Source organism: Centrocercus urophasianus, unplaced genomic scaffold, assembly GCF_019232065.1.
Source record: "Centrocercus urophasianus isolate 14NV4802_14NV808 unplaced genomic scaffold, USGS_Curo_1.0 seq_2, whole genome shotgun sequence".
Taxonomy (NCBI): Eukaryota; Metazoa; Chordata; class Aves; order Galliformes; family Phasianidae; genus Centrocercus; species Centrocercus urophasianus.
Window position 1 is genome coordinate 11,209,178 of NW_024884755.1, and position 144,179 is coordinate 11,353,356.

Here is a 144,179-nt window from a genome sequence, read left to right on the forward strand (position 1 = left end):
AGAGAACGTATCAAACCTGACATTTACAGGTTCAAGCCTTCAATGTACTGAGCACATAGTCTAAAGAAAACAATTGCGGAATTTTCTTGTCTTGTATCCTGAATTCTTCCTGCAGAACTTGACACTAAGCTGCCTTACTGTAACATGGTGTAGTTCAAAAGTGATTTAGTATTCCACATAGAGCAAGTAACATTTTGTTCTAATCCTATGTGTTGAGCAAAGCAATAGGAGGCTATTTGAAAACGTTTAGCCATGTGCTCCTGAGGAAAAAAATAAAAGTGTGTTCTTCCCTGTCTTAACATTCTGCTAATCAGAATACTGTCTTAAAAAAGAAGAATATTGTACAACTTGCCATAAAGTTTTATGAGCCAATTATTAGACCTCTATAACCTTGGACAATTATATCTATAGATGTCTTATTTTCCATAGGCCAGTGCCCTTTTATGCTTCTCTTTCATAGTTAATGCATTGCCTCGTTTAATAATTTAAAAATAATTTATTTGAGTTAAATTGCTTTTTTAGAAGGCATAATCTTATCATTCTCATTTTTATAAGAAACTCATTTTAATTTGTTTGCTGTGCCATTCTCACATGAATTTAGGAATTTAATGGAGTGAAAATTGAATGCTGATGGCATCACTGAAATTATTAATTTGGTAAGCGAAAGATTTATTTGGTTGATTTAGATGGAATTTTCAATACCCAATTATCTTTGGACTCTATTAAAGAATGAAGCTTCACCAAATAACAGTTCTCACTCAGAGTTCCTCAGGATGAATTGAAAAGGACATCTTCATTATTGCTATTGATGTTAACGTGGAAATCACTTACTGTTAATAATCCTGAAGGACAAATAAAGGCTTATTTTCACCCTCAAGAAGCTAGGTACCAAACCCTAAATATGTTATCTTAGTGAATGAATAACACTTGCAGACAATAGACTTAGCTGTGCAGAATATTTTAACAGTTTACTTTTAGCTTTCCAAATCCTATTAGAATAATGTAGTGGAGGAAAAATGTATTTCAGTCATGTAAATAACTTTGTCTGAATTTTTTTTTATGAAGGGTGGCAATATAAGTATTATAAAGAGACTATCTGCAAACGTAGATATGAGCATACAAGGGAAATATTTATTTTCTCTTATATTCCATAAGACATTACTTTTAGGGCTATGAGAATTCATTCCTTATTATAAATCACCATTTCAGAGGTTCAGATTTCTTCAAGAGTCATTTTAATAATATTGTTTACTAATATCTGCATCTGCATGTTCAATACCCATTGCTTCCTGTAGAGCAACACCGGAGTGGTAGCATACTGTAGTGAAAATTTTGTTGTCTTTTTCTGTTGTTTAAAACTGTCCTAATTGACACGTCTAAAATCGAGAGAAGCATATTTCTCACTAATTCTACAGACAATAACTGAAAATAGAGGAGAAGGAATTCAATTGAAGCATTATTTACATTAATGTTGATGTCAGGTGTTGGAGGGAATCCTATTGCTTTAAAGTCAAAATGGAATGTATTCTCAATTGCTAAAAGTATGGAATGCAGAACTACTTACACAGCAACTAGAAATAGTCAGTCAAATTCTAGAGTATCCTGGATATAACGGATATCTTCCAGTGCTGTAGTAAGTTGGATATTAAATGATTCGTTGGCAATATAAGAATGGAAACTTATTTTGCTGTCAGTTCTTTGTTTTGTTTGTGGGATTTAATTTTTTTAATGAAAGTTTGAGAAAGTCAATTCCTTGAAAAATGTGGGTTGCCAGAGTGCTAGAGGTTAATTTCTTCAGACTCCCATTTTAATCTTTAAATACTGAGCCAGCATGGTTCTTCTAGCCAAGTATCAATTACGTGTTAGTTATGTGGTTTTATATATCTATTCATTGTTTCTCTGTTGAGATTTGTTTTTGAAAAGAGGAAATGAAAGATTTAATAATTTAAAACAGGCTTGAAAATAGTTAAATTATCCTTGCAAAGGAATATAAATACTTAAAGAGAAACAAAATGTATCAAGACCTTTGCACTGGCTTCTTCAGATTCGGAAGTGTTCGAGCGTAGCCAACTAACAGTAAGCAGTGCAGGAGATGGGTCACACACGGAGGCAACCAGAGCCTTCAATCTTAGGAGCTATTTACTTTACATATGCAGTCACTGTCCGAAAGAAATTCGTATATAATTCTTTTCCTTAAATGCCATGGGACTTTTGATGGATTATCTGATCTTATAAGATTGTTAAAGCTTTTCTGGGATGAATAGAAGAGGTACAATTCCCCTTTCTTTTCCCTTCCTCTCACCCTTAGTAATTAAAATCGGTTCACAGAACCTTTTGCACCACAGCAGAAAAGCTGTCTTCATTCTATGATCAACAAAATATCACTTGCAATTATTTTTATCACTTCATACCATGTACAATAAAGAAAAATGCTTCAGAACTGTATCCCAATGAAAAATCAATCTCAATTCATGTAATTATCAGCAATGTCAGAAGGAGATTTCTGCCTCACGAAGAACTATGATACAGGCACAATTAACTCATTTAACCGCAAAGGAATAATTAGCCAACAAGAAAGGACAAGAAAAAGAAGTTTAATGCCACAGCAGTACATCATCCCCCTTTTTAAACCAAAACTATTATCACACGGGAAAGAGAGCTCTATGACACTGGCTTGCCTTTTTTTTTTTTTTTTTTTTTTTTTTTTTGGACAGTGAAATACTAAGGTACAAACAACAGCATTAAAAGAGAGTGAGGCCTCTGTGTCAAGTTTCAGACAAGCAGGATGCTGTGTAGTTATGGTAGAAATAAGTTGATAATGAAAATGCTGACAAAACCTTACCTGCAGTCTTGTGAACTTCGCTGTTGTGAAAACTTCAGGATTAAGTAGACAGGTATGGTTAATAAAATCTCCAAAGGAACACATTGACGATGAATGTATATATAATTATGGCTTTCTGAAGGACTTTAAGCTCTGCATTTTTCTTGTTTATATTTCGCTGAGGCAACTAAAGGACTGTCAGCAGGATATTGTCAATGTTTAAATGTATAAATATCTTTCAAACAAAAACATCCTGAGGCTTTTTATGTAGTACATACTACTTTCACTATTCAGTGAGTATAACTTTTACATGATGCAAACAATATCAAAAATCAAAGGGAACAAATATTGAAGAGAAATATCAACAGTCTTAAACATAACCTGCAATTCTGTGGACTTGCTGTAAGTCCAGTAATATTTGTGAGAGTCGTTTAGTTCTTCAAATCTTTTAAGACAGGTCACAACATACTGTTTTCCACACCTTCCTTATAGTACAATGTAAAGGGGAAAGCAGTGCTTGTTGTTTTTTTTTTTTTTAATCTGAGAACATTGGCATTTGGCCTCAGCCTTGCAAAAGATAACTGATGTTGAGTGCACCTGGTTGCACATGCAAAACCCTGCAGTTCACAAATGCAAATTAACTGTTCACACAAGCAGCAAAAGTGTGAAGATTGCAAGCGTGAAAGATATGCTGCAAAAATTTGCAGGGCCTCGCGTGCAGTTAAAGGGATATTGATAATTTAAGTCATGATACATTTATTGTATGTGCTGTACGATGAGGTTGATTCATGATGCTGCTCTCAACGACCAGGTATTTCATGTACTGAACACAATATGAATGCGTAGTGGCTTGTAGAAAAGCACTCAGGTAGTTCAAATGCCCAAACTAGATGGATCAAACACCATCTAGCTTCAGGTGCCTAAACACCTTGGCAGCTTTGGCCCTTGGTCAGTTCATATGTTAATGAGCTTCTGTAGCTAACATTACCTGAAGGCCTTTGTCATTTTTCATGTGAGTTCTGACTGTCAAAGCTAACATTTCCATTAGCTAGCTAACCAAGCTGCTGTTCTCATAACAAAAGTGTAGGCAAATCTTGCCTCCACTTGAGAAGAACATTTGTTTCACTAGTGGCCTGTTATATTCAGCCTTTTTGTTGTGGCAGATCATCCTCTAGGGAATGTTTGGGAAGTGGTAGAATGTTAGCATCAAGTTTGTTTTAGAATTCTGTGGGAGCAGTAAAGGGTGAAGGTGAGAACAGAGTACTGAGTGCCTCAACAAACCAACAGGAATGCCATCTCGGATGGAACAACAGATTTCTCAAGCCCCGCAAGAAGAGTGTAGTGAGTATAAAAAATGATGTTAAGGTTAGTATTTCAATTATTGTAAACAATGCATTGAAACATAGGATTTATAAGTAAAAGATTGTCAAAAAGCAATTAGGCAGCAGAACATCCCCACAGTGTAAATGCTTCAGTGTTTTCTCCGATTGGACAGAGAACGCGGTAGTCACTGTCTTTGCACTGACAGAGTTGTTAGTGACATGAGTATCTTTTGCCACTATAAACAGATCCCACCAGTGTGTGGATTGATACTGGACAGGAAGGTCTTTGTACCATTTGTTAATCTCCCACTTGGTAGAAAGATAAGTGAATGGGATCCAATGGTGGAGTAATGAGCTGTATCCAATACTGCTGCTGTATGAATTACGATATTTAAGAAAAGATAAAGTAGTGCAGCTTTGTGTGAAGACAAAATCTGAGGAAACTAGTGCAGTGCTTGTGAATAACTGTATGTGGCAGCTTTGCAAGCCAGAGAGACAGAAATAAATAAAATAAATTAATAAGAAGTCAATTTAGTAAATTCAGCCTAGGTATAAGCATAGAAATTTGCAGTGACAAATTCCATAGTCCTGCTACTATTTCTAAATGCAGCCTTATCTTAAATTGAAACAAATGCAGAAATGCACTTGGTAGCTTTGATTCGAATATTTGACACCATTTGACTCCCTCTTTGCCCCCTTTCCCAGTAGCTTGGAGGAATCCCTTTGTATTAAGGCTGCTGCAGTAACTGATGTTTACTGGGAGACTGTATTTCTGGGCGTAGAATTTCAGAGCCTGGAAATCAGCATTTCAATCAGTGGAACTTACATGCCCTTAATATCAAATAATCTTCAGGAGTGAAGCCTGAGAGATGGTACGTGAATGCCAACGCTGATGGTAATTATAGCCAGGCTTTGTTTCTTCACTACTTTATTTATTTATTTTACTATTTGAAGAGAAGAAGCAGCAGTGCATAAAGGTACGCTTGTCCAACTGCAGGATTTTTGCAGTTCATTTGTTTTTGTGCACATTGTCACATTTTGAAGTTGAATGGAGCCAGTGTGGTAATTCCAATGGTCTGAAAGTTCGGGGTGTTCACATATCATTTGCTGGTTTTCATACCCATTCTGCACTTAGCAGAACAGATTGAGTGGCTAATGCTAGTGGAATCTTGCTTCGTGTTTCTCATCTAACATACGTGCAAGAAAACCCTTCCTGTTATAAACGTGTTCAGATAAAATGTGTGTTGGCTTTGTCCTTGAAGAAAGAAGCCTCATATTCCCTCAGAATCTGAACAATGCAATTAAAAAGAATCCAGAGAGATTGTTTTTTATTGCTGCAATTTTAAGCATCAAGTTATTTAAGGGAAAAATAATATTTTCTTTCTGTCTTTTCTTATATTTCTGTTCTTGTCTGAGAAGGTAATTTTTAGTTCAGTCAAGGCCAAAGACAAAGTAGAATAGATGTACTGAAACATATGAGTACCAAGGATGTGATTTCCTTAGCAATGATAATCCTGTCACAGCTGTCAAAATTTACTCCTTTATCCTTATGACATTTTAACAGGATGGAAACGCCATGTTAGAATAAGCAGCTATAAAGAACTCAGTCCAAAATTACTGGCAACAGCAGGCTCTCCCAGGCAATATATTGTTTACAAATTTCAGAGAAATCACTTTACTGATATTACATTTGAATTTGATGCTCCAAAGCTTAGCCATAACTCTTTTTTATTATGGCAAAGTTAAAGCAGACATTTAAAAATGTTAATTTAATTTCCACAGGGTTTCAGAGAAAAAGATAAGTGTAAAATTATTATGCCAAAAAACAAACATTACAGGAAATATAACTCCTTCATCGTCATGAATACTTTTGGTTATTATCAGTTTTTTTTTTTGAGATGGAGAATGAGGAACAAACTACAGTATTTGATCTGATTTACTTCAGCTCAAAGAAAGATAAATTTTGGAACTTCTGCATGTGTAGGTAGATTACAGGTGCCTTTCCCACTTACTGCAAAGCAGGCAGTGAGGCAGTACTGTCTAAATCGGTAAACATTCAAAACAGTAAAAATTCTCATTTAGTGGTGTTGCAAATGCAAGTAAAAAAAATGGTAAGTAAGGAGCAAATTGACACTACAGCCACTCCATCACTGCATCACCTCAAAAAATACATTTTTCTTCCTGATGCTTCTAAATATACTGATTAAATAGCCTTGATTGAGTAGTGCTTCCTAAGTAGTTGCATTCCCTGCCAGCTCTGTAAAGCTGATACCTTTATTCTGGGTTCTGTACAATGGTGGTAATAAAATCCAGGTACAGATGTCCCCTATGATCTAGTTTACATTTTGGAGGAGTTTGAAATATATAGCAACTAAACAGCTTTCTGACAGATAACAGGAAACCAGTCACTGTCTCTTCTCCATTAGTAGCTGCATTCCTTCTTGGCTACTCTTTGAATGAGGCATTGTTTGTTGTGTTCCCCAAGAAAGTCTTTGTTCAGTATTTTATGCCTTTGTGATGCACAGATTAAATAGGACACAGAGTTATAATATTATCATCAGAGGAGCTTCTTTGGGCTATGAATGACTGTATCATCTTAGAGGTAACTCTAAAGTCCTACTCATGTACTTCTCACTTCTAGCGTGCTTTATCACTGGGGTCATTGCCAAGCCACCAGAAGGACTTTATATTTAGATACCCTTGTAATTTCATCACACTAAACACTGTTCACATTAAAAAGAATAACAAAGACACCTCTCTGCACAGTCCTGAGCACAAAACAAAAGGTGAACTCCTTGTCCTAGTGAGTTTCAGTGTGGCAAGTATTTCATTCATCATCCTGAGACAACCTAATGAGGTTAAAAAAAAAAAAGCCAGTGTTATTTAATTTCTGCATTCATTATCTGTTTCTAAATTTCTCTGGATGGGGCTGGAAATAATTTTTTTTTTCCTTTTCACTTTGTGCCAGCAGTTTTGACCTCACTCCTTGGAACTCAGGTTTCCTGAGAAAATTTAGTGCACTGTTACTTTAACTTTTTCTTATGTGGGAAAAAAAAGAAAAAAAAAGGAACAGATCTGACAGTGTAACTTATTCTAACACAGTTTCATAAATTTTGATGGAACTGACTGCTCAGAGTAGTGTTCTTTCTTATGAAGAAGACAGCATGTCAGAAACACCAACACCTAAAGGGTTTACTCACTATATAGAAAAAAATCCTTATTGGAGTTTGTATTGCAGTTTGTATTTGTAGTTCTTGACTTAGTAAGAATACATCTAGGTTGTTAGCTAGTGGAGGCTACCGAATGTATATTTGTTAAACCTTCATGTGTGTGTATGCATGTGCATGGGAATGGCTAAGGCATGGCCTGACCTAACGAGTGAGCATCTGGGGATGGACACAGCCAGCTCTGGGAGCACAGGTGAAAGTAATTCACTGTTGTGACTCGAAGGGGGGTGGAACCTGGACCCACCCTTCTCTAAGCCTCATTTAAGGACTTACTGAGAGGAGGGAGGGTTTTCTACTTGGAGATTTTGCCTTTTGGAGTATTTTGTGGGCTCTGATGTTTGTGCTAGGTAAGCTAATGTATTTTTCTTTAAGTGGTTTGTGACCATCACCTTTTTAGATAATTTAATCTGGTATTATTTTTCTCTTTTTTTTTTTTTTTTTTTGTGTGTGCTACAAAATACTTATAAAAGCTGTTAAAAAAAAAATGTTGATTTATGAAGCTCTTGTGGCTGGTTTGTGTTACAACTGTTTCTATCTCAAGCTTGCTGCTCTTTCTAGGGGTACATGATATTAGAAACTGTTAAGGTATCAGAGCCTTGCAACTCCTGATCATGGCCTATGTAAGCTCTGCTGTCATGTTATAAGCAAGCTGTGACATTCCTCTAATATTTTAAGTAATTACTGTATGATTGTCCAGTGCATCATGATGATCTACTGGGCTTTAGTAAAAATGTCTGTGTTGCTTTGGTTTTTGTCCTTTATACCTGATTTATTCTGTGCTCAAATTATTTCTAGAGAGCTTTCTGTTACTGTGTTTCTCCCTTCACATTCGGGAAAGGCTTCAGGAAAGCTGCTATGTGACACTGATCTGATATGAATCAATATCTTCCAGTGCACACTTTAAAAAAGAAAAAAAAAGCAACTGTTCTCTTTAGGTCTTTTAACATGCTTTGAGGTTCCCTTTTACCCAGAGCAAGTTGGAGCATTCAATTTAAATGTCTGCTTGATGCTGTATTTTGCAACATTACTTTCAAATAATGTTAGTACATTATGTTAATGTTCTTCTAAACTTTACAAATCAATTTTAAGAGATGGTGTAATCAAAAAGTTGTTTGAAATTGGAAAATGACTGAGCAACAGCGTAAATGATTTTTGATTTATTAAAAATAAATTTCCTTTAAAAATATATATAAAGCATAGATGTTTCAACTAAATAAAGTAAGCATTATACTGCTGGAAGAGTTCCACAAATTCATCTTGTCTTTTTCTGTACTAAAACGAGGAGTTATTATACCTTTATAAAAACTATTACTTAACTCATGTCTCTGGAAGAGATAAATCCCAGCAGAAAAGAGAGGAAACCAGTGACAGTGCAGAGTATACAAGGATAACGTTATTGCACATCCCATTGTGTCAGATGTAAAGGTATAGAAGCCAAAACCAAATTGCTCAAGTGTATGGCATTTAATAAAATGCTGCTGACTTTTCCTTCTTTCTCTTTTGGGAAAATCCGTTTGTAATAGATTCAGAAGTCTTTCATTTAACATGTCATTGTGTATTTAGTTACTCTGGCCACCATCTTTGCAGTTTGAGCACAGCAAAATGACTTTGAACTCTTGCTGGATTTCATTGCTGGGTTAGTACTGCATTGACAAGGCCTTTCCTTGCTTTTTTTCAGATAAAATTATGTGGCAGTAAATCTCATTCATGTTAGTGATCTCTGTCAGTGAAGCTGAAAATCATGTTGTAATTTTACTGATTGCCTTCAAAAGGACTCAATCATAATATAAAATCATAAACATGATTATCAAAAATAATATGTAAGATTTTCCAAGATAATGTGTACCATTAAGAAAGGGAAGTAAATATACTTTAGTCCATGTATGCATGCATACAGGCTCTCCTGTGTCATCGGAACACTGAACTCTTATGTTTGCCTAAGAAGCAAATTAAAGCTTAATTCTAGTTTCCAGGGTAGTCACAGGATACTTGCCCCTATTCTTCTATCGCATCCTGCAGTGCGTTATTGGAAGAAGGTGAATGGTCTGCAATGTGGGATGCTCCTTCATTTGTATTTTCACAGACATATAGTGATTATGCTTTCTCTCTGTAGCTTACATTTTAGAGATAAAAGGTATTCAAGAAGAAATGAAAAACAGAGGGGAGGGTGTAAATATATATATAATATATATATTATATATATATATGTAATATATATATATAACCTCACTGGGAATCACCTGATGGCATTACAAAGAAATTAATTGCCTCTGGGCATAGTCAGAAGGTCCAGAGTTGCTAAACAGTGTTTAAGTTTTCCCTGAAGAATTACAATTTTGCTCAGGAAACACTGAGCTCAAATGGCTGCCAGCCCATCTGTGACGACTGCAATCACTGATGGTAGAAATTCCTTAATGACTAGAATTGCAAATTACTGTATTTTCTTTACGTGTTGCTCTAAACACTTTCGAGAGCTTTTTGTAACAGGTAATTAAGTTCCTCCCATGCTTTGAAAATCAGAAGTTCTGTGATGTATGAATGGAAATTATTGTAGCTGGTGCTGGAATTTTTGGAGTATGAGCTTCCATAGTTGTGTGAGTTGAAGTTGTTTGATGCGTCTTGGTGTTAGCACCGTGTTAACTTTTCTCAAGAGCAGAGTCCTTAATTTTACCTTCCATGAAGATCCTGTCCAATTCCTTTTTTGAGCACAAGATGTTTTCGTCCATGCTCTGATGCTGACTGTCAAAACAATCTGAAGCATACCGTGTCCCTCCTCTGCTGCCTTCCTCAGCTTTAAAGCATTTACATTGACCACCTTCACAAAATGGTCTGAGTTCTCTGAGGAAAAGAAACCTATAAGTGGTTTTCTTACATTGCCAGTATCTTAGTAAAACTTGTTAGTCTGCATCTGAATAAAATTGAGATAAAAATTACCATCCACTGTGAAGTGCTTTGAGATCTACAGAGGAAAGGGATTTATAAGAGGCATTGCTGCAGCTATTTCATCTCTGCCTCTATGTATTAAGAATTTTGGTGCTGTTGCTCTGAGCCAGTGTTCTCACTTGAACTTATGTATTTAGTTGGTATTCCAGGTGGAATCTGTTTTAATCATTTGTTCTTCATTTGTCTTATGTTCCTCAAAGATTGAGACTCGACTGTGTAGGCTTGTTGGAATGCTCTTGGCAGCTGGGATTATTTGAGGCAGAGAAGACTCCAGAGACTGCAATGGGAAGCAAGCAGGAGGATCTATGAAGGGGAGGATCTATGAAGGGCATCAGAAAAAGGATTTGTGAGCCTGTAGGTCAAGCAGGAAGAGTGAGGGGAGCAGACAGCAGGCAGTCAGGTCACTGGAAAGAGAGAAAGAAAAGCTTAAAGGGAGTTAGAAATAGGGCGTGAGTTGCAAAAATCCACTAAGTAATTGATAAAGCTGAAAGTTAGGAAGAAAGGTTGTATGTGAAGAAACAGAGTTCACTGAGGGAGAGCTGCTTATAAACTTACAGATTTCTGCTCTCCTAGTTTGTGCTCCAATACATTCGTTCTTTATTGAGTGCGAATTTCTTTTTTTTCCTTTTAAGAAAGCTCAATACAGGAAAAGTCCTAGGCAAGTCTTCACTTTTGGGCAGTTTTGAGTCCCAAGACAGGGCCTTTTTGACTCTGTGTACTGAGTTAAATATTGTAGATTGAAAAACCAACTCTACAATTTTTATTTAATAAAGAATTTTCATTGCAACTGACAACTTAGTATCTCATAACTGTGACTGTACCCGATATTTTCTGCTCTACGAATCTGCTCTATTTTTTTGTCCCTTTGAGCTACCACACTGAAATATGGCGAAGCACAGGGCTGTTAAGTTGGGAGTTGAAACATGTCTGTGTCTACACTGATCAGTAAAATGTGGTCACTAGGAGTAATGGGTTCTGTGATAGGTCAGTCACCTGAAAGTTGGGTGACGGTGGAACATTTGACAGATATCTACAAACCTGTTATAAGTAATGCTGAACTAGTCTGGTGTAATACATATGATTCATGGCTATCTGTTGTACTGGAAGATAAAACTTTCAATTAAGAAAGGTAAGTCACCACTAAAATAATGTTAACAACTAGCTTATATTGGATTAAAGCTAGTTATTTGAAATAACTTGCTATTGGTTTTACAAAAACTGGTGCTATCAGTATGGTTGGAGTAAGCCAGGGCCATTACAAATTTAGCAAATGTTCCTCATCTAAACAAGCTCACAATGGACAGAGAAAAATCTGTATTAAGTTGCTGTGGTAGGAGTCATCATAAATACAGCCAAGTTTCAGAGTCCTCGTTCTTGAAGACATCATGCTCCTGGGTGTAATTGCCTTTAAGGTAAGCTTTATGCTACTTGAGACTGATTAGTGGTGTTATTCATCTGAAATCCCTTAGAAAAGGGCATAAAATAATTCCTATTGAAATTGGTAATTCAAGCCTCGCAACTGGCTAAACGCATCTAATACAAGCATTTCATAATCTGAATATTCAAGTGCTTTAAGTATTTCCCTACTGATACAAATGTCTTTGTGAGTTATGTGCAGGCTGAAAACTCAGTTTTCAATTATTTTCCTTTATGCTTTACAAATAATAAGCAGACAGAAGCTTAGAAGTATACTTCATAATACTTCACAAAATGGCAAAAAAATCTTTAGATTGAACAGTGGCTTCTCCTGATGGAAGTTATTTAGAATTATATGGTGAAGTATGTGAGTTTGACAAAAAGAGCTTGTCACTGGAGTATGATTTTAATTTTTTCCTAGGTGATAATTATTTCTAATTTAAAATTCTATACTTGCTCATGTTGCTGTGGGTAGAAACATCTCAACAGTGCCCATTGCATTGAAGAACTGGGATCTAGTTTCGTGGCTGAAGTGGTTGGTTGGTTGTTTTTTTTTGTTTATTGCGTGACAAGTTGGATTCCAGGAAAGAAAGCACTTTCAAATGAAATGGTTCAGGATGAATCTGCTAGGCACTGAACTTAGTCCACCTCTGCCTTGCCATATATGAAAGGGCGGAAGGATTTCCAGGCTGTTGCAAACTACATTTTTTCTTGGCAAATAAAACAGGCAAAATAGAGAAGGAAATCCTTCGTGTTTCTGATGATTGTTCTGAGCTTTTACATCTGTTTTCATTTAGCTCTCTAAATTAAAGCAAAGATGTTTGGCCTTCAGTGCAGGTAAAGTCTGTCACAAGCTGGAGTGGAGAAGTATATTATCCAGCTCCGAATGATGTCCCACTGTACTCTGTCTTTGGAAAGCAGGGAAGCAATGATTCTCTGAGCATTGGCTAAAGGAGCATATTTTTCCTGTTCCAGTCTCATTCTGAGAGTAAAAATTAAACCTAAAATGTGTTTTTAGGGAGAGGAAGATGACTGATGGTTTTCTTTTTAATTTACAACGGAAATACCAAAAGCTAATTTCTGACTGCTTATGACTGTACATGGAGTACAGCTTCCCATAATGTAACTTTCTCAGTGAAAGTGTCCTATATGACTGTAATTGCTAATCAGTAGTGAAATGAGAGACAGTAAATTGTTTGCATAGTGTGCTGGAATGGTAAGCTGCAGGAGCCAAGGACCTCTTACAGAAATATTCAAATCTTCTCCTTTAGTAAATACAGACAACTTAACTAGTCCTGTGACCTGTCTTTTAAGTTTTGGCTAATTGACATAGGATTCTTACATTCGACATCAGCATCAAGAAAACTGTTTTCCTTCTAATGTAGACTGTTGCACTGTAAGTGCACTGTTCTACCTTTTTTTTTTTTTTTTTTGTACTGCTATGCGTAATAGCACATCTATACACTCATTTATGAGCAGTGGCTATAAGAGACAGCTCTTATAACAAAGGACTGTATCTAAAAATTACTTTCTATACAATAATTATTTATGATGTTAGACACTCAGAAGAATAAGGCCATGTTTAGCTAAGGTTTATGAAACTAATTTCCTACCTAAATGAGAAAGCACTATCATTTGAGGGCAAGGGAGCATTACAACGGTCTCTCTTCTTCTACCACTTGTTATGGTAAGCTGTCTTTGCTTCAGCTAATTTTGTTACAAATGCAGTTCAGGTCTTAATATCACAGCCGTAATGACATTATCCATTTTAAGTTTTTATTAAACTGCTGAGGTGGGGCTATTTAATAGTGTCGCCTAAGATCTGAATTGACTAAAAGAGCATAGCTTTATGATTTTAAGGATTTTGGTAGTATATTGTAACAGTTCATGTAAGGTCAGATCCTTAGCAGGTATGAATAGTATTATTCACTTAGAGACACTTCTAATGGTCCCTGTGTCTTGGGATGTAGTAATCCTCAGGAGAAGTCAGGCAACCTCTTTGCATATAATTTACCTTGTTACCTTTTTTTTTGCTACTGTTTTGTAGTACTCAAGTGCTCTATGTGGAAGTATAAAGTACAAGTCACAGGTAATATTTACACCCAAGATCAGTGCTTATAGGTCTGGTATTGGAAGGTTGCTTTTTGTGATGCTTTGTCTTAAAGTCCCATTGTCTATTTATCTGTAAAATGAAAAGTTTATGTGATTTTTTTTTCTGTGATACAGTTTACTTGTATGCAACAATTTACTCAGTGATCAGATCATATGAATAGGATTTGTATCTGAAACCCATCCCAAAGGGCTGCAGTCACCGTTAAGTCTGATGGCCTACAGTTTGCCATTTGAAATCAAACTCAACTTGAATGTCTGCCAAACCTTTGTTCTTTGTCAAATTTTGATTCTCTGAAATCCTTCAGGGTATTTTCATGCAGATTAATAAAATCAGAATTCACAAAATAAGAGTGTAGTTCATGAGAGTTACCAAGCAGTGCTGACTTCTGTGAATGGAACTGAGATGAGAATTGTCTTCAGCTGCTGACAGGAAAAAAAAATCTTATCAGTTTGTCTTTACAGTTGAGAGCAAAGTCAAATGTGTGATAGCTGGGGTATGGCAGTAACATACATCGTTCCTCAACTGATGATTATTTTTTTGAATGAATGGAATGGTCAAGGAAAGTGCAGGGATTTATAGCACCTATTCATCATCTCAATTTTTAACCAAGTTCAGCACAGAATAGATGATAATCACCACCAACTGATGGCTATTGAAGGCATGAAATGAATACTGGTCCTAGAATTCCTGCAGCCCTAAAACTTATTAAAAGAATTTGGACAGATAATCACAGTGTAATAAAATGAAGCTATTCAGAAGTCTGGAAATGCAAAAACGGTTTACTGATTTGTCAAATGTAATTGTCTGCAATACATTTGTATGCATTTTTCTGAAGATATTAAACACTTTGGCTAACTCAGTAACAATAAAAGGTAGGTAAGAATAAGGGTTGGCTTAGAGGGACAGGATAAACTGCATAATAAAGAAATTATCCCTGGCAACTCTTTAAATTTTTGGCTACTGTGAAAAACAGGAAAGAAAGAAAACTTTTCCCCGCAGCAGAGTATGAAATAGTTTGGAGTGATGGTCTGACATTTTAATTATGAAGTTATGCCTTCAGCTTTGCAAATCCATTTTTTTTAATATAACTTCATGATTCTAAATAATTCTCTGAGTGTATTGACTCGTATAAGTGAGATTGAACTGCTCGTTCAATCTCACTGTGTGGTCAGTGTGCACATTGCACAATTTTCTTTTTTGTTGTTCCTGTATGTGTACATACACATGTATTTTCAACTGAATTACTTTCAGCATGGTCTCCCAGTACTTGATTGCAGAATATATTCTTCACGTATTTGTATTTTCAGGTCTGGGTGAACTGAGGGATACAGTGTATAGCTTCTATATAGTGGCCCATTCAGTATTTGCCATAGGTGTGTTCTCTTATAAGCAAAGGGAAACCACAGGAGAACAATTCCTTGACTTGTAGGAACAGAAGCTGAATGCACTGGGTCCAAATAAGGTTTATATTGATCTGGCAGAATATGAAAAAGAAGGGACAAAATGAAGTAGGAAGGTTAGTTGCGCTGAACTGTGTAGAGTGTTGTTAAATTATGGTTGAACACCGGAACAGGTTACCCAGAGTGGCTGTGGAATTGTAGGCCTTGGAACAATTCATCCTTCTTTTATTGCTGCTGCTTCGGGCAAGGGTTTGGTCTGAACAAGCACTAGAGATCCCTTCCAAACTCCATTCTTCTATGGTTTAAAAATTGCAATAACTGTGGTTGAACAAAAGTTTCCAGGTATAAAACATTAGTGTTCTTAGCACTTTAGGTAGTGATCTGTTACGATTTTTCTAATGGCCTAGAAGGTGCAGTGTTACGCTCAACTGTGCTCAGTAGGTATCCACAGAAGTCTTTCTTATAGCCTAGGTTTTTTTGCTGCGAGGATCAGTTTTATCAGTGATGTAGCCAGGTACAGATACAAGCTTCTCTAAGTGTTAAAACCCAGGGATGGTAATCAGTGTCTCACTTGGGGCTACCCTGTAGGCAAACTGGAACTCAGTCACCAGCAGATAAAATTCACGTGGCTGCAATTACCTTTGAGTGTATTCAGGTAACACGTGTGAAAAGGACGTGCAGTCTGACCTACTCCCCCACATTCCACCTCTGCGTAATGTATCTTAGAACAGAAATAGCAAAGGGCCGTGTCTGGTATGCGCTAACTGTGCCATCAGATGCTCTCTAAATGAATGCTTATATTCTCCACAATGCACAAGCATAGCAGGACCTCCAGCCTATGCCTAATCTAACAGTCTGAGGTCAGAGTATCTGTCTATAAAGTATCTTTTTCAGTGAGGTGATTTATCATGACAGCTATGCTCTTTAGTCAAGAGAGCACTTGACAGAAAGAATTACTCTCTAGAGAGTGGACAGTGTTAACTCTGCTGCTCTCCTGGGGCATTCCCAGCCTACAAGCAGAGTTGAGTTTGTGACAGGAAGGAATGTGGTTACATTGCAGTACTTTACTTTAGTCTTCTCATCTTCTCAGTGATCTTTCTATAATCTAAACATGGAAGGGTGCATTACTGGTGCTTGGGACAAAAGGAAAATCGAAGTTCATGTCATCTGTGTTTTTTGTCTAATTAATGAGGTATGCAGGTAATATGCAGCTGTTTTTCAATATAAAGAAGAGAGAAATGCTGTGGCTAAATGCCAGATTGACATTAGTAACAAATTCCCTGAAGCATGATCTTCTTCAGTTCTTTGTCACTTAAGGGGAAAATAGAAATGGGTAAAGACAAGGCTCCCCTGAGATCTTTAGGAAATAATGGAAAAAATACAGTATGATTTTACAGGGCAGAGATATTCCAACTCAGTTTATCAGCATTTATACTTAGTGATCTTGTAAGAAACTAAGTCCTGACTTTTTTCCCTTTAATTCGGACTCTCAAACCACATCTTTCCTATTTATGTGCAAGCAACTCATATTAAGATAAATTGTGAATAATTCTGAAGGCCAAGAACATAATGTAACCCTTAATTCTACCATTTTTCATGTATGCCATAGCTTGAAATTCTGTTTATTTCCATTGTGAAAATTCTGAAGCTGCAGCATTCTGGCCTCGTGCACTGTCTCTCCCTGGGATCTCATTTTGACTGCTGCCTTGAGTTTTCAGACAATGTGTGATTTCTCTTTGAAGCAGGTAGAGTTTCAAGGCTTTTTTTGTTAAGAAAGCACACTTTTCTTCAGGGCCCAAAGGACACAGATTTCTTGATGTATTCTTTCTTCCAGATCCAGTAAGTGAATAGAAATGAATTTACTGGAAAACTGTTGGTTCCTGAATATTAAGTATTGGTGTGGAGGAACCTTCTGCAGTTTTCTACCTTGACAGCTAACTTCCAAGGATCCCATTTTTGCAACAGGAAAAGCTTGCTGTTCACACTGTATTGGACAAGCAGCGTAGCTTGTGATATGTCATGTCCAGCTGGATCCATTGTGCAGTACTGGACCACTGACAAAGCCTGTTGGCTCAATACATTAGACCTTCAGTCCAGTCTTGTTTCAGTAGCGTATCTCAGTAATGGCTTTCTACTGTATTACTTTGGAGAGCTAAAAGTCAGTTATCCTTGGGTTGCTTGATAAATCACTTTATCCAAGATACCATTAATAATAAGCTAAAGTCAGACTTAATTGAGTATATTCCCGGTTGGGTGTCTGTTAAAGATAAAAGGTTAAAGCAAGACATAGAGGACGTTTTCATTTTGTATGTGAGAATTGTACAGGTTATCTACAGTCCTTTTTCTTTTCTGCCTTTTTGTGTCATTAGATTTCAAAGTGAATGAGCCAAGTTTGGTTCTCAAATGGGCAGTGTTGGAAGGTTTTTAGTTTAGTGCATGGCTTATTCTACTTCAAAATTTTTGTGAAGGGTTTTTGTCTGTTTTTTCCTAGCTATGGGAAGCCGAGCTGACTAGACAGTTCATTAAATTACTCTGAAAGAGTGAGGTTTTGTGGTCTGCTCCCAGATGTCTGCAAGTTTCCCATGTGATGAGCATTCAGTATATTTTTTCTTGATGATACGTTTGTATTCTTGTGACTTTTTTTAAAAGCTGTTGCAGTAGCCATCCATTGATGGTGTTTTGTAGCATCTAAATAAAGTGCAAACATGTTTTGATCCCGGTCATAAGGAGATGGACAAAAAGGTTTATTCAACATGCAGAAGAGTGCACAAGGGAAATCAGTTCCAAAACCCAAAAGGTGACCTTCACCTCAGTCTGAAGGCTTCAAACATACTTCAATATCTCTTCTGTAATTATGAAGAAAGAAAACACAGAAGAACACTAAATTCTTCCTCAAGTATTATTAAAAGTAAATCACATACTGAATAGCACTAGTTAAGTATGTACCAGGATTTAGGGTGTTTGTTTTTTGTTTGTTTTGTTTGTTTTTGCTAAATCAACATCCTTTTGCGCATCCTATTATATATCACTGAATCTTCACAACAGATTGTTTAGCAAGGAGCTTTCCTAATAATTCCAGGATCTGCTGAAGCTAGTGAAAATTTCCATCCTGACCTACCAGAGAGAAGTCAAAGCATCATTATATGTGAAGTAAATGATAGAGGTTTTCATCCTCTTCACCTGTTTAACTCTGACTATAATGTTAGCTTCATGAGTGAGAATATGGCTGGTGGCTCCAGACACTGATGATACATTTATTTCAAGTCACAAGAGCCAAGAAACTGCAAGTCCAAAACCCCAGTGGGATATTCTTTCATCCTAACTACTTGTGCAGTGTCTCTCTTTAGATCCTAGTGACCTTGGGTCTCCCATTGGGGCCTTTCTAGCAGACAGCAGCAAGCCATATAGTTTATATAAAAAACTGTAACAAAAAAAAGCATGAGGGGTTGGCTGTGAAGAAAGCACATACTTTTTCATTTCTCAAAAGCTCAGGGCCTTTAAAAGTTGTTGTAAAAAAGTCACGCTACTAAAGCTTTGTTAAAGAATGCAATTGTTTTGCAGGTAAATTGACAGAAACTGATACATTAGTGATAAATTTCAACAAAGTTTGTGATGAGAAAACAAACAAATGAGCACAGTTGACATTAACACTCAACTGAGTACAGTATTTTTTGAGTCACATAATGTAATTTCTTTGCCACATATAACCTGGACAATTTAAAAGAATAAAATTTTGTTTTAACCAAGATCTTAAATCTAAGGAGAAAATGTAAGAACAACCTAATTCAAATTCACTCTATATACTGTTGTTGCATGCTAGTTTTTTTTTCAGGATTTTTTTTTTTGTAACCTCTATCAAAATTTTTTTTTCCTCATGGAAGAAAAAAAAAAAAAGGCTGATTGTTTCCTAGCAGAGCATAAAAGAGATATTGCTGTGTTTTCTATTAGAACCACCAAAACGGTTTGCTCATAGGACAGTAAATTTTGTTCATGCTGTGCAGACATCTTGAACCAGATGACAAGTCCAACAGCTTGGATTCTCTGGAAGGTGAGATTTCAGTCTCTCCAAATGAAAATGAAAAAGCAAGATTGAGGGACACTGAAATGAAAGCAACTTGGATGAGTGACAAACACAAATCAATCAACTTTATTATGCCCTGTTTCTCTATAGAGAGCCTCGGGGCCAGGAAGGCAGGCTGCATGACAGGTATATCCAAGAATGTCAACAAATCTACAGCCTTCAGCTCTTCTGTGTTACCACCCAATGCAAACATTGCCAGTGAAGGGACGGCACGTCTGCCTCACTTGTGGCACATTCTGGGAAAGCAAAGGCTTTACCCTGGCACAGTTTGCTTAATTTTGATTTGTTTTTGCCATATGGTGGCATTTAATTTTGTGTTTAAATGCAACACTTGTTGTTTCTGACACTATCCATACACCTACTTGAGATGTATGGTTGGTGAAGAGAAGACTTGGAAATAGGAATGAAGTTGAGCGTGACGGTGATCTTAGTTGGGTACTGAATGAAGTGCCTTGGCAATTGTATGAAATGAATGATTGGGCTGGGGAGGTTAAGGTGAAAAGGTGCAAGGAAAGCAGTGAGTGGTAAGATTTTGCTAGAGAAACAGGCAGAAATAAGCAGGAGGGGGAGGGAAGGGTGAGAGAAGCCTAGGTAAGTACAACAGTAAAATAATCTGACAAAGTGGTATTGGAGGTTGCGTACACAGCTGTGCCAAGTGGTGGCAAGGAGGTGTATAAACTATCACAGGGATCAGAAAGGATGGGCAAGTGTCACCTGAAGTTCAGCCCAGCTGTGGATTTTTTGTGGAATTTAGCAGAGCTTCTGATTTTGAGGAAATAAAACTCTACATTGCTGTGGCTGTTCTAAGTTGATTAACTCTATGAAGTTTGTGCATGGACTGATTTCTGAAGAGAAAAATCATAAATATCAGTATCAGAATGACCAGTTGATTTTTACTATATGCCTATTCTGTGTAAGACTACCAGGAACACAGGAAACAGAGGAGTTACAGCTCAACCAATCATGCAAGGCATAGGTTTCTCAGATATCCACATCGTTCTTAGCTCAGACAGTAAAATTACTGTCAGCTATTCCTTAAATGTACTTTTCTTCAGACTCCGACACCTTTTTCAATTCAGAACCATGTTAAATGGGAGAGATGAATAACTGCAGCTTCAGTAGAAGGAAGAGGCTCCAAACCATGCTTGTTTTATTTCACGTTACAAAACAATAAAACTTTCCTCCTCATTGGACATCTACATCTTGAGTCGGAATTGTCTTCAAACCAATATGACCCAGACTTAAAATTAACAGAAACGAAAGTTCCTGGGAGATCCTTAATGTTGACAGCAGGAACTTCATGAAGAGCATTTGACTTCATAAACTTTTCACTAATTTGTGCAGAGGTCTTCTACATATGACAAAAAACATTCTACATCTCTTTACTGTGTGTTGAATTAATCTATACAGTATAATTTGGATATTTCCTTAGGCAATAGAAATGGAGTTATATTCTGGATTTGTATCAGATTGCTTCTGCCATTTTTGTTTAATCAGGGAATAGTTTTTTATACAGGATCATGGTTTTTAATGACTCCTTTTCTGCTGTGGCTCAGATGTGTCCTTTGGAGACCTCTGTGGTGCTCATTTCAGACTCTGGTACAAAACAAACAATAAATCTGCTGAGTTTCAGCCAGTGCAGTGAATCTCATTTTATAATACTGTACTGTCATTCCATAGTTGTAACACTATAACAGTGGGATGTTCCATAAAATTAAGTGCTCTATTATCTATCAGAAAGGAAATAGCACTGCTTTTCTTCATTTTCCTGTAAAAGGAAAGAAAAAACAACACTTCATACAAAAAGATAGTACAAATCACATCTTATACTTATTTCAGGAAAGCCTATTTGTTCTCCTTTGATTCTAAATAAATCTGTACATCTAAATAGTCCTGAAAAGGCTTTGGCTTTTCTCTTCTGTTTAGCATACAAACTTAGCCCTGTGGTGGGCAAATAATCTTTTTCTTATGTGATGAATCTGCAGGCCCTTCACAACAAAAGATCTTCTGAAGCAGCAGGGACAATCCTTTAAGTTGAGAAACAGTATATCAATAAAGGTCAGTGTGACAATGTGATTTATTGAAATACTGCGCTCCTCCTAGCAGTTAGTATTTTATATTATATGATACACGGCAGGTATTTTTATTCGTATTTAGGTTCCCCACTGAAAACTTGTCCAACCTGTTTTATTATTTATTGTTGCCTTTTAGAGATGAAAGAAACCAATTTATTCAGCTTTCGTAATGATTCCTAACAGGTACAAAGAAGTTAAGAACTAACAGGAAAAATCAATTGGTTAATAAAATACTTAATTGACTAAATGCTTCTTCCGAGAGGCCTTGAATGCAGACTATGCAGAACCAAAGGAGGTTGGTTTAATTAAAATAGGATCTCACTGCATAAAAGCCTTCTCTGCTGGTAACGTTTTCAAATTTGAGTGTGCTTATTCTTGTTATTTATAGTTTATAAATGCAGCATATCCAGGTACCATAATTAGATCTCTTCACAATTTTTAGTATCCTTTTTTCTCGGTTTTCCTTTTATGACATACGGCAAAATTAAAATGAAAGCATATCTTAACATAGAATGATCCATGAACGTGTTGAGATCCAAAATACTTTGAAGATAAATGCATCAGTCATTGCTGAACAAAATCTCCCAGTTTTGTCTCATTCTGTTGGACTAGCTTGTGTTTTTCAAATGGGTCTGATGGTGCCATTGAATATGAAATTCATGATTTTGAAAAGTCATATAGTGGAGGAAAAACATTTCTTAATGGCTTCTGAAATCCTAGCAGATGAGCATCAGAAACTGTGTTCTGGTGCTGAATGTCTTTCACAAAGATCCTCGATGTCTACAGCTTGTACAGCTACTTGTCATCAGCACCCCTCTTACCTTAGGTTGATTTAGACTGGGAAAGACCACTGATATTGTCTAGACTAACTGCTGAGCCATGCCCACTTAGCCCTGTCCCTAAGTGCAGATCTCCACTATTCCTGAACTCCTCCAAGGAAATTCCACCACTTTTCTAGGCAGCCTTTTCCAATGCGTTGCCACTCTTTCTGAGAAGAAATCGAGACGTTTTTCCAACTTTATTTCCACATACTTTTACAAAAAAAAGGCGGAGAACAGTGGAGCCATCTCTTGATCTCTTCATTATACTCCATATCGTGGCTGGCGTTCACCATAGTGGCTGATATTCACAACTGCTGAGTGTAATTTATCCTTATAGACATCAATGCAATATAAATACTCAGCCCTTGTAACGCTGGCAACAAATTTCTTTTGCCTGCATATTTGAAATTTAATTCCCAAATTCTGCATTATTGTCTCTTAAGTAAAATACCTATTGAGGGCAAGTATCTGTTATTCCATCACAAAGACAATGTCTACTTTTAGCTGTATCACAGTTCTCTTGGTTACAAATAACATTTATCAGCTCCCTGTCCATCTCCTCCCACACTTACTAAGGTTTCTCTAGTTTGTGTAGTCTGTCAACAGGCTCTGCAATTAACTGAAAAAATTTTTGAAATCCTGTGATTTAAAGAATGCTGGTTTTGCTGATGTAATTTAATGTTTAATTTGCCTGTCTCCCAACAAGTACAACATGTTGACAAAGGACACAGTATGAGCAGCAAGATGCTCTCATTGACCTTCACTGTTGGCTCACATTGCCATTCAGGCAGGAGAGATATTCAAACAGTTAAGGTTAAAAGAAAGGTAATTTTGATTAACAGTGAAGTAATGCATCAAAATTAGGAGACTGTTCAGGTTACTATTTGTCTTGTTTGTTTTTAGTTTTAGATTCAATATCGGCACAAGATTTCAACTCTCTGGTTACAGTTTTTTGTCCGTATTATTCTCTAATGCAATCCTCAATTTATTAAGAACTAAAGAATATCAATGTGTTATTCAGGATATTGCCTTCACTTGCAGTTTAAGTTAATATAATGGCTTGGGAACTGCTTCTCTGAGAAGGTATATATTTGCTTCTGCTATAAGGGGCCCTTTCAGAATTGGAAGGTGAAGTAAACACTTGTGTTAGATCATCACCAAAGCTCCTGAGTCAGAATACTTCGTTTGTACAGCCATAAACAGGGATTTATGCTAAAATGTCAGACTTTGCATTGTAATGGCTGAAGGTTGAGCATACATTTCCTCCTGCTGTGGGAGTGGTAAAAGGTGGCAGAGGAGCAGGCAGTGCAGCTGGAGAAGTAACTTCTAAAACCATTATAGGATGATTTGCTAGAGCTTGAATGTTTAGCCATCCAGCTCTGTGATAGCCACCATTGTAGCACCTAATGCTTTTGTGGGTTGTGGTTCTGTAACAATGACAAGAAGTCAATACTAATTTTCATTTTACTGCTCTAAAAAGTACAGTGAAAAATGGCTGTTAAAAGATTTTCTAAGGAGATCCATTCAAATCTTTCCTTATGAAAATTGAAATCATGACAGGCTCTGTTGGGCATGGTGCTTTGTTGCAGTTAAGCTGCTCTGGCCCCAGAATTGAAAACTGTACTAAGCCTGAGATGTTAAACACAAAAAATTTTCCTCTTTTCCCAGAGGCTTCATTGTCCATAAAACACATGCACCTACATTCCAGCAAGTTACTGGAGAGATTGCTTCTCCCTTGTAAAATTTAGATCCTAAACAAACAGCTTAAGATTTCATGTTGGATAATTGGACTCTACCTGCATTTTAAACAAAAAATCCCAGTCTTTTTATAAACTGCTTGAGTTGGGAGACATGCAGAGCTTTTGCTGAAAGAAATGCATTAATCCTTTTAAGTTTGATAAAAGGTTCTTTCATACTATACTGTATAGTTTCCTGCTGTGGGACCATATTTGTGTAGAATTTCCATTTGTGGGGAAAGAAAGACACAGACTCTTTTTAATGGCTTGAAGGAAAGACTGGTAAGGGAAAATAATACAGACTTGAACTTAAAATTGAACACAATTCAGGGGAGGTTTATTACATTAAGTGGAGCTAATGGACACAGTCTGTCCCTTTTCTTTGAACTCCCTCAGTGTGTTCCTAGGAACTGTAGGTGATCACCTTTTCTTTGAGGCTGGCATTGTAGCAAGTCCAAAACTGATCTGTGCAAGGATATGCAAGGCCCTGTTTTCCCTGTTCTGCTGCTGCATTTGCCACAGATGTTAATACTCCAGTATCTGATGACAGTGTAAGGCATCACAATAATCCATTGCCAAGCAAGCAAAATAAATAACTAGTATTGTGTGTTTAAACCCCCCCCACTGGCCTGGATTTATTTTGGCAGCTCTGATATTTTGTTATTATGACCAGACTAGCGCTGGATGGTGCACTGTAACATAGCATTCAATAGCCTTGTCTTACTGCATCCCACACATCAATAGTGACTGGTGTCAAACCGCTTAGATTGCAGCTGTCCATTGATTGGGTATTATTAGCTTTTTTATTTCTCTGTCTCATTTTATTTAGTACTTTTCACTCTTAACAGCCCAGTGGAATAAAATATTTTGACCTTTCCTTTGAACAAGGGATTGTGTGTAGAGCAGCTGCAGTAAATATGGTACAGATCTTCTAGTACTATTCCTACCTGGAAACCTTTGTGCTGTATGTTGTGCTTGCATCTGAGTCCAAACTCAATCTAATTAAACCTAGTTCCAAAAACCAGCATACTGAAAACTTTTACAAGTTCACATTTTATGCAATTAATTTAGCTAAAACAAACAGCAAATTTATTATAGCACAACCAGGATGCGAGTTTTCCCCTTCCACTATTCCTTTTGCTTTTGAGTAGTTTAACAGTGGGCAGTACGTAAAAATGCTCAAGATATACCAGTTGAAATGTTGGGAATTGGTCCTTCATTATGGACAGTGAAGCCAATGAAGGACCAGTCTGATGGTAAGTAAACCAGTAAGTTCTGAGAATGAATTTATTGATGAAATCTGGTATCTTTGAATACTGCAGAAAGCTCAAATGACTGTTATTTCTAAGTACTTTGGAATCTGTTCCTTCAACCAAAGTCTATGAAAATGTTCTCTGACAATACAGAATTTTTGATTTTATTTTTTACAGAAGTAGTACTCAATTCATATCAGTTGCTGGATATTATGTAGAAATAGTATTTAAAAAAAAAAGTTTGTATAGGGTTAGTGTTTGAGAAACATATCACAGTCTATAATGACAATGTTAAGAGTTTAAAACTGTAAGGAGCCCTGCAAGTGAAGCTTGCCCAGTACACGCTTCAGGCTTTTTTGGATGTCTTCAGATGATCTCTAAGTAAATAAAAGTCTTTATTCCATTGTAAGGTAGAATTGCATGGGAAGATTTCCAAGGTGTCTCATCATACATTAAAAACCAATAATGCAGGAATGTTCATAGAGGCTATTTTATAAATACCTCCAGCTCATCAGAAATCCGTGAAATCCACCTAACACTGGTATGCTCTTTTGCTGTTATGAGAAACATCAATTCTCCACAGATATTAATCATACCAATGTACATTTTTGGGGTGTTAAATTCAGCCTTTAACATCTCCAGTAAATGTAGTCCTTGGAGGTGATATCAACAGACCGCTGGACTTATCATTTCGATTGCAATGTTCTAGCTAGAGCTAGTTTGAACGTTTTCCCTTTATATATTTTCAGTGACTTTGGCAAAATAAAATTAAAAAATATGCATGAAAAGGTCCATTTTGTCAAAATGTGATCCATTGGGGAACCTGAATGAATTTCCAAAGCAATAAGCTGGCTTGGTATTTAAAGGGTTTTTTTATTATTTAAACCTTCAGGGATGTACATTTTTGCACCATTCATTGAACTGCGGGTGCAATTTATTTAATAGGCACACATTTTACCGGGCAACTTATGCCACCAGAAAAGGATTTCAAGCCTCAGCCAAGTGGAAAATATATCCCAAGGTATGTGTGTTGCCTAGTAAAACTAGGAGATTTAAATAGTGAAGATACAAGCTGACTGTGAAAGCACCTTCCGCTAATATAAAACTATGCAGTTCTAAAATGATGCTGACAACCCCCACAAACCCTTAAATAGCCATTTCCAAGCTGGCAGATCTAAATTGCAGGAAAACAAAGTAATCACTCAAGGAATTCTTTACAAATTTAAACAGTTCCTTGTTGTTACTTTGTGTGCCGGAGCTTCACAAATAATAATTCAGTCTCAGAAACCATTTTCCTATCTGATTTTGTATCAAATACTTTTCTTGTAAAATAAAGTACTTTGTCAGTCATAAAAATAAAATGTTGATAGATAATACTAAGCATAAACAAGAAACTTACATTTTTAAAAGCTAGCTTAAGGAATACAGCGTGCAAGTGTGTATCTTATTTATATATAAAATGAGAAATTCTTTGTTCTTGTGTCAATTCTGGCTCCACTGTCACTGTCTGAATGGCACCTTCACTGGGATGTATTTGTGCAGAAGACCAGGTCTTCTGTGCTTACGGAGGGGAGGGTTTGTGTTGCCTCTCCACAAATGAGGGTGCCTCTTCAAAATGGAAGGGGTTTCTCCTGAGTGAGACAACCCTTGCAGAAGCAAATTCAACCTCATACTTACAGCATTTTTTCAGATAGTGCTTAATTGTGATACATATCTGCAAGAAAAGCAATGCTTATCAACATTTTAATCCATGATAAGAATTAGAATTTTGTAGGACAGCATGCACAGTAATAAATTAGACTAAAGTAAATGCAAACTAAAGCTTAGAAAACTGTTTAGATGTTCTGGTGAGGAGGCTCAACCCTGGCATAAAGCGCATTGTGGTGACTGTTGGGTCTGAAAGTCGAAGCCATCCCTAATTGAAGTATCAGTGTTTCTTGTGCCTCAGTAATGACATTTCCTTGGCAAAGTCGCTCAGTATATTACCAGTCCTAAAGCTGTAGTGTTACTGCTGCACCCACACAACCGAAGGCCTGCTGGTGTCTTCATTCAGACTGGGATTTCACTCCTTGTGTGAAGAAGATAAGCTATTACTCAAGCATTGCACAGTATTTCTGAATATCTACATACTTTAACATTCCCTGTAAAGGGTATATTCAGGATTATTTTAATGCATATAAGTGTATTGGGGTATTGTAGCATGTTGAGAAGTCTCATATATTTACATTGGTAGCTGACTGGACTAGCTGTATGAATAACTGAAATAAAACTGGTTGAAACACTGAACTGGGATCAGCTGTGCTGGATCTCTACCAGGGTTACAATTACTAGGGCAATAACAGGAAACAAAGAGTCATAACTGAAAATACATCCTGAGAAAACGTAAGAGTTGCTGCAATGCATGCCTTGCAGGAGCTGGCTCTGCTACCTTGTAGTGGTTAAAAGCACGCGATCTGGGCTTGAACAGCTATGTGAAAATAATTGTGAATAAAGTAAAATATATTCTATCTTCTAGAAGCTGTGCTTTGTGAAGCCTCACAAATAATGAGAATCCAGTTGCGTCTGAAAAAGAAAGAATCACATATACACTCTAACATTGTAATTTACTGACACCTAACTTAACCTGGGCTTCAGAGTGCCAGGTAAACAGCCAGGCACGTGGCATAATTTGGTAACTTTGAGCTAATGCTTCAGGAAACTACGTATTCATTTCTTGTAGTAAGAAAAGGACAGAGTGTTCTGGAAGCTGTATTATTCTTAAGCCTAGTGTGAAGCTGGGCATCTACCCACTTTAACTGCAAAGCTAATAACGGTAATGTCGTGATGTCTCTCTCCATTTTAATAATCTCTTGCATTCCTGGCTGCTTTCAAAAGGTTATTTGTCAGAAGTTTCACCTTGCCAAAAAAAGATGAAAAACAAGGAAGAGCAAGTGGTGGAGGCATTTTATTGTACTGCCTTCAGCCCTTTATTGTTGAAAGGATTCTTCTTGCAGTTTATGTCTGTTGGAGTTAGAAGTATGTTTTAATTCTGCCCTCGAGATGTGGTGCAAGTACTGCTGATAGCAAATATTCATATCTGGCAAACATTTCTATGAATTGAGGGACTGGCAATTTATTAAAGCTAATTTTCAAAGTCGCATCCAAATCTCTACCCATTCATTCAACAAAATATGTAGTAGTTTACGATAAGTACTGATACAAAAAGCCTTTTAGTCTTATTGCTGTTTTCGCTAGGGGGACACTGCAATGAAATAAATGGATTTTTAAAGATGAACATTACAAAGAGTACGGTAGTATTGGTGGAGTAGCCTAAACATAAATGTTTTATTGGTTGGCAAATCACAGTTCTGCCAAAGATTAACAGTTAAGGATCAGTTTAATAAATGAATAATGCTGACTAACTGCGTCTCCTGGTCTCTTTGGAATAGCTTTCTAATGTGGTAGGACAAGATTTTGTAGTGGAGTTCAAGGCAATGCTGTCTCTATCTGGAATTTAGCCGATCTCTACTGAAGATGATTCTGTAGGTATATGAGCTGTTTGTATTTGATCTAGGATCTCTGTGGGTGACCTAAGCAGCAATACAGAGCTCAGGACAAGAAAATTATTCAAAGTATGTGTCTAGATCCTCACAAAGGTTTTAGAATCCAGGCTGAATTCAGAGTTGCTATTGCTATACTATGATTGACCCTCAGACTCCAGAGTTGAAAATTGTCTCGGGTATATATATTTCATTACAGTACATTTCACTCTAGGTTATAATACAGGAATGACTGTCAAACGTTAGAGAAGCTATATGCTTGGAAGGTTTTTTCAGTAGAGATCATGTGCTGGAAAGAAAATTGTTTTATTGCTGCATTGCTTTACTGGAAGGGCCAGTAGTTAAAGATCTGTCATCAGTTTGGAAGGGACAAGAATGAGAGAATTTAGTTCTCCGTTTAATGCTTGAAGAGCCATTTTAAATCTTTTTTTTGACAAAGATGCTTGTAGAAACCCATGCAGATGATAGTAATAGTGATGATAAAATGGCATGAGAATAGTTTCTCTTGTATAGTGATACTTTTTTATATAAATTGAGATACAATTTGACATGATCTATTTAGCCATCTTTATTCAAAGCCGAGTATGGCAATGAAAAAATGGAATGCTGAAAACATGTAATGAAAAATAGAACAGTAAGAAACTTCTGATAAGTGTATGATGTCTCACCCGTGAGGCAAACCTGAGTTTATAAACTTTTCTCCTGCAGCTGGGGAATAAGTGCTCTGACTAATAGTATCAGAAGTTGAGTCCAATTGCTCCTTCACTAGAAGTCATGCAATTCAGAATCACTGGAACCAATGAACCTGCTTCATTTTGAACTCATTTTCAGAAGTACTTTTTAGAAAGCCACAACCTGAACATTACCATCTTAAGCCACTCATCTCCATTATAAAACCTGCTAGTTAAACAGCAGGCAGTCATCAATGTAACCATTGTGTGTAAATTTCTATTGACACTCTACAGGATTTTTTTCAGCAAGTGGATTGGATTTAAACTAATGTTGTCGTGGTTGTTGTTGCTTTTTTTTTTTTTTTTTTTTTTTTTTGGCTACTGAGAGATGCAGTGGCTCATCTCAAATGAGAACAAAAGCAGTTCTTTAATCACTTGTCTTTTACCTTTCAAAAGGGCTACATATACTTACCTCTTTCTTCTTTTTAAGTGGATGTTCTTGCTGGTGATATAATTACCATCTCATTGAACTCTCCTTGGTGTGTCTCTTGAACTTACGGTGCATCACATGAGGTAACTTTGTGTCACCTGAATGATTGTGAGGCTGTGTTGTGTGACATTTGAAACTGAGAAGGTTGAAGATGCGTGGCTGATTCTTTTTCTTTTCCTTTGGAAAAAAGAAACAAAAATCAATTTACAAGAAACAAATATTTTCTTGCACAGTGAGGACACATCTGGCTTTAATATGGGCAGCTGGCCAGACAGCAGCTACTAGCTGAGATTTATAGCTGCACTTTAATTTCCTTGAGTAGCATGCACACAGATTTTCTTGTATGAGCACAGATTCCGTTCCTGTGGGGAACTCTGGTTTAGTTAATTGGGCGTGACTTTTGGAGGCAGGAGAGCTGGTCTTAGTTCTGATTCTGAGACTTAACTGTCTCTTTGGGAAAGGAGCTCTGTTTTTGTGTGTAAACTGGAGGTAGTAGTATCAGTGTTCTTTATCTGTACGTGAGCAGTTAAAGTATTGCTGTCAAATAACTGTATCCAGTAATTACAACGTAGATGCAGATTTCTCTGAATATAGCTAATTATTATCCTAGTGTCAGGCTGTGGTTCTTCTCTTTTACATTCATGGGCTCTTTCATTTTCTAGCTGTATTTGGAGGTTCTGCCTCAGCTTCTCTTAAACTCCATTTTCAAATAGATTTGTACAGTAAACCTTGTAATACTTTGAAAGCAATCTGCTCTACACTGGGATTTGGACAGTGAGGCAGATGTATTTTCTGCTAGGGTGGAGTGTAGTGTTATGGCCGTACTTGTGGTGCACAGGACCAGCACTGGAAAGTGTTGCTTTATTGAACAGTGAAACAGTTGTGGTACTACAAAGAAACACTGTAGGGGTTCTATTGTCTGCTTCACTGCAGAGATTAATGTGTTCAAATGCTGCTAGCTGGCTTTTTTTTTTTTTTATGGCTAGATGCACAAAACAAGAAAGACTTAGAATAGAAATAAATATTCAGAGGGAATTTTACTTCAAAGAAAGTATTTAAATAGTTAACAATTTTTATGCCAGAATAATGAACATAAAATGATGAGAGGAGGAAAAATTCCGTCCCCCTTGTGGCTAATGTTTTTAAGAAGATTCTGTTTGTTTAAATCCTGTTTCATTTTCCTCTGTGTCTTATGAATGAGATTTTGCTGTAGGTCAAACACAGTGAATTGTACTTACAGCTTGAGAAAGAAGAAAATCAAAGGCATAACCATTTATTAGACTGTTTTAGTAACAGATCTCATTTGACTGTGAGCTCTTCCTGCATTCAGCATCATTTTGAGTGTAGTCTGTATTTTGGAAAGCACTCACTGTCCTCTTCAGTATTACCTTGTGCCCACTTGATATACTGGATTTCTTTACAGTGGAAAAAAAAAATGTCTGTTGACTGTAGTATGTAAACTGTCCTCTTAAGGAATTACGACTTTGAGTACCAGGTATGTTCACTTTAATCCTTACTTTGCTGTAAAGAAAAAGCGGCTCAAAGTTTCAACTTTGCAAAGCTATTTCAAATCTGAAATGGTGATACATGGCTTACCTGGCAGTGCTTTGCCACTTGTTGTGTTCTGTCAGCCTCTGGTCTCTGCTGGAAGAATGCAATAACGAGCAGTTGTATAAGATGGCTCTCAGTATTTCTAGTAGTATTTGCCTAGAGACGATCAGAACTGACTAATTGATTCTTCTGCTTTGATGTCATTCAAAAACGTGCTCCTTGCTAATTAGGCCTAGTTAAACATTTTCATCAAGATTTATTTTTTTCTAACAAAAATTTTGATTTTCTCTTGCTGATGTCTTTCTGAAAGCTGCCCACCTTCCACATAAGACAAATTGTCACATAACTACGTGCTCAGTGCTGAAGGCACTACCAAGTAATCCACTGCCAAAATTAATATAGCTGTTACACTGACTAACTGACTCAATCACAAATGTTCTTTGCAGAGATTTAGTATGTTTCTGCATGATTCAAATCTTCCTCCACTGTACATTGCAAGAGGTCGGTATACGCAACAATTTCTGCTGTTTTAAAATCTACCTTTCCAGGAATGTAATCCAGTATTTTCATAATAAGTCTTATAATTTCCTGAACTCGCATCCTTAATTGATAAAGAAGTTGAATTGGAATAAATGGCATTGTCAACTCCTCAATTCTTAAGTAAGTTTAATGCTCACCACCGCCATTGGTATTCAATATCACTAGATATTTTACCTTGAATAATTACTGATGGACATTGATTTTGTCTTTGCTCTTCACTGCACAGCAAAATTAATGTGAAAGTCAGAGTCAAATGAGTCCCCATGGTATCCTCCTCTCTGCTGAGTACATTTCAGATACTGAAGAACCAGCAACCAGCTCATGGTATCTTGTATTGCAATAATTAATGGATATGAATAGTTCTCACAGGGGTATTCAGGTTACCTTTGTATCAACTTTAGAGGTTAGACTTCTGAAATAGATGGAGGGGTTAATGTATGGTACTTTAATAAACAGATTTATTCTCATCTTTAAGTTCATTTAAATGTTGTACTCCTATCTTTCTTTCTGTGGATGATTCTGAGTTACTTGTAAAGTGTTAACAAGTGCTCACTCTGAAGTTTAGGGTCTAGAAAGGGTTATGTACGATGTTTTTCTGATATTAACAATGGTGTTTGGCAAAGCACTATCTCCTCTATTTTTTTCCTCTTGAGTCTACAATGTTAGGTGCTTGTAGACTTTGTTTAGGTCGTAATCACATCGTACAGTACAAAATCCATGGTGGCTGTGAGGCCAAGGTTAGCCATGTGGATACTGCAGCTAAACACATTATGAACAATAAATGTGTAACTGAGAAAAGCATTTGTTTAACAGCTTTAAAGTGTAAGTTGTGGTATATATGCGTATGCTATGGGACAAATTCCTGCTTTCCTTCTCCACTGTAGAGGTGGATGGATTGGAATTATATCAACTGCAAGAGGTTTCCTGAGAGCAGACCAAAATGCCTTAGGGGAATCAAAGAGAAGCAATCCTTTTCAGAACTCTTTGCAGCTGCTTTGTAAAGAGCACCTGTTGTCAGATGCTAATAAATATTCAGGGATAGGTACAAAGGGGTGCATGTGTGCAAAGCAGCTACTCTGTCTCATGTCTACCCAGATTCTCTAGGGAGAACTAAAAGTAGACAGGCTGCTTAGAACTGATTCTCGGTGTTGCCAGCTACAGCAGGTCAAAAATTATAAATCAGCTCCCCAAAGACTGTGAGATTTAGAAAGAAGAAAGAGAGAATGTTTTTAGATTTTTGTTCTCCTTCACTTTGTCAGCATATCAAAGTATGTGGTAATTTCAACCCGAACAATTGATTTTTAGGGCATACCAAAGTGCATACAAAAAGACATTTCAGAAACAGCTAAGCTTTCTGACTTCACAGTCCTCACGCCAAAACCCAGACTAGGAAGGGAAGTTGCTTGGGCCAGGAAAGAAAACAAAAGAAAGAAAACAAACAAAAGAAAAACAAGTAGAGAAGAAAAGATACGGGGTTCAGTACTGCAGCTCTTGCAGTAGGTAGTCTCTGATTCTGCTCTTCCTGGCTTCATGGTGCTCAGGAATTCTTTGCTTCTATCAAAGAAGCAGTCCTTACACAAAAGCAATGGCTCAGGATGGAGCAAAGACTCTTGCAAGGACTTTTGTCCAGCACAGGAGGCAGCCTTCGTTGTGAGCAAGAAGCCTCTTTTGCAGGAAAAATTCAATTCAGTAAAAGAACCCAGCAATGTTTTCAGTTCAGGCACATTTTTGTAGCCTTGATTAAAAAATTTATTGAAATCCTGGTCCTTGGAGATTAGTGCACTTCAGTGTGAGATTATCAAGACGTGCTCCAGCAGAAAACATCCTGCCTGCAGGAAGTACAGTGAGCATTAAAAAGAATGCATGGGATAAAAACTGTTTTCAAACTTGACTTGTTCTTGAAAACCCCCCACTAATATGAGGAGACAGGATATTTCTGTCACTGAACTCTGCCTACTGCCTGCACAGAGGAAGGAGAGCTCAGCATAGCGCCATGCCCAGCTTTCAAAGTTTCACTGATTCTCTCTTTTTTTTTTTTTTTTTTTTTTGTAAGCTTTCAAACTTCCCTACAAATAAATGATTGGAAAGTTAGTGATATGTGCAAAGAACATTTTTTCAATTAGTGATGCCCATTAGCCAAATGAGTATGAAGGGCTGATATTTTTCCCTCCGAATTAGCAGGTACACATATGGAATTTGGGTTATAAATCATTACTTAATAATTTACTAGAAAATAAATATGACATAAAAGATAATTAGAGATTTGTACCACTTGCCTTCACCTTAATTATGAATGAGGGATATTTGGCATTGTCTGCAGGACTGTTAAATTTTATATTGAGATGGGTCTGGAAAAGCAAGATACAGCAAAGTCATTTTATGAAAGAATATAGCTTCTGGCAGAGTGTTCTTACTACATCATTGCAGGAGAGGTATCCAACAGTTATGATCTTAAAATCTAAATGCATTGTGCTGGAACAAGAATGGGAACAGGTTTGTTTTGCTATTTCAGTAATGACCTATTGCCTGGCTCACAGAAACACATATGCCAGCCAATTTCATTGGAACAAAATTAATATTATATCTCCATGCTGTAATAATAGTTAACTTTGGCAGAGCAGAAACAGTTGGATATGCTTTCCTGCTCTAGGATTTGCTGGAGATACCTGAAGATGTGGTGTGTACTAATCATTTAAATTCACAATGGGTTTGAATAGAGAGTCATATCATTAGAACACACACACACACACAAATACAGCATGAAACAACTTTTTTCCTTGCCTAACCTTTGCTAACTTTAAAACAGGGGCAGACTTTCAGTTCTGTTCTTTTTGGTCTATTAAGCAGCCAGATAAAAGTTATCCTTGCATAAGTGATGCTGTGTAAGTTATTGTTATTACACTTTCTCTATTGTTGATCACTACTCCTTCCAGAGGAAGGGTTACACAGGGTGCATATCAGCTAACTACAAGCTTGTTGAACCCCAACAAGCTCTGGTGATGGAATGACTTCATTGTTGACTTACTGATGGAAGAAACTGGAGTAGCCTTCATCCTAAATTATCTTTCAAAACCCAAGCAACCCTGCCTCCTGCAATGATTGGTGGCTATGAAGGAATACAGGTGCCAGGAGTCTGTCTGGGTGGCAGTAGGATCTGCAGCTGTGCTGGTCCACTTTATATAAACTATTACAGGTATGCTCTACACTTACAGCCCAAAATTTGACATCATGAATTATCTAGGATGGACAGAAAAATGACTGATTCATCTGTGGTGATCTTTATACTTCCTATAGCTAATATGCGTGAAACACAGAAAAATACACTCTTTCTGTATGGGTCCTTGTTCACTAATATATTGCCTGCTTTCTTTAGTTTGGGAGACTCAATAGTCAGCACTGCTCCTTCAGAGCACATTTATGGCTATGCTCCTCCAGCTGAACAGTTCTTGATAAACATAACCAACTTCAGAAGTGTCAATCATTTCAGATGTTGTCTTCAGTGTAGTGTCAGAACTTGGAAGTGAAACTAGTGAATTAGGAGATGTTGGGAGATGTGAAGAAGGAGTATGCTGGGCTACCTTTCACTTTTAGTACAGTAGAAATAGGCCACTGAGCTCTGATTTATCTGCAGTTTTCTAAAGAACTTTGGATTAAACTCTGACAGGCTGTTTTAGAGTGTATTTGTCTGGAACAAAGACAAGCCTGGCCATCATCTGAAAAGATTCAGAAGAGCCTTTCTGCTGGCTGAAGATGAAGAATTTTCTTCTCTGATTTGGACACTGTGAAGGTGGTTTGCTGCCCAGCATGAACCAGGATCAGTCACTACTATAATGGCATTGAGCTGGATGGAGAATGGTGATAATGTGTACAAGTTCTTGAAATTGCAGTCTGTTCATCTGCCTTTCATTTAGTTTTTCCTGATGTTTTTAATTTTATTTGTGAGTTGAACTGATTTCTAGTCTTTGTTCTGACAGAAAAGTCAGACCTGGATAAGAAAATGACGAAAAATGCATGAAAACAAAAAACACAAGTGGAATGTCAGTGACATTCTGGCAGTTGCTAGAGTATCCCTTGATGGTTATATAAATGTGTCAAGTACAAGTAGTGGCAGGATTGAGCTGTGGCAGTTCTGCCTGTCAGGGCAGATAGTGTTCTTAGAAGTGATAGAAATGATAGATGACCTGCTTATCATGCAATCTGATATAACAGGGGCAGTGAATAATCCCTAGGTTTTGCCATTAATTGAAGAAATAGCTTTCTGTATTTATGAATGCTGTTACCCATCAAAACACAAGTGAGTATTTTACTATTGAGAAGCAATAAGCCATAAGCCCAACTTTTATTGTAAGAGGTGGATATACTTCAAAAAAATAAATTGAGACACAATTGTCTGCTAAGGCAAAGAATAGTAATATTGACAAGCAACAGGCAGTAAAGCTCCAGCTCTGTTTTCATTACAGCTAAAAAAGAATAATACTTACATATTTCTCAGCGAGGGAACTTGCAAGTATTTTTTATAATAGTTGAGAAACAAGAATACTAGAAGGCTGCAAGCAATTCATCCCCTGACAGGTTACAGGTCTGAATTTAGGCAAGATACTTAAGCGTGCAGACTAATGTTAAGTATGCTCGTAGTTCCACTTTTCTCAGCTAGTGATTACTATGAGGCACATGCTTAAGTAACTTGCAGAATTAAGGTTTCAAGGGAGTTCAAGACTTAAAACAAACAAACCAAAAAACCCCCCCCAAAAAAAAAGCCAACAAAAAAAAAAAAAACTCAGTTACAATCTCAAGCTTTAATGTTCATTTTCAAATCCAACTACATTTATGATCATTTTGAAGTTTTTTCTCTCATTACAAGTGAAATATCAGAGTGATAAAAGTATATCTTTTTGAAAGAGACCTGGGCAAACATAGGCTTTTTGAGATGTAGATTGAATGTATGATCTTGTTTCTTCCACTTGCAGCCCCCTAGCTCCCAGAAGATATTGCTGGTTCATAGGAGTTCTTAAAAATCTGCTTTTGGGTTTTCCCTGTGTTGTGTGGCTATCATTGAGGCACAGGAAGATTTCAGGTCTTTGTCCTTTTCCTTTAGGAGATCAAACAACTGCTGTGTAAACAGTGGCTGTTTTGTTCTGACTAGTTTGTTACTCTGACTTCTTGGCATTGATTTCCACAAAACAAAAGCTGAAATACCCTGTGTATTTGTGCATCTGCAATCAGCATTAATTTACTGCAGTTGTGTGTGTGCATGTGTAAGTGCGTATAAATTTGTCAGTAAATAATTGGAAAAAATAGCCTAAAAGTATTAATGGATTTCAAGGGTCAGCCTGAAAACCATGCTGGCTACCTCACTGTCTTTAATCTTAACTCGTAAGTGTTTGATTTTTTTTTTTTTATGATGATGGTGTAAGGAAACAGAACTCTTGAAATTTGTCCTCCTTTAATTTGTCTAACAGGAAAAGCTTACCAGGAGGTTATAACACTGTCAGCAGCATTCAGGAAGTAACATCTTGATTTCTCTGAAGCATAGCATTGCAAAGCAACCAATTCATGTGCATCTTGGCTGTGTGTACACATGCTGGTCATGTGTCCACTCTGGAACAGCCTTTTTCGTGGCTTCAGCTATGCAAGCTAACTCCAGACAGCTTCAGCTCTTCCAGCTAAGTCCTCACATCTATGATCCGTAGTGCTTCTGCCAGGCATTAGAGCAGATCATTTGCCATACAGTTATGTTACTTTGCCCTTGATCCAGTCCTTTCTATTCACTGGTGCCTGCAGTTTGCAGTGCTTCTGAACAGAACAAAGGGTGAAAAATGAAAGCAAAGGCAGGGATGTTAAACTATGTTATAGAAAATAAGGCTCATTAGGACTTCATGTGTCTCAAACTTTATTCAAGAGAATGAAGTTATCTATTTAAAGTTCAGTTTTTTGTCCTCTGGTCTCAATTTTGCCTTCAAGATCACATAGGAGATTTAAGTATGTCCTGCTAGCAAGGCACTGTGCAGTATGGATAGAACTCAAGTGTGACATAGTCAAGGTGAGAAATATACCCCACATCTCAACATAGCAATAATTGATGAATATTTAACATGACTTTTCCAAAGCAGGCAATTTACCTTGCAGCAAAAGCAGAAATGACTTCTTACTTTTGTACTTTTCCTGCTCACCCACTCATAGGAATAGATAATCTGTGCTTTTTGGTTGTCTGCATGAGGAGCTCTGGCAGCTTACATGCAGGTCAGTATAGGTGTGATTGTACAGCTCTTGTTTGCCTTGGTGTATGAGCCCTTATTTTCAATTCTAATGTCTGTGTGTGCACTTTGCTTGTGTTTGCTATGTACCAACTATGCACACACATACCTAGCTTTGGATGTAGGCCTCAGAATGTACATCAGTAAACATTCTAAGAGCATTCAGCATAAAAGGTTTTCCTTGGAGGAAGGCATGTGCTCACTGATAGGCTAAGAGACACTTGGATGTGCAACCTGTGTCTCACAGTGATGAGCCAGGTTGCAATTCCCTCACTGATACTGCTAAGCAATTACTTGTGTGAATAACACTATTGTCTAAGGGTCCGAAGCATACTGACATTACATCTCTGAATATGGCATGCACCACCTGTGGGCTTCCTCTGTGGCTTCACAGATTTATGTCCTTTCTGCATTCTCAATATGCCAGAAGGCTTTTTTAGTACCTAGATAGATACGTTAGATACATTCATTAACACCATCGTCCAGGTGGTCCTGGTCTGACTTACCATCTTGGACTCTTTTCACTGTGCCTGTTTCTCTTGGAAAGTGTAATAGCAGTCTTTGTCACCCAGCCTTGCAATTTCCATGTTTCTTCATTTCCCCTAATCTTCACTTTACCCTGAATTTTTATCTCCTTCCCTTGCATGACATGACTCTTGCATCTCCTCTTTATCCTTGCTGCCAGTTTGCTTCTCATTATACAAGGTGTATAAAATAATGGACTTAAAAAAAAAAAGTCTGTAAAATCAGCATGGTGTTCTGGAAAGAGCTAGATGTACTGTTCAGCATTCTCTATAAATCATTTCTTCCTTTTTTTCTTCTATTTTGCTTTCCTGCTGTTTTTTTCTTTGCTTTGTTGTTTCTTTCTTCCTTTTTTTTCCCTTTGTGTCCTCTGTCTTTGTTATTACATTTCATATTGCATGATCCCCACTGTTTCTGACATAAAATAATAACATGGGACATTAGTTGGTGTGGCAGACAGCCTTCGATTTCTCTTTCAGCAAGCGAATACCTTGTGTTCCTGACAGTAACCTACAGAAGCAGCTGGAATATATGTTCTTAACAGGCAGGGCATATGTTCATGTGTGTAACGACTAGCCTTCCTTTTATATTCCCTTCAGCACTGTACATTTGCAACAAATAATAAAAGGAGGATGGGATAACCTATTCTATATGATTTGAAGTGCCGAAACACAAAAGTAGTAACTATCTGATTTGTCATCAGCCAGAAAGGGCTGCCAAAAAGAGTGGGGCAGAAAATGATATGCAACGATTTTTCCATTTCTGCTTTGCTAAAAAGGATGTACAGTTACTGCTTAGTCTTAGCTTATGATCTCTTGCCAGTACCAGCTGATTTTCAGAAATGGAGGATAAGAGATGCTGACAGCTGTGCCCTGTACAGAAACTGCCAAAGTGCAGCACAATCTTGTCAGGCTGCCATGTGGCTTTAGGCCAGGCAAGATACTGATGACACATATAATGAGATACTAAAAGAACTAGCATGTATCATAGATTCTAAGGAGAACTGGCAGAGCATAGGGATGGCCTTATGTTCCTAAACACCATATAGTGTAGTACTAGAAGGCTAGATCTTTATTATAACTACATTTCTGGATCTGAAAGGGAGAAGAGCGTGAAATGTAGTACCCCAGGTAAAATGAAAGGAACAGTGAGTTACGCAAGTGTGATCATGATGCAGTGACACCTGGCTGTGATTTCTGAGTAGGGAAAATTGGCTGTGGAAAAGACAAGCTGTGGAGGGAACAAAGTGAAAGGTACAGGGACATGACAAAACAGCAGAAGCGTAGAGTCAAGACACAGGAGTTAAAGAAAGGGGAAAACAGAAATTGCTGTTCTGAAGTAGGTCTTGCCATCTAACTTAAATAACAAGTGCCATAAGAAAGAATGTAGCAGAATGTGTTTGGCCCGTAAGGAGGAATGAAAATCTTGCAAATGCTAATTGTGTCCTTAGTGATATCTTTTATTTTAAAAAGAAAGCTCAATTTCCTGTTTATATTCAATCTACATTGAGCCAACTACATTTGCAGTTAGCCAACATTAAGTTGGAGTCCTGTACTGTGCCCAAAAGGAAAGAAGGGCTTTAACTGCTGCTACCCTTGCTTTGTTGATGGTCTGCACACACACAAACACACACCCCACATCCCATTCTGAAATGTCTTTTGTTGGCGTGTGTCCGTATGTAAGGATTCTGAGTCAAGATGCTTCATTTTATACCCTGGCTGTTTGGGTCTTTACTCTTAGGATTCTCCTGCAATGTGCTTCCCTGGAGTGTTTTAATTTCTTACTGTCTCTTCAAGTCTGGATTCCTGCCTAGTTCTAGAAATTTATCTCTGAAACTTTACCATCTCCTGAGAGACCTACAAGAATTGTACATGTACTACCAGTGTTGTAACCCCTGTGGTACAAGAGACTGAATTGGCTGTACTGCAGCTCCGAGAAGAAGGGAAAAAATGGAAACCCTGGCTATATTCTCATTGGCAGGGGACCAGAAGCCTTGGCAATGCTACTCAGTCCAATGGGAAATTCTCATGAAGGGAGAACTCATCTATTATAACTGAGTTTGTTTGAACTGGAAAGAGGTTTAAATGCCATGGATTTTCTTCTGCTTTAAGTTTGGTATGTATTTCTCATAGCCACTCTGCACATATGCCAAAAAATTACAAAGTAATCCAATCTCATGTCTCCTGTAACGTTTCTATTTCCCTGCTTCAAAAATCTGTACTGCATCTGGTAGGAGGAAGCAGATCTAGATTTTCTGTCTGTAGAGAACCCAGCTTTCAGCAGATCTAGAAGTTTATTGCCAGAATAGATGTTTCTTTGTCTAATGATGTATAGATCCACCTGCTCCTTCTATTATAATGCTACTTTGCTTGTCATGGCTCAATTCAGATTAGATCTTGTATTTATGGATAAGCATTCCCATTGCAAGCCCTTTGCTCCCCTACTTCTCCATCTTGGGCTAGGTATCTTCATTAAGCTTCAACTGAACTAATGAAGATGCCATATTTGTAGTGAATGTGAGCAAAGACTTCTTTCCTTTCTGCATAATCTTCCTTTTATTCTAAATAGGACTTGCATGATTTTCATTCTGTCAATGGCGCATGTTATCCTATTTCTCTGTTGGTGTCATCACCAATAAATTGGGATATTTACATCAGTAGGCTTATTACTTCTACTATACTATGCTTGTGCTGCAGCCTTTTCTGTACAAGTGAATACATATTCTGAGATGACCCTTACTGTACGTGCGCTGTGGAATCTTCCAGACAACTTCCTTTTGGACTCATGCCTTGCTTCAGTAGATTTCTTGAGGCAGCCAGTATTGATGAAAGGAATAAAATTTAAGATGTGATGGAGAACTATTGTGAGGCTTAGAGCTGCTATTCTGCACAGGAAAAAAACTGCCCAAACAGGACCTGTCTTAAGCTTCCTACCTGCATCTTTTTCACCATGGCTGAATTTGTCTCCTCACTCAGCAACATTTTTAACTTGGTTGTTTTCTGCACAGTTACGGAAACAGTTAATGCATTTAATATTAATCATCCAGTCTGAAGGGTGCTGTTTTCCAGAAGAGTAAAGAACAGAGGTGATAGATGAAGAAGATAAACAGCAGGAGATGATGGTTGGGCTTAGCACTGTGTGAAATGAACACATCTGGCCACTGACTGAACTGCTGCATCAATTCAGCAGAAATCTTTTGTTGTGATATTAATTTAACTTTCATATAAAGCCATGAAAAGAAACATTAGAGGAACTACCCTGTATGTCTAACTTTGATGTCAAGTAAAATACAGATGCATGAGATCAGAAAAATATTTGCTGGTAGAGGTTGTTTGTTGCAGCCTCCTGCTTGGCGCAGGGCTGCTGCTAACACTAGGACAGGACAGCTGTGGGATTTCATGGCCAAATGGTAAAGCCTCAACAGATGATAACTTTCTGGATAATGTGTTCCAAAGATGTAGTACACTTAAAGTGAGGAAATTTCTATGTATCTCCAGTTGGATCCTCCTGTGCTGCAATTTGTGGCTGTTGTCCCTAACACTAGTAGTGAGTTTGTGTCTATTGTCTCTGTAATTTCCTTGTAGATCATTGAAGGCTACTGTTTTAGATTGTCCTTTAGTCTTTTCTCACCAGGCTAAACAAGCCCAGGTATTTGAGTCTCTTATAAACCATATTTCTGAGCTAATTCTGGTAGTCTTGTGTGTAGTATTCTCCAGTTTTTCAGCCTCCTTCCTGACCTAGGCAGCCTTCTAGAATCCATTCTTCCAAAACGGGACATTGTCCCAGGAATGGCCTTCTCAGAGCTGGGAAGGAAGGAATAACTTCCACTGTTCTGTAGGCCATCCTGGCATGTACTTCTGATCTGTAGTGGGAGCACACTGCTGGTTTACATTCCACAGGCTGGCATTGTGACCCCAGTCCTTGTAGCTGGGCTCTTCATCAGCTAGTTGTTTCTCAGTCTCTGATGGTCTGGGTGCAAAATTGAGTGATTCCCAAGTGCAGAATTTCGCATTTCCTGAACGTTTTGAGGTTTTTGCTGGCCTTATCCTCAGTTTTCTTAAGGTCCTGAATGTAAACTCTGATGTTTCACGTGCCAGTAACCCAATTCCTCCATCTTAGTGCCATCCAAAACTGATTATTTATCCAGTTCATATCTAAATTCAGGAAAATTAAAAATAAGTAACCCTCTGGAATAACAGCATGACAGTACAGGTTTCAGAGAATCCCAGCTTTTGTCTTGTCTTCTTTCCATGTGAACTAATACTTGATAATTAATACACACATGACTTGCTATTCCTTAGGCTTAAGCAAGTAAATGAAGTCCATTTTTCGTTTCTCTCTTCTCTTCCAAAATATAAATTCTGATCTTGTATTTCTGTTCTGGATTTCATCTTTTGGTGAAAATTTGTCATTTCTGGGTGAAGCTTTTTTTACTGTCATGCTTCAATTCTCTGAGAATTAGGAATTTCCCATAGAAAAGGATCTCTACAGTAAAATAAACTTTGGCTGGATTGACAGACTGTATGCTAAAGGCAACAAAGAGGAAACGTAAATCAGACCAGATTACAAGAGCTTTTCAATGACTTCTGTAATGTTTGGGTTTGCATTTGGGAGTGGAAGCAGGTCAGGTTTTATGCAATGCAATGTGTATCCAGCTGAAACAAAACTGACCCTTTATCCCCAGCACTAATAAACCTTATATTTAAAATAATATCTTTAATTCCTGTTGCCTCATGCTAGAAGCCTGCTAACAAACTTGAGAGACTTTGAGAATGGGTAATAGAAGCTGTAAGTGGATTAACAAATAAAGATTATGTGTACCAAATATGCATTGCTTGGTGACAGAGAGTGACTAAGGGGGATATAGTAATTATCTTCTAATATTCCAAAGCAGTAAACTTCAGAAAGGGAAAGCAATTGTTTTGCACCTTCACAAGATACATAACTAGGATGAATGAGGTGATATCTAACAAAAAGGGAAATGTGGACTGAATATCATGCAAATCTTCCAAATAAGAGATTAGCTAAAGGATTACTTTACCAAGGATTTAAATCAGAAGAGGTTGAAGCTAGAGGAAACAAAAGGAATTTCCCCAATTTTTTTTTTTTTTTTTTTTTTTCAAAATTCAAGAACTATGAATGCAACATATGCTTGAGAATTTAGGAAGGAATATGCAGGTTTCATTTATCAAAAAAAAAAAAAAAATCAATTTCTCTTATTGACAGGAGGCTGTGATGCTGAGGTATTTAATTTGAACAGACTGTTTCTATCACTACAGCACTTAAAATAAGTATGAATTTTGTCTCTTATTTTAGTAAAAATACTATTGAGACAATTGATTTAAATTAAGGTTGTATTTGGCCTATTTTGTAGGTAAGACATATATTTAAAAGAAAAAACAACAGAGAAAATAAAAAGAAAAAATTGTAAAAACAAGTTGGTGTCTACTATAAAGTTCCATGTTCAATTATTTCACAGTATTTAAGTTTCATGTAACTGACATTTCTGAATATTACAGGGCATCTAATAGGATAGAGCCACACATCTCTGCAAAAAAAATAATAAAATAAAATAAAAATCAGGTTTAGAAAGATGTTAGATAACAAGCTTTGTTCATTAGGAAAAAGAAAGGTGATTTGCACTACTCAAGTCTGGACATAATGACAGCATGAACAAGAGTCTTGGCATCTGCATGTGAGAGCACACATTTTAATCTGATCACATCCCTAAAGTGGTAATAAGATATCTTGATGATATGTCAAATGTCAGCCTCAAGCTCAGTTCTTCATTGAACAGTACATCTAGGTGTCTGACCAAGTAGACAAGTGCCACCAATTGAGATGCCTATGTGAGAAGCATTTTTGAGTAGGTGGTGAGAGCTAAGCTAGGCAGAAAGACATCAGACTTACAAAATTAAATCTACAGAAGTTAAAGGACATCCCTAATTGAAGCTCCCACAGTCAGGTAATGCTAATGTGAAGGTGGCTGGCATTGGCAACTACAGCGCTTGTCTTTCTCCTAACAATGACTGTTGAGAAAAAAAAAAAGCTTCAAATTGCACAAGAAAGTGCATTTTGGTGTAAAAGCAGGATGCTGAGGACATTGCAGTAGGTAAGACCAGGAACACTAATGTTCTTCAGGATAATTAATTTAAACCTCTCCCTACTTCTTCAAACTGCAGCCATCCCCTATCAGCAATAACTCTTGCTTGCATGTCTACTATAAAATAAATGTATCTCTTCTGAAATAGTGCTCCAAACCCTTTGTGTAAGTGAGGAATAAGTACTTTAAAATTATGTAAGTAAAAGCTGTGTTATGCCATGAAAAGAGCTAGAGCAAGGTTGAAAGAGCAACTGAAGGAAAAGCAGAGTAACAACTTTCTAATGTTTGATTTCATAGCCCCAGCTTTCCTTAAATATATTTTGTTTATATGCTATATGAGTATGCATATAAAATAGTAAAATATTTCTCATAATGCACTAATGGTATATAAATCAGGGATATACTTTTACAACAGTGATAAGAAGTTATTATGGATGTTGAGTGTTTATGCATACATACATCACTTTTGATGTATAAACATGAAGCAGACCTGATTTTAAGAGGGGTAATGAAAAAAGCATAACTTAGCTGGTGGAGAACACAGAGAGCATGAAATGATTTAGCAGGGTCCTGGAAAGTAACATGCTGCTTGCAAAAATATTCCAGTTGTGTTTAATATGTTGGACCTCTTGAGACTTCAATTTTACTGCAGACTTTACCTTTCCAGTTAATAGACCATAGAAATGCTAAGCTGGTCAGCAAGAAAATTCTGTTTCTAACCATGGCCTCATTTTTTGAGTGGATGGAATATACTGCTGCCTTAGGTGGAGAGATAAGTTGGGGAGGCAGCACTGATCATCCATTCAAGTGGACGTCAAGTGAAATGGCTGAAAAAAGAAATGGGAATATGTAGATAATGGTTAAAGGTGACTGAATGATACAGTTGCAAGAGAAGATATGCTCTTGTGCTGCTTAGGTTGGACAGCTTTCCTGGTTTGTAGTAGTTTGTTTCTTGAAACAGCATGGTGTGTGCATAGGGTAATCCTTGTACTGCAGGCACAAGGAGTATTATAGAAGAGACCTACGGATGAGTTACAGGTTGATTTCTTGGCTGAGCATTGATTAGGAAATCCAGTTTTATATGAGAACGTATAAATTGCCACACTTGCTTCTTTTGTGGAGACAATGTTTTACTTGTGCTTTCAAAGTGGACTAGCTGTCCTGTGAAATACTTCAGTAAAAAGAATACTTATACAGTTGGAATTACACTGTGATGTGTCAGAATCCAGGCATGCTGCCTGTCTAATAACATGTGTCAAGGTAGAATTGGCTGGATGAAACATTTTCATACAGCTGAAGTAAAACAATAAGCTGCTTATGGTTAGAACAGCTGAGCAATTCACCTCAATAAGAGCAAAATCTCATTACGTGGAGATGGCTGTGAGCAGAGAGAGCACAGACCGTGTCACCCGGGCTTATAGGGCTAAAATGCCAATTTTGATCTGTCAGCTGACTTTTGCTTTGTTACTGAGATGTCTAACTTCAGACAGAGGGGCAGCCTACAAATGGCTCCAAAAGTAGTATAGTTATGTTAGCACTGATGTCTGTCTAGGCTAATATGCTCTGCTGAAAAGCAAGAGCAGCACGATACAGTGCCACACAGAAATGCCCTTCAAAAGCAGAGAAGCCTGATATTCCTATAAGAGGAAACAATCCTTCTCTCTCTTCCTTAGCACCCCTGAGTTTGGCCCAGACATGCATAGTTTATAGTATTCATTTTTATGCGAGATTTTGGGGAAAATTACATTAGTTTTCTATTTGTTTGAGAAATGCTATGGCAACATTTAAAGCTGTAGATGTTTATTTAAAATCTGATGGCTGATTTCTATCCACACTACTCTATTGTTCTATACCATGCTGAGGGCTAGCCGTATTTCAGAGATTGTATTCATGTATAACTTAGGAAATACAGTGGTACCTTCTGAAAGAAAATGCCCTATAAAATGTGAATTGATATCAAACAGCAAAATGAACTCTCTTTTTACAGCAAAGCCATAAACCCTGACAAATACGGACTTACAGCCGAACCAGTGTCAGTTCCTTCACTGTTGTAATGGTGGCAACAGGTGATGAAATAGCAAAATGTAATGTGAAATTTATCATAAAACATAAAACAGGTAGGAATAAGATAACCTGCAAGAACTCTTTTTAAAAATTTAGCACACTACTAAATGGTTTGGGTCCTTCCATCTCCCTATCTTTCTAATAGTAGTCTCAGTAGAGAGAAGGAATATTTTCGTCACTGGTCTGCTCTAAGCATAAATGGAAGATCACTGTTTGTAAGTAAATGCCACCCTATCTTTCGATTTTAAGTGCAATGAATAGAATAGATAAACATGAAATGAAAATAAGGGGCTCATCTTTTTTCAGTGTGGGAGCTAAAGCTGCAGAGCAGATTCTGGATGAGGTAAAAGGCTTTAGCTGTCAAAGATTTCTGACTTCCCACAATTCCTCTCACATTTCCCAAGGTTAAATGCATTGCCTCTAGGCAGCTGCTTAGAATGATAAAAGGGGCACTACAGGACAGCAATGCTCTTTGTAATGTTAATAAACCTTGATTTTGATATCAGATGCAACCCTGGGAAAACCTGCCAGTTTCAGACTTAAAAATCTAACACTATTTAGCAGAAGTTCGTGTAAAGAAGTATTAGTTTGGGAATGGTGATGGGCTAGTTTGAGTGACATATGAAAGCAACAAATACACTCTCTTCTCTTTCTTGTCAAATCTTACTTTTGTTTACCAAGAACAAAAGGAATTGCCCAAGTGCTAATTAAACTGAATGTCATATTAAAATGCACTGTGAAGTTTGCTACATAAATTCAGCTTTTGAGGTTAACTGTCAGATGAGTTAAATTCCCCCCAAAATGACAAGAGTGTGGTTTTCCCAGCTCTAGCTAACTTGGCGTAAACTCAGACTACAGCCAAATCAAAGGGAGTTTTCTTGTGCTGGTTAGCTGATGAACCTCTGACAAGTGAGCATGGAAACAATTTGTGCAGTAAAGGCAAAGCCATAGGAGAGTTGATTAGATAACAGAATATTATTCAGAAATAATGTGAACTTAATGAAAGTCTTTTTTTCCTATGCTAAAAATAGCAAATGTCTAATGTCAGGCTACCATCATTAGCTAGATATTTCTAAATCAACAATAAATACATAAGATAAAACTTCAGGGGAGTGACTCAGAATGAAGTAAAATGAGACATATTTATGATCAAGGCAGCTGTAAATGAGCAATGCATTTTGGTCATGTGGAGTTTGTCAAAATGGAACTCCAGCTTATCCTCACAAAGAAACTCTGCCTCTTTGAATCCATGACAAAACTCCCACTGACTTGAAAGAGGTTTGGATTTCACCCACTAACTTCTGCTGAAATCTGAACAAAAGAGAAAAGGGTTCTCACAGTTCATGGGATGTGAAGCTCTCTATTCTCCGCCTTCAAATTCACCAGCCAAGACCCATTCCCTTAATGGGTACCAAAGAACGGTGCCCCGAAATTGCAAAGATAGCATATTAAAGAAATCCGAAACTGTTGGTAGTGCTCTTTGTTAGCTGAAGTAATCATATTACCGTGTAGCTACCATCCAGTTCCCCTTTTCAGTAATTCCCCATGTCTGTCTGGGATATCTGAGACACTGCTGCACTTATCAAGTAACAAAAACTTAGGAAGTTCACTGACTGTTTAGAACCCAGCCATGAACTCTGTGAATACCTCCTGAAAGTGCAGTGCAGGTGAGCTGTGTGCAGCTGTAAAGCAAACAGACATTGGGCCTCAGAGTGCGAATAGGGTTTTTATTTTTACGTTGGTGGGGTTTTTTTGTTTGGTTGGGATGGTGTTTTCTGAAGAAATGTGGTTGTTGGCTTTTTATCCAAAAGTACTTCAAACTGCTTTTGTGTAGTTATTCATTGTTCCCTTTGGAAGGTATTAATGTTATTTGTGTTAAAATATATAACACAGAAAAATAACTCTTTAAGAATAATTTTTGTTGAGGAAGTTCTTACTATAATAAGCTTCTTTTCCAAGGAAACAGTCAGCATTAGAAAGAGAATGAAGGAAAACACTCTTTAGTTTATAGTACGTGCTTTCTGACTTGTTTTCCTACAATACTGAAATATTTCTGGATGGATGTGGCTCTGGGCAGCCTGGTCTGGTGGTTGGTGACACTGCACATAGTAGGGGGGTTTAAACTAGATGATCATTGTGATCCTTTTCAGCCCAGGCCATTCTATGATTCTATGATTTCTCTCTGCTTTTCCTGTGAAACTTCATAAAAGAAAGGAGCAATGGGGAAGGACCAGATATTCTATAAACATTTTCAAAATATATTCTCAAAACAAAATTCTACTTTACTATTTTCATTTGAAAAGCATAGAAACATTTAACAAATTGAACAGTCACTGCATATGATAGGAGATTAGATTTATAAACCAGATTATTTTCCTTTTAACCACAGCACTGAATAAGTCTAGATTTAATTGATAGTTCCATTAGATATATGTGGCAATCCATTAAGGTAGTGTGTATTAGCTCCAGGTATGTATTAAATATGTGTCCAAAAATTGCTTAATCATAATTAGTAGCATGCCATCTTTAGAGAAACATTAGTCTAGGATTTTTTATCTACTTCCTAGCACATGGAGAGATGGTAAGTTAACCTAGAAGAGTACACTGTGTCTTGCATGCCATGGTGGTCTTTTTTTAATGAAATCCATCAGGCAGAACTCAGTGTTCCCACAACTTGATCTGATCTTGTTTCATGGGCAATTACATTCAGGCACCATTTTGTCAGGATGCCCCTCTGCTGCCGTCTGTCACACAGCAACAAAATGGAATGGCATACTGGTGAGAATGTTAAGCCTCTACTGCCATAGCACCAGCATCTGCCCTGATGTCATAGGCCAACATAATAAAATAGGAGGCATTGCTTTCAGAGCAGCCCTCGTGTTTTAGAACAAAAGCTCCTTTGTATTCTGGAAAACCTGGAACTTTGCTGCATGTGAAGCTTATGCTCTCATCTCAAACTGTTTTCTAGTGTTGAAACAGCAGGACCCTCTGATTGAAGTTGTTGTGCTGTTTACACTTATCACAGAACAGCTTTTAAAGCATGATCAGTACAGTAGTGTTGCTTCTCCTTGGCGATATCCACAGGTGAACTGCTCTTTACCAGCTTTTATGTCTCTAAAATATCAAAGCATCTTCCTCAGCACCCAGCAGTTTTCACTGAGCACCACATTTTTCTATTACTGCGAAATGCTTTTTATGTGTGTCTATATATATATGTATATATATGCATTTTGGGATAACTTCATATTTTTCTTTCCTTTGGGTTTTGCAGAGTTTATCACTGAAAGAGAGCTTTTATTTTCTAGGCAATATTAGAACAGTGACTATCTACAATTTTATTACCCCAAGTGGAAGATAACTAAACAGAAAGAATTAAAAGAAAAAAAACAACCCTTTCTCTAAAATTACAACAGTCCAGGGTAATGTAAGATGACTCTCTCCCTACAAAAAGAATGAGGAGGAAAAGTGAGCTGATTGTGGCACTATTTAAAGATGAACTGGGTAATGTTCAGATATTACCAATGTAGGAAAACCTGTGGACATCAAAATGGAAAGAATACCAAAATCGAAACTATTTGTATATAAAAATTAGGAATAGCTCAGTTTTGATAGAAAGACACGTGGGACATTTCCACTTACGGAAATAGAGGGCTGCCTCTTCAAATGTGGTATGATTAAATGTGGTGGCAGCTTATTCTTTCTTGATTTGGTTCACTGCTGTTATGCCCGTCTGGACCTCTGCGTAACACGGAGCTCGTCCTCACCCAGCTCAGGCAAGGCTTGCAGTGTGCTGCAGTGAGAATTCAGGTCAGGATGTAAGATTTAGGAATGATCAAGTCTGAGCTTGCACCTCCAGGTAATGTGCTATTTCTCCAAGCAAAATCTCTTTTCTTATGAATTAATGGTTTGTCTGGTCACCATCGATCTTTCTTCAGCTGATCTTCTCTTCATTGATCTTTTCTCAGCAACAGAAATGCCAGTCAGCCGCTACACTGATCTCAGAGCTGAGAATAAATAGAGTGAGCGTCTCTTAGTCTTTGTGCGTATTCAGTAGTCTTTTCCTTCAGCATTTGCACGTCTGTTTTTTCCATGTAGAATAGTCCCTGAGCAGTGTCACTGATTTCAGCAAAGTGATATTAAAATTTCTGATACTTAGTCGGAAGCTCACATGGTTCTTCTGATATTTGAAAGGGAAAAGGAGTGAGTGTCCAGTGTTAACCCAAGTGTCTGCACCACGCTGTTATTTCAGTGCGGTCTTTAGTTTCCTAGCTGTGCCAGACATGTTAATAGGATGTTGTGGGGGGAAGCCCTGAGCTGTTGAAGTGAAAGGCAGTAATTTACTGAGCAAAGATCTCTCACTGATGAATCCTAAAGCTCTTTTGATTATTCCATAGGAATAGAGTACAACACCAGGTATTTATCCACGTACACATTTTTTCCTCACAAACTAAAAATGCAGAGACACTTTGAATACGCTTTATTTTCTTTCCTTTCTAAAAAGATACTTTATTTTTAGGGAAAATTTTAAAAACCATCTCCATGTGCAGTATTATTGTGTTTATTGGACTGAAGTGCTCTAGATGTATGGAGAGCTACCATACATAACACCAGTTACTAGGACAAAGTTACAGTTGCTCATACAACTGAACTCTATTTGACCATCAGAGGAAGAAAAAAAGGTACAAAGTACCGTTATAAGAGATCTCAATTTTTTCTGCTATTCCAACCTTAGTACTTTAGTGCAGAGATAGCTCCATCAATCATTTAAAACCACTGACCATACCTTGCACCGGCTACCAGCCATAGTTCATACTGAGCTTTCTATGTGCTCCAAATGGCTTTACATTTTATGTGGAAAGCTGGGTTGAAAATTTATAGTTACTTTTCTTCTGACACCTGGATTTCCCACCTGGAAAATAAACTCCTTTAACTACTTTAAATCTTCATGAATTTCTTGCTGCCTAGATCTCAAAGGGCTGGATCGTGACTGCAACTGCAAGCCCATGCCATGAAGTAATAATCCTATTCCACTGTGTGTGAGTCTATCTGATTCATAGGCCCCAGACACAAAGCAATAAGCAGGCACTGTATCCCCATTTAAACCCAAGTTCTCAAAAACAGTTTGGAATCTAAAAACTCAGTTTTAAAGGGAATTCAATGCTCAAATGCATCTGAGAGTCTGAGCTCCGCAGTCTGCCCCAAGCTAAGTGGGAACGAGAGAAAAATGCAGCTGAGTTTGTTAGCATCTGTTTTAGCCAAATCAGGGTTTGTAATTAATACAGACCAGCAAGAAACCATTTGTTTCCTGTTATTCACAATGAAGCCATTTGTTTTCTTGTTTTCAAATGTTTTATGGGTTATAGTTTCAGGCTCAGAGGGCTGTGCTTCTACCTGACAGTACCTGTCTATCTTGTGCGTAGCACTGTGAATGCTACTAGATCCACAGCAGCCCTCATACAGCTGTCTGTAGCTACATGGCTATCTTGAAAATGGTTTTGTTTAGAAGCATCAGTGTTTTCACCAAACTAAGCGAGCTATCAGTGTACAAAACGTGTACTAGACAACAACATGGGAGATGTGCAAACAAAAAAACTAGGACCCAGTCAGAAACAATGAACTGGGGAAAAGATTTCTTCTTCATAGCTGCAGATACAGATGCATTTAAGTTCTTTCTTGCCTTATCTGTTTGGGATTTGATGCTTGCACTGGCCCATTTTCAGCGTATAAGTGGAGGAGCTTGGCTTCCCAGCCCCTTCCATCTTTGAAGGCCAGCAGTTTTCATTTCTATGCTTTGGAACTCCTCTTACATTTGCAGAAGCACTGTAACAGAAGGCTTAAACGAGGTTTTCAGAGCTTTTCCGATATACTGAGTGAATAAAAAATGGAGAAGATTTTCAATTCAGGCTTACAAGTTGTCTTAATAATCTCCCTTGAAAGGCCATAAATCCAGCATGGTCATTACAGATGACCAGGATCAAAACAGCTCTTGGGTGATGTCTGCCATGTGCTTTGAGAATTTAAAACAGTGCTTGCAGAAGAACCTCCTCCAAATTTGAAGTATTATTTTGTGATGGCTTTAGTCAGAAGGTACCTCGTTAAGTTCAGCTGAAAGTAAACTCAGACCTAATGCACTGGGCTGCTATCTCTAATGCGGTTTACCTACAGCTTTATGCCACTGAAGTTAAAAATAAACTGCAGTTATTCTACTTACTGAAATATCAGTTCAACATGTCATGGGGCTTATTAGCAGACTGAGAATGTTCTTCATGCCTTAATGCTAGGGCATGACTCTGATGTAAAAATGAAATTGAACTATTTAAATTGACTTGGATACTTATTAAGGAGAGGGTTTCATTTAATTCCCTTTTCTGTTTTTTCTCTCCTTTATAGTAGCAGCCATCTGGGCTTGATAGGAGGTAGGGCAACGACAAGTCTATTCTGTGAAAAACACTGTAATTTGTAAAGCACTATTGCCAAATGAGACTCAGTACACAGAGTGTGTAAGTGAAAAGTGATTTACCTTGTAGAAAAAAAAAAAACCACCCTAACTGTATGGTATAGGGATCTTACAACTCTAATTGGAAAACTCAAATTTGTAGACATTTACAAGTTGAACAGGTGAAAATGTAACTGGTGATAACCAAGGACTAATTATCTCAGCTGGGAATTAGCCATCAAGTGTTCTGAGCCAAATAAAAGGGGAGGGGACAGCTGAAATAGAACTGTGTCCTTTTGATGTTAAAAGAACTGGGGAGGAATTTTATGTGGGATTGAAAAAAATTTTTTTTTTTTGGTTGAAACAAATACTCTGTAGGCTAATAATGTATGTAACTACAGTGGTTCCATTTCTTAAAGAATTTCAGAACTTGGACTGAGAGAAATGGAAGGAAATAACATTGTAGAGATGTATGATTTGGTTGCTAAAAAGATCCTTTTTGTTTGCTTGTAAGCTTTGCTAAACTGAGTGTAAGTTAGCAGTTTCTAGAACTAAAACAATTGCTTAAAATCATTTCTATCTTTCTAGATAGAAACAAGCTCTGTGGTATGAATCTATGGTGATGAAAAATTAAGTTATTATGGGTTTGTAGAAAAAACAGAGATAGATTTGAGAACTAACCAGTGGAAAATACACATATACCCAGAGTTGTACGGTAGGCAGGCATACCTGCCACAGGTTTCAAAAATTCATAATTGGATGCAATATACATAAAATGCACTCTATTAATTCCACCTTGCTCCTAACTTCCTTTATTTTAATACTTATTGTAAAACTTAAATCCTAATGAGTAGGGCTGAAACAAAATAGGGCCCTGGAGGTTATAACAGAAAAAATGATAACACAGCAAATGAGCTATAGCAAACTGATTCCTGAGTACATCACCTTTTTCCTTCTCTCTTACCATCAACGTGGTTTTATTATTCCTTTATTTTCTTTTTCTGGCACAATATGTGAACAAAAGTGACAGCACGTTAAAAATAATATCAAATTCTGAAGGCAGTCAAAACCTTAAATTGGAATTTCAGTCTTTGACATTGGAAACAAGCATACAAGACAATTGTTAGTATTCTGCATTGTGCAGATAAAGACTTAGACTACTGGCAAATTCTTCTGAGAGACATGCCTGATAAGATTATAAATTAGGTTCTACAGAGAAAGTGCACTTAAAGAGAGATTTAATTGTTTGCCAATAAAAATCTTATGTTGCATGGAGATTTCAGAGCTCATTTCAACAGTTGTTACTATTCAAATGCCTTGTTTTAACAGTTTAGGGTTTTGTTTGTTTGTCTTGGTTTAATGAATTCATTGTCCTAGCTCAAAACTTCACTGTTCTTCTGACTTTTGTGTCTGGTTTAAGATTTTGCTTTCTTTCACTATGTGCTTATTGCCATACAATAGAGAGAATGTTATGTGCAAGCAAGCATCTTTTTGACTTGTTAGACTTAAACAAAGCATGCGTGTGAACGTCTTAAACTGGGAGCCAATGTTTGTCTGCCACGTACTGTTTGGCAACTTGCTCATAACACGTTTGACTTCTTGTCTGTGCAGACAAACTCTGATGTTAATTTTCAGTATGTACACAAGTAATTGGCAAAATGTCCAAATAGAAAGGTGGGAGTACATAAGAATGTATTGAATTCTGTTGTCATATAGAGCTACTTTGCCAAGATAGCACATAATTTCAACTAATCCTAAACTTCAGCAAAAAATGTGAATGAGCTTGTGTTAGACGTTTGGAAAAAGTTCTGAAATGTTTTCGAGTTAATGCTTGGGCAAATTTAGTAATGCATCCAGTGATCTTTAGCTATTCCATTCACTTTTAACAGTATGTTTTTTAATGCTCGGTACAAAATATTTGCTAAGTTTTCCCTACCTGAAGTAATAGTTGGCAACATATACATGATCTTCAGGATGCATGAGTGGCACAGGAAACAAAAGTGTCCCTTTATTGGCGATTAACATAAGGGACTTGTCTGAATCTTATTAAAGCAATAAAACTGCTGACAGATCTTTTTATCAGGCCAACTGTGAATGCCAGTTCCTTAGGGCTCATGTAACACGGGCAGCTATCAATTTAGCTCATAAATATAATTTCCATATACATTCACTGATCAGCATTGGTAATCCATTGAAACCTCTGCGTCTGTAAAGTCAAAGTGAATGACAAGGTGGGTTTCTGCTAAGACATTAGGCAGAGTCTCTTCACATCGTCACTTCAGCCTTATAGTTTCTACGTATTTAACCTTCTGTTTCTAACAAACATCGTCCTTTGCATCAGAGAGCTTTAGGACATGCACTTTTTTTGCTGACACGCTTGTGCTGTGCTTTATTTATGCATCATCAAAGTATGGCACTGCCCAAAAGGTGAACGACCTCTCTCCCCTTTAACTCATTTCCTGAGTAGACCAATATCATCTAACTTCAAACTCTGACAAATGTAAATTGAGGTCTGGGAAATTAGAAAAGTGCTGAACTTGAGTATTCAGAGAAGTGTGACATTCTCTTGTTGTGAATAACAATCTAATATCATTTCTCCTATAATGAGAAACTTGGATGTTGGATATGCTTTACCTATTTGTGATGTACATAGTAAAACCTTTCTAATGCTCTTAATGCATGGAGAAGTTGCACACCCTGAACTCTATTAATGCTACTTCTGCAAACCCCAAAGCAGTGAGAATAGACTGTTTGCAAGGTTAAACTGATGATCAGAATATTCTTTGGAAGTTTCTTGCTGTTGCTCATAGTATAAACTACTTAGGTGGTGGCCATGTAGTTACTGAAATACTGCATTCCAAACTGCATTTTCAGAGTTGAAAAACAGAAGTACAAGCTTCTTAAAAAGAAGCTTATTTAAAAAAGAGACTTCTTGAACCTTCAAATGTAGCAATTTCTTTCTGAGTTGTAGATTTGTAGGAAATAATGAGAGGGCAGCTGTGCCTTGGACCATATCAGAGGATTCCTGATAACTTTTCAAATAGTTTTTCCTGTTGATTGTATACATATGTGTATCTTGGTCATTGAGGAAGTGGCTTTGGATTTGATTTTTTAATTTATCATATATTTTGCAAGCATGCTCTGTAATAGTTGCAATTAGCTCAAGCTGAGCGGAGAAGTAAAATGGATGCTAAAGAAACCACTCTCAGGTTTTTTCTACTCCACTTTGCCTGAAAATGGACTGACTTTCACTTGGAGTTTATTGGAGATTACTAAGATGTAATGAAATTTAAGTTTGGTTTATTGACAGCTTAAAACAGAAAAGCATAAAAGAAACTAAATTATTTTGGTCTTATTTCTTATATCTTTGCACACTTCTGGTTCAGAGCTGATTAGTGCTATGCTCACACAAGCTAAACTTGCTGATAGAGCAGTCTCTTGTTTACTATAAGAAAGGCAATTGTCCATAACACATAGATTAAGTAATTAAACACCCAGTACACGGTTCTGATTCTGGGAATACTTAAGCATGTCTGTAATTTGGCATGCACGAGAAATCCTCCCAACTCTAAAGATACTACTCCCATGAGTAAAGTTACATCTGGGAGATGTTTTGAAATGCATTCATTTAAAAGAATGAGATGGATTTGCAAGGAGGTGGAATTGCCCACACGCAGTATGTCTGCAGAGCCGTGGACTGTTTGCAGCTGTCACTCACTCATCTACACACTTTCTTCTTCTCTCATAGCCAGGTGTTTTCCATTTGGCCTTTCATAGCATCCCATCGGTGGTTTGTGCTAGACAGGGCTGCAGGTGACTGAACACAATAGTGTTGTAACGTGTGCTGTATCTTTTGATGCTCTGGATTTTGGTGTTCAATGGGAAACAACAATAAATTCACGGAGCTTTACAGCCTCTGCCAAATGTGACATCTTTCAGAGTGTAACATGCTGAAAAGCTTGCAAAATCTGAGCCAACTGCATGATTTAGCTGCTATAAAATCCCTCTGAATCAAAACCATTTTGAAATAAAGAAGAACCAGCCTGAGAATTTCATTGCACTGTTGGATATCCACTCAAAGATCAATCACCTGTCCTCATTCTGTATTCCTGCTGTATTTTCCAGCTTAATCTTTTCTGCAGCTTACCTATTTCATTAAGGCTGGAATTTTAAAAGACTGGCAATCACATGCAGAGGCAGAGAGTGAAGAGTGAGAAGTGTTGAATCTGGGAAAGGCAATCTCTTTCTTTTCTTGTTTCTGTGAGACTTTATAATACCTAGATATACTGAATTCAAGCATTCTGTGGTTTGGCATCCTAATGTTCCTGAATTCCATCCTGCTCTGAGACTAGTTTGATGTAGAAAAATACGGTTAGCTGTGAGAGAACAAGTTAGTTTTCCCTGATTCTCTGGAGTTTTCTCTCCCATATACCATTTATATAGCACTCCTCATTGTAACACCTGTGTATGTCAGAGTGATCCATTGCTAAGATCTCTTAATCGTGTTGTCTTGCTCTGTAGCCACTAGGGAAAGAAAGAGTATGACTTAGTTCAAAATAGCATGACTTAGTTTTGGTTTGATTTGTGTTTGTTCCTAGTTATTATAAATAAATATATTGTTATATGTTTGTTGAATGAGGCAATGTCAAGGAAATGTAGTTTGTATCAAAAGAAAGTAATGGTGAGAACAATGGTGGTATAAATTATCTGTGACAGGCCAGGTAGCCTCTCTAAAAAGAGAGAAAGAAAGAAACTTATTTTGCAAAGAGCCAGAAGGAAAAAATGTTGCATGGGCTCTCTGGAGCTTGGGGTTCCTGAATTTCAGATCATGTACACATTGAAAAGACACAGGAAACCTCAGGGGAGAGGAAGGGGGAGCTCTCAGAAGGGACTTAGAAACTGGAGGCGTGGGGGTCTCTAAATCTCTAACATTTCTTCAGCAAGTCTATGAAGCAAGAGTATGGTGTGGATCAAGGACACTAATTCTCTGTTGTATCAAGAAAGGACTTAGTGTATAGGAAAAATGCTTGCTTGTTGCACAGTTGCATTGAAAGGGTGTTTCAACAGCGACACATAATATTCGAGTCATGCAAAAGCATTGTATTTGTTATATTAATTTGTTGGTTCACTCTGTGAAACGTTTGTAAAAAGCCAGTCTGGAACAGGCTATTAAAATGATAAATTATCATTGCAACATCTGATCAAAAATTCAGTAAGTTAATTAATGCTTCGTTGTCCTAATAGCTTATATAATGAGAGGGAAGTTTGCTAAATTAAGCATAGTAAAAAAAATTGGTCACCAATTTCATGTAGGTTAGGTTCATGTATTCAGAAGCTGTTAGGAGATCTAATAACATGGAAAAGTACCTGTGTAGATTGTTTGTGTGCATGTTCGTATGTGCGCGTGAAATTCTGATGTAAGTCCTCTGAGGTACTATGACTGTGATTTTGTCTGCTAGCAGTAGTTACCTGAATTATTTGTCATCACCTGTTTAGAATATTTGATTGCAAATTTACATAGAAAAGGCAACAGCCTATAATGAGAGTATAAATCACTTTGGAATAGTGCCTTGACTAGAATGAAAGTGAATATCCCCTTGTATTCAACCTGAGAGCATACTAACAGTGGTGCATGTTTAACTGTAGGCCGTGTAATTAAAATCAATTTGAAGAACTAATGTTCCAGCAAGTAGAATAATGTCTTGAGAGAGAATTATGGAAAAAAATATTTTCTTCTTCTTCATGATGAAGTGTTTCATTTTGAGTTCCTACTTTTTCTAAAATTTTCCTAAGTCCATCATGAGTCTTTCTGAAGAACTAATGACTTTTCCTTTCCTCTTTGTTAAACATATGTTCCGTTTAAAGCATCAGGTGTTCTCTCCCTTAAGGCCACAGCAGAGAGAAAGCATAAGTGAGATCTGTTAATGGCAGTAGATATCTACTCAGAAGTATTTATTATAAAAAGCCAGGGATGCGTTTCTGTTGATATGGATGCAACAATAAACACCATTTGGAAAACACTGTCAAGGGCAGACTGTTAGCCTTATTCTTGTGCACCTCCTGCAACATCAGTACAAATCTGCTTCCCACTGAAGTGAGGGGAGAAGGAGTTGACATCAACCATAGTCTGAGCGTAAGCCTTTGCTTCCCAGTAAGTTTGATCTCCTGACACACAGCTTCCGTGGAAAGACTCACTGACTAAAATGTTGTGGTACAGACAGTGATGAGAATCACACGTTTTTGGGGTTGCTAAGAGGGAAAGAAAGAAACTTCTTATTAACATTTTAGTTGATGTTTCAGAAATGACTTTCACTTGCTTCCCACAGAATCTGCAAAAGTTTGTTGCAATACAGCTCACTACTGGATGTCTAGCAGGTTTTTGTGTTTGTTAATTCGGCTTCATTGCTACAGTTCAGCCTCGGGGCTAAAGCAAACCATGTAAGTGGTTTAGGTACAGAGCTTTTAGAAATCTAAACACCAAAGCAACACTTAACTTCAAAAAGAAGAGTAAGTGTGCAGCTACTCATAAATAACAATTCATTGACTAATTGAAACACATTATGGTCAAAATTTAGGCTGCATATCTAATTTGCTCTGATTTGTAATGTCATTCTACTTTTACTTGTGTTGTGTTGATTACAAGAAAACATATGTATAAAGAAAATGCATAAGTTCTTCATTTAATCAAATCTGACAGAAAATTCAGTGAAATATTTAGCAAGATTCATTACAAGGAGCTCTGGCTGGGTTTGCCTCTGTGTTTCCTCACTGGGATCTTCCTGAGGCTGAGGCTGCTGCTGCTGCTTTCTGTGGGTGGATGAGGGGCTGCAGATGGGACTTTTATTCCTTACTCCTTGTAATTTTATCCAACTCTTAAACATTTTTAAAATGCCTCCCTTTTGTTCTTACTGAACTGTTTTACAGGCTACTGTACTCCACTGGCACAGACCTTTTCTAGCTTTCTTTTTCATTTGCTCCATCCCTCAATGAAGTCGCAGTGTTGCTGTGCAGGGCTATGCAGAGCCTGCCATGGCAGGTGGTGCACTGAGAGGGCACAGGAACACAGTGTGGGTTGGGGAGCAGGCTTGTCTGTCACAGACAGAGGGCAAAAGGGAGCAAGGAGAGCATCCCTCTGAATAGGTAGAATGGCAAAGGCTATAGATATCTCTCCTTTGGTTTCTGATCCACTGGCTGAGGCTTGTAGACATGGGGTTGCTCTGAGTTCAAACAAAAACTGTTATTTTCTTCAGATTTGAAACCTGCAAGGCTCTGGTGAGAAGCAAATCCAAGCAGTTTTGGTGAAGGCTGAGCTTATATTAAACCCCCTTCTCCAGTGAAGATGGGTGTGAGGAGAAATAAAGCGAAAGCCTTCACCAGCTGCCTTAGTGGATCAGTGGTTAAAGGCTTCCCTGTACCGGTGTGGCTTTGGGTGTTGAACAATTTCATGCAGTATGGTCAAGTGGAATTAATGCTGCTGGTTTTAGCTTGTCAGTCTTAACAATTTCATAAGACCAGTTTTCTTACATCAGGAGACTTTTTCTACCGGGTTTGGAATAGGTCTCAATCCAGATGCAGTAGTGCTGTTTGTTTCTAGCACTGCTAAGAATTTTGTTGCATCTGTATTTCTTCTTTTTTCTTGTGCAGCATTTCCTTACAGTACGATTTTAAATCTCTCTTCACAAATTTTTCTCTCTCATTTTCCCCCTCTAATAAAAAAAAAAAAAAGGTACATTTTGTTCTGTCTCTTAATGGCTGTGTTTAGTCTGAGTATTTACGGCCTTTACAGGAGCAGAGTTAATGCTATATGATGTCAATATTCTTCCAACATAGTTATGCAGCTGCCTTACATTTATGACCTTTCCCCCCCATAATTAGTTCCAGCTGAAATTAGATTCAGTGAGAGCATAGCTCCAATTACAGCCAAATCTGAATAAAACTGATTCCACTGTGGTTGTCTGGAGGAGAAAAAAAAAAGAAAAAAAAAAAAGACAAAACTCTTTCCAGTTTCAGTGTAAGTAACTCTCACATCTCGGCAGTATATCTGCACTTAACAAAAGTGAAAAGGGCTTAAGGGCCAGCCCTGTATAGAGCCAAAAATTCCCAGCACTGCCAACCACACTGAGCAAAAGTCCCTTCAGTTCTTCATGCATCCTCTTGCCTGTTGTTTGTCCAGCCTTACCCATAGCAGGACCTGCCTTAACGCACATTGCTCTGCATCTCCTTTAGCTGAGGTGGGCAGAAGATGCTGTGCAGCACCTGTATTTGTGCATAACACTTCTTCTTCAATACATGAAGTAACTCAGGACAGGATTCACAGTCCATATCCACAGTGCCTGGAGCTCCTGGTTCCTGGTGGAGGTGGATTTTTGATGCATATGAAGAAACAGAGAACATAGTAGCTCTCTGAACTTCCTTCCCTCCTTTGTGAAGAAGCAGGATATGTGGGGACAAGAATGAAAACGCAAGCTACAGAATCCCACAATGTAAGCATAGCCAGTGGGATTTTGTCTCCAAACAGCCTAGATGAATTTGGATATTAGACTTTGAATGCAGACTTGCCAGGGTGTCCAGCACAACTATCATACAAATAGTAGAGTCTTCAGATCCGTAACTTAAGCTTTGCAAGTGCAGACTGCCAGAAAGAATTATGTGAGAAATGCAAGGAGTTGCTTTGAATTCAGAGCTGTGTTTTGTATTAGCCAATTGCATCAAAAATAGCATGAAGCCTTTTTTGCCATTATATGAGATATTTAACTGGGATTAAATGTTTGTTTACCTCATATGTGTTTGCAGCAAAGTTTATACTTTTATCACCTCCAGATTGGATTACTATAATCCTTTATTTGCACATTATCCTCAGCTTTTTTCTTTCTTTTTTTTTTTTTTTTTGGTAGCTGGATCAGCTCAGAAAACCAAAAATTGATTTCTGGCACCCAGAGGAGTAAATTACCTCTTATCTGCTCTGAAATCATTGTCATATTGGGTTCTGATTCCAATCCAAATTGATCTTCAAATTAGATTTTGGATCGATAATAGCCTTATAATGGAATGACACTGTTAAGGTTCCTACCAGCTGCTGTGACCCATAGAAACTGATGAAAGAATCTCATCATAGTGTATAATCTTAGAAAAATTAATGCACATCCAGTTCCATTAACTGGCTGCTACCTTTTCCATCAGGGCAGTAATGTGCATAGGGTCAGCACTGCCTTTAGCTACGTTTGCGCAGCCAATTCTCCAGTTCAGCTGTGGCTTCCTGGTCCTATCCAGAAAGCTTCACAGGTTTTGGCAAGGGATAAATGTTGTGTTTGTAATCCTGAGCCTTCAATTCCAATTAAGTGCCTTCTGAGATGTAGCGAAATGGCCCTGCAACATCAACTGAAATGAATCTAGGGATTAATTAAATTTTTACATTAAAAAGTGACAATTTAAGTGGTAGCGATAAATATTCTAGTGAAGGGAAATAAAATCCAGACTCCTCCAAAGCCCTTCCAAGAAGCAGGAATTGTAACAAAGATGCAATTTCCCTGCAAGCTTTTCCAGACACTTAGCATTTCAGGAGGGATTTATCAGGAAATATGTGTGGGTTATTTTGAGGCTGTTATGATTATACCATTTGATGATTTTTTTTTTCATTTCTTTTCTGCACTGAAGACTTTAAAGTGAGAGAAGACAGTCTAGAGATAGCCTGTGATTTGTTTAATTAACTTGCTTTCTTTTTATGGATGGTTGCTTGCAAGGCTGCTCTTTTACTTGGTGATTGTTTTTCTTATTAACGATTTCAGACAGAGCTCTTCATGTATCAAATGCAAGATTTTGCAAAGCCAGTGAAGGAACCAGAATTTCCCACCACTTCTCCTTCTTTTTTCTGTACAGCTTATGTTTCTTTTCTCTGGTGCTAGTCTCCATCCTCTGCTGTGGTTGTTATTAGCACTTCAGGTTAAAAAAAAATTCAAGAATTCAAAGCTTTTCATTTCAAACTTGCAAATGGATATTAGTTTCGCAAAGGTGTCAATGTTTTTAAAATTTATGTTCACGTTACGTACTCTAATAATGTTCCTGTTCTCAAATAAGATGGAGGGGCAGCACAGGAAAAAAAAAAAAAAATCGTCTTCTGTATTCATGATATAGGAGGTATTACCTCTGAGGTTCTTCCTCTTATATCACTGTTGGAAGGTCTCTATGATATGCAGTATAGAAGAGTAGAAAAAGGTAGAAGAGAAGAAGGAAAGGGATGAATTGGTTTTAATGTGACTTGGAGGATCAGGAGGGCTAGGGGTTTCAATAATTCAATAATAATTGGTCAACAACTGATAAATGTGTGAAATAAATGTTTTGTCCCTCCCCCACATATATATATATATATTTTTTTTTTACCAAGAGTAACTGAAAACAATTCTTCAAGTGAGCCCCTTCTGTTAGAGCCATCCTGTGAAGGACCAAGACCCTTTCTGATGGCCTCTTTTCACCTTCTGTACAAGTTTCATAGTTATACAGACACTTTTGTCTGACTGAAATCCATGCCACAGCTGAAAGAGATAATCTAACCATTTCCTTTCTCATTCCTCTCATTCTCAGGGATTTTTCTTCTGCTGGAATTGATTAATTATTGCAATCATATCATGGTTCAAATAAAAGATATCTTTTATTTTCAGAAAAATCAACTCCTTAATCTGGCCCAGGTCTGCGTGAGCACTTAATGGTGGCACTGAGAAGAAAGAACAAGAAGATGAGCGAGGCAGGCCTGCATCTTTAATGGTAAGTAAACTTCAATGGAAGTGGACATGATACATCTGAAGTTTAGATTTTTCTAAAGATGAAGGAAGTACTGTTTGTACGTAACACAGTATGTACAAGACCAGAAGGCACTGATGGCAACAGTAGTTAGTGTAAGAGGAAATGGTATTTTAGGACCAGTACAGCTTATTAGAATCATGGTAGGAATTTTTCACATTAGCCTCTCTTTGGAGTGAAGTACTGTGTTCTTAAATATTTACTTCCCTCTCAGCTTTATAGGAGTTTGTCTCAGTAAGACCTTAGGATCTCTGTGTGCAATGCATGCTGAGTCCTATTTTCTTCTACCATCATGCCTTTGAGTATTTTAACCACTGCATTTATCTCTTCTGCTAAAAGTCTTTCCCTTTATCTTGTTAACTCGGTATGTATGGGTTGCAATTTTCAGGCTAAAGGAGGAAAAGAAAACACGAAACTGAGAGCATAGGGACCATTCCAGGAAAATAGAAATGGTCAGCTATTTTTATCTTTCCTTTCTGAAGGGAATGAGGCAAAAGATTTCTGACAAGAATTCTTAATAGTAAAAGTTTGTTTTAAAACCACATCAAATTGTGCGGCTCTCTTGAGAAGTTAAGTCTCTTATCTCTTCTCATATGGCTGAATCATTCTGTTGTGTCTCTAGATTCTGGGCTTAAACATTTCTTTATTGCATGAGTGTGGAAGAGCTGAATCTCTGCTGGTTTCTCTTTGAAATGCATTATAAAATCTTATGTAAATTTGTGAATGTTCCTTGCATTTACGGGGATCCAGGGTCCCATTAAAATAAATAGAATACCCCAATAACTGTTGTACTGACACTCCAAACATCTGTTCCGTGATGTATTGTAGAGCTTGTGCTGGGGAGTTATTTAATAAAAGTGTCTTGAATATGGAGACAAGCATAGAGGATGAAAGTAATATTATTTTAGAGGCATCTAGAAGCCTTACATTCCTTGCTGCTGTTGGTAAGGAGGATTAAGTTGTCTGAAGTAGTAAAGAAGATAACAAGAATAAACTGGGACTGAAAACAGAGAATCTGGGGATTTGTGCTCAGGCAGTAATTTGAGGCAAAACTTCTGGAACACAAAATTTCACAAGAATACAATGATTAAGGACAGATAAAGGAAGCTTTATTTTTAGTATGCATATATAATGGATTTTAATGGGACAAATGTCCAGTGACTGGACCAATAATATTTCACAATCCAGTAGCACCTGGAAACCACTAAGCTGTTACTTATTAATTACTAATTTCTGTGTTACTTCATTGCCAGCTGCGGTGAAATGAAATGAATCATAAGGATGACTACTACTGGACTTATCATACTTACTATAACTTACTGTGGGAAAGGATCAGTGGAAAATTCTTGTCCACTCTATATTGTTTTCTGATTTTAAAATATTTTAATGGAATCAATGTAAATGATTCCACTAAGTGTAAATGTGAAGATCATTTCTTATTTTCATTCACTACAAAAGACACAGCTGCCACACACTAGTCTGTCAGTGGATTAAGTGTGACATACTGCATCTATGAAACACAGAGAAAATCAAGTTCTTAAAAATCCCTGACAGTCAGTGCTTTGTATTTCAGGTGTTTAATGACTGTGTAAATATTAAGGAGAATGGAGACTATGAGTGTGGGATCAAGAAAAAGGGTACTTAGAGCCTACCATCTCTTCTGAGTAGAAAAAGAAAGACCAACTTTTTAAGTTACCCTCCTCTCTATATACCTATATGTACCTCTGTATCTACCTGTACGTACCTCTCTATATGATCTCTCTCTACGTTCTTCCCCTATCCTGCAAGTGACCCATCTGTTTTCCACATTTATCCTATTATCTTAAAAATTCCAAAGTAAACCACACTGCCAAAGTCTCAAGTAGAACACACCCACAACTTGTTGCTATTAGTTCCTAATAGTTTGGTCTGTGCCAACTCTTCAGAAAATCTGGTTAATTTTACCTGCTGTATAGTCAGACTTGTGTTATGGCTTGGGTCTAGTTTGAGCAGTGAAATCCCTCCGCATTCAGTTTAAGTTCTAACTTTGTAAAAGTATTTTGTTGCTAAATTCTAGGAATTTAATAAAATGATTATGTTGGTTGTGATTGCCTGAATTGAAGTATTTGAGGGAATATTTTCAGATAAATAGTAGGAGAGACATACTTAATGATGTTTCATTTCCTTTGAGTGTTGCCAATGAGATGGTGGGGGTATTCTATTTCATTATTTGTAGAGGGGAAGGATATAATTTTCCATTTTGAAATTGCTTTTTATTTTGTATGTCAGTTTAACAAATCATTAGTTCAAATTGAAGACAAACTTGTTCAGAAATCAATGGATTTCTTTCATTTTTAAAATTTTTAGGGTTATAATTTCCATTAGAAGGAAATAGAAATCATATGCTGGAATAGTGTGCCCAGTTCACAGCAGTGAACATCTGTGAATGTAGTAGGTGATTTTTTTTTAAAGTAGGTCATGAACTTCTCTATTATTCAACTTTGTTCCAACTGTCTTGGTTCTGGTTTTGTTTTTTTTTTGGCCAGACCACTGTGCATAAATATGCTTAGGTACAGCATGAACTAGACTTAAACCTGTACGCAGCATATTTTGTCCAGCACTTACGTAATCTCTGAGAATGTGTAAAGAAAACATAAATATGGATTCCTGTTATAGCTGGCAAGATCAAATATACATTTTGTTTACCTCTATAGTTCTTAATATCATGGTGTTTTTTGTTGTTGTTTTGTTTTTTTGTTATTTTGCTGAATTATTGCCTGTTATTAATGTATGTATTATAGAGAACAGGGAGAAACAGGAACAAAGTACACATGCATGGCCTTGGGCTTTCAAATGAAGCTCATGGTAAACTCAAGAACATCTGGATATTTGTAAATAATCCATGGCAACATACCTGAGTAACAAAACTGAGCTTTGTCCACTATGTTTTCTGCAGTGCGTGATTCCAAATGTGTCACCTTTATATCATTCTGAACACTATTAGAAAGAAAACTTGAACTGATGCTTGAAGTACACAAAGTTCTTTCATTTGTAATTCTCCTTACGAAATGTATTAACTGCCTTTGTTTTCATAAAAGCAATACTGAAAGTTACATAGTTTTGTGTTCCTGAGAGTCAGAACAGAAAGAAAAAAAGTCTAATCATTGTAATTATATGACTGAAAAAGAGAAGTCTGGCATATTAAGGGACTTAAAAGCAGGGAAGAAAATGCCATGCAGAGCAGAAATTTGTTCTTCAGATTCAGAAACAGGCTTAAAAGGAGGCTGCAATAAAAATGGAGGGCAATCAGAAAGTAAGTTAATAGTTTATAATTATGCATGCTAGTTGATCAACTTTGTATTTCTTCTGTGATTCAATGAATCATGCAATGAAAAGAAAATGTATGGTTGGAATAAATATCCCCTTTTACACATACAAAGGACAGGAATAAGCAAGAACTTCAGTGTATGAAGACATTATAAAAATTCTGTGGAATTATTAGCTTTGCCTCACCAATAATTTGATTACTGTCTCAGTGCCTGTTAGTAAAATGAAGCTTTAAAATCAAGATGCTAAACTGTAAATTACATTTTTGAATCACCCATTTGAATCAATTATGCTTTTATAAAAAAAGTCCATAAATAACATACAAGGTTGCCATGTGTGTGTATTTGATAAGATATACTTGAATTTTTATGTATTTAGTACTGAAGAACTGTGTGCTAATCATTGCTTTTGACAAATCTGTGTTTTTAAGAAAGAAAAAAGGAAATTCTGGGGAAAAATAAAAAATGTCCAGAATTGAGAATTAGATGACTTTGCCACAACAAGAGTTTATGATAAGCCCAACCCAGAAACTAACCAGAAACTTACTATGAACTTGGAGGACCTTTTCTTTCAACAGGAACTTGAATTTTTTTTTTTTTTTTTGCTGTTACCAAACACACAATTAAGAATGATACAAATCTGTGCTGAAGTAGGATGTTTAATTTTTCTTTTTTAAATGAGAGTTCTAAACACCATCAGCTCAGGGCTTGCAAAACGTGATATGGTCTCGATGAAATTATTTAGTTCCCATCTTTATTCATGTGCTACAGCAAATGTACCATGAAGTAAAGAAAATCTTTATGTGTAAGTATGAAAATATTATAGATATTTTATACCTTTAATATCTGGCTTAAAGCTGAACTGGCTATTGATATTGTTGTTGTGCTAATAAAATAATATTCTGAAAGAAATACTGGAAATACAGATTACATTTTGAATTATCCAGGTATTTAAGGTGTGTGAATCAGTAGGTGTGCTGTGGGCTTGTACTTGTATGCGCGTGCAGATAAATTTAGTTAGGGACGACTGAGAATTCTACTGTATGAAGTTATCAGTGTTTCCTAAAACAGGAGTGGTGTTCATAGTATTACACAGCTAGTATGTCTTAATACTGAGCAAGATGAATAACTGAACTGACGATGAAGGCAGAGGGTGCTCCATGAATAAAAACAGCAAAATCCCTCTGTGTTAGAAAGGCTTTCATTAACTTTCTAAGAACTAACATGCTAACAAATTTCTGCTTAAAATCATAGTTGTGGGAAAGGTGAAGAGGGTAGGAGTGTATGGAGAGAAGACATTTGTTCACTGAAATGTTTAAGTATAACTAGTTTTGATGACCTTGAAATTTATTGACAGCAGAACTTGAGTTATTCTAATGTAGAACAGAACGGTTTTAAAATGCCAAAGCAAGGACCTACTAATTGAACCCAAAGCTATATTGTGTAGCTAAATGGATACAAATCTATGCTGTGTCAGCAGAAATATATTTTCGTTGTTTGGGGAGCAGAATCTAAAAGCTAGCAAATCAGAGTTGGAAGTTTAAGTTTAGGTATTAGGAAGAAATTCTTCTCTCAGAGGGTTGTGAGGCATTGGTACAAGCTGCCCAGAGAAGCTACGGATGCCCCATTCCTGGAGGCACTGATGGCCAAGCTTGGTGGGTTCTTGTGCCGTCTGATCTAGTGGTTGACTACCCTGCCCAAGGCAGGAACTAGACGATCTTTAAAGTCCCTTCCAATCCAAGCCATTCTGTGATTCTATGATTACAAAATGTTGTCATCTTCAGTTACATCACAGATTGAATAATAAAAGGTTCATCATTTTAAAAAAGCATCCAACATACTAATTCACAAGCAAGCTGTAGACTTTCCCCAAAGAATTTGGATGTACGCTTCTGTAAAAATTGAAAGCTATCTACTGCTTGTTCACTAACAAAAATGGATTAGATTGTCAGATGTTCTTCAATGAAGTTATCTTAGTTTTTCCAGAATCAGCAGTACCCTATCACTTTCAAGATTGTCTTTAGACTTACATTTGGTGCACATACTTCCCAAAACTTAAAATGACTTCTGCAGCAACATCAGTTTAGCAAAAAGTTCAAAATTTTACTGCCAAGGAGAATTTTACAAAATATTTTAAAACGTCAACATAATGATAAGTTTCAGCCATATGTGTGGCTGGTAGAAGTACGTACACATACATGTATGAATGCAAAACTTGATCAAATAGTTGTTCTGAAATCCATTATACTTTTTAATGTTACAGAATCACAGAATCACAGAATCACCCGGGTTGGAAGGGACCTCAAGGATCATGTAGTTCCAACCCCCCTGCCTAGCAGGGCCACCAAACACACACATTCAGATCAGGTTGCCCAGGACCCTGTCCAACCTGGCCTTAAACACATCCAAGGACGGGGCATCCACAACCTCCCTGGGCAGCCCGTTCCAGGGCCTAACCACTCTCCTTGTATAGAACTTCCCCCTAACATCCAACCTAAATCTTCCCTCCTTCAACTTCGATCCATTTCCCCTAGTCCTGCTGTTGTCAGCCCTTTTGAAGAGTTTACTCCCCTCATGGGTGTAGGTTCCCTTCAGGTATTGATAGGCTGCAATGAGGTCACCCCGCAGCCTTCTCTTCTCCAGGCTGAACAAGCCCAACTCCCTCAGCCTGTCCTCATAGGGGAGGTGCTCCAGCCCCCTGATCATCTTAGTCGCCCTCCTCTGGACCCTTTCCAAAATCTCTATGTCTTTCTTGTACTGAGGGCTCCACACCTGGACACAGTACTCCAGATGGGGCCTCACAAGAGCCTAGTAGAGAGGGACGATCACCTCCCTGTCCCTGCTGACCACCCTTCTCCTGATGGAGCCCAGGATCCCATTTGCCTTTCGAGCTGCCAGAGCGCACTGCTGGCTCATGTTCAGTCTCTCGTCCATCAGGACCCCCAGGTCCTTCTCTGCCGAGCTGCTCTCAAGGACCACTCCTCCCAGCCTGTACGGGTGCCTGGGGTTCTTCCGGCTCAAATGCAAAACCTTGCACTTTGCCGTGTTGAACCTCATTAGGTTCACCCGAGCCCAGCCCTCCAGCCTGTCGAGGTCCCTCTGAATGGCATCCCTTCCTTCCACCGTATCAACCGCACCACTCAGCTTGGTGTCGTCAGCAAACTTGCTGAGGGTGCACTCAATTCCCTCATTGATGTCATTAATAAAGATGTTAAAGAGCACCGGTCCCAAGACAGACCCTTGGGGGACACCACTTGTTACCGGCCTCCACCTGGACATAGAGCCATTGACCACCACCCTCTGTCTGCGGCCTTTCAACCAGTTTCTTACCCATTGGGTCGTCCACCCATCAAATCCACTTCCCTCCAATTTGGAGATGAGGATGTGGTGGGGGACCATGTCAAAGGCCTTGCTCAGGTCCAGGTAAATGACATCAGTCGCCTTCCCTTCGTCCACCAATGCCGTCACTCCATCATAGAAGGCCACAAGATTAGTTAGGCATGACCTTCCTTTGGTGAAGCCGTGCTGGCTATCTCGGATCACATTCTCATTCTTTATGTGATCGAGCATGTTGTCCAGGAGGATCCGTTCCATGATCTTCCCAGGCACGGAGGTGAGACTCACCGGCCTGTAGTTCCCCGGGTCCTCCCTGCTCCCCTTCTTGTATATGGGAGTGACGTGACCCTTCCTCCATGTTACTGGTGTCATAAGTCTTCCTTGTTAGTCATTTTCTACTTGACTTCCTGCAGCTTTCTCACAAATGCATATCTATTGACAGTTATATTTGCTTTTAGCTAGAGTAAAAGAAAAAGAAAAATACCACATGAAAACATATAGTTAAAGCATTTTTAATGTTTTTGTTAATGAATTGCATTTGTCATGCAGGCAAGTTAAAAGATAAGTTGGTAAAATTCGTTAAATTACTGCTAACGTTGCCAAATTGACTAACTGTCGGTGGTTAATCATGTTGATAGCAAGACCACTCTAGATGTCAAAACAAGATCTTTAGTATTAATACTAGTATTGGCAATAGAGCTTTCTTTGTTAACGATCTTTGGGTTCTTTCACTGAAATAAGGAATGGAAGAGAAACGTCAAGTTCTGTCAATGATCTACTAGCTTGACACATAACGCATCTCCAGCCTTGTTACTTACACTTCCAAATCCTTCCTTGTTTGCTTACAGACTAAGTATTTACTTCGTACCCCACTGGCAGGATGACAAAAACAGTTTTACACTTTCCTGTCTTTCATTCTATCAAAGTCCCAAATTAAAATGCTCACCATACTGTTCATGTCATACAAGGCTAAGCCAGAAGACATGTTTTAGAGTAAGTGCTCTCTAATTTCAAAAGCTGTCACGTTCTGCTCATGAAGGGAGGGCAAATTCATAAATCTCCCCTGGTTAAATTAAGGTGAAACTGACACTCAAACACAATCCAAATACAATAATCAGTTGAGAATTTCTGTACTACAATTATCTTAAAAGTATTGGCACTCTTACCGTTGTATCTACCTAAACTGTGCAGGTAAACTATGTGACTTCATAAGAAATCAAAATGAGCTGTGTGTTACTTAACATCTTTATGAGGGAAGAAGAAAGAATGAGAGTGAGAGACAGACCAAGAATGAGATCACTGGTTTGGTTTCCATCATTGGTCCTCTCAATGGAAATTCTTGGTTTGTGAGAGTGCTGACCCAAAAGTTTCAAAGTCTCAAAGCCCTTACCAAGCTTCTCTAGAATGTACTTTTATGCCTTCTAAAGCAAGTCTGTTTGTGAACAAGTTTGCAGTCAATACTTCTGCATCAAGAAGGGGAGTTTTGGACAGAGCAGTACCATCCCATCTCTACAGGGCTCCTTCCTTCAACCACTTCTTAAACCTTCAACCTGTTGTAATGGCAGTGGTCTTATCTTACAAGTGTTTGAGAGAATTCGAGCTTTACTACAGATAGTGTTTTTCATTGGTCTGCTTCAGTAACAAAAGAGATTTATCAAAGTTGCTTCTTGTTTGACCCAAGATTATTTGTGCATTTGGAAAGAAATGTACTTTTGAAGTCTTGACTTCAGCCTAGGCCAACTGAAATTGGTAAATGAGCAGCTTTAATACACTAATATGAAGTTGTCAGGGTTGGTCACATTGTTAAATAGTTGAGATAAACAACCGAGAATAAAAGAATAAAGGGTTAACAAAGGGTTAACTTCATGAAGTTTGGCTTCTGTCATACCTGGTAGGCTGTATGTGGAAATCAAACCATGAACAGTGGGAAAGAAAGTACTGTGTTGTCCTGTGTGTGCTTTCATACCAGGACCATATTCAGCATGGAGTTGCTAAGGTAATGTTTAGCTGATTTTTATATAGGGCTTAACAGTGTCTGTATATATTATAGGGTTCTATAGCTTTTTAAGCATCAGATGTCTCTCACTAGAGTCATTTTTGTGATATTCAGGTGTTAACAATGGCTTGGTCATGCCTGTTGGCAAATCGTTCTGAGCCAGATCTCCAAAGGGACTTTGATGTTGCATTGGCTTCTAGAATACAATGCATAATCTGACATATATACACAGAATAAGGCAGCCCAGAATGACCATTGGCACAGATATTACTCTGAAAGGGTAAGTTGTGTAACACAGGAAAAAAACAAACAAACAAACAAAAAAACCCAAAAAAACTAGAAAGAGAGAACTGAAAGTGTCACAGGCTAAGTTTGTTATCTATGAACTAAATCTACAGATTGGTGTGCCGCCTTCAGACATCTCCCTTTTTGAAATCTACCACCATCAAATTTCTAACCCTGATTTAGATTCACTTCCTGTTGTGAATCTTGACTCTGTGCCTCGTTTTATCTATCAAAACTGGAAGCACAACTTCCTTGCAGTACTAGGGAAAATGTTGCATGTATTTCTAAATCTCTCTGACTCTTAAGATATGAAGAGAAATATGGTTCTGAGGTAATAGCAAGATTCCTCAACTCAACTTCAAGATTTATTTTCAATTTTATTTGAAAAACATAGCTATGGCTCACATACTAACATTAAATGGCCTTTTTGTGTTCTGACTAAGACTAAAACCAATGCTTTGTCTTCTCTCCTACCCAACTTTGCCCTTTGAAGTGTGAAGGATGAGTATTAGTCTCAGTGGAGTCCAAACTGGAGACATTTTTCTACTTTTGTTAGGCACTTTGCTCACGATAATTAGGAAAAATGTTTGAACCATTTCTAATAAATCAAGTCTCCAGCTTTATAAGAAGCATTCACATTATTTTGAGCACTGCTTCATTTCAGTGCTTTTTCAAGTCTACATGCTCCGTGCTTAGCATACACCTGTGGAAAAAGTGGATAAAAGATGAAGTGGATATCAGTTTTAAATCAAAAGAAGGTTAATACTTTAAAAATTTAACATACCAGTGATGCAGTGCTTGTTCTGTTCACTTGGTCCAGCTGAAATCCTCCTGTAGGTATTAGAAAATAATGCTAATTTTTTATTTTCCATGTAAAAGGCTTCTTAAAAAAAAAAAAAAAAAGAAGTGATGGTATTTTGTTGCCTAAATGTTTGTCTGTAGTAGAGTCTTTCTCTCTTCCAGCAAGTCCAAATACTATCTGTAAAAGTGAAAAGAAAAAGTGACCATAAAACAGTGGATATTTACTTGAAGGTAATCTTTGTTTCAGTGAAGCATGAATTTTTTTATTTTTTTTTATTTTTTGAAAAAAAAATTGGTTTTAATTCTAAAGATGCATATTGGGAAGTTCTGAAATGTATATGCCAGCATCATGTGCAGTTATTCACTTCATGGAAGCTATAGTGTAAGAGAAACAAGTATTTGATTCAAGGTTTGAGATTCAAGGCCAGATATCTGGAATCTCTATACAGCTCATTGTTCATTTATGCAAATCCTAATAATTATTAGCAACTAATTCCCGGTTACTTCTCACCCCCATTGAATCCTGTAGCAATTTCACTTATTTTGTTGTGCTTCATGGAGGAGAGGTCTTGTATATCAGACTTTCCTCTTTGGCTTTTACAATGTTTCCATTCATTTCCACTTTGAAAGGAAATTTTGAAATGGCTGTCAAAGCAAGACATCAAGTTGAAAGTGCATTGAAGATTTCCAGTGTTTGGATTTGTTGCAGAGGAAGATATTTCTGTGTTATAGCTCACAAAGACAGAGATCTGTGGTGAGCTGGCTACAAAGAATATAACACTATCTCAGAAACAAAACACCTCATATGGGGCAACAACATTTCTTCAGAGTAAAATGGCAATGCTTTATAGCAAATATATCATTTTTTTATGGGTATATGTGGTTTTTTTTTGTTTGGCTGGTTGGTTTTTTTTTTTTTTTTTTTTTGTAATTACACATTAGGACTTACATCTGTCTCTGAAATGAGAAAGTAAGCTCCAGCTAATGGTTAAAAACATTGTACGTCTAATCTTGCTTGACAGCCTATTCATCAAAATCAAGAATTTCCTTAAATCTTGCTGGAATCTTTTAGAGGAGACTTGATTAAGGATGTTGTGAAATACCATAAACAAGAGCAAATCTTCTAATCGATAAGAAATGCTTCATCATGCACTCTTGTTCCAGACTATTTGTCAGTCATTCTCTCCCACTGAATTTGTGGTTGTCTAAACTAATAGAAATGATTCATTTGCCAAGCACAACTGTGATGTCTGAATACACGTGTAATGGGAGATTTTGCATCGCATGGGCATTAAGGACTGATATCAGTGAAATAAACTACTTGAGTGAACCTCTAAAATCAGAGAATGACAAGGTTCACATGCACCATTTTTATATTTTTCTCTTGTCTTTGGCAGAGTATTTGTTGCTTCTTTGGCATTAAAAGTGTGCCACAAACAATTACATGCGATCACTGAAAATGCAAAGGCCATGAGTGAAAGTCAGTGTTTACTTTCTTAGCTCTTTAGAGAGTTTAGGTATTCCTGTAAGGTTTTAAGAACTAAAGTAAATGAGCTGAAGTTTAGGCAGTGAACCTTGCACTGAAAGCCTATTTGAGCGTATTAATTAGAGGCTGCCTGTGTTCCAAAGGTTGTTATTTTGCTTGTGTTACCCATCTATAGAATAATTTGCAACCTATGGTCTGGAAGTACGCTGGGGGACCAGCAGACTGGTTTGGAGGAATCCAAGAAAGCCTAATCTTAATAAACATCTAACTTTATCACACTCAGAATGTATTGGGTCTCTGCCAATCAAGCAAGATGAGACATCATTTTAAACTCTTTCCTTAGGTCACTTGTGCTTTTTGTAGGGTTTCTTTATAACTGTGAGTTTTATAAATCAATACATACTTTCCTGAATAGGGGTCAAAACGACAGTTGTGTTCTCTTGGGACCTAGAAAAATTGTCATTTGCTGACATCAGTGAAGAGAATAGAAACCAGTCTGAAGCAACTGCTGCAGTTTCAGCATTCTCAGAATGTAACCACTAGTTATCTATAGGAATGTGAGTAGGAAGTTGAACCAGCTCATTTGATTAGTGATTTCAATTTAAGATTTGGCAGAAAAGCAAGGGAGTCCATTGGAAGACTCCAGAGGTTGACATTGACCCAGAATGCGTGAGAATTACTCATTCAGTTAGCAGAAGCCACGATTGATTGACTGACTGATGATATTCCATTTTGTGAGCCCTGCTAATTAGCTCATTCAGTTTTCTCAAGATAATTAGTAAGCTGTAGCCAATATTGACAGTGCTGGTGTATTGAATCGTATATACTTTTTCTCATGCAGGACATCTGTATTTGTCGTGTATCCCAAAAGATGGATAAAATGTGAGGAGGCTACGTAGGCAAATTGAACCAGATCTTTAGCTCATAATAACAGGCTTAGCTCTAAATGTGAACATATTTAATTATACTGATGGAAGCTCTTGGGAAACAGATTATGAAGTCAGAGGCTGAGGTAAAAGTGTGGCCTGGGCAAATTTCTTTTGTTAACCTGTGCACATGTATATCACAGTCCTGAACTGCAGAGTTTTTTGAAGTACAAATCGGAGGTTTTACACAACCAAAATGCAGTGGTTTTAAGAATTTGCTTTAATGGCTTTAATGGCAAATATCTAGGTAATTTTTTATATGGCAGTTTGTCAGTAGAGAGCTGAGACTGCAGACAAGTGGCAAGACAATGTGAGGATGTGAGTACACTTCTTGTTTAGTGAATTTTTGGAATCACTTTATACTAGATACATATGAAATGGTTTGCACCATATCATCTGAATAAACAGATTACACACTTCTTCAATTTAGTTTCAGACAATGTATTTTAGAACCTGAGTCAAAAGAGATCAGGGAACATTCAAGACACACAGAAGCAAAATACCGTGGTCACAATAATAAAATTTCATTTATTAATGAGTTGCTACTGCACAAAATGAGAGCAAGTTAATCTGAATAACTTCCAGAGGGACTTATTTGCCCTTCTTGCAAACTTTTTGTTACAGTCATAGCAATTTTTCACTACTAGTTTCCCTTTGTGATTTCAATGAGTGTAACAACATCCCATAAATTCAGGCCTCAGAACACAAATAGATTCACCAGACATCCTCATTACTTCAGCATACATATCCATGGTTGAAATGCACAGTGCCTAACCTGTTGGTTTAAGTCATTTCATTCAAGCTATATAGCAAAACTCCAAAAGGGTAGAAAAATGCTCTAAGAATGGGATCTCTTTTGGCTGTTGTTCTTTATTAAGAAGGGCTGCCGATCTTCATAAGCTCTTTATGTGATTTGCCTGTTGTCTTAACTGCTGCCTCTTCTCAGCTATTTAGGATCATACTTCTGATATGTTATTTTGCTTTGAAACTGTATCTTGGGCTGTAGCATCTTGTTTACTAGTAACACAGTGTACTTGTGAAAAACAAATATTTCAGGGTTTTTCTTCAACCTTTCTGGCAATGAGATGACACAAACTTGAAACGTGCCAGGTGTCACAATCTTTTTAACACATCTTTTAACTGTATTAGCTACAGCAGATTCAACATAAGGGAAATGCCTACCATAGTGGAACTTCCTTTGAGATAGCCTTTGACTAAAGAAACTGAGCTGACAGCTCAAAGAACTTACCTTGGAAATGGCATCTAACAGAGTTGATATAAACTAACTTGAAGACCTAGCAGCCTGAGCAACCCGGTTGCTCAGGTGATGTTCTGTTTTCCAAGGGATCCTCTGATCATGGTGGTAGGTTGCTAAGTTTGGTACAGCGCTAACCCCTTCTGTGAACAAAATCTCCGTTCTGATTGTAGACCGAGGTTAGCATACTGTTATATTTTTTTCTGCAAGTTTGCAGTATATCTACAACTGCTGGAATATATAATCAAACATCTATTAGAAGAAATATTTGCAATACGTATGTGACTAATTTTGAGTTTCCCTTCCTCTTGTGATAGAATCCGCAGATGATACAACGAAGTCAGTGAATATGTCAGTGTATTTTTGAGCATCATCTTTCTTTTCATGTTTTCTTTAGTTTTTCTTTAGATCCTTTTTCAGCTTTGTACAAGCTGAAGAACCTTAGTTGTTGTTACAATGAATTAATGCAATCTAACAAGACTATATTGAGACTATATATTAGCTTTTGTAACTGTGCTGTTCTCTATGTGTGATTATGAACACTTGTTTTTGTTTTTTCAGAAAATCTGAAATATTTATCCTAAAACAATGATATGTTTCCATAGGGTTTTTGTTTGTTTGTTTGTTTTATGCTGTTTTGTGGTTTGTTGGTTTTTTTTTTGGTTGGTTTGGTTTTTTGTGTTTTTTATTTTATTTTTTTTTGCACTGAAAGAATATCAATAAATGTGATAATTTTCAATACTTCACACAGGTTTATTGTAGATATTTCCAGAACACTAATGTTCCCAAAACTTTTTATTCTACTCATTAATCCATAAAAAATGGTTCTCACTATTGTTTAATCATCTGTCTTGTTTGAATGTTGCCATATTCTTGGATATGTTATGATATATGAATGATTCAAAGAAACTGATGCCAGGCTGCCCTCTAGACATAGAAACTAGCTCAGTGAATGAATATGAAGTGATTGCTCAAGTAGAAGCTGTTGCAAGGAAGAGTGAGTGTTATTCTGTTCATCTTATTGCTACTTGCCAGGGAATAAACTTGGTTGGAAATGAAACTGAGACATTACAATCACTGCTCTATGGGCTTTTAAGCCTGACTATCCATGCCCTACCACGAACACTGCATGTTTCCATCATGATGGTTCCTACTACTCTTAAGTTTATGGAGGATGAACAGAAATATATTCTCTTTCAAGAAACATATAAATATAAAAACAAGAATTAATTTTTAAACTTGAAGTCAATTAGAGAATTAAGCGAAATCAACACAAGCTTACTGTTATTATATAAAACTCTTGAAGGCTTGAGAGAGGAGGCTGACTTTTGGGAATAGTCTTACAGAATGTAGTAGAAAATTGTGGGTTTACTTTAATACGGTAAACAATAGAATAAAATAAATATCTAGGAAATATGCAGTCCTTTATGAGGATAAAGGAGCTCTTGTGACAAAATTATTTTTCATTTTGGGCTCCCTCCTATGTATTACTGCATCAGCACTTCAGAGCAAATATATTGCTTTTCACAGCACCTGCTGCCTCCCAAGAATTTTTACAGATGTTATATGAGAGAGTAACAGCCCTTCTACATCCTGTGACTCCTTCTGTTGCTTTTGAATGGCAAGCACAAGACCTAAATGCCAAGTCAGAAAAAAAAAATGTCTAGCAGGAGCAGCTGGCTGCTTGGCAGATGCATCATCATAGCAGCTTTGAAGCTGCCCATGGGTCTCTCATGTTTTAGATACCAAGAGACTATCTTGGCTTCTTTGTCCTTTATAGATGCCATTTTCTATTAAATGTTCTTTGGTTCTTGGAATTTTTGATGTTATGCATAAGCTCTTACTTTGTGAATTGAGAATGAAAAGTTAAATTTCTATGCAGAAAGCAAGGCTTCCTTTAAGAGAAAGCTCCTACAGAGCAGAAATGTTGAAGTAAGATTGTATGCGTAAAGCAAAATATTCAGGGAATGGAAATTTCATTTGAAATTAATTGCTGAGCTATCCTTATTAAGTTAAACTTTTCAGAAAAAGATACAAAATAGCTCAGTCCTGTCTAATACTTAGCAGTTGATGGAAGGTAGATCTTTTCACTTATGTCAAACTGTTTTTTAGAAAATTTTGGAGTCTGTTATCTAAATGTGAGTAATTTATAGAATGTCAATGTTGCTACAATTGGCTCTGCTGATTATAAGTAGCTAAATGAAAAAATATTCAGATTTGCTTTCAAACAGGAAAGCAAAAACGTGATGCCAATACACTCAAACTCAAGCCTTTCGACTACAACACATTTCATATTCTTTTAGAGTAGTGTAATAACTTCTGTTGATTAGTCAAAAATTACTTAAAAATTCATCATATACTTTTTACAATATAGTTCTATTAACTTGTGACAGAAAATCATAAAAAAACTTATAATTAAAAGTTTTTTGTCAAACACGCTGTCATGCACAAGTTTCAAGACTAAATTTATTTTCCTAATGGACATGAATTTGTTGTTTATACATTTTAATTTCCATTTCAGATTTTTTTTTCTGGAAATTTTTATTTCTAGATACAAAATCGGCATCAAAAACATTAAATACTTCCCAAAGTGAAAAGAAATAGAATTTGTTTGTGGGAAACTAGAAATTCAGCAGCCATGAAAAAGCATAGGTTAAGAGCATAGATGATTTCATGGAGTGCTAGGCTATTAATTTGACTAAAGAGTTAATACCAACTTTTCCACGTAGGTTCCAGTGACTTAATTTCAAGGTACGTGCACATCTAATAGTGGCCATTGTTGATGAAACAAAGAAAGATTGCTCCATCAGAGTTTGACCCTTACAGATTAACTGTGATTAATTCTGCCTGTCCGTATGTGAACTCACAAGCCCATTTTCAGACTGATCTGGCCTGCTTCAGTAGATTCCCAGCAATGCCATCTGAACGTTCCAGAAACTCAGAGTGAGGTCTGTATAATAGGGTTAAACTTTACACAGGTAAAATGCTTTGCGGAATGCTCTTTCTGGAGCTGAGGTAGGAGCTGGGAAATCATGTGGTATTTCTTTGGAAGGAAAAGCAGTGATAACAGTAATACGGAAGAAGGGTTCGTGACCAGTGATACAGCTGAGAGCAAATGCTTTATATAGTGCCTATGAATTAGGTCAAAGTAGAATTCATCTACCTTTACTTTTGTATCCCTGGTCCTCCCTCTACTGACTTATCCCATCCATATTCTGGTAGGTATGTTATAAAAGAATATGCAAGGAATACGATAGGTGAAACTTAGATATAGGAGGGTCAGCTTTCTTAGGAGAGAAGCCAGCTGAATAAGAGAAGCTGGCTTTTTTCTCTGTGTATTATTTCTTCAGCTGCACAGTCCTGTTATAAGGATAAGGTTTTCTTTACTGGAATATAAGTGGGAATTTCTGGTGTTAGGTGGTAACAGTCCTCATTTTACCTGAGGCCAAGGAAAAGTCAAAAGGGAAATTTAAGTTCCTTTCTAATTTTTTTCACACAGACAAAAAAGGATGATGAGATAAAACACTGCCTGCGTTATTAGGTAACAAATGATAAAAGGATTTCATCCCTCATAAAATGATGGCAGGTATATTTTGAATCCTGATTTCTACCTTGCTTCTGGATTTTAAGGTGATTCTTAACAAGTTAGACAATGGGATTTTCCAATTTCTCAATTCTGTTTGTCTCTAACTGGTTACTTGGAGATGTTCCAAAAAAGGAATATTAAGCCACCATATAGCTGAATTCAGGTGGAGATACTCCCTCAGACACAAATTCCATTGAAGAGGCTGGTGGAGAGATTTCTGTGGCTTTGACAATTGGAAATTACCATGTTTCAGAATTACTTACAATTCACATGCTTTATGTTAGAAAGGTCATGTGTTAAGGGGACGGTGGATGGAAAGAAAACCTTTGATAGATTAGAGAAGGACATGCAGTGTGTTTTCAGTTCATTTTGCTGCTCCTGTTTCTTAGACAGCTGATCTTGAACCTTGATCTCTGCTAATCGTAAAAAAGCGACTGGTGTAATTGTTTGAAATGACATACAGGAAAGCCTGTTAATTGCGGTTTAAGCCATCTATGTATAGAGTCATAGAATTATAGAGTGGTTTGGGTTGGAGGGAACATTTAAGGTCATCTACTTCAGACCCCCTGCTATAGGCAGAGGCACTTCCCATTGGACCAGGTTGCTCAAAGTCCCATCCAGGCTGGCCTTGAGAACCTGCAGAGAGGGGGCATCCATGGTTTCTCTGGGCAACAATATTCCAGTGTCTCACCACCCTCACGGTAAAGAACTTCTTCCTAATATCTAGTCTAAATTTCTCCTCCTCCTGTTTAAAGTCATTTCCCCTTGTCCACTTGCTACATGTCCTTACAAAAAAGTCCTCTCCAGCTTTCCTGTAGACCCCCTTCAGGTACTGGAAGGCTGCTATAAGGTTCCCCCTGAGTTAAACTTGCTCTTTCAGAATTGATCTAAAGTCACATATTTTAAGTAGCCTCAAAAGGAATTAGTCATATCAGTGCTGAAGTTCTGATCTACAGGCAATGATTCTTTCAATTTCAGTTCACTTTGCATCTTCTTTCCAAAGTGCATGACAAAATGGAATTGGTTTGATTGTCCATGATCTACAGAGTAGAGGTGAAAAGTTTTCAGTTTAAAATCACAGAATCACAGAATCGTAGGGGTTGGAAGGGACCTCCAGAGATCATCAAGTCCAACCCCCTGCCAAAGCAGGCAAAATGTTATTTAAATGTAAGCCACTATATTGTCTTTTTCCTTGTGACTGTTATTTATGAATTGCATTCAAAGGAGCTCAGTTTATTGTGTTATAACAATATAACCTTATATATGAATGACAAGCACAAACACTATCACTGAAATACTCATAATTTGATGCTGTTTTTTAAATGTATAAGTACAGGAAACTATGCTGACTGCTAGCAGAAAGTTGGCTTAGTTGATATCTTTGTTCATATTCTTTTGTAGCTCTGAAAGTGATTTTAAAATACCACAACTTTTAAGATTTGTATGTACTGATGTTTGGCATTTGCGCCACAGCTTTTGCTTTTGCTTTCACAGTCTGAGGTCAGTGAAGCTTCACCAGTGTCATGAAGGTATGGAAGGATGTGAGTTTTGTGCCTTTGTTCTGTGTTTAGTTTTTTGATAAACATATATCCACAATTCTAGGGTACAGATAGTCACCAGCAGAGAAGCAGTCAGCATCACCTCAATAATAAAGAATTCTGCAGGTATTCAAACCAGTTTGCAAAGAGCACTAGCAGAAGAAAGTAGACTGCATATGCAAAACAGTGAAAATGTTCTCTCAGTTACATATTATTAAAACCTTTCCAGAAATCAGACTGTCTGCTATAGTTGTACATTGACTCTCTGGATGTTCTTCTGCAGAAGAATTCTGTGTTTATATTTGGAGTCCTATATTTCTAAACTGTAGGCTAAAGTCTTTCTATGACATGTATGATTTCTAGTAGATGAACACTGGAACCTTTTATAAAGGACACTTGGTAATGAACTTGCTTGCCTTGAGAACAGAATTTTAAGAGCTTTCTCTTGAGATGTGTAAGACGGTCTGTTCTACGCGTTACTCTCACTAGGAATTCCTTCCTTTCTGCAGCAAGAAAAAAATGCAGCAACTTATTCATATTCATGATCCTTTCTGTTCTCATTGCTTTGTTTTCTTTCACTTTTATCCTATTAATATTTGTAACAGAGTACAGTAGTGTCTGCATGTAGTTTTTTACTATAGATGAATAGGAGTATAGTGGTGAAAACAGTTAAGTACTGTAACTACCTAACTGTGCATAAGAGGCATTCTCAGTTTACCTGCATTTCTTTGACAGCAGATAGACTGAAAACTGGAAGTGACATTTTGGCATTTTTTTTCTGTAAAAAAAAAATAACAATGCTGCTTCTTTTGTTGACATCATTTTTATTTTTTATTCTATCTGGCAGTATGAATCCTAGTGTCAGTGAAAACGTGATTTAGACTGTGAAATATGAAATTATAATCAGGTGAGCTGGTTGTAGACTACTATTTTTTTCCTCTCCAGTGAAAAGTGGTGATTATATAAAACTATTATGGTGAGCCACTTCTAACTTCATTACACCAGAGAAAGTTTTTCAGGCATAGCACATTGTGTTTAGTATAACTTCAGAATTCTGTAAGTCTTTGATCAGCTTTCATTTAATCTTTGTCTAAATTGGAAGATAGCAATGGACTCCTAAGATTTTCTGTGGAATTGAATGAAATTTAATAAGGTGCCTGATGGTTATTTGATTGTGTTTCGCTGAACTTTCATTTCACGGCCTTAAACAATACTGACCTCAAAAGGGCTGTCGTTCAGACTAGGCAGAGGCAGGGAAATTAAATAATTTATTCTATTTCATTACAGTCCTTTTTTTCTTGATAAATCCACAGTAAAAGTGGACTTCGGGACATTCAAAATGAAATCCTCAAGAATTCTCAGACCAATTTTCTGTTTGGAGATAGTGGATTCATGTCTGGAACATTTCGAAGTACAAAATGCAAAACCAGACATCTAAATGGCTTTCACTTTGACAACCTTGACAGACTGTATGAATTTGGAGCAGAAAAGAGCTATGAGATCATATGATGTGGAATGTTTCTCAGGGGACCACCTGGTGAATCTTGAAGGTCCCCAGAACAGACTGTGGGTTACCCAGAACTGCAGGAGGGCTTCCTATCCACTCAAGCAGAAAGTGAATGTTTTGAAACGATGTGTCCAATTATTTCAGCTTGATGCACAACACGAATAGCCAAGAAAATCAGCCTGATCTCTTCAAAAGTTTTCATTTGTCTTTTAAAGTTGTTTTTCTCACAGGCTTATGTAGATGCCATCTTGATTATTAAAGCACAATTGCATTAGTGAGGAGATACTTCTCTCGATTAGTTTAGACACAGGCTAATTTTATGATTTCAAGTACACCTATCTTTGACTCCTGATGGGTTTTTCTGTGTCCTTGTTACCTACCTAAACCACATTTTCCTTTTATATTTGTATAATGCATTGTTTTGTGTTTCAGTTTTAATCATAATCATGTTTATTTGCATTACACTAATATATGAATATCAAGGCTCTGTGGCATTGCATGCAGTAAAATATATTAAGTATCTTTAAATCATGTACAGGTACTGCTGCAATGTCACTGTGTATACATGAGTTTCATTCAATAACAATGAACACTTTATTTTCTGTTTGCAGTAAAAGAAATCAAAGGAAGAGCAAGAAGAATAAAAAATAAGCAGAAAATGTTGCTTTTAAGTAGAGATTTAATTGGAAGCACTGACTGAGTACTAGATAACTTACTGACTTGTAATAGATGAACTCCACAGAATATTGTGAGGACATGTGGGTATCCCCATGAGGCAAAACTAATGTAAGATTATTTAGGAGCCTACCCAAAGTCTAGCTGATCCAGTGCCCAGGCTTTGACAGTACCTGCTGTGAAAGTATGACACGCAAATAGCCTGCCCTGTAAAATTTTCATCCTAGTATCTAACTGCAGTTAGCTTAAAAACATAACATATGCTCAGGATATGGATTCTGGATAAAATTTTGGCAGCAATCTTCCACTTACTGAAGTTTTTGTATTACTGTTAACTTTAAGAACATGAGTATTTCTATTCTAGTAGTTTGACCTCTCCTACAGTTAGGACAGTACCTCTGCTCTAGCACCATGATTTGATGCTTTTTTTGTGTACACTAGGAAAAGCTGCTTGAAATAAAATTTAATTACTACTTACCCACTACTACCAAAGAAACTGCTTTTAAAAGTGATCTAGATAATTCTGGATGTTTTGAAGTGCCAAAAGATACTTACCAATAAGTACAAAGAAAAATTTTCTGAAGTACCAGTTGACCTTATCATTATGTCCTACATGTGCCCCCATATCTTTGGAAATCTGAAGCTTGGTAACTTCATTACCGCTGATTGTAGTGGAAAGCAGCAACATCAGAAAATAGGTATGGAAGGAGTCTGAAGTGGTCTTCTTGTGCTTTCCCTGTTCTTAAATTTGTGGTTCGAGAGGCTGCATTGCCTGGCCTTGTTCATTGTAGTACTTCACTAGCCATTTTTGTAAGACCGGGATTTTTCTTAGAGTCACTTGTTTGTTTTGTTGCAACTTATGCCCAGCATTTATTTTCCTGCTCTGCAGAATAATGGAGAATAATTGTATCCTTTTTTCCATGTTTACATGTTTTTGAAGACAGTTGCTGTATTGCTGTCCTTCAATTCCCTTTTTCTCTAGATTTAATCCTTCTTGCAACCTTTCCTCACAGATTATGTATTCTCAGTCTTAGATCATTGAGGTGCTTTTGCAAATATTACCTTGTGTCCAGTGAAAGTAGAATTTAGCTACCTTTGTGTTTGTCAATTGTCTTACCTTTTTCAGTTTAATAACATGAAAGCATAAATGGTGCTGAAATTAGCCAACTAGTTAAACATGAAAAAAATAATCTAAAGATTATTGCTAGATGACATTACTGGTAAACTGACTGTCAAGAGTTGTACAATTTTTGCTGAGAATGTGAACAGTTTATAAAATAATTAAAAAGAAAAAAACAAAAACCATAAAATCTTGTTCTCCAAAAAACAATCAGTGAAGAAATTACTGAAATGTTACACTTAGTCTAACCAGTCCTAGCTTTTCATAGCCACAGTGACTGCAGTAACATACAATCTGTGTGTTCCATTATTGAACAGAGACACAGGATGGGCATAGAAATAACAAATAAATGGAAGAGAGATTTACTAAAGTGTATGACAACCAACAACTTGCACGTTCTCAGCAGGAACTGCTGCAAGCATATTGCTTTTGTGAACCTAACCAAGAAAGGATGACAGTAACAAAGCATTATATTGTTGAAAGCCTGTCTGATCATGGCAGTGGTTCATTATGGGATCAGAGGAAATGTTGTCATTTTAAAGTAGCATTTTAGTAACCTTTTACATGATTAGAATGTGGATTTCTTTTGCTAGCTTTCAGTTGCCATAGATCTCTTTTACCATTAACTGGCCCAGAAATTCTATGGTCTCTCAAGTAAATCTGGACATTGTTTTCTTTATGCTCTTTAAGTGGAACTATATTGCCATTGGAGGTACTTTGGAGAACGATTTCTATTCCAAGGATTTTGAAAGATCTTTCTATAGAGATTGTTCTGTTTTAAAGGATTTCTGTGCTTCATCTCTTACAACACTTGGAATGTATACTTCACTTGTCAAAAACTTGTCTTCACCTCTTTGAGTCGTTCTGCATCTGCTTATTTCCAGGGCCATACTGTTATTTTGTCTATGGTTCTTCTTAGCAAAATTAGAATGCCAGCCTATGATTCCCCAGAATTCTATTTATTTGTATTTCATATCCCTTTGTAGGCTTCCAGATGGCCTGAATTTTGGGCAACTGATTGTAAATTGTAGTAATTTTTTTCGAACATTTATATGAAAATCAACCATTTACTTTCTGTTTCAGTTAGGAGGGAATCGAAGGCTAAAATTTAGCAACGTGGAGTTTTACTGTATTTCACAAAAACATGCATCCAGTAGTGACTCAAATGCTTAATGATAGCATGTCTTGTAAGACTGTTTTCTTCTCTAAGAGTCTACTTCTGGAAAAACTCAGTTCTACATAGCTGACATATGGGCAGGCTGAGAACCAGTATCACTGTAGGCCATCGTATTTTGAATGAAATTCAGTGTTCTGAAAGATTCTGAAGTTGTCAGATGAAGTTTTCAGAAGTTCTGAAGATGGAACTCAGTTCTCCTTTTCAGTGTATTTGTATAGAATTGTAAGCGTTCAGTTGCTATATTCATCAAAAGAAACTCTGCATTAGAACTGTAAACATGCACATCTCACTGCCAATAACATTAATAGGAATTGCACCTGTATTCGTACAGAGAACAGATGCCTTTTTTGACTTCAGGTTTCTTATTTCTTAACAATGGTGATAATGCTTTGAGGGCAGTATTACTTTAAGAACAGAGTCCATTTAATTTGCTTGGACTTTGAAATCTTCGGGTAGAGAATAATTGCCTGACACACAGCTCCTATGAGGTGAATTTAAATGAAAGAGATTTTCCAAGCTGCAAAGCAAAATTACTAAATGCCTGATTAAAAGATTTGTGTCACAAGTACTGCTTCATTATGAGAACTCCTGCCTTTCACAGTCCACAGCCTGGTGCCTATTAGAACATAGAACAAGCTGTATCTTCTTAACTGAAATAAAATGGTGTATAGATCAGTAGCAACCTATGTTCTAGCCGTACCAGAAAGCCACAGTGTAGGAAGGCAATATCTATGTCAAGGTCCTGGGAAAACACAGCAAAAGTAAAGGGTTGGGATAATCAGCTTCCTTCTTCAGTTCAGCATGAGTATATATTAGTTGTTCTTTTTTTTTTCCTTTTATCCCTAAAAACACAGGATATAAACTAGTATGCAACTCCTATTTTCAGATAAAGGAAAACAAAAATTGCCAAATGTAAATTGCAGAGTAGAAAGTGATTTCTGAAAAGGAAAATGGCTCTTGTTTGAGGGGTCATTGGTTAAGTACCCTTAATTACTCTTGCTTCTCTATTTTTATTGCAATCTACCAGTTTACCAAGTTATTTTTATTGCCTGCTTTTATGGCTATTCTTGTGGTCATTCTCCAAGTGTTTCAGATATGGAAAGCTGAGAGAACACCATTCTGGGCCTTGCAATAATCAAGAATGCCTAAAATTCAGGATTATGAATAAATAATTTGACTCAACGTCCACAACTGATGGTAACTGTTTAGAAGTGAGGTTTAATTCCTCTTTCAGTAGAGCTTTTAAGGCCAAAGAGTTGCAATCAACTAATAAAACTGCAAGTGAAAAGTTAATTAGTGGTCACTTCTGAGCAATCAAATATGAATTTGTTCTGTATAGAGCTGTGCAAATTTACAGTGAAAAAGACTGCTATACAACAGCATATACAATTCATTTCTGATAATCTCTGAAGAATCTCAGTTGAGTGTTTCTCTGCATTTATTTTGGCACACAACTGGCTAATTAACATGAACTATAAGAGATTTCTATGCCTGAGTCTGTTTCCTAGTTTTCTTCTGAACCTTTTTTTGTAGGGGGAAAGGGAGCTGTGTTATATCAGAATGGAAAAGGATTATTATTTTCTTTTCACTGTTGCAGTTTTTTTGTATTGTGGCATTATACAGCAACCTCATTATATTCAACTCTACAATGTATTGCTCAGCTGTGAGTTGATGACTTTTTGCAGCATGGAGTGAGTTTAATTTCTCTTCCTGAAGAAGATGCATCCTACTTCACTGATTATTTTTTGGACTTTAAAAGGTGCAACTTTACAAAATACTCCATAGCTCCTACTCAGGGAAAATAGAAAATGACTTAATGAAACATTGCAGCAACTGCTGTTAAGGGTTAGAGAATGCCTTTCACTTCTCTAACCTACTCTGATCATTCTTTTCAATGAATAACTCCTAACACCTCTGATATTTAAGTATCAAAACAGTGCTGTTCACAGTGTGTCTTCTGTATTTCTTCTTGCATCTGGACTTGTTCTTTTACTATGAATTCTTATGAATTGAGTTGGCCCTGGTAAATGACAGTACTAAATACAATACAAAACAGATGCTGTAGTGTCCCACTCTTTACTCCTACTCGTAAACTGCAGCTATGTGCACAGTTACTCTTGACAGTATCATATGCCCAGCTCACAAACTGCTGATGTCCTCATACTGGGAGGGATCTGTTGAAAAAGTGAGACAACTTCATAGAATCATGTCTGGTTTTAGCAAGTTGGAAATGATCTGCAGTGATGCTGATAGCAATAGCATGAGAAGAAAGTTAGACCAAATATACTAGCATGTCCAAAATGCAGACGTTCCCAAAAAACATATTTGTGGTTAGACTATAGACTTTCAAGCTTTTTATGATTTTTGAAATGCTACTGAATCACAGAAATTTTTTTGTCTGTACAACGAATTACAGAGCTATTTGCTAGTTTGTTTTAATAGCTTGCAAGAAGCTTACTACAGAAGCAGGAGGCCAGGACACTGCAGTCTCTTGTTTTCATTGCCTCAGGCTACTCACAAGGACATAGTTGAACCATTTAACATACTCATGGGATCAGTATCTGTAATATTCCCAAGAGTGGTTACCATTGTCAAAGAAATGAAAATTCAAACAAAGTATGAAGTAGCTCAATTTAATAGCATTCTAATTTCCAAATTTCCTTAGAGAGTGACAGCATTTATCAAAACTACTTCAGTGCTGTTGCTCTTCTCTGTTCTTCAAGGAAGTGGAATATCTTCCTTGCACAGCACATCAGCATTTGTATTTAAGACAACAAAATCACTTATTTCAAATCTGGCTATGCTGCAGGGTGTTTTTAAATGCTGTTCACCGTTTGATCTGGAAATTGTCAGCTGAGGAAGGATTTGGAAAATAGTCTTCATATATTAAAGTGTGGGCTTGCTTACAGATCCAAAACCACTATAAGAAATTCTTCCTTGAATTAGTCTGTTATGTCAGTGAGACAAGTCATGAGGTACGGCTCTGCTCAGCACCACTATGGGGTGTCAGAGTTTACCCCTCCAGGAAACCTAGATTTCCCTAATAGTGCAATGCCTTGGGAAAATATTTCAGTTATATCCTAAGCTATGTCCCAAGGTATATCAGTAATATCTGTGATGTTACAGAAATGATATAATTATGTATGTTACAATGCCAAAGTATGCCTATAATTTCTATCACAATTTATTATGAAATGTGACAGATAAAAGCTTTCCTTCCCACAGTGTAAGGGTAAGGCGACTTCCCGTAGTTTTTTATATATGCTTATTTTTGTAAGCAATCCTTAGCATATATTCCTTTGTGAACTGTAATGCTTGTTCTCTCCTTCCTTTGTGTCGTGGCTCTGAAGTATCACAGATGGTGATGCTAGAACACAATGTGTGAACAATACGGTACAGGCCTGAGAAACCTGACAGGCTTTGTAAGAGGTTCATAAAGCTTAGAGTGGACATGTACTTCCAGGCTTCAGCAGTTCTAATAAGTATTCATCACAAGCAATGTTGACTGTGTCTTTGGATTTCTGGAACAACTCTCTATTACTGTAGAAATGCTCTGTGTTACAAAAGAATCTACTTATTTTGACTTCTTTCAGAAGTCAGCCCACATAGGCCAATTTTTATTCCTGCTCTGTGGAATACATTTGTCTGAGCTGCTCACGTGCATTTAGTACAACTGTTTCTAAGAAGAAAGGCCTTTTTCAGGGTTATCTCCTGTGTGTACCCTGTCACAAACAGATGTGTTACTTACAGGTCTATATCTATTCAAAACTATAGAAATATTGACATGTCTGCGTTTTTATCTTTCAGTGTAATCAGGGGAACTTATCCAATTATGCTGGCTCAGAGCTCATCATTTTCATTTGGAATTTATGTGGTCAGAATTCAGAAGTTTTGAAAACTGCAATGTGTTAAAATATATCAATATCTATTTTAAATAGAGATAAATCCATGCATTTAATTTGTTTTAAAGTGATCTAAATAACCAGAGATCATTTAAAAAAAAAATAAAATATAGTCATTTGGAAGCATCAGTGACTTAATGAATGCCATTATAAGTTATGTGCAGTTACTGAACAGAGTGAAAACACTTAACAGTACTTCTCTGTTCACTGATAACCATTCAGTTACTATCTGATATGCTGAGATTTGACTCAGCGAGTTAAAATAATTTTTAAAATATTTCCAATTATTTTAAATTTTAATTATTTTTCTTCTAAAAATTGAGAAAAAAGGGGTTTCAAAGGAAAGTCTAATATTTACATTAATATATGTTCAATTTGAAGTCTCTTAATTAGTTCAATTAGTGACTGTACTCTCAGAAAGCGTGTCTTGAAACAAGATACCAAACTTGAAGGACTGTTGTTCTGTGTTCATTGATATACATCTGAAGAATAATAGAAAATCATGTCATCTGCTTCCCCTCTGTTCTGAACTTGAAGGGAAGAATTAAGTCTTTCTCTGCTGCTACAGATCAGTTACTGAACCCTTAGAGGAGACTTGGTAATTAAATTAATATCTTAGATGCTATTTTGTTCAATATATTTCTACTTTTATTCCTTAATCTTTCAATCTGTCATTAAGTATTTAAAGATATTTTTAGTCTCTACTTTGAAAATCTAAGCCGATTTCTTTTACAAATGATGTTAAGTGCTCAGAGAGAGCACAGTAAGCTATGGAGAGAGTGGGATGTATCATTTCTCAGTATGTCAAAGGGGCTGAAACCCACTCTTTCATACTAGTTCTTTTTCCAGTTAGCACCTCTCTGTTTTAAACTTCATCTTTAAAATGGTGCTAAGTAACACTTCTGACAGAAGAATGCAGAGAGAAAGTTAATAAACATTGCAAAGACTATCTAATTATTCACAGGATTTTATCAAATGCTGACTTTGAGGCATGAAGACATTAGCATTTCTTCAGTTCTGTATTCATAATCAATAATACTCTTAATATTTCCCTCACTCAAACCACGATGGCACAGAACTGTTGAAGTGTTTTTTTTGTTAACAGAAAAGCCTCCATCTGTCATACCAAGCCTTGTATTTGTTGAGAAGTTGGCAGCTCTTACGAAAATTTACTTTTCTACCCTTAATATACTATACAGAAGGAAACTCTAAGTAAGTCAGGTTACATCATTTGAAAGTATAAGGATTTTCCTCTCCTTGAGGTAAGATTTCTATTCTTATCAGTAGTTCAGGAAGGCCAACCGTTCAGCCATTATCCCTGTTTATTGGCCGAGATAACAAGACAGCACATAATAAGTTAGGATCAGAACTAGAACTCCTAGGCCATCAGTACCACACAGGATGAAATGTCCCCAGTTGCATGCATGCAGGGAAAATCCAGCTGTCTGAGACTTTTGTCTGCACTTTACCTGCCTTGGTGAAGGGCATCAGAAATCTTCATATTTTGGACATTATTATTGATTTAAAGACAGTTTTTTTTTGTTTGCCTCCGCTTTTTATGCCTTCTCATCTTCAGCCTTTCTGGACAAAGCACGTACCGAGTGTATACCAAATATTTTCATCTTTGTTGTTGTCAATGATCAACTTTATTTTTGGGAGTGACCCAATGGTCTACAGATGTTAGAAATACAGTACAACTTTTCACCATGAATTAGCATATCTATTGTACAAACCCAGTTTTTATCCTAACATAGCACAGCAAGAAGTAGGTTTGTGTAGAGAAAAACAGACATTTTCTGGTACTCTTTTTTTTATGGTTTCTTGCTATTATCTCTTATTTTTATTTTTATTTTTTTGTTATTATTTCTTATTCTTGTTTCCCTAACATATAATTAATTATCCATCTCATTACAGATTTATGAATTAATGTCACTTTTGGTATTCATATATGCTTTTCTTAACTTCTTGAGTTGCCCCATAGAAATCAGGTAGGCAGAGTTGTTATACTCAGTCTCTGTCTACAGCCACATTGACAACTACAGCACTGTAGACATTTGAACTCAGGATTAGTGTCTTTGAGAGGGCTGATTGGATTCCACCAATACTTTCCCCTCTATGGTATTTTGTTTTTTAATCTAAAAATCAGTGGAACTTAAAATTTCTGTACTTCACAAGTACAATCTTGGCAGATTTTGTTTATGAACATGGACAAAATCCTGTTACAGTATCTGAAACAAGTGTAGCATCGTTCCTCTGTAGTTCTCTGATGCTGATTGAACACAGTCAAAATTCCTTGTCTGTAGCGTGTTTCCACCTGTAAAGTAATTCATAGGTACAGGGGTAACAAAATCAATGAATATTTAACTTTAAATATATACTCAGGCAAATGAAGGAAACTATTACCCTAGAACAGCACACTTCAATTAATCATAATTATTAATCTTACAGGTTTTTTTCTGTAAAGATGAATTTTAATCCAGGCTTAGAGTGATTGTCACATTAACATATATTTAGTGCATATGGCAAAGTAGATCTACACTACAGCATTCTGCAACAAATAAGTGGTTTGCAATCTGATTTAATTTAGTTTCATGGCATTAAGTCATTCTGATTTTTTTTCTTAAAAAGAAACATTATTATAAAAATAAGTAGTTTCAAGGTTATAGAAATCTCTCTTTCTGAATTGCCTGAGAAGGCCTTTGCTGGGAGTTAACTGACAATTACAGATTCTTAGGATTTCTATAGTTCTTGAATGTGTTTGTTACGTACCATTAGTCACCAGGTGAAGCCTGTCAGTAATGGCAATACCCTTCAGCAATAGCTGGGGAGAATTTAACACTGATTGATGGCAGGTCACCCGGAATTGGTTGGCAGAATTTCCAATTTTCTGTTGGGAAATTGCTTATTTCTTGAAGTCTATTCCCATTTTTACAAGTGGACAGCTAGCTGAGATTATACATTATTATGTGTCCAACTATGAAATTGTGATGGATAGTGTCACACATTTAAATAGAGCTAAACATTTCATCTAAGGTTTATTTTAAGAAAAAGAAAAGGCTAAGTAACTTTAAAACATAAGCTATAACTAATCTTTGGGTTTCATTTGTTCATCTAGATTCAGAACAACAGCACTGCATCTTAACTAGTTTTAAACAGAAAATTACTTGCTTTGTTATCATTCTTTATAGTCTTCAAAGGGTTATGATATCTTTGTTGTAAACATTTTTCTGTTTCTAAGCTCCATCCAGGGACTGACTGACTGAGCAGATTAATGTTTTACTTTCACTTATGGGACCTAGGTTAAAATTCTGGCAAAACTGCATTGACAGAAAATCAAAGGCCATTCAGCAAAGCCTTCCCACAGTTCTTCTTTTAAATCATAAGGGAGAGCAGCCAGTAACAACCAGTCATTTCTTGTTTCCAGAGGGATACATGTTAAAAGCAAGAACAGGCTTTTAATTCTATTAGCATACAATACAAATTATCTTTTTGAAACCTAGCTGAATTGTTTTGGAACAAAAAAGCCTATACCCTACCAATAATTCAATGAAAATACTGACCATAGGAATAAAAGATGATGCTTTAACTCAAATAAGAAGATACACTATATATTGATGACATTCTCAAAATATATTTGTGACATTAGCAAAATAGAAATGACTCCAGATTTAACTCTTAAAGCAAAGGTTTAAGACTCTCATAATTAAAATGAAGCTGGCAGTGTGGAACTTTGAACTCTTTCTTAGATGACCAGGTCCTTGTACAGTGCACCGTAAGAGCTAGATGCGTTGAGCTGGGATTCAAGATGAGAAAGGTGATGACTAGGCACCTATTCAGTTAGCCACTGAGATGTGCTGAGGATGACAGGGGGGTTTATGCAACTTGCCACTGTGTTTACCGTCACCTGTTAAGAATTATAATTTCATGTGCCTCCTTCCTGACTTACTTAAACTTGATTACTTTCCTATGTTGTGAAATGGCTTATAAAAGATGTGGTAGGAATGACCCTCTCCTGTTCTTAAGCAGTCTCTATTTTGGTCAGTAGGGTTTCTAGGAAGGTGATAAATGTTAGACTTCAGCCCATCAGACAGAAACTCTCCACTTCTTGGAGAGTGTCAATTACTGAATTGAGTATGAACCATCTCTTGGACTGCATTTGCCAAAAAAAAAACCCTCATCATTGCATTTTAATTCTATAGCACGTTGCTATACAGTCTGCACACTCTCAATCTGCCAATAGATTGAGTGCCTCAGAAAATCTCAAGTGCCCTGTTTCTGAAACGCAGGAGCAAGAAGAAATTGCTGAGCACAAAGGTGCCTTAGCTTGTAAACACTGGGGCTCTCACACTAAGGCTACAGATTTCAGTAGTTTAACAACAAGGCTTCCAAGATGAAATCTGTGGGTACTGAAGGTAAAGTAGGACTGCTCTTTATGAACTCCAGTGCTTTTGAAGCAAGTTTTTTAGAAGCTAGTTCTAGTGCACAAGAAAATGCCAGAAAAATGGAAATTTGGCAGCATTACTTCAGAGACTTTTGTATTCCAAAATTTAATTAGATCTGCTCACCTAGAACTGTTGGAAATATGTTTATTGCTTTTAGATCTTTCTCTCTTATGAACTCCTATTATGAAGAAGCTATTAAATATCACAAGTCAGATTCAAAACTCTCCTACTTGGAGCAGCCAAATGCATTATTTACTGTTTTGTCTTGAATTGTACTTATTATACTTATTGCACAAACAAATAGTGCCTTTTTTCATGAGGTGAAAATGCATTTAGGATCTGTCTTTATTTTCAGTCTATACAGTTTCCACTAGATATTAACCTATTTTATAACTGAAAATTAGCTGCTCCAGAATTGTTTTGACTGCCTAAAGTAGAACCTAAACAAGCGTCCTGATTATTTTTTCAATCCTTTGAAAGTAGAACAGACTAAATATTTTTCTGCAACACACAAGCATTGCTTTATTTTCTCAGACCTAAAAGCCAATACTTGCATAAATATGTGATGCTTTTTATCAGAAGCATTGGTGCACATCAGTGAGAACTTTCCACCACCTTGAAAATGACTTTTAGAATATTTCATTAGCAGACTGTCTTTCAGAACTCAAGTTGACATTCATGTTTCTTCACACCAGTCTTTCATCCACAAAACTCTTTGTTCTGCTGAACAGTTTCGAGACAATATGGGCAATCAAAAAAGCAAAGGCTTATGACCTATCTGCATCTTCCATTCCAACATTTGATCAGTCTTATTCAAATCTCATCTTTTAATACTCCTTTGAGAACTTTCTGAGAATTTTATTTCCTTTCTTTCATTATGATTATATTATTTCAAAACCTTCAAACTTAATGAAATGGTAGCTCTCTATAAAGTGAGAGGCGGACGCCATTGGTGGCTACACATTTATCCATTTTCATCTCTTTCAATAGCCTACGTGAAAAGAATTTGAAATCTAGAATAGTGGAAAATCTCTTTTATATGTATATTTCACAGTCTGAGAGATTTGTACCTTTGCAGTCGTATATTTTCTTCTTAAAAGTAAGGCGCAGGAGTCAGTTCCTTAGCAATTACAGGGAAATGGAAAGGCTCTGAAACCCCTACAACTATGGAATGAAATACAATGTATGTATTTAGAAAGACAAAAGGTCTTTATCACCAATCATTAACTCTAGCTAAAATAGCATGACATGGTGCTTCTTCAGATTTTGCAACTTTCTGCTCTGTCAACTGCCTGCATATTCATCTGTGTCAGTGAGCGTTTGCTTTCCAAGTGGATTACTGGATGCAATCACTCCATGCCTGCTTAAGTAGGGCTTCACTCCTAAAATCACCTAACAAAAAGTCTGAAGAATCAAATTATGTGGTTGGTTTAGGAAGGTAACCCAAGGCTGAACAGAAGAAAACAACAAAAAACCCCAGACAGATACCTTCAAGTCAGTGCTGCAATAGGCCTTTCTGGTTTCTTTCTTAGTGCCAGTAATCTTGGTTCTCCAGCCTGTGGCAATAACAATTAAATATCCTTTTTTTCCGCATGACTGTTCTAAAAAAAAAGAAATTGCTACATTGTTCATATTAAATTTTGCATATTAAGACTACTGCTCTGGAATTTATTATTGGTTTGGCTCTTGCTCTTGGACGCAAAGCTTTGCTTGTGTGTGTAGTACGTAGCCAGGCTGGATTCTCAGCTGGTGAAAATTTATGCCCCAGCAAGTACTGAACTGATGGAGTCTTTTCCATCACACAAGCTTCATCAGTAACTACTTATTTTCTTAGATGTTATCCTGTAATGGAGAAAATAATGTATGTGTATAATCTGACAGAAAAAGTTTTATGTACCACAGAAGTTCAGCTGCTGGTGAGCGGAATATTCTCTGTAAGTAGTTGCATTTCACAACCAGGTAAAATCTTTTCTGTTAGCAGGCAGATAAAATCTGCTTTGGCAGTATCTGTGCTTCTCTGCAGGTAAAATGTTCTCCATCAGCACTATACTTTCCACTCAGATATAATTTTCTCTGTCAGAAGTTGTCCCCCTGTGGTAGAACTTTAGAAGTCATTTCAAAAATCTCTAGCTCCTATTGACACAAAATATTAAAAACATGATAACATGTTGTGATACAGTTAATTCCCCAAAATATTGTTAAATAAAGTATTCAGGCTTCAGCCAATATTGTTCTTGATGTCAAACTTCAAATGTTAGGACATAAATGAAAACTATAATCCCATTTTATGCTTTTTTTTTTTCTTCCTTTTGTACACACAAACACACATTTTATCACTGACATAAGTAAATTTACCATAGATTATACTGAATGTACTTATTCTGTCTTTGTTATCATAAAGACTTGTCTGTAGAAGTCTTCTGTCCAGAATGATGGCATCTTTCTTTTTTATTTCTGTATTATTGATGATCATTTCTTTGTGCTCATTGCCAGGGTTATTTATAGAAAATGCTTCCTTTGTCAGTCACTGCTTACTGATCACACCTCAACTTCCGTCCATCTCACACAATGAATAAGGAAATACACCATTGTTACTTCTACTTAATAAATTAGATAGTTGATTTTAACAAACATTTTAGGGAAATGATGGGCTTAAATGGAAGTGAAGCAGCCCCTAGAACTGCAACAGCTAATGGACTGATAAGTACTTGCAGAGTGTCTCCAGTATATTAAACAGGTTAAACAAATTGAATAAATTACCACATCACTGACTCCCATGTTACTTGTGAAGTAATAAATTACATTTAAGTAATGTGTACACATCAATATGCAATCTGAATAGACATTGTCATCTGTGATCTACAGGGCATTGCCAGGACAGCCAGCTTTGTTGTGCTCTGAAACAGCAGAATACCTCTCCAAGCACATGGTATAATTCAGACTCAAGTATGAACACTGCAAACTTAACAACCTTCAGTCTACTTGCCATTTCTCATTTAACTTGCAGGATATCCGTCTGCTGGTGACGGAATCTGCCAAACTGGAATTGTTTGTAACCTGTTGTTAATTTGATGTTAGCCGCTTCTTTGTCAAATGTCACGAAGCGCCTCACTGATGCAAAGCTTCTTATTTGCAGTTCTGTCAGATATAAGACGACAATATTGACAACAATCACTGTATAGTTAACAATAGTAACTGTAGATGGAATTCTTCACAATTAGACATGCTGCATAATGTGTAGCACTAGGAGTTCTAAATCTTCTAATTACTATAACCTCCTGTGGTTAGGGCCGTGGGTTAGTGCCCTTTTTCAATTCTACTGACTCTTTAATAACAGGAAAAAAAAAAAAAAAAAAAAGTGGAGGTAGAAAAATACATTTCCTATGAGTTATTTGTGCTGAAGTAGTTAATGGACATACTGAAGAAATTATTTTTGGAAGTCAGTCCCTCCCATAAAAGGCTATGTAGGACAACTGTTTCTCTCCTAAATCTCATTATAATTATATGATAAAAAAGAAGCTGCTGAGATCCCTTCTTTTTTTGAGTAAGGGAAAAAAAATATCTCTTTTCCTTGCCCTTCCAAGAGCTTAGTGGTAGGACTGATGCATCTACATTTTTTCACTTAAATTGTTTTGTTTGCTTTGCTTTAATTCTCTACGAATACTGTTTCTTTGTTAGTACTTCTTGCATTATCAAATCTTCATTTTTCTCTCTGAAACTTGCATTTTATATTACATGCTATTGGCAGGCAGCTGTGGCTGCCACATCCCTGGAGTTGTTCAAGGCCAAGTTGGATGGGGCCCTGGGCAATCTCATTTCGTGCTTAATCTAGCAGCTGGCAACTCTGCTTGTGTCAGGCGTGTTAGAACTTGATGATCCTTGAGGTCCCTTCCAACCCAAGCCATTATATGATTCTGTGAGTTTGGCCTGGAAGCTTGGAGACGTAGCGTCCTGCTCTTTCACTAGCTCAGGTATATGGTCAGGTCATCACATACCAACACCAATACGTTTTTATTCTGTTGGTGATAAGCACAACCTTGATCACTTCAACTGCAGTGCTAGAAAATTAGATGTTAGACTATGTCACTACACTGCTGAAAATTAAGAAGAGGGAAGTTATTCTAGTACTTCTATCACATAATAAACTATAAATAGAGGAGTCGAGTATTTTTAAAGTGCTAAGTATAATGCCTTGCTTCATGCTAAGAAATGAAGCTTCCACCCCAAAAAAACACCTTTAGAGTAGTAGGGAAATGAAAGGCACAAAGAAGTAAAGAATTTCTCATAAAGTTACTTTATAACAGTAGCCTGTTCATGGAAGATTAATAGTTCAGGTTTGCACACAAAAATTAACTGGTATATTTTTTCCCTCTGCACAAAAGTTAAATCTGTTTCAATCAGAACTTTCAAAAGTGTAGGTGAACTAGTGATATTTAAGAGGAAATAAACACCTCCTTCAGAAGATAATGTGTCTTTACAGACTTAAAAATTAAACAGTGAGAAATTGAACAATGCAAGATCACTGCTTGCTTTGGACAAACTGAAAATATAAGACATTGATAAAGACATTAGGGAATTATAATAGAATAGTTAGAAACTAAATGAGTAGATTGTCCCTAGTGTATTATCACTTAACAAGCTTATTAAATATCACTATTTTAACAATTAATAGAAACCTGTCTTGCTGCAGGCTATTTTGATAACTGTTAATTAAGTATCTGCAAATTCCTTACAAAGTCCATGTGCTACTAAGAATGGGATTAGGCATTTCTTGCTTATGTAATTTTGAGCTAATTACATTACTATTAGATTTATCTTCTAAATGCTTAGTGAGTTCTTTTTTAACAATCATCTTATATTTAATTAAAAAGCGGTATCTGGCTTACTAAATTTGAATTAAATGCTTGCTGGAGACACTAAATTAGAAAGTGTTAGTAGCTTTTTACTAGTGAATAAAGGACTTTACAGAAATGTTCACAATTCAGGATAGTTATTGAGAAATCAAATACATAGACAGATTTTCAAAAGACTTTGACTTCCATGGGCTCTTTAGAAAAGTCTTGAAAGAGAAGGGGACACTGGCTGCTGCTCCACTACTTCTTAATCAAAACTGAATTGTCAAAAATATATATGGAAGGCACATGGAACTTTAATGGAAAAGAGCATTTCCTTTTATAAAGTCAAGAAAGAAAGAGCTGCCACAATGGAAGCAATGGTTGTTGAATACTTATTTATGAACAGTCACAAAATTTGTGTTCTTGGACCAATTGAAATTTAAAAAAGAATCCTCATTAAATTTTGTCTTCTTCTAAGAATATTAGCTTTATTCTCATCATATGTGATTAGACTTTAATAAAATATTTAGTATGGATGTAAAGCTGGAGTGCCCAAAGTGTCCATACTAATTTACTTTTCCTGTTTCTTTTCCTTCACTGACCTGAATTTTGAGATGTGTGTTGCTCATGAAACTGCTATTTCATATGACAATTCCCTGTCTATATATAGTCATGACAAATTCCTTGCTCTCAGTCAGTATCATGGAAAGTCATAACTTTTTTTAATATGAAGAGAAGAGCTTAACTGGGAGAGTAGAATACCAGAGAACTATATTGTTTGAATCATGGAATGTAAAGAAGTTGAAAACAAGGGGCTGAAGTGAGCAAGGAAGTTATATTATTTCACTCCCTTTCTTTGTTTTTCTTGGTAAATGTTAGGCCAAACCATTTCATATGCCTCCAATGGTGGAAGTACTGTACTCCCTGATAATTTATTTCATCATTTTTTCACTGTCCTTACTGTACAAAATTGTAGCCCAATGCGTCATGTTTTATCTTTCACGCATGTACTACACAAATCATTTTCTTGTTCTTCCTTGCTGTTCACTTTTACATATGCCTTTACTCTGCCTCACTCTTCTCTGTTAGGCTGAAATACCCCATTTCATTTTATTTTCCTGATAAGTCACGTCCTCAGTATTTCTATTAAGCTTTTTGCTCTGCTTTAATTCTTGCCATACTGCCATCCAGTGCCCAATACAGTACTCTAACTAATTATTCAGCTTTCCTGAAACAATTGGAAACAGTACTGGTATCTTACAGCCTACACTCATCCTTGTATGGCATGCTTTTTATAACAGCATGTCATTATTGTTCAGATAGTGATCCAGTAAATACACCTAGATCTCCTGCAGAACCTTTGCTCAGATCGCTGATTCCTATCTTGCACAACTCTCTTACTCCTACTTGTGTGGAGAGGTTTGTTCTTATCCTCCAACAACTGTTCTTGGTGCTTCTGGAGAATTTCTCCAGTTCGATATTTTCATTTTTATTCCTTTCTTGTCCTACAGCATATTTGCTGTCCCTTCCACCCCAGTTTTAACTGCAAATGTAATGCCTGCTCTATTACCAAGTCATTAATTTGAAATTATATAATGATATCGAGTACAAAACAGATTGCTATGGAGACTCACCTGAAATATCTTTTCAGTAAGACCGTGAAATTCATAATTAGTCTAAAGCAAAAGTTTTCATTCTGTTTTTCCTCCTCCAATAAAAGATCACAACTATAGGATGCTTCTACAGGTTTAGAAAATGTTCTGTGAAGCAGTGTTTGAAGCTTTAAGGAAACCATTATGAACATGTAATGTTCTGGTGTATTACCTCTTTCAATATCTTTTTCCTTTTTTTCTTTTGAATGTTATTACTACAAGTAAGAAAGGAACTGCTTCCTTCTGCCTTCTAACTGCCTCTAGCAGTACCACCTGTAACCACAATAGCATTCTTACAGAAAAGAGACTGACACAATGTGGCATGTCTGCCTCATTCTTATGTTTATTCCTTCAGTGTAGGTGTAGCTTAGGCTTTCGTTATATGAAGTTCTTTTGCAATAAGTGTCTTGTAAAGAAGCTGCACAAATCCAATACAGATCTGGGAAGGCTGACCTGCTGAGAGCAGTGCTGTGCTTACAGTCCTGTTTCATAAAGATGACCGGACATGAAACCAAATTATACTCAGCAAATAAAATTGAATTTATTCAAATAAAATTATTTACATATCAAACTTTGAATAAGTGGCATTGAGTGACTAACTGAAACCTATGCTAATCACGTATGTCTATTAAGGTAGATGTTGGTATGTTTTTGGTACGGTCTCACAGCTGAGTGCAGAGCTACTCCAAGGGTGTACCATTAAAGACAAGCATTATCTTAGTTACAAGGTGAAGATAACAAAAGGCTCTTTGTATTTTCTTCATTTCTGTCTAGCTGTGTATGTGTTTTCAGTCTTTCAATGGTATTCCCTCCATCTGATTTATATCCTCACTTTAAATCTTATCACAAGTCATGAATTGTTCACGCTTCATGTTTATTACTGCAGATAACTACTATCTCTCGAAGTCCTGTTTGTTTTATCTCTATGTTTGTGCATTTCAGTGCTTTCTTTAATTATTTCATCTTAACGTACTTCTACCTCCTTACAATTACAAATGTGTGTAGTCTGTCTATATTCTTAACAAGCCTAATATAGGATTTAGTGTGAAGCATCTTTTTTTTGGACATTTCACTCCTAAAGTGAAATCCAGAATTCACAGGTTATTCACTTTATTAAATCTCTCTGGAAGAGTTAGATACTTCCTAATGGAATCCAAAGTATTTGGCTAAGGAGAAGTAAGCGACTGAAGGACAATATATACTTGCTTAAAGATGTGCAGCTAACAAGGGCTGTGGTTGAACAGAGGACCTACTAGGCCTGTAATGGAACTATGGGAAAGAATCTGTTTCACAAGCAGAAAACACCTTCTGAACACAGATGCTTCTCTTCTCTCCGAAGATTTAGGATTACTCAAACCTTGTCTGTTTCTGTGTAGCTGTAGAGTGAATGTGAGATTTCAGGTAAAGTGCTATCAATCACCACAAAACTGTGTAAAAAAGGAACAGTTTGATCAGATGTGATATCAAGACTGAATTTTTTGTTTGATTTCTACAGTTTGTCATAGTAGAATTTGATATTAGCGTGTCTTTTCCTCTTCTTGCTACATTACCCTCTGGGGCTGCTCTTGTGTGCTCAAGTGTTTGAGCACAGAGGTGGATCACAGCACATGCAAATTTTGTCTGTAGTTCCTTCCTAGATTCTTTCCAAGCCCTGACTTGAGCCCAGTACATAATTGACATGGACAATGTTGAATTTTCTGTATATGTTCATAATGCTGTTGTGCTCAGGATAAGCATCCAGACAAATAGAACCTGATTTCTTTCTGGACATGCATGTTTCTAAAGCTAATTCTTGAGGTTCCACTAGCAGAACTGAGGATTTGGTGGAGTTATTGCTAGTATTGTCATGAAAGCCCTTGTGAAGCTATGAGTTACACTATGTTCTCTTATAGTTTTATCTCAATCTTTTTTTTTCTTTGCTAATTTTCTTGACTCATTCTCGTAAACACAAGAAGTTGCATTAAGAACCTCTCTGCATAGTGCTGTCTATTCCATCTTCATGCTATGGAGTAGTTCCACTTTCAGGAGAACTAGTAGTCTTCTCTCCTTGCCACAGAGAAATTGTCCCTCTGCTGGTGTGTGGAGAGGCTGTCGTTCACCTAGTATAAGTAGTAGCTGTCTTTAAAGGATAATAGGTTTTGTTAAATCAAGCAGGTTTACATAGAAGTAAGTATTTGATGATTTTCTCAGCTTAGTATTTTGTTTGAATTACTTGGACCTTTGCAAATTCACAGGTTGCCTAGAATTCTCAATGACTGCCTTGATATTTAGTTAGCAATGATGGGGCTGTTTTGTTTTGCTTTGTTTTGTTTTTCCTCATTTGCTTTATTGCTCCCAATATTTTGGGGTTTTGTTTGTTTTAATGCAATGGGTGTTCTGCAAGACAGGTGTTGTACAATCTGAATTGTTCTATTTATTTCCAGGTGTAGCATCCTTGGAAGACATCCCAGTCTTTCAGATACAGCTTAGTAATTTTTAGGAGGTTTTTTTTTATAGAGATACCATAGAGAATTGCCTGTTGTGAGTTTTTTGTGCTTTGCTCATTTGCGTAATTTATTAATTTTTTCTCCAGGTTCGTAAGTTCACTTACTTCAGCTGGTAGCTGTGTCTCATGTATTTTTACAATGTATGTACTTTTTTTGTATTCTGATTATAATTTGCTTATTCTCATATCATTATGGTTGTGCAGCACTAAAATTTTAATTTGGTTCAGCTTAGTGCAATTTTGCCTTTTCTGTTTTATTTCCTTACTTAAGACTAAGTCAGTCTTTACAGCCCAGCAGAGCCTCTGATGTTCTACTGTCTCATTGGCATTCAGCTTTCTGGTTGTTTCTGTGCCTGTCCTTGAATCTTATGCTAGCCTGAGCTTTATAAAGCATTTATTTGTTTTTGTGTTGCATTAATGTTGGACATGCAAAGTGTCATCCCCTGAGTCACTGCCTGCTTCCTTGATGTCTTTGTTCTTTGCTTTTTTTTTTCTTTTTTTTTATCTACAACCTTTGACATAATGTGTTCTCTTGCTACAATTACTGCTTATGACCTCATATGCAAGGCATTTTCCATTATCATATTTTTGCTCTGCAGTATCAGTAGGTCTTCTTTTGCATTTTGTTTATTTCCTCTTTGTGAATTTGCTTTTGCACTTACAGTTATGGCATATTTTCTCCTGTATTTTCATGTTTTCCCTGTGCCCTGATGGTGAACTTTCTTTATGCTTGCACTGCACAGTATTTTGTATGGGACACTGTATCTATTTCAATTTATAGAAACAGCATTAACACAAGGACTGTGATTATTCTGATTTGGGTGCGTAGTCATTCCTTAATGCTACTGCATCATAACATGTGAAATATTTTTAAACATGATGTCTACGCTTGAATTAGCCCTGCTATGCATAGTAGCTGATGTACGTTGAGACATTACGTTAGCAGCTGATGCTCCAACACTTTCTGCAGTCTTTTGTAGCATTTTACACAGCCTTCTCAATCTGCAGCTGCTGTTGCTTAACTACGTGATGTTATTAAAAGATGTGATAGCATTGCTCTATGACAGCTCAGAGTTACAGTAGCTCATAGTTTACTTCCATTTTTATCCAGATCCACTGCAATTTAGTAATTTTCTCAAAGTGATCACAAAAAATGCGCAATTGCACTACATATTTCCCTTGTCTTTCCTTGCATATCAGCTGCAATGATGGTGACAGTTCTCTTTTTTGTTTAGGAAGGTTTTTCAAATATTCATGATTCTGTATTTCATGGATTTGCTGGAAATAACTCATTCTTGATACTAGATTCTGTGTTTTTGTAAAGGAAGGAAAGTCAAGACGATACAGCATGTAGTCTTCATTCTTGTATTCCTACATTAAGTGAATTTCTTACATTTTCTAGACATAATCCTATGCATGAAACATTTACCAACCTGTTCACCTCTGAATGCTCAGCTAAGAAACTATGATAACAGTGATGAAATATCACAGTGTATATTGTTGCAACTAGTATGTAGACTTTATCAAGAATTCTAATGTTAGTGAAAAAAGGTCACAGGGAGATTATGAAGCAGGTATTTTTTTTCTCGAGTTGAAACACTTCAAATTCGTACAAATGCCTGTCATTTTCTGTGAAAATTTGTTTTATTTTTCTTTTAAAACAGTGGGTGTCTCAGTAATGTATCTGAGAGTATTGTGGATCTAGATCACTGGAAAATATAGCCACCCATTTCTGAAGAAAACATTCTATTTCTTCCCATACAGCTTAGATTAAAAGTCATTTTCAATATTCTAACATTGCACAGTTGGGGTTATAACTTTTATTCAGCTTTACTTTTTATGATTGACTGAAAAATACGACAATTAGAATCACAACTTTTTTTTCTCCTTTATTTTTATTTATCGTAATAATCTGCAGTCTTCATAGAGCTAATTTTTGTCTTGCTAGACAAAAATGGAAACCTTTTAGAAATCATTCTCTCTGTTTTCTTCCTTTATGTAATATAAAAAGGTGAAACGTGTCTTCAGATATTGTTGGGTTGGGTCTCAATTGCCTGTAACCATGCATGGATGGCTGAGCATTTAATTCCCAGTCTTTGCAAGTTGTTTTCCTGTTATCCTGACATGTAAATGAAAATTAAGTGTTTGCTGTAACATTTGTGTTTTGGCTCTCTATTGACTTTTCTGTGGCTTGCAAAATGACAAATGAAATGGTAACATACCCTAGCAGCCCTATTGAGAGGAAAGAATCAGTGTGACAGGTCAGTGTGGAGCACTTCAGCCCCATCTAAGGGAACTACTTGTGTTTTGTCATCTGAGGTAAGCAAGAGCTCTCTGATAGGCTTTATAAGAGTTGTCATTTCTAGGCAATCTAAAATAAATTACATGCTGTACCCTTGCTAGAAGTGCTCCTAGATGGCTGATTTTCCTTTCCCCAGGCAAACAGTGTAATACATATAGATGAAAGGATGGTCAAAAATGCAGATTTTCAGACTGGACCCACAAATGTAGAAAGCTGATAGTGAAGCCTTGTGAAGTTGCAAAAAGTACTGTCATCAATTGCATTGGAGATGAAATTCCATTCTGTGCCTTTTTCCACCCAAATATGTTGACCTGTTCACCATTAAGTACACTAGTATGACTGGAACAAATAATGCAGCATATGTAATTGTAAGAGAAGGCTAAGAAAAGGGAGGGCAGACATATGTTAATCTTTTCTACAAGTTCTATTCTACAGTTGTGATGTTTTCAAAAGTTTTGTTTCAGAAATATACTCTACTACCTCCTGTTCTGCTGGTAGAGAAGTGGATGATATCTTGTGTTTGTTTGTGATCAGCAGCACTATTTCTGATCTGTTCACACACTAAAGAAAAACTAGGCTTGTTTTTTAAGATAAGATGGAGAATTTGTGAATTTAAAAAAGGGCTTGTTTCAATAGAAAGTTTTTTCTCACATCAGTTTTAATTAGAGGTAAGGCCAGTATTTCCTATGGATTTATCATTATAAAGTACATGAAAGGAATTTGGTGTATTTTTCAGAAAAAAATACAGTGTATAACCTGAGGCAAGGGCCAGACCTTTAGCTAAATAGTGCAGTGATGCTGATTCTGTCATCCAGGTTTCTTAGCAATATTAGCATAATCTATTGCAAACAGAATCATATAATCCTAGAGTTGGAAGGGATCTCTGAAGGCCGTTCAGTCCAACTCCTCTTCAGTGAACAGGGTACCACAGCTAGGTCAGGTTGCCAGGGCTTGATTACTTAAAATAAAATCTTATACGTTCTTGTTTTAGTCTCTTTTAAATATCACAGATTTCTAATCCCAGAACTGGAAGTTATTTAGTAGATCTAACTCTGTCTCCTAGTCTAGTGAGTTAGCTGGTAAATCCAGATCATCACTAGGAAAGATTTCCTTAGTTTGTTCTTAGAAATTTTTGGTGAAGAAGTTATTTGGGGCTCTCTAGAGCTTACGTCAATGCCTAATTGCTTTTTATAGTTAACATCTAAGTTAAATTTTCTATGCTGAAAATTAAGCCTATTACTTCTTGCATAAAGTCCAGAGAAGAACAGATCACTATTTCCTTTGTAATAGACTTTTACATTTTAAATACATTAATCATGTCCCCTTGCATCTTTTTGTTTCTGATTTGGGCAAATCAAATTACTTTAACCTTTCATCTTAAGTAATGTTTTCAGAAATCCTAGTAATTTTTGTTACTATCCTCTGGAGTCTTTGTAATTTGTCTGTATATCACCTACTGTGAAGACAAGGTATTCTGGATGAGATTTCCTATGGACTATAGAGTGCAATCATTATCTCCCTGGTGTTCTGTATGAGTGTCTTATAATTACATACCAGAGTCACATTTGTCTTCTTTTTTTTTTGAGGTCCAAAGTTATTTTGGTCAGCCTTAAACAATTCATGACCTGCTGTAGTCTCAGTCTCTTATTTTCCCATTTTGTGATTACAATTTTATTTTACTTTCCTATGTATAATACCTTGTGCTTGTCTTTACTGAATCTCATCTTACTGATTTCAGACTGTCTGTCCAATTTAGTAAGGTCAAAATCCTAAGGAATTCTGATCCTGTCATGTAAAATGCTATGCATTATTCAAGATTATGCAGTGTACTCTGACTTCCTTTACATTGTGGTGTCAGTGAATATATTGAATTGGGTTAGACATAGAGCAAACCTCTTTAAATTCAGAGTTCTTGTTCATACTTTGGTTTGCTGTAACTTCTACTTGTGTATACCCTTTCCTATGCATTTGCAGACCTGTTGGATTAAGAACATTTTCTGCAGGTTTCTTTGGTTTTCTTTCTTTCCCAGATTTTCTTTAGCTCTGTCAGAGTTTTGTTCATTCCATAAGTGTGCGTTTCTGTTCTTGCTGTGTGCGGGAGTGGGCTGCTCGTGGATGCCAAGGGAACTTTTGCTGCCTGCCATCTCCATTATCAGCCAGCACACTGCAAGCCTCTGTGGCACATCAGCTGGGTTGAGTAGCTGATTTGCTCTCCCTTCTTCTAATGTCACTGAGACATCCATAGTTATGTGCAACAGTAAGATACAAAAAGAAAGCCGTGTGCTAGCAGGGACAATTGCTGCGCGTTGTTATCATCCTTGCATGGATTTTCTGCAGGATGTTCCTCGGTGTACTTTGATTTAATGATGCCACAAATCAGTGTAAAGCTGAATCAAATTTATTCTGAAGCACTTAAGAAAAATAAAGCAAGTGACTTATCTCCCTTCCCCTATACCATTCTTATGCACACAAAAGCATATGTTCTCATTCCTTTTTGTACTTCAGCTTTCCGGTGGCATTGGGAACCAAAGCACTTTATTTCCATGCAAACACAATCTGAAGTTGCTCCTGCTCCTGTATCTCTCATTGTCTTCTCCTGAGGCTTCTGCTCATCTATTGCAGCCCCAGGATGCTGGAATAGTTTGACTACAGCCCTGAGTATGTAGGTGATTATTCACTGCTGTTTATGGAGACATCTGGAGGACATACCTGTATTTAGTCAGGGAAGCCTTGCCTTAAGCTGCAAAATAAATAGACAGGATAGAAAAAAAGAATTCAGCTCTTCCTATTTAGAGGGCTTAAGTGCTAGATATTTTATAGACAGTTGGGCACTTAAAGAGTCAAATGGCTGCTGTGGTGCCAAGTAGGATTTTCAAATGTATGAAGATGTTCATTTCCTACACAAAGTACTCACAGTTATTTATTTCCTTGGGCATGAAGGTACTTCTGAAATCTGTCTTGAAGGGGCCAGCCTGAAACCACACATACATCCTAAGACAAAGCAGAGACATAAGTTCAGATCTCATGTTTTCTTGTAGTGAATCATTACGTGGTTTGCTTGAAAAATGGTGGAATATCTGAGTTTATTCAAAGTTTTCTTTACATAGTATTTCATTTTATTTGTCTTTGCAGTTATAACCTGTTCATCTAGAAGGGCCTTAAACATCTGTGAGATAAATGCAAGGATTTCTGCCTCCTCTTCCTCAATTCTTCCTTTCTTGATGATTTATATGTTTGGGAAAAAAAAAAAAAGAATAAAATACTGAATTTTACATTTTTTTTTCTGAAAGCTATGAGATCTGTGGTCATTTAATCTCTCCTGGGAAGAAGCTTCGGAGTGTCTCTTCCCAGTTTGATAAATATTTTTTCAGGTAGAAAGCAATATACTTGTATGCATAAAGAATTTCAGGGAAAGAAAAACCATTAGAAGCTGTGGATTAATCTGCTTCTCTTGCAGGTTTTTGATTATACAGCGGGCACTTTCTCAATACACCATAGGTGATTTTAAGTGCTATTAAATACTACACAGTAAATATTTCCCAGTGCATTACATGCATCAAATGTGGCAAATGGGAGACAGCCCTGAGTTTAATACTCAGATCTTTACATTCACTGTACTCTCTCCCACGTTAGACAGTGTTCTGCCTTAGAGCTTCTAAGCAACACCCATTAAGAAAGCTGTTGTAAATGAGGTACAGTTTGCCATGGACTAGCTTTTTCTTATGATCTCACCAAGCAGCAAGTTTTGGCAATTTCCTCTATGTTTTCTCTTTTTTTTTTTTTCCCTCTCTCTTTTTTAATATAGACAAGCTGCTTTTCTTGTAGGCAGAATGATCCAGTGACTAAACAGGGAGCTGCTCTGCTCTGTGACGTTGGGATTCTTGTTCCAGGTTTTCTTCAGGATTTTCTGCTCTTTTCTGCACCTGTACTTTTATATTTAGCTGAAACACTAGTATTCTCTTTTATTCATCTCTTACATCGCAAACAACAAGGATGAAATAGAAGTTAATTAGACTATAATTCTGAGTAGTCAGAGCTATGAAAGGAAAAGCTATGATTAAAGTTCTTATCAAGAATCCAAGATGAATGAAACATGAACAAGAGCAAAGATCTGTGAGAAAGCAATAAACAAGCAACTAAGATTAGGGCTCAAATCTGAAGTTTCTTTTGTCCTTTACTGCAGTTGCTAAGACTGTAACTGGGCTCCCTGTCCCTGTAAGGACGCTACCAACTTGGCAACATCAGCAGAATGAGAGCTATGGGAAAGACTCAGCTGCAACAGTTTGCAGTCTGGCATATTAACTTAACCCACTGTCTGTTTCAGTTTATGTTAATATACTAGCTTGTGAACTGCAATGTCAAAAGAGCAGACAAAACACCTGTTTTGCTCCCTTTGCTCTGGGGGAAGTAATCTCCAGAAGAAGGACGGGGTTGACAGCAGGGGTAGTAACCTCTTTGACCAAGAGAAATAAATCTAAACTGAATCACAGTTCAAAGACCAGACAGGACTAAGGCTACTTGTTACAGTGAACTTGCACTTAGAAAATCTGCCATGCAGGAAAGAAAAGGAATCTCTAGATTATGTGTTTGTTCAGCTCCCTTTGTAGTGTCCAAGATAAATAAATAAATAAATAAAAGCTATAAATAAACTTGTGTAATAAGGAAAAACAAAATCTTGTATGACCACAGAATCTCAATCTGAACAACCTTATTGCTCAAATATCTCACAAAATAAAAGGGAAAAGTATTAAGTTCAGATGTTGTTCTCAAAGGCCTAAGACAGTTGGAGGAGATTTCACAGAAAGTGTTGATTCATCTTCAAGTTACATCTGTCTACTTTTGAAATTCCCTTGAGAAGTTGTGACAACTACAGTGGGAAAAAAAAATCTGGAAACATACTTTTAAGATTGAAATGATTGAAAAATAAGGTATCATAATCTTTTTTTTTTAGACCTCTCTTTATAAATAAAACATAAATTGATTTTCGAAGTATGACTGTCAAATGCTAAAGCATACCTGAAATAAACACTCAGTGCACTTTGTTAGAATGCTGCTACAACACATAGAAAAGGTTGAGTTGTATTGCTGGCGTATCAAGACAGTCCCACTGGACACTGGTAGATCTAATGCTATCCTATACTGCAAGGAAAACTTCCGATTTCAGTTGTGTGCTATTCATTGTAAGTGCAAGAATGATTGTCATCCTGCTTCCATCACAATATATGAAGGATAACCAGGTCAGTGGAGTTACATCACATAAGGAAGAGTAAAAAAAAACCCAGGGCCATGGTTAGAAAAGAAGTTATTAGTGACGTAACAATAAATCAACTTCTCTTTTTTTTCGTTATTTTCTTTTGGATAGGTTTATGCCCTGTGTTATTGTTTTTGTTTTGTTTCCTAGAAAATGCAAATTAAAAAAAAAAAAAAAAAATTTATATTACTTTGAGTGTTTCTCCATCTACCAGCTGAATTTATATACCTCAGAAACTAATATGACTCTTTGATGGGAATTGCTTATTTTCTGTTGACAGCCTTTTAGTGAAAAAGATAGAAATCAGATTGAATTTCGACGGTGAGAAATTGAGAGCTTGTTCTACCAGCAGGAGTCTCAGGGCCTCTAATTTTACCTCTGCGAGCAAAGATGAACCAAGAATATCAGCAACCTACTTTCCTGCCAGAGAAAGAAAACACAGTATCCTAAAAGTCACACAGACAATCTGAAACTGAGATTTGTCTTAACTTCAGTGATTTTACCTTGTTTTAAATACAGCAATACATAAACATAGCAGAGGCACTTATTTAGGACTCAACTGTGTGGTATATTACAGTGAAATAAAATAGACTGGAACTTTCATATGCACATCTTCTCTCGCTCAGATAGGTAAGGGTCAAGGGCTGCTCTCTCTCATCCTAAATCCCAATCGCACAGCTCTGGAACATGATTGGTATTGGTGCTTGGAGAGCAGAGTATTTCTACTGGCTGCTGCTATTTTTGATGAGACCTTTAGTTTTATTTATATCAACTGAATGTCTTCCATTATTTTAATGTCTCCATGTGAATACCTTACTGATTTAAGCTACTTAAAATTGAAATAATGTCTTTAAAGTATAAATAGCAGAATGTTTTGTCCTATTTCCAGCATGGTTTTCTGTTCTGTCCATCTGTATGTTGTGTAGTCCAAAAGTATGTTTTGTCACTGTATCCTCATAATGCTTCTTCCTATGCAGCATCATCAGAAAACATACCAGGCTGATTCTTTTTCATCACTTCATATGATCTCGAGTCCTAATGCTATTACTTCATGCCCAGTTCTTGTCATGTTTGTGCTATATCACCTTTCATCTGTATCATATTGTTTTACTTCCTTTCATCTTGCTGTTTTCTGTCAAATTATTGTGTTACCTGGCTGGTTGATTTGCACTATGTCTCCACCTGAAAAAAACATCATATATTCTAATCTTCTCACTGATTTATGATAAAACAGTACCATTTTACCTTGCAATGGAGAGCTAATTTTGTGTTGGTATGAAAAAAGTAGGTTTTTGTTACCAGAAAAATCTTGAGAAAAGGAAAACAGTAATCTCAAGTACTGTACAGCAAGGAGAAGCATTGGGATTCCTCTTTCTTTCACAGTTTCTATTCTAAAAATTTCAATAGAGCTTACCTACTTTAAAAAAGCCTTTATGTAATTCAGGCGTAAAATTTTCATCTCTAGAAGTGAGTGAGCTGCACAATGGTGAATCCAATAAAGATCTGTGGCTGCTACCACTTGGGCCTCCCAGGGAATATGGAGGAGATCTAATTCTGGATCATAATTGTGGCTAAATGTGACTTTGAACAGGCCAACCCTGTCAAAGCCAGAGCTGTTGTCAATATATTAGGTGGCTGTGAATCTGTATATAATTAAACCTTACATAAAGTACCACAGAAGTCAGCAAATAAAATAACTAGGATTGTAGTGACAGATGAAAATGTTCCTGTCCTTTGTTGTTTGTCCCATCCTACTGCAGAAGTTTTTCCCCTGCAGTAAAGGGGAGTGAATATCCACATGGTAGCATGTCTTTTTCTTTGGTTATGTGTCTTATGAGCTGTAGAGATTTCAGTTGTGCTTGTTAAGGAGGTTTCCATTTTCACCTGTCCTGAACGGCCAAATGAAAATCAATGTGCTCCTGGATTTTAATGAACACTAAAATACTGTAGCTGAGAAATTAGACAGACTACTTATTTTATTCATTACAGATCAGTAGTCTCTGGAAGACAAAAGCTGGATCTGTTAGATTCAGCCATAGAGCTGACTGAGACAGATTCTAAGCACCAGAAAACTGGCCCTGATAGAGCTGAGCAGCTGGTGAAGCTGAGCAGCCATCCCATGGTTTCCCAGAGTTGTAAGGACATAAGCTTGAAATCAGAGAAGCTATAGCAGCTTAAAACACCCATGGAAGGTTTCTCCAAGGCTTACTGTCTGATGTCACTATGCTCCCTCTGCCATATTTGTGGAGATGTAGGTGTCTCTGAAGAAAACCTGGAATTGCTCAGCATCAGCTTCCGTGGTACCACTCCAAATGACAGCAGCGGAAAATTGGGTTCCAAATTTACAAACTTAGTACACTAACTTAAATCAAAGTCAGCCTTGTTCTCCTTGTTCTGCAGACAGGTTTTCCCATGTTCTCACACCTCTACTTTTAATTAAAATGCTGACAATCAGGGATAAGGGGAACAAAATACAAAGGTAATCATGTACAGAAAAACATATTTCACCAGAGCATAAGCTATTAGCACTTTCTCGGCTATCTGATCATCTGACAGGCTTAAGGGTAAAAGTGATGTGAATTTCAAATCTCTGGCTGTTCCCTGAGGAGGCTTTGTCTCATACAGTTTGTTGTGAAGTGAGACACTGGAATGAAAAAATGAAGGAAAGGAAAAGACGTAGTGCAGAAGGGTGTATAAATGTATGAATAGGGCCAAATTCAACTCTATTTTAGTGCCACTGACTTCACTCTTTTTGAACATCTGTCCCAAAATAGCATAATACCCCACCTGAACTAACATTTGTCTCATCTGTATGCATAACTCTGTAGAGCTCATTTCATTCATTCCAGTGTTGAACAGATGAGCATTTTCCCCAAAGTCAAAACAATTACAACTAGCAGGGGTATTGGAACTAGATGATCTTAACGGCCCCTGCCAACACAAACCACTCTGTGATTGTAGACACTCGCCAAAATCCCTGTCTTAATTGGGACCTGGGTGCAGTTAACTTTTTTTCAGATGGTTGTAGAATGCCTGGTCACAGTACAGAACTTTCTTTTCTACTAAGACACTCCAAACCAGCTATGTACTTCTTCTCCCAGGTCACTTTTACATGCTTCAGAACTGCGTGTAACTTCTGGATTTTTTTTTCCCTTTCACATAGAAATACTTCTATCACTGAACTGGACAACCTGGTCACTGGGCATGGGCATCCCTTGCCAGGGCCTGTGCCCTGTTGCTTTCCATTGCTTGTCTTCTGCTTGAGCATAGAAATTGCTTTATACAAAGGGAAGTAGCAGTCTGAAAAACAGAATGAGAATTACTATTAGAATGAAGACTCTTAGGAGAAAACCGTATTAGAAAATATGAGTGTGTCATGCAATTGACTGAATATACTGCGGCCTTTAATACATTTTTCAAAGGACTGAGAAGTGGAAAAGTCATAAGGAGGGTTTTGCAATAGTTCTATATGTATTTATAGTGAGCTACCAAGCATGGGATAGCATGAACTCCTTCTGTAACAGAATTGAATACAACTGTAGGTTTTTACTGCTCTGGAAGTTTCTTACACCTAGCCCCAAGCACATGATGCTTGCATTATCCAGCAAGTGTATCAAACTAGATTGAGCTTCGGTCAACTTCAATTGCAGTTTTTGTTTGCTACCTGCCCCAGTGTCACTAGTTAACTACAATTTTCTCCAAGTGGAAATAATTTCTACATCTTCATTCCTGAAGCAAATTGAAACAATTTAGTAATAATTTTTTTAAATTGTTATTATTTTTTGCTTAGGGTATCTGCAGCCTGTCTACCTTTCATTACATTTGTAAAGGTAAACTAGTAATTTCAAATAGACATATTCAGGATTGATCTTAGTATAACTGTCTGTTCTTTGCTGCTGTGCACATTTGGATATGCTCCTGGCTCTTGATCCCTAATGTTTGCTGCTGAGTTAATTGCATATGGTTCAGAGTAAGAACTGCTACATATCTCTTCTGCACATCAAATGTGAGAAATGCATTGCTTACAACACACTGCCTTTCTTTTCTTGCCTCAGTCTCATCCAAAGCTTATTTACAGTGACTTATGTAAATTGTACATTGATCTCTCCTAGGTTCACATGGTGGTGTGTATCTTGTTTCCACTTTCTGCAAGTCTCTATTACATCTTGTTTTGCAAAAGATATGTATATATATTAGATAAAGACAGAAGGTATTTTCTGCTTGTCCTTTCATGATGTAGTCTGCACAAGAGACTGATAGGTTAGTTATGACTTAGTCTTTAAGCAGGACAGCTTCCTTTTTTTTTTTTAATGTGCATCACTTTTCATGCCCTGTAATTTAGGGTCTGTCTTTAGAAGAAGGGTGGACAGGATGAATTCTTTTAAAGGCTGTCATATCAAGTGGTATTTATCATAAAATATCTCAGATATATGGCATTTATAGCTGTAATTTAATTATACCTAATAGGTTTCCCTAACGGTGATATTGACTATTTTATAGGAATCAGAATAAGCCTTTTAATCATCTGTGGATACAGCTTCACTAATAGGCATAAATCAGAATGTCTTAGATCAACTTTGTACCCCTAAGGCATAATGTAAATGATGAAGGGATGGGACTTCATTTTGTCATATTCTCTTCAAATATCAAGTAATATTAAAGAAAACACTTTTCTCAATCACAGGTGCATGTACGAAGAATGAGTGACAACTTGATGTCATCGCTTTGATAAGTCTACTCCCTTGGCATTTTCAGATTTACTTTCATGAATGAGCTTCAATTTGTCTTGCACATAGTGGAGCTGTATCTCAGTGTCTGCACAACTGTACTTAAAAATATGCTTACTGCTCCATAATTCACAAAGGAATGGGGAAGGTAAAGAAAAAATTCCTCATACATTTTGCTAGAGGCCTATGGGAAATGTGCATATTTATTCCTAAAAGTCAAACCACTACAGGGAAGGCAAACATGAAGCCTGTGCGTTCCACCATGAATTTGACAATTTTTGTTTATGTTTTTACATGCATTACTCAGGAGATGATTTTGCAATACTAGGATCTCTCTCCCTACCAAAAGAAAAAGGCAAATAGAGAACACTAGAGCAAGTATTATGTGTGGCAAGGTGTGTCTCATTGCAAGCTTATGTCAAGCTCAAATACATGCATAGTCTCATACAAGTGTACAGTCTGGATTTCATTGAAATGGGGCCTTTCAACACTGTACTGCTTAATTGAAAAAAAAAAGTATTTTGACAGTGTAATTATAGGACCACCTTTCAAAACTAAGGAAAGTTAACATAAGTAATACAGCATTACCTTATGCTTCTCTGTGTATGTGATATACGTATGTAACTAATATAACTTGAGGTTGATCTTCGTCTGGTATAACTTCTCATCATCCATTTGACATTTTGCTGGCTTTGGAATTTTTACATCTACTGAGAATCTGCCCCATCACCCATGGCCAAATATGGCAGATTCTATAGCATCTATAGAATCAGACCCATCATTTCTCAGTCATTTGAATCTGACAACAGTTACCTACCATTATTGCGTCTTTGAATTGTAATCTGACATTTAACCTAGCTGGAAATGTATTGCCTCATTTACTTTTTGTGTTCTCCCCCCTTCCATTTTCTTCTAAATAACCTTTTTCTTTAGATGATTTTCATGAAATTGCCACTAAAAAGAGTCCTGTTTGAGCTGCCTCATTTGAAAACTGTAAGATAGTGAAAGACATCTGAAGATGTCATTGTAACACATGAAAAACACTTCAGCTAGCACATAAACACTGTCAAATAGAATTCGAACTGAAGTTATAAGCCAGGCTGAAATGATATTTTGTTAATAATTGTCAAATATTCCACAAATAGCACAATTCTAAATAGCACTATTCTGAGCAACGAGAGCAATGCATAACATACTGAATTTTTAAACAGAGCTGAACAAAATATAGAATTTCTATTCAGGAAATGTGGATATCTTGAAGTTCAATTTTGTTCAGAAGTGGAACAAATAACTTTAATACAAAAGGAAAATTCTAAATAGCAGCTTCAAAAAGTAATGTGCGTTTCAAACTCAAAGTTTGGGCTTTACATTGTCTTTTTTATTTTTTTTATTATTTTGATGTCATGTTCTGGCGAAAGAAGTGGCACCATGAAAGATTTGCTACAAGAGTATCATCAGAAACTTAGCTGATTGGTACAGTAGAGAAGAAGCTGTTTTCAACAACATTATATAGGATATAGTATTAAATTTTCCACTGACAGATCATGAAACTGCAAATAAATATAAATAATAAATATAATAAAATATACAGAATACTGAAAGTGGATTATGTTGAAATAAGTAATCAAATTTGACAAATCATTAGAAGCTTCCAACAAGGAATTTTAATGAACATTATTGAGAAATTTTAATAAGCAATAAAATAAGAGAAGCTCAATTTCTCTGAAAAAGTATTTTCCAACAGAAGATTGTTTTGTTGGAAATACATTAAACCAATTCATTTGTTTATAATGTAAAAATTCTTTATATTCAGTCTCTTTCAAGCAGACAATGTATTGCTGTTACAAGATCCATTGTCGTCTTTGGCAAATAATTTACACGGTAATCCAGCTTCTAAAGCTAATGCATGTCCTATTGTGTTACCCAGTGATACAGTGATGATCTACCTCTCATTTTCCTTGAGTCAACTAAGTTACAGATGAGACAATTCTACTCACAAGGAGTTTGCAGCTTAGCTGCAAGCAGGGAGGGGAATTGTATATAAGAAGGCATGAGAAAAGCAAAACTGACTCATTTGGCACTTTGTCCAATACTATTTCTGGAATCCATTTCCCTTTTAATCCATTTTTCTAAAGGACATTTTTTTTTAAATTCATTTGATTTCCTGTACATGAAAGAAACTTGACTTTTCTGTGTGGGTTAGCAAGATCTGAAGTCCAAACATGCAAGAGAACAGTACAGGAGTCAACGAGGTTGTTTTTTTATGCAGATGCTGCGTTGCCCAGTAGGGTCTCTGATCTAAAAGTGTGGGCAGGAAAGCAGTAATTTATTTTAGGAATGACTAGAAACAGAAGACAATGTCTAAAGGTTTTTCATTAAGATTAAGGAGTAAAGAAAAGCATGACAGAAAATCTTGGGAGCTGTTTTTTCCCAGGACTGTTCCGGACAGTTTCACATACCTGCAAACCAGCCCATACCCATGCACTCTGTTGGCTCAGGGCTGTGCTTCCAGATACCACAGGGCCATTTCCTTGGCAAACTGTCACAAAAGATTCTTTTCTTGCTTTTCTTTCTTACTTTTTTCATGATAGCCCAAATTGAATACTTGCTTTGCCTTGTATCTGTCATGTTAGCTTTTTAGATAGTACATGTTATATTCTATACTCCAGTGGCCTGCTGTCCTTCTGTAAGAGTCTGCAAGGTTTATCAAGTGCCTCTAATGGTGGTGGCCTGAGGGAAAACAGTATAAAGTTTGCCTTTTACATTTCTTCTCCACTTTAAAAATACGGAAGATATTAATAGTACAAAGAACAGTTCCCCACTGCTTTGATCTCTACAACACTGCTGCTCTTTCAGCCTTCATATCACTACTGCTGCCATGTTACATTACTATTTTCATTATTGTTATTTCCAGCCCATAGTCCTTACTCTTTTCCCTGCTTTAACCCCAACCAGTCTTCCCTGGAGGAGACAGAATGAGGAGAGGACTGGATGTGCTGCACCAGAATCCCTTGAGAGTTGTGAGTGATTGAGGAGCTGTATCACACCTACTGGGATTTGTGGGCGGATTTATTTTCAAAGATAGTTGTTGATCAAAAAAGGGCATAAGCTGCTATCCCTTTCTGGAATAGCCTCAAAGGAAATGTGCCTCAGAGACATATTCCTTGCTCTCTTCTCCTTTGCTACAGGGCAGAGTAATTTTCTGTAAACCAAAGGCAGCAACAAATTACACTACCACTGATGCCAGGTCAGTTTGTCTGCCCATCATGTAAGATGGAAGAGAAAACACAGCAATAACTCCTGTGGCTCCTCAGTTTATGCAGGAGTATCGTGCTATAAAACTCACTGATCTTGCATGCCCATGTTCTGTGTGGTTGACATTTGAGGTGAGGAAGAGAGGAATCTTAATTTTATTTGTCCCTGACTCAGCATGAAGTCAAAGTCATTATCCAGTTTGAAATGTCCAGTTTTAGTGACAGCTTACTAGAAGTTCTGCTGTTTTCTGCTTTCTTGAGTAAAAGAGCAGCCAGCAGGAAGACATAGGCTTGTTTTGAATTCCTTCTATTGCTGTATGATTAACACTAATTCAAGTATCAGAAAAAGCATTACGTATGGTGTTTCTATTCGCAAGTGCTTATAGTTTACAGTAAATCACACAGTGAGATGTGAGGCCCCAGTTCTTTATAGGGTGTGTGTGTCTTTGCATAGAGATTCACACCATTATATAACACTATAACATCCTGGCATTAGACACATTATGCAAAGTCAATTATGGGGAAAAGTAAGTTTTTCTTGTTAATTAAATAAATTCATAAATAAATAAAATGCAGCAGTAGAACAGGCAGATCTTTCCACAGTTCCTAAGATGTTATTTGGGGAAAAGAGCAGATAAATATAATACAAAGTAGAAGATGTCTTCTCATTTAAAAATACTTTTTATATACAATGAACAACTTAAAATGTCTTCCCACTTCATTATGGAATGCTGCACATCATTTCAGAGAAAATGAACAATGTTACCTAAAGAACAGAGTGCTCGATTGGATGCAGCAGCCCTTGGGTCTGCCCAGGGTTTTGGACTTGCTCAGGTTATTGTCTGTAATTGTGGTAATTGCACCAGAAGAGCAAAGCTCCCAGAGACCCCTCTATAGATTGCATTGCAGTTAGGTGAAATTACTACTGTTGTGCAAGAAAATATATTTTTCACTGTCTATAGTGCAAGTAGTTGCACACACTCTGAAAGGTGAAAACAAAATTGTTTTCCAGTGACTGACTGCTGAGAAGCCTTATTTAAGGAAAATGAAGTCATGTCGGAGAGGTGAAGGACTCTCCCAAGCTATTAATTCATTTTGAATAATTCATTAGGTAACACTCTAAAATTCTGATAGTCCCAGGTAAATCCCAGAGAGGGGTTTTGTGGTCCCTCAGCCATGCTCCTTGTCCAAGGCACTGTGGTTTACATATTAAGAGGATGTGTGAGTGTTTTCTAAGATATATTTATTCTGGAGCTTGTAATTAGTGCACAATGTCTAATTCTGTGATGAGAGTGAATGTGTATGGTAATAGATTGCATTTTGTGTAGAATAGCAGTGGAAACTGATGCATGACTTCTGTTGACAAGTTAATGTTTCCCATTTGAAAGGGATACCATAGTTTTTGCTTGGCACCCCCAGCTCTGGAGTTAAATGCAATATTTGAGCCCAGCTGATAATACCCCTCTAAACAGGTGAGCAATGCAGAGTCATCTATAGCTGAAGTAAACTGACGTATATCCACAGAAATCAATCACTTTATATGCATTGTGAGCCAAGCAAAAATCTTACTGTGTAGCAATGAGGGGAGATCAGTCTTTCAAAATGCAAACGAGAGACATGAATACAAAAATATGTTTAACGTGAGGCGCCTTCCGAACTCGGGGAGATTAATATGCTGCAACCATATTGCCCAAAAGTACCTACACTTTCTCCCTCTCATATTATGATGGGAAAGCTAAATAACTTGCAGTCACTATTTTTCCTCACTTCTTATTGAAAGTTAAATGGTCACTGAATTAAGTTTAACAAATAGATCTTTTTTAAGCTAAATTAATAAACTTCCTTATTTCTCAGCTATCTAAGTTCATAGCCTTTACTTAATGATGATGCACTTGATTAAGTAAAATGAAAGAAAAATGAAAGTTCTTTCACACATGAAAGTGAATAATGAGTTTAGACTTAATCCAAAAGCAATTTAACTTTAAACATTCATATGAAATTAAATGAGCCATTGAATTTGCTATATAAGCAAGCATTAATCTTATCAATCTATGAAGACTGGAATGTTATACAGTGACTCATTAATTTCAAAGCCTAATACAAGGCCTGTTTAATGCCTGCAGTCTATTAAAAAGTCTGATCCTACAATATAACTGCTTTTTCATAAAAGTTTAAACCCCAATTCATATCTTTATTGCTTTGATCATTTAATAATCTGCTATGACAAGATTATGATTTTGCAAATCGCAGTTGTATGTTTCCTACATGTGAAAAATGTTTGTTCCAAGTTTGAACTTTAGCACGAAGTACTAATCAGAAAATTTAAGAATGTAAACAATTGTGATATTGGTGGGTCCATGTTTGCCTTAATAATAAGTTTAACAAACAAAAAGGCAGACTTTCTCTTATCAGACATTATTTAGATTAGCAATCTTACCTGCATTCTGAATATCTTGTCCAGTACATTAGGGAGAGTTGTGGCACAAAAGAACCCCTTCTTACTCAAAACATTTACTAAAGAAAAACACAACTACTTGTCATGAGAGATGTTCTTGATGTTTTATTTTTACATGTTATATCTAAGTTGACTGTAGCCTCCTGTGCAAGCGTAGATTCAGGACAGAAATTTTATTTACTTTAGATTTGTTCAGACCTGTACAAGTCATGCTGATTTGAAAAGAAAAAAAAAAAAACTTAGTTACTGAAAACTGCCCTTTTCTCTTAATGAGAGGATCCAATAACAGGATTTAATGGCACCGCACATTAACTGCTGTCATGGAAGGTCATGGTTTCAAATTTCTGTTTCTAATCAGTAGTTGCTCTTACTAAAACCAATCAGAGGGAAAGGTTGATTTTTAAATATGTTTATGTTACTAAACAGGTGTTCATTTTTGACATACTATACCTAATTCCACCTAATTTTCACAAGTCTAAGGTCAATGAGAAATTGCTCTTCTCAAAATAAGGCAAAAACAGTTGTGATATAGCTGTTAAATGTAAAAAATAATATGCAGCTTGTTGTATATAATTTTCTTGCTATGTTCATTGAGCATAAACTTTAGAAATATTTGCCAAATTCAAGCATTTTTATAATGTGTGGGAGTATCCTTCCATTGCCTGTATTGCCTTCTTTGACTTTTATATCTTCTTGCAGAAGTCAGTTTTATTTGCAAATAAAACAGAAAAATGCATCTAGTAATACTGTATCCTTGTTCAAATAAGTGATTGTTATTAACTTTTAGGAGTCTCAACATTTGGTCATGTGGGGTAATTAGGAATGCAAAGGCATGAGCAATTTATTCGTGCAAACTCGTGAAGCTCATTGGAGCATTTCCTGATTTACACTGGAGAGTACACTTGAAGTCTGACCTGCTAAGTGGGAATACATTCCTTTCCAAATATATTTGCGAGCAGAACAAAGATGTCATATATTAACGGACACAAGGAAAAAAGGAAAGGCTGCTAGCATATTTTGTTTTGCTGTACTACAGTTTTAAGGAGAAGTAATGCTATACTCAAGGGATTACTCAAGCAGTAGTTGAACTCAAGTACTTGCATATGTAATAACAAAATCTTAGGAAAACTAAGAATATCCATGTCAGGATGATGCTAAAGAGACTTCAGTCATCTTTACTTCCTTATAGATCAAGTAAGTTTAGGTGAATGGAAACTGTTCTTCCAGCCATAGAAAAAAGAGGTAATGGGTTTGTTCCTTTGAAAGTGTTCTGGACAGTGAAGTGCAGTACCCTGCAGAGGAGAGGGAGGCATAAAGAACCTTAATGAGGGGAAGTAGCTGGAAGCCTTCAGATTCTGTTAGCCCTCATCACCAAGGATGGCTCCAATCAGCTGTGCTGTCTCATGTAATCTTAGCTAGGATTATGCTGGAAGCAATCTGAGTTGAAACCAACTGTTTGGCAGTAAATCTAAAAGGGACTTTTGCCTCTGATTTCCAAGAGGGGGTATATCAGGAACTAACTGATCTGGAAGTTTCTCCTGAGATTTTTTAATTGTTTACTGAAAAATGTTTTTGAAATTTTATTGGAAAGTACAATTTCATCATACCTAAATGCTTTTTAAAGGCTTTAATGTTGTTGATTCTATAAATCATGTGTTGGTAAAGTGCATTCTGATTTATCCTGCTTTTGTATTTTCTAACAAAATATTTTATTTTTTCCTTATAAATGTAATTTTTCCTTGCAAAAGGGACTCTTGTTTATAAAGTATTTCTATCTTGTATTCTATATTAAGGTATAGTTGCAGCCAAATGAAACATTTTGATTTTTGTTGAAATAAAATCTGTCAATAGCTGACTTGAGACAGTATTTTGGTTTACGGTTGGAATTTTCCTTCATGGAGAATTTTGAAGTGATAGGATTTACTATCTGATGGGCATAAAAACAGTTTGGAAATTACAAAATCTTTAGACAAATGAAAATGCCATTCTTGTCACAGCTCTGGTGCTTTCTGAGTTGTTCCTGTTTGCTTGCCACATGATAAAAATAGGATGATGAGAACATTTGCCATACGTAAATGCTGAATGCAAGTGGTGCAGATTTCCTTCATGCAGCTCGACTTTAATTAATATTGTAATATTAATAATATGAGGCATCAACATCCTCATCATTAGTGAGAACTGTCACAATTTGTTCAAATTAACTAAAAGCTTTACTATTTAGCAAAATTAAAGAAAGAAAAATAAAAGCTGTCTAAACCATCTTCACTATGTTTATCTTCAGAAAAACTCTAATGTAAAAACAATGGCAGGATGTAGGGATGGATTTTGTTTTAGGCATTTGGGTACAGGTTCTGGACTCAGACCTTTGGTGTAACACAGGTCACTAGGAACTGATCATATTCTCATCTCACCTTGATGATTGTAAATGGGGAGTAGTAACATATAACCAGCAGGAGATGTGGTGCAACCAAGTGATAAGTGAAAAAGAAATCTTATATTTAGATTTGGATTCAAGATGCTGATTTTGAATCTGCAAAAAGATCTTGGTCCAGAATTTCTGTTTTGGGTAGTGGCACCATTCCTTTTGTTACTGCAAGTTCCCAAAACAAACACCAGATCTGCATGTTATTCTCATCTGTCTAAGGTAGACTGGTATTACTACAGTCTGAATCTATATTACTGCAGTCCAAATCTATGTCTATGTGTCTGAATCTATATACTTAAACTGCAATAATGCCACCTTCTCAAGAACAGATTATATCAGTGAGACTATGCAATGAATCCTGCTTTCTGGAGGAGTTGTGCAGTTTGCCTGTGGCATTGAGCTGAGTCTTTTACATACAGAAGAACTATAAACATATTAAAAACTTGCAGTTTTATCACTTTATAATATTTCAGCTCCCAGAAAACTGAGTTCTAAGAGTACATCTCTCAGGATTGTAACCCCAGGGCTTTACTATTCATTTACTTGTTCTTTGTCAGCTTTTTCTGCTTCAGGGGTCAGTAGGCTATTACTTATTGGTTGGTATCCTCATGTTCTGAAAAAGATTGAAAGCAGAGCTAAAAGCCCAAACCCTGTTCTCCCCAAAGCTGGGAGCTCCTCTGCAGAGTGACTCTTGGTGGTGCCTCCTCTGCACCTCAGAAAAAGAAGAAAAGAGGCTGTTTGGGAGGGACTGTAGGAGGACTTTTGCTCCAGCCTCTAAATTCAAACCAGGACTGTTGGAAAATACCTGTGGAGACCCCCACAGTCTTATCTGACTCCTGTTGCAGCACTTAATTATCCTTGTTATTATGATTTTTGTCCTATCTGGTCAGAATAGTTTATGAACATTTCAGCTGTGTTAATACTGTTTCCAGAACTGTGAAGTACTGACTGAGTACTAAGTCAGTACCACTAACTAAGAAGTGCCTCAAAATGTGAGTCACAATGAAACAGTTCCCTGCTACCACCTGTAGGATTCTGAATAGCAATACTTGCCAGGAAAAAAGTACCATCACATCACATCACCAAAACCAAGTTCAGGACCTACTCTGTCATTTTCAGATTCCAAGACATCAGTCACAGCCCATCTACATTTCTTCATTGTGAATGATGTTAAAGAGGGGAGGGGGTGAGGGGGGTTGATTCTTTTCCCTCATGAATTGAACTGCTAGATAAACTGTGGAAGCAGGATAAGTAGCTAATAGAATTTGTTCTTCAACAGATGCCACAGCAAGAAAACATTTTAAAAATTGTTTTTGTAGTTCTAACTATTAGAATATATTTCTAAAACAATAATTTTCAAACACATTCCTATTACTTTCTGTAAATGTATTTGCATAGCATATAAATTTGGTAGGTCAATTTTGCGAGTTTGCTCTGCTATACAAACAAATAAATAATAAAAAAATGACTGTTTTAGAAAAGTACTAAAATGAGATTTTTCTAAATAATTGATTTCTAAACCAGTGATGGAACTCATCTAATAATTACTTTAAATACAAGAGGTAAGGCTCAGTTACTGTCTGTGCTAGTTGATAATGTAAAAAGCTTAATAGAAGATGGTCTTTCTAACAGGAAAGTGAGAATTATAAGCACTAAAACCCAGCATGGGATGTGATTATCATGAGACAATATTATCCTTGGGTATTTTGCTATATAGCAGCTAAATGCTACGCATAAATATGCCTATTTCATAATAACCACACCCCTACAAGTTGCATGATTGATACTGAGTTATCATTTATTTTTCTTAGGTTTACATAGAGATTTGTCATCTTAGTAAATTGCTTTGGGCTGGAGAACTGTAGCCATGAGATACTGGAGTTCTATCTAAGAGATGCTAATTGCTTTGTTCTGATGGGTGATATTTAGATCAACACATCCATTTTCAAGTAAGTAAAATGGTGGTGAGCATCACAATGGGATAAAATGAATCAATCCCTTTTGAAGACTGAGCAATAAATCAGAGTTAGAATTGTGCTAGTGCTGATGCTGTTTCTCATCTTGTTTCATTATTATATTGCCAGTATGAATAATTTTCTTTGAAAAACTACAAATAAGGTGGCATTTTTTCTTATTTTAATTCCCAAACTATAGCACAACTAGCAGATACAAAAACCTATCATGACTTTCTAGGAGTCATAGAGAAATGTGAAGACCCTTCAAGAGGAGTACAGTATGGACATTACCCTCGTGTACATCACCTGTCATCCTTTTCTCTTTTATTTATTATGTTTTGTCCCATCTGACCTACCTCTTTCAATGTTACACTATTCTTCATATTCCCAAAACACTCCAGGCTCTCCCTTCATGTGCATTTGCCTAAGGAAGTGATGGCAAGCAACAGATTGTACATTTTATTCTCTGCATGGTAAGGACTAGATTGAAAAATTTAGCCTTGCAAAGAGAATTTATCCCAGAGTTTCTTCAAAGAAAAGTAGTTCTTCAATCTGAGTACAGATTATTCAGACTTTTAACCTGGTCATCCTTTCGGTGCTAAAAGAAAGGACATGTACATTATTTTCAGTAAAAGTCACCCAAGGCGAGGTGGAGACACAGCTTACTTTAATAGCAGACAAGTGATGTGTAGCTTGTGAAGAGACATTTCATGATTTTTGCTCGAGGTGTTTTTGGTTTTTTTTTTTTTGCATGAAGTACTACTAGCAGTCCAGAAATTTGTCTTCTTTGTCTCTTAAACTAGAGCCAGTGTTTAAGGCAGAGCCAAACCATAGATCTAGTCCTAGACATTACAGGACAAGGCTGCTGAATGACTTCTGCAGTCACAATTATTTGGGGCAACACCATTTCCCAGATTACTGCATACAGGACTAAAATAAGCTGCTTTAAGAATATTCTCTTTATTCCATGATACTATTTTTTCTTCCCTTGGAATCTGACCTGCCAAATACCTAACATCTGCAACTAGGGCACAAAATTCCAACAGTATTATGTCACAATGGGTATAATTACAGCTGAGAGCAAGTACCTGCTGTCACATCTGTTGCTTTGTGCATGTTAATTGGTTAACCTACTCATGGCTGGCCAAATTCTTTCCTTGATCAAAAGGTACACTGAAACAGTTAGTAGCATATTTTAAAAATGGTCTTTCTTAATACAGCGTAAGTAATTCAGCTATTCTTAGAAAAGAAAAAAAACTGTATAAGAAAACACAAAGCAAAAATTCTTAACAAAATTTCTTCTGGAATAACAAAGTGTATTGTCTGATACATCAATTATTTTTCCAGAAAAGCCTGCTTCTAAGAAGAGAAAATGTTATTAAGTACAAAGAAACAGAATTTCTTAGCGTTATTATTTTAGCATTATTTCTTACTCAAGAACAGTTTTTTGAACAGTGAAGAGAGATGGAATATGGACAAAATATAACTCCTTCCAAATATTCTTCTTTCTCTTCTAGAAAATTTATTTTACTGTTAATTAAAAAATTACACGGTAATGACTATCAACTCAGATGTAAACTAGCAAATTCCCCACTAAGCACATTCATGTTTAAAACTAAAGAAATTTAAGCTCATTAAATATATGCTTTCTGTGTTGGTTTAAAGAGTTTGGGAAGATTAGATGGCCACCATCCTAGTGCACATACGAAACTATGGTTTAGTAATACATAATCTTTGTAGGTTATATAATTCATTGTTATAAATGATCTTAGAATGACAAATACAGGAAGCATTTTATAGACTATCAAAATGATATACAGTACATTCACGAGCTGTGTGGAAAATTATTTACGGTGGACCACCTCCAGCTTTCATTGTATATCCATAAAATCCACAACATTATCTTATTGAAAGTTTAATTAGAAATAGGGGAGCTGATGGAGTTGTTCAGTCACAAGGTCAGTCGCTCTAGTAGAATCAGTGGTGTGCACAGGTGTGTAACGCTAGCAGTAGCATCTGGCCAATATCTCACATGTTTGATTTCAGTCACTGTCTCTCAACATGAACTTTTGAAGCTGTGCTTGTAAGTTTACCACTGTTAAAAAATGTCTGTTATGTACAAAAATATGCCGGGGAGGGGAAACACTTGAAAATTGTCTACAGGTCTTTACTGCTCCTTCTATTATTATTTGTCGTTCTGCCATTTTCGAAACTTCACATTTCCAAGTTCTTCCCATCTGTTACTAGTTTCAGCTAGCATCCTCTACCTATAGCAAATACCAACTGAACTGTTCAGAGTATTACAACAGATCCCCAGGAATAATAGTCACCTGAAAAAGTGCTGTTCTTTATCATTATATACGACTTACTCAAGCTCAAGTACATATTCGATTCCATGGCTTGTTTAAATTCTTGAGGTCAGCATTTAGCAATGTTACTTTCATTTCTATTTTAAAGGATAAGGATAAAAAGTTAACAGAAAAATATATTAAATAAATGTTATACACAAAAAGTACTCACTATGCAATTTGAGGAAATGTTCCAACTGTCAATTTTATTAGCATTGTTGAAAAAAATGTGTATTCTGGATAAGGTGGTAGACATAAGTGACCTAATGGGGAATCTGGGAAGTCACATTTGCACTCTGGGGTTGCCACACTGATGGGATATATTCATTTCCAGCTGGAAAAAAAGAAAAAGGAAAAGTAAAAAAATAATTATTATAAAGGAAAACAAAAAAGAAGTTCAGGATTTAGGACAACACATTTGTTCCGTCTACGTGTAGACAATATATCAGCTTGGAAATTACACAGCTGTGAACAAAGGCAGCAATTTCTCAACAGTGACATTCACCTGTAGTCTTCCAGAAATTTACCCCAAGCACACTCTTTAAAAGAAAGCAGTGGTACATTGTTCATACATTCTATGCATTCCTCTGACAAACACTGTATCGTATTTAATGGCCAGATACACATGTAAACATGTACAAAAGATTGTCAGCTGCTCTCTTTGTTTAATGATTAGGTAGTTTGTACTTGTCAGGGCTTTCTGCCACTATCCTCAATCATTACCTTTCCCACCTTGCCAGTTCTAACTTCGTGGTGTGCATGGGCTAGATAATAGGAACCATTGGACTGACTATATGAAGCCAGGAAATCAAAGGCAGATGTTAAATACAAATTGTAATCAAATGGAGGTTACAAAGGAGTGAGATTCATTCCTGTATCTCTATTTGAAGGCACGAGTCAAATACGGGGTGTGGTAGAGACATTATCTTCATAAGGTCTCACTGTCATCTGCTACCCTGTGTTTAATCCTTTCCATACAGCTTTAGTTTCAGCTGGGATGGAGTAGTTTTCTACTGAGTGTCTGGTGTGATGCTATGTTTCTGACTGTAGGAGAAAAACACTGTTGATAACACACTGATGTGCTATGAATTTTGTTGCTGCTAAGCAGCGTTATGCAGAGCCAAGGCCATTCTTAGCATAGGACCCAAGGAGCTGGGAGGAAACAAAATTAGAACAGCTGACTTAAACAGTCCAGAGGGATATTTCATACTGTATGATTCCATGTGGAAGGAGATTTGAAGGGGATAGCAGTTCATCTCTTCTGTTCCGCTGCTCAGAGTGCTGGCTGCTCACTGGTTGGTGTGCAATTACTTGCGCACTTGTTATATACGTGCACATATATATGCATATATATTGTCAGAACTATTATCTTTTTCCTTTATTTATCTTAGAAAATAGTTTTATCTCAACCTACAAGTTCTACTTTTGTTGTTGTTGTTGTTTTCCTTCTGAATTCCCTCCCCCGCTCCCTGGGAATTGGGGAGTGAGCAGACAAGTGTGTGCTTAGCCACCTGCCAGGTTAAACATCAACGCATGCTCATCAGTGATATTCCTCTGTTGTAAAATTACCTCTGAAAGCGCAATCAGGTCTAATGATCCTTTGCAAAGGACAGAAAGCTCTGAACTGTCCACCAACAGCTTTGGTGTTGCAATTTCCCTGATGACATCTTCCTGACAGATGGTCATAGTAGCACTTTCTGATTTACTTATGTCATCTTCCTTGTGAAACTCTAATCAGCCAGTCAAACTACAAAATATTCCAGGTTTTTCATAGCTGCAAAGATTAGAGAGAGTGTACATTCTTCAGATGAGTCCCAAAATCTTCCTGCTAAGACTTGTGTAGCCTGGCAAAGGAGATTCCAGGAGTCAGTTCTGTTCAGGAGCAGTGCATGTACCCATACTGCTTTCCAGGTAGGCTTTTACAAACTGTGCTGTATACTGGCTACTTACGTGGACTTCATTTCTAAGCACATTTCTTGAGTTGCATGGGTTGATAGGAGGCTTTACCTACTCAACAGAGTGTCCAACTTAGTGTCCAACTTGGCATTTGCCAAGTTTGTCTTCCTTTGTTCTAATACTGCTGTATTTGCAGCAGGTTATTTAGAATCAGAATATTATTTCCCTATGAAATTTAGTAGTTTATTCCAGGAAAAAGTCATAGCTGAACTGACTTAGCTGGCTTTTTACTGTGATTGAATTAGTGCAGTCTTTAAAGTGCTGGTTGAAAGGCCAAGAAAGTCAAGAAAAAGATGGGCATTACATGTAAAGAAGCCAAATAGTGAACTGTGCAAACCAAAATATTATTAAAGCTTTATATATTTTAGTGTTATAAACACCTGTTATGTTTACTATATTTCTGGGAATTCTAATTGAGCCTGAGAAAGCTGGATTAAACAGCAACAGCTTTTTGGCTGAAGTGCATTAAAAATGTAGGAGTTTTGCTTAACCTGAAGAGTTAGCCTTAGTGTTGAACAAAAGGGCTTGGTTTTAAAAGCATGAAAATAAAAGAAAAATAAATTATGACTGTCAGCTGTATTTACCAAGTGTAATGCCACTTGGGCACTATGTAATAGAAGAAAACCTATGCTGTTCTACATGTGTAGGACTATAAAAATAAGATTATTGGTGTTTCATAGCATTACATTGCACACAGAACTTGAATTAGTGCTCCTTTAGTGGCAATAAAAAGAAATTGTAAATACAATTGGTTTTGGTAATATGTTGCCAATAAAGCACTTTCTTCTATTAAAACACTTGCAAAACAAATGAAAGGAAAATGCTTCTCCAGAATGACCATAGCAGGAATCCGATTTCGAACCCTCTAGCTTTGCCAAAATGCAGTTTAGAAATGCCTGTTCTGAATCTATCTTTGTTCTCCACAAGTCTGGCTCCATTTACTTCAGTGGAAGCATCTTGGGCTTTCCTCCTTATACAAATCTGAAATCAAGTGAGAGAAAATTTTAGATTTTTATTCAAAGCTGTCTGAATTCAATGAGATTCCACTCCTTGATATAAAGCAACCCAAATAATTTCAAAATTGGTTTTAATGCCAGTTACAACAAATATGTGCTTACTTAAGTTCATTGTTTTCAGATACACTACTGAGAATTAGCTAAGTATTACTGTTAAAAAGCCTTTTCATCAGAAAACTTTACGCCAAAGTCAACAGTACAGTATAAAGTAAAGATTTTCATCAGTTCCAAATAAGTCAGGCCACATGTGGAGGGAGGTTTAACACTGACCCAGCTTCAGGAGAAGCTGGATAAAGCTAATGCTGTGCATTTCTCCAGCTTCTGTAAATAGCATGTACATATACAATCTTGATTCTCTGGGCAACCACGTGTCTTACCTTTCTAAACCTTTTGTGGCTTTTCTAGTAAAGAATCTGTAGATAATGAGGTAGGTAACATTTTCCTCCATGTATGAATGTTCTTCCTTGTAATTTGATGAAGGTAAACATTAGGTTGACCTGTCTAAGGGAAAAGAATGAACCTTCATAACCTCTTCTCCATCTGCCAGTGTAATTTCTCTTGACTTTAGAAGCTTTTATCGCACAGGTATCTTGGGATTTGTCTTCAAACAACGTATTGTTCTCTGTTGAATGTCAATTAATGGTACTGGTATTTAAATAATATATATTCAAATTTTTAAAATTTCAAATGTGTCATGCTGGTGAGTCAAGATTTACCGGGCAGATAGTTTAAAGAAATTACTTTGTATGCAGTGATTCATTTAAATTATAAGCACCCATTACTCTATATTTCATTTTTAACAAGATCTGCATCCACTCAGAGAAATACCAGACAGCTCAGGTTGGAAAAATGATTCATCTGGCATATGCAAAGATGGACTCAGTGCAGTTGGGGATTCATAATCAGAGCAGAAACATATTAAGGGTAGGTGTCATATTCCTTGATGTTTGCAAAAAACTGTCATATGCCTGCATGCATTATGGGCTCTTTTTGTGTTACATTACAGTCTTGCAATTCCCAAAGTAATTTATGTGCATATACAGGACTGGTTCTTGAACTCTTTACTCAGGTAAGCCTTGTGGATTTCTGCAGAAGCTTACCTAAGTCAGGGCTTCCAGACTCAATCACTGAAAATGAAAGGAAAAATTATACGGATTTCATATCTTTTACAGTAAATAATTACTTAGGGTATTCAGTGTTAAAGATATTGCTTTTGAACTATATGCACCACTGGAATATCAAAACAGGATCTGGCCAAGCAATATTTGTGGTACCTTACCATTGCTACTCATATGCACTGCAGAGATAAGTGGTATAGCTTCCATTTCTTTGCTTTCCCAATCTTTATGCTAACGTCTAAGAAGAGCTTCACTCAGAAGGCACTGAGATGAAAGGTATTTGTTTTAATCTTTGATAATATGGTCCTTTATGTTGTAGGTTTAAGGAAGTCGAAAGCATTAACGGAAGATTTTGAAAAGTATTCAGCCTCCAAGTAGTGTTACTGGGCTCCTGGTGGGGTTTTCAAAAGTTCAGAGAAGCCTAGCACTCAGTGATTTTGACAGAAAGCCAGTCTTCACTGCTTTCTTACTCTTTCCAAGAGCCACGTTCATCCCTGCAGCTTCCAGTTGATGGTATGGAAGGTTCTGTACTTTCTCCACTGGGACAGATAAAGGAACAGAGTGTGCTGACCACAAGAAATTCCTGCTGCAAGTTTAGAAGCACCTAATAATCTGCAGGATTAATTTTATGTCAAGTTTCAGGTTAAATAGCTAACTCATTGTCTCAGTTGTACCAATAATAGTTATTGGTTTAAAAAAAAAAAAAAAAGAATTTACATTATTTTTCAGTTGTCACAGAGAAGGATCAGGGCCAAAATTAATATCTGTCTCCTTTGGCTGGGGTGGCAGTGTTAGAAGAGTGACCACAAAAGCAATAGCAACCAAATTGGTTTTTTGGTTTTTTTTTGTTTTTTTTCTTAAGTGGTTAGTATATGATTTAAATACCCCAGGGCACAAAAGCTTTAAAATTCTGATACTGATTAAGTTTGGGCCTAATATTCTCAGTCATAGTTGTTAATATAGGTCCTGGTTTTCCTGCCAATGCTTTCAATGTAGCTGTCAAGCCATATACTCATCCATGTGTATCAATGTCTCACTGTTCAAGTAATGAACTGTGTCAATTTTCGTTAGCTGAGGATGATTTTTCATAAGTAAAAGCTTATCTAGTCTTCTAATTGCTTCAAAAACCTCCTAGGAGAGAATTAACAACAAACTCATACGGTATCCTGCTACCCTTGGGCAAAGCTTTCCATTCCTCACTCTTCAGTTTGCTGTTCAGCCATGTGCAATCTGGCCTTAAATTGGCAGTGCAATCCTCATTTTTCCAAAGTGGAGGACTTTTGAAATCAGCAGCTTCTGTCTATGTAGACAGTAACAGACATGATTTATAAATAACACTTAGGTTCTCTTTTAAAACACATCTATTTTCAGCTGCTATACAAAGGACTGCATGTCGCCATTCTTCTGGTGCCTGCCAGGAGTTCAGCATTATGTACACAGACAGAAAGCAAGAGGCAGTGGAGGTAATGTGAGCTCATGGCAGCTGTCCTGTGTATGTCTATGTACTACATCCAGTAAGAAGTATTTCCACAGCCGAACACTCATTTAATGCAAAAACTGCACAAAGAAATAGGAATTCAGCAACAGTGAAGGAGAGCCAGATGTGTTTTCTGCTCAGGATGTATTTAAGATGCAGGTAGCAGTGCAATATTGAGATACTCAATTAGGTTTGAAAAGCCTGTAAATCAGATACTAGAAACTAGTTTTGACTGCAACGCATGGTTTTTCTAAAGGGTAAATGAATCCTGTTAGGAAGATAACGTTTGTACCTTTGCATCACATAGCAGCCACAGTGTGAGTGTGTACGTTTCCCATGACAAGAACTGTTATCTCTTTCTGTGATTTGTATGAATGTAAATGACAGAACAAGCATAGTGTAAACTTACAGATCTAGTGGTCTTTCTACCTATCTACATCTCTCTCTTTCTTCTCACTCCCTCTGCTACAGGAGTAACTCCACAAACAATCTATGCAGTCTCGCAGAAGAGCTGTAATATGATTTCCTTGTTTTACAATTATTAACACACTAGGCAACGACTGATTTGTGTTTGAGAATGATGCAGAACAGTCAGAAAATACATGCCTGAAAAATTCAGATGGTATTCAGATTTTGGTAGGTATGAGTCCCTGTTTAGATCCTTACTGAATTGATTCAATATATGTCCAAAGCACATACATAATTATTCAGCTGCTGAGTGACTTGTCAGTTTTTATTCTTGGTCAATATATCAGGAATAATGATATTCAGTGCATAAGATTAAAACACGATAAATGATATTTAATGATAATTTTAAAAAATGTGGATACAGCTTTGATTTCAATATGTTCTGTTCTAGCTTTTGGCAATAAAATGTTACTGCAGCTTAGGATTCCTCTTCTGAAACAAACACCCTTATCCATCTTCACTTCTATTGGCAGCACCAAGAACAAATGCAGTGACTAATGCAAAAAGTTCATAAAAATTAGGTTATTTAAAAATACACTAGGTAGAGGTATACATTAGAAAATCAGTCCCTTGTCAAAGCCTTTTGTTGAAAACCACCATGCCACAGCAATTCCAGAGTCACCTACAGCAGGTAGTGCTGCTGCACGTCTGACACAGCTGGCTCCTTATCAGTCCTTCTTGTCACTTGGCAGAGGAGACATTTTTTGGTATCTGAGTTCAGTTACAGGATGGAGTCTTACACTCCACAAGATCCTGGACAGGAGGTAATATTTTGGGGTTTGCCGTAGGTTAAGTAGTAAGAGGACTGCATTAAAATGTCATGTGTCCCCTGTCTGCTTCTGCGCCTGCTCAGAAATTTTCTCAGCAGACTGAGGACATTCAGGCTTGATCAAAGAAATAGATATAATTTCATAGTGTAAGCAGAAATTCTCAAAAATCCATATAGCTTTGTGCGTGAGCATTTAGGAATGCTTAATGATTCATTTCTGATTCTTACAGACTGATTCAGTTCGGTTTGGCAGAAGATTTTGCTCACTTGTGTTACTGAATGCCTACTCTCCATATTACACTTTGTGTGACACCTGTTAATATGATTGCTAGTAAGATCTGTTCTTTTTTCATTGTCAGCTTCTCAAGGAAATGTTGGATGCTTGAAAATTATTTATTTAAATCGTTCTAAGGAAGTACAAATTAATGTGAAATCTATCAGATGAGGAGAAAAACATGAGTGAAGGGAGGTGAAACTAAATGTGTTCACAGTAGGTTTTATTTTTCTTGCAAATAAAGGTGACAGCTAGGAAGGGAATAGCTCTGGGACGTGATCCTTACAGGCTGTGTGTGCAACACCTCTGCGTACATGAGCACACAGACATCATCTCGAGCAGCCTGAATAAAGACCAGGCTGATCTGCAGCCTCTATGATAGACTGACTTCAGTGTGTGCTATTTATAAACCATTCTTTCATTCTCAACAATGCTTTGGCTGGAGCCAGAAAGGACAGAACTACTGGCAGACTGGCCCCTTGCCTAGTGTGCTGTGACTGACACGTAATCTGTCACTCCCCATCATCTGTGGGGTGGTGATAGGAAAATAATGCTCCTCAGTTTGCCTTAGATCACACATTACTCTCCTGAATACAGCTCCCTAAAGCTGTGAAATGGCCTTTAGAAAGTGTCTTTGTTCATTTTTTATATAGGAGAATGGGAATAAATGATAAACAGGCTGGAGGGAAGGAAAGCAAAACACACATTAGAGACCTGATGAGAGAAATTGGCTATGACTGAGATTTCAGCGTGATCCAATGACCTTTTTGTGAAGAATACCCATGGCACATATGAGAGCCATATAGGGTGCAAGAGCTGGGCTATGTACTGACTAGGTCACTAGCTGTGAATGGTGTTTCCCAAGCTTTAACTCTGATTTAACCAGCCATTTTCAGTACATCGCTGGGAAATCAGTCTCCTTCTATTTCCCAGCTCTCTAGAATGTAAAACACCAAGTATGACTTCCCTCTAGCAAATGTGTGGCATTACAGGGTCCCACTTTCATCTGATGACTTGGGAGTTGCAGTAGTACAAAGACTGTAACAGTAGTAGTGTAATGTAATAAATGAACCATAGTTCACATGTACCATAGTTTCACAGACCTTTCACTAAACTTAGAATTTCTGAATGAATTAAAGATCATAGTTCTTTTAAGAAAAAAAAGACAGTTTTTCTCAGTGTGTTTTTTTATGAGGTTTACATTCATTTTATGCTCTGAAAATGCTCTAAGATTTACAGAGACAACTGATTAACTTTCTTCTGCCTCAGTCCTCCAGCACCTCAGGTTGTTGGGCACCAGTCCTCGTTTCATGGATTGCATGCAGTGAAGTTGCTGATGCTCTTTGCAGTATTATAATGTTCTCCCTGAGGTCTAACCTTGCTGCCTCAAATGACATTTATGTAAATTGTCACCAGAAGTTTAGGGCACATCTCTTTTCTTCTTTAATAACATGTCATACTGATGTGGCTTTGTTTGTATTTCATAAAGAGATGCTTGATTAAAGAGGCCAAAATTAATTTAGATTGATATTCACTGGACTTTTTGTAGTGACATTGAAGTATGACTCCCCCATATTTTGCATTTTAATTTGCTTTTTGATAAACTTTCCAACTCCACAGTCTTAGAGACCCTTCTTAAGGCTTGCCAGGCAAATTACTGAATATAGTCCTTGAGTCTTTTTACCACCTCTCACTCCTACTGACTTAGTATGTTACAAGGTGAAAATATGTAAAGATGCCCTATTTGCACCAATCTGCTAAAGCAAATGCACTGTAGGTGCTAACTCCCTTCTTCCCTTTACAAACACAGCTGCTTTGCTATGGACTGTGATGGAAGCAAAATCAAGACAATTCCCATTTTATTCATGCAGATAAATGCTGTGTTTACTGAAAACTTATCTCAATTAATCATGTTTTATTCTACTTATCCTCTGAGCTGCTTTCATATTCTTTACGGTTCTCCCTGTGCAGTTAGGAAATATATTTTGTCTTAGATTTCTACTGGCACAGACATCAAAGCACTGATCCATGAAGCCCAACGTAGCAGGTTGTTTCTTTTGTATCACAATAAAATGCCCTAATTTATTCTCAGTTTACCTACTGGATAGAAGAAAATACAAAGGCTAGAGCTACCTGGGTGCTATCCAAAAATGTGACTGATTTTACTCAGGTCAGTATTCAGAAGCAGTGCTTCAGATACTGTTATTTTATGGTCAACGTCTCCATAACTCTGCACAGAGCTGTAGTATCTCAGATGGTAAAAACAATTTCCAAGATAAGCAACACCTTGTCATAAAAGCAGAGCTTCACAGGCTGGCAAAGAAAAGAATAAATTCTGCATCAAAACTGTTTTGAATAATCAAAACTATTCTGTAGAAATATAGCACCCTTAGAATAGAATCCTGAATATTCTGGAAATAATTTATCTTATTTATATTTCTGGAAACCTTGAATTGCTGCTGTTCATTGATGGAGGAGGCAGTACTTCACTACAAGCTTGAGCTTATGTGTCTTTTTCTTTTCTCTGCATTCAAGCAAATCCTAGAAGCTTGCTAAAATTAATATTTTATCTGTTCCCTTAGTTTTAATGTCCAGTCTGTTCTTCATGCCATCAGTCCTTTCAAATTCTTGCATTCCCATATTCCTCCAGGAGCCCTCAAGTACTCTTTTCACTACCATTATCACACGGCCAGATTGGATGGAGCCCTGGGCAACCTGGTCTAGTATTAAATGGGGAGGTTGGTGGCCCTGCCTGTGGCAGGGGGGTTGGAGATTCTTGATCCTGTGAGGTAGAAGGATATATTCTCTTGCTCTGGACATATGGATGGCTGCAGTAATTCATAATGACAAAAACTGATCTTGGAGAGTGTGAAAATAACTAGCTTGAATAGTTTGAAGATAACTTTCCAGTAGCTAGCATGCGTGAGTATGCAGCACTTAATCCATTATTTGCAGGATAAATCAAATAACTTGTTGGATATTTCAGTGTAAAAGTCCTTTATGTACAGCTCTTCACATGTAGCTCTTAGCACTGCTTATGGATTATCTGAGACTGTCACCACTTGTGAGTAAGGTAATGAGTGAATGCTGGAAATTCTTACACTACTGAGCTCATGTATAAAGAGGAATAGGGTCAGCTAAGTTACTGTATAAGATTCCTTGTGAAAGAGAAATGCTTGTTATAGATTCAGGATGAAAAAGAAGCTACCCACATAAAGTTATACATTTTTTCAATCTCCCTTCATTTAAAGACAAAGCCCAGCACTTTCTAAAATCATCAAGGCAAAGACCCACCTATTGTCACTAGAACCCAGTGGTTAGCATGGAGCTGCTTCTAATGGAGGATGGTTTTCTTTCAAATCCAAAAGAATAAATTTGGAATTTGATGTTCTTTTGGAAATGGAATAGGAGGGAGTGATTTTGCTTACAGATCTATGTAGCAAGTGCTGGCCTGCTTATTCAGGACTTTGCTTTTCTACATTCTACATTTTTCTCCCTGCATATAGTTAACCTTTCATATCCACAAGAGAGCAGCTGTACCTACCATGGAACACAGCTTTTCTCACCCTGGGATTTGTTCCCATGGATGCCACAGGACAGGATTGCTCCTGATATACAGCTTTCAGCAAGGACCACCCACGTTCTCCATTTGGGTGATGCATCATCATTCACTTTGACAATTTCATCATAATCACATGGGCTGAAAGCAAATATAACTCTTTTGGTGTCAGAATTTGAACTGTGTCACACCTGCAGCCACAGATATAATTTAGTTTTTTGCAGTTGTAGGTCTGAACGACAGATTCACAGCACTCTCTCACAAGGACAGTGCTGACTGGATGTGCTGCTGCAACATCGTGAACAACAGCCTGTCATACTCTATTATTTCCTGATGGGAATGTTTTAATTGCATATTTCATATTTATGACCCTATAAAGAATAATTTTAATTTGACGTTAACATCTGAATGTGATTGTTGGAAAGACAAAAGCAGCAATGACAAATAGTGATATAAATCAAACCAACTGATTTTCAATTTCTAATTAAAGTTGACACTGAAAGCTCAAGATAAGAGGCATATGGAGACAAACACATTTTTTTGCAAAGGAAATCAAAATCATATGGGGAAAAAGTGCAAAGATATCAAGCTGAAATCTGAACTTCTTGGCATCTGAAATGTCAGTAAAGGGAATCCTAAACTGATCAACTTCCTATAAAAATCATTTATTGGTCTCTGCCACAAGACAATGAGTAAGATGTGAGACATCTCAAGCTGTTCAGAACAACTGGGAATTGATTGTAAGTAACCTAGGAAGCAATTGTTTTACCAGTTGAGACCATAAGACAGATGGCACGAATGTATTTAAAGATGGGGACAAAGCTGATGTGACACCCAGCTGGATTCCTGAAATGAACAATGTGAGTCACAGATTTGTTGTCGGATGAAAAGAACTTAATTCAGAAAAAAAAGGGTGCCAGTGGAGCCAGTAGTCTCCAGATGCTGTGGATAGGGAAGATAGACTGCTACTCCTAGAATCAGCCCCACCATCTGCGGTCCCAATAATCAAAACTTTTAACTACTCCCTCTGTGCAAATAAGCCTTGAAATAGGTATGGCTTTCATCACAATACAAAGGGTCTTTAAAATATTCACAGAGGACCAATAAGAGACAACCTAGCTACGCGCTGCTGATGCAACTGTTATATTCTAGGCCATTTCACAAGTCAAATATTGGGAATTGCCTTATTAAAGTGCTAGTCCAAGTAGAGAAATTTTAAAGGTTTTTAGAGGCTTTAAATGATCTTGTGTAATATTGCAGTCTTACCTTGCCTGTTTTTAAGGAGCTTATACAACCTCAGAGCCTTATTTCTCTTGCACTTCAGCATAAAAATATTTGCAATATTGAGATTCACTTTTGCTGTGTTTATTGTATTATCAATTGTTTGTTTATGTGAGATGGGAAGATGAAATGGTTAGTTCTGCTCCTTGTTTGCTAGGCAGGAAACAACTCTGTAACCCAATGTCTCCGTTCCTTGCTCTTAACATTCCTTTCTTTCTAAGGGCCTTTATTTTTTGCTTTAATGACATTTTAGCCTGCAGCTTTAAAAATGAGTTAACTTCACATTTAGGTTAGCTCCCATAAACCTGATTTTTAAAGGGACCTGATTATCTTCCTTCTTTGTAAACATGATTTTGTTATGATAACTGAGGATGAAGATTTTGCCAACTAAAAGCCCAAAGACCTAAGAAAAAGGGACCGGAACAGAATGCCTGGACTATAAGAAGATGCTGAACATAAGCCATGATTTTATTTAGTTCAGTGTGAAGCCATTAACTGAAAGGCAGACATATTCTTCAGAAGGCAGAAGTAACATCACTGCTGTAGGAAAAGGGCCAGCTGTTTTCAGCACTGTTGCGTGAACGATGCCTTGCACAGTGCAGCTTGCCATCAGGCTTTTCCAGTGTCTAGCTGTGGTTGTCATGAGTTTGTCTGCTGACAATCAAAGGGATTTAGTCTGGTCAGGATATTGGGCTGAAGATAGAGGTAACTGAAAACTGTCATGTAGGATGCAGGAAATCAAATGGACCCAGTTGCCTTAATTCCTATGAGTAGCAAGAGAGAGTAAGAAATTGGTCATTGTAGTAAACCTTTATCCTTCACCAATGTATGATTTTTAATAAATCCTAAAGATATATTTTTGCATAACTATAGCATATTTTTCAGTAGTGTACTCTGAAGCAGCCTTTATGATAGAGAAGTGAAAACTGGATGCTTTCTGTATTTGCTCTATTTTGCCAAAGGCAGGTTTCTGCTGTAGGAAAGTAACCATCTTGAAATGGAATACCTAACTGAATGCAAATTTAGCATTAGGCTATTTGACATCTTAGCTCTACAGTGCTGGCCCAAGTCCTGTGTTTGTTCACATTCCAGTTTACTTAATGACATGCTGTGGGACATTGTAAGAGATACATATAGATTTTCTTCTTTCTCATCATCAGCATTGTTTGAAACTGGTCTCTGTTGCAAAAAATGCCCTATATTCTACCACTTCATGAGGTTGTGACATTATATTTGTAAACAATTAATGGCATTCAAGGCATGAAAAATAGCACAATTACTATGGCTAATTACTTACAAGTATCAACAGCAAACATTCTTAAACAAGCACTCCAACAGAGCTCAGGGCACTGTTAGAAGAGGGAATGAAGAAGGAAAAGTTAAGTAGAAGTTATCCATTGCTTTTATTATGTGCTAAAAAAGAGTTTCTATTTATTGCTCAAGCAGTTAAGCAGACTGGCATCGCTTCACTTGTAAGATGACAAGTTCATAGCCTGAGGTAGAAAGTCTGCATCATACCATTCTGTTATATCTTACCAGAATAGTCTTAATGACCTGGCATCCCAGATAAAACACATCCAACTCTCTTTTTACTCATTTTAGTTCTCAGCAATTCCAGGGTCAATGTTATGTAATCTGATGGGTGAATAAGCATCTGTGAAAGAGTTTGATATGTGTCATCCTCAGTGTGGCTGGAATCAATCTCTGCCAGCTACTCCTGGGGCGTTACAGTAGAGTAATTCAGTAAATCTAAGTCACACTCATGGCTAACAACTTCTAAAGATGAGAAAAACAACCTCCTTTTTGTTTTCTGAAAACCTAGGTGTGGTGGGGAGGGGGCAGTGATTGCCCTGGATGTGATAATGGCAATTATTTGATGGTGTTAGGTGTTACTTCTAAGCTGACAGATCTCTAGAAGCATTGAGGTTAGGGCTTTGAAGATGGTTTTCATAAGAAAAAGGCACTGCAATCATCCAGGACTTTTTTTCCTTACAAGATGAAATCCAGATGAAGCCCCAGATGAAGGCACATCATCATGTTAATGTAATTACAGAGAAATAAGGACTTGCAAAGGATTGTGTCAGGTGTTTTAGAAATCACACTGAAGGAGTGAGAACAGGAGAGGTTAACATTTCCTTGTACTGTTCTACATTAAAACCCAACAGAATCAGAAGAAAGTGACACTATTTAGCAATATAATAATTTAATAATATTATATTTCCACTGACCCATCATGGCAAGATGAATCCTGAAAACCAGTACAGATGGGGAAGGTACAGATCTCTCTAGGACCTTTTTTTAAATCTGGGTAAATTCCATGCTTTTAAATTCTGTCATGAATAGGAATATAATTCATATTGTTTTTACAATTTTGTAAATTCTTGTACAAATCAATTTATATTTATTACTTATCGAGTCTTTTTTCCCAATTAGAACTTAGTAAAAATAACTAGGAATGTAGCAATTGGGAGGGAAGCAGGTTAAGTGCTGTTGTTATAAATAGTACAAATAGTATAAAGCATTACCTGAGTCCAGTGCAGAGTCCACTGATCTTTTTGTTGATAACAATTCAAGAGAGCATTTAAACATGTTTTTAACTTCTATGGATTTACGTGTTTTCAGCACAGGCTTCCTTAGATGCCTAAAATTTTGCCTACAGCTATCACAGCATTCTGGATGGAGAATTAGTGAAATACATGCTCATACAAGAATTAAAAAGAAAAAGAAAAAGAGAACTGAAAATTACAACTTTTAATACTTTAAACTAGTATGCAAAGAAAGACCTCACGTGTTGAAAAACAAATTCAGACTATAGGATAAGGACATAAACTGTGCTAACTGCCCAGATTAAGCATGAACATATCAGATACAAACTGTTCCTTCCAGTTTATTAGGAGATGGGGGTTGAATTGAGAATTTGCATTGCTGAAAACAAAAGCTTAAAAGGCAGGAACTGGAAACTTTGTTGAGAGGTGCTGAGACCATAGTGAGTCAGTTTGTAACAGGAGAATACTGGGAGATCCTGAGAACTGTGCATAGAAGCTACAGAGGGCTGGATGTGAA